Below are 144179 nucleotides of genomic sequence, written 5' to 3' on the forward strand. Positions count from 1 at the left end.
CGTTAGGCCGTCTTCCGCTCACGCCCCAACATCGTGCAGCCCGCCTCCAGTGGTGTCGCGACAGGCGTGAATGGAGGGACGAATGGAGACGTGTCGTCTTCAGCGATGAGAGTCGCTTCTGCCTTGGTGCCAATGATTGTCGTATGCGTGTTTGGCGCCGTGCAGGTGAGCGCCACAATCAGGACTGCATACGACTGAGGCACACAGGGCCAACACCCGGCATCATGGTGTGGGGAGCGATCTCCTACACTGGCCGTACACCACTGGTGATCGTCGAGGGGACACTGAATAGTGCACGGTACATCCAAACCGTCATCGAACCCATCGTTCTACCATTCCTAGACCGGCAAGGGAACTTGCTGTTCCAACAGGACAATGCACGTCCGCATGTATCCCGTGCCACCCAACGTGCTCTAGAAGGTGTAAGTCAACTACCCTGGCCAGCAAGATCTCCGGATCTGTCCCCCATTGAGCATGTTTGGGACTGGATGAAGCGTCGTCTCACGCGGTCTGCACGTCCAGCACGAACGCTGGTCCAACTGAGGCGCCAGGTGGAAATGGCATGGCAAGCCGTTCCACAGGACTACATCCAGCATCTCTACGATCGTCTCCATGGGAGAATAGCAGCCTGCATTGCTGCGAAAGGTGGATATACACTGTACTAGTGCCGACATTGTGCATGCTCTGTTGCCTGTGTCTATGTGCCTGTGGTTCTGTCAGTGTGATCATGTGATGTATCTGACCCCAGGAATGTGTCAATAAAGTTTCCCCTTCCTGGGACGATGAATTCACGGTGTTCTTATTTCAATTTCCAGGATTGTATATTTACCTACCCAAATTACGTGACTGCACTTTTTAGATATATCCAGTCCTATTCGATTGAACTCACTAATGCGGTATTCATTATTGTAGTATCTTACTTCAAATTAGATTGGTTTTTCGTGATGATGCTCTTAAACTCCAGTCTAGTCTTCATAATTACTAAATTTTGATCTGAGTCTATATCTGCTCCTGTATACGCCTTACAATCCAACATCTGATTTCGGAATCTCTCTCTGATCCTAATGTAATCCAGCTTTAATCTCCCCGGATCTCCAAGCCCTTTCCAAGTACACTTCCTTTCCTTGCGATTTGCGAACTGTGAATTTGCTGTTACTAGCTGAAAATTATTGCAGAACTCAAACAGTCTTTCCGCTCTTTCATTCCTACTGCAAGTCCATATTCTCCCATAACTCTTTCTTCTATACCTTACAACCACGTTCCAATCTCCCATGATTATAAGGTTTTTACCTCCCTTAACATACTGAATTACACTTTCAATTTCCTCATATACACTCTAAGACAAAACAAGCGAAAAAAAAACACGCACCACAAAGGATGAAACCTGGTAGTCAAGGAAGGTAGGATTCGGTTACGATTGTGGACGGGGTCGTAATCGGTTACGATCGGATCCCTTTTGCAATTATACACATTTATTTTAAAACGGTAATTCAGGACTTAGCAATAAATAAAGATATCACACGTTATTACTGAAAGAATAAACAACTGTGTACTTAATAATGCTTTCAGTGTGTTACCAAATGAGCATAAAATACAGACACAGCAAACAATGTTTTAAAAACAAGTCACTGTGATCCCAGTTAGAATTTTAAGGTAAGTAACCACAGTCACGGCTGAAGGTCTTTAACGCCAAGAATGGCAATTATAAAAAAAAATTAACAAACACACTGTAAGACAGCAATGCAATAGCAAAGGTTAATTTAAAAAGACAGGCAACTGTTGACCAAACGAATGAGGCAAAATGATTGAAAACTTGGTAGCACAAACATTTAAACCTGCTGTAACGCCAAGAATGGCAATTATACAAAACTTTTAGAAACATACAGTAAAACAGCAAATACAATAATAAAACAAAAGGGCCAGTCACAGACGGTGCACCAGGAATCGACCTCTGAGTAGGTCCGTCAAAAACAGTTTCGCGAGCGATGAGATAGGCAGCCAAGAGTTGCATTCGCTTCACAAGATGGAAACTCAGGCTAGTGGCAGTCTAACGAATGATAATGATAATCTTGCTGAGGCTACCTGACGTCCAATAAACCAAATGAAAAGATGTAAAAATACGCCAAAGACGGAACTGGCGGTCTGGACTCCGCCTGCAGAATGCTGTGGCTAGAGCGCCCGGAACGAGAATGGAATCACTACCACCAAAGTAGAAGAATCGCCAACCAACCTACAATTAAGAAAGCTGCCAAAACCACACGTCTCACCGGATAGCAGCGGCAAGGCGAGGAAACGTACACTTCCGTTACATACATTGACCCCCAGGGCAGGTAACTGGGGCGTTAGCGGCCACGAGGTGGGAAACATTCTGCTGGTTGAACTTAACAAATAGTAACAAACTGAACGCAATAAATAGTAATTAGAAGTCCAGGGAAGCTAATCAGATCCACCTTCCCCAAGCACTCCACTCGCTGCTCTTCACCTTAGCAACACTACGAGTAGCAACACGAATCCAAGTCACTGGAGAATCGCAAGTTCTCACCATGGTGGAGGTTTCTCTACTTGAATCCAAATGAACTCACCTTAAAGCTTGCAGGATCCAGTTTACGACGAGGTCGTGCACCCTCGTGACCACAGGCCTTCAATCCGGCAGCCCATGCGCGCTGCCAGCGGTCTCGACATGTTCTCGCACTGCATGGACCTGGCTGCTCGTGAGTCCCCAAGCGAAGTGCACACTGACACGACCCAGAAGAAGCACGACGTCTCCCCAAAGATAGGGCCACAGTTACTACATATCGATAATCGCTGCTGCAGCCACTAGTGGACAGGCAACTCTTGCGAAACCAAGTGGCGCCAGTCAACACGAGAAGAAGACAAACACCTGCAACCATGTCAACTAAATGATATGGTCTGGCTTCCAACAGACGACGGAAACCTACAAACAGCACCAATGCGAGCCACAGCATGGCTCAAAGGAATTACCCGAATAGGACGGAAATCGCTAGATTGGACGAACGTGTACAGACCAACAAATAATTACAGTTTCAGAAAAACTGGATGATTTATTCAAAGGAAAGAGCTTCACAGAGTGAGCGAGTCAATAATGTGTTGCTCCTCCTCTGGCCCTTACGCAATCAATTGATATCGATTGACAGAGTTGTAAGCTGTTCTCCTGAGCGATAGTCATGCCAAACTCTGTGCAACTGGAGCGTTAGATAGTCTAAATCTCGAGCTGGTTGGAGGGCGCTGCCCAAAAAACTCCAAACGTTCTCAATAGGGGAGAGATCGGACGATCTTGCTGGCCAAGGTAGGGTTTGACAAGCACGAACACGACCAGTGGAAACTGTCGCCGTATGCGGGCGGTCATTATCTTGCTGAAATATAAACCCAGGATACCTTTCCTTAAAGGGCAACAAAAAGGGGCGTAGCATATCGTCGATGTACTGCTGTGCTGTAAGGGTGCTGAGGATGACAACCAAAGGTGTCCTGGCACCCCAGACCATCACTCCTGGTTCTCAGGTCATTGGCGGGCGACAGTTATGGTGGTACTCCATCACTGTCCGGGGGTCTCCAGACACGCCTTCACCGGTCATCGGAGCCTGGAGTCTCAATAACTGCAGTAGCATTGTCTTCAGATGTGAGTCTCTCTACGAACTGTGCGAAGATGAGCAGCGAAGATGTGTCTGGAGACATCCCAGGCATCAGCAGGATATCGACGTGACTGTCGTTCGCCATACGGCCCGACAACCAGGAGTGGTGGTCTGGGGTGCAATTTCTGTTCATAACAGGACCGCTTTGGTTGTGTCACGCAAAGTGCCCTTACAGCACAGCAGTACATCGACGATATTCCGCGTCCTGTTTTGTTACCCTCCACGGCAAGCCATCCTGTGCTTACGTTTCAGCAAGATAACGCCCACTCGCACACTTCGGGAGTTTCTACTGCTTGTCTTCGTGCATGCCAAACCCTTCCTTGCCCAGCAAGGTCTCCAGGTCCCTCTCCTATTGAGAACGTCTGGAGTATTATGGGAAGGACCCAACTACCGTCTCGGGATTTGACGATCTAACGTGCCAATTGGACACAATTTGGCACTCTATCCCTCAGGTGGATATCGAACAACTCGATCAATCAACGCCAAACCAAATAACTGCACCTAGTGAGGTACCGCAGTTGTTAGTACACTGGACTCGCATTCGGGAGAACGACAGTTCAAACCCACGTCCCCCCGTTCTGATTTAGGTTTTACGTAATTTCCCTAAATCGCTACAGGCAAATCCTTCCCCAGTCCGATGGGACCGATTACCTTGCTATTCGGTCCCCTCCCTCAAACCAACCAACCAACCATGCATCCATAAGAGCCAGAGGTGGACCAACGCATTATTGATCTGTTCAGTTCGTGAAGCTCTTTCTCTTGGATAAAACATGCACTTTTTCTGAAGTTTTAATCATTTGTTTATCTATACGAGGACGTCATGTCTAGCGATTTCCGTCTCACTTGGGTAATTCCTTCGTGGTGCGTCTTTTTTTTCCTTATGACTGTACTTTCCCCCTCTCTTCGACTTCTGATTGACTGTTGTTGGCACTGGTTTACCGTCGGTTCCGGTGAGAATAATCGTATCACTGAACCGTTCACAGTAACTTATTCTCTGATCTACTTTACTGTTCTTGACGACTTCTACTCCCGTTGCACTGTTTTCTGCTGCTGTTGATATTACGCTATATTCGTCTGACCAAACATCTCTATCTTCTTTCCATTGTACTTCAATGACCCCCATTATACCTAGACTGAGCATTTGCATTTTCATTTTCAGATTGTGTGCCCTTCCTACTACATCCATATTTCTGACATTCTACGATCTGATCCGTATAATGTTACCCTTTCGTCGGCTATTCAGTACTTCTCTTATGGTCACCGCCCTGCCAACAGTCCCCAACCGGAAATCCGAAGGAGGGACTCATCCGGAATCTTTTTGCCAGTGAAAAGATGAGTTACAATTTTTCGATGACGAGTTATGTAATGTATCCCTTCTTTGTAACACAGTTCGTTTGTTACCACGGACCCAATACCAAAGTTTCGCATTTTCAACCATCCTTAAAGTCGCTGACAGTCTAATAATGTATCTTAAATGTCCTTCCACTCACAAACTCAGACTTGAGTCTGAACTGTCAAATACAGGTGTCAGAAGCTTAATTTCGATTCTGTATTTATCCACGTAAAGGGCTGGATAGTAATTTTGAAACAATTAGATCCCTCTACGCTAGTTTGAACACTTAGATTGTAGTTACTCAGAAAAGATTATGATTGCATTTGTTATGTTCCCACTCACTTTTGCAACAAGCACAATATATGTAAAATTAATGACCTTAAATATTGTCTCGCGAGAGAAAATGCTACTAAAATATCTATCAATGTATGGCACCAATTCTGCTAAGTCCCATAAAACGCACAAGGAATCTCTGAGAGGAAAGTTTTCTCTGAGCATCATTCCACATCATAATGTAAAAAACCATACCGGAGAGACCGACGTTTCGGCCACGGTTGTAGTGGTCGTCTTCTGGGTCTATTGATCAGTAGACCCAGTGGAAGGCCACTATAACTGTGGCCCAAACGTTGGTCTCTCCGGTATGGTATTTTTTACATTGTGACGCGGGACGATACTCAGGAAACCTATCTCTGAACTGATGCTGGCAGCAGATGGCTACGCAATTATAAATGTCAGGACTGTTTCCAAATTATTATTCTTTGTGCAGTATGCAACAAATGTTTAGCCAATCTCAAAAATTTGACATTAAAGTTATCGTATCTTCCAATAATTCTGAACGTATGCTACAAAACCCATTGGGCTGGTAGGTAGTAACATTGAAATACAGATATGACCACAGACTACTTAATAAGATAAGCACAATTCTCGTTTTTCTATTCGTGTTTGTTTCAAATATTATGATTACTTATCAATGTCGTTCGTTATTGGTAAAAATCTATGTAACAAATTTTCGCTAATGTGCAAAACTAACAATTATATCTGAAGAATATCTGCGCGTGAGTTTATTTCAGTCGAATTCCCAGAAAACGGCTATTCAACGTTCAGCCTTTCTGGAAAACGCTATTGCTCAAAGAAAGCCTTTTATGTCAGTAACACTCCTTCCCCTTAGCTGTGGTCCCTTTTCCACTAATTGCCTTTTTTGTACGCCACAGAAATCCCTCTGGCTTTTAGGCTACCCCAGACACACTTTTATTTGTATGCTGACAACGCTTGTAACTTCTCCCAAAGCCAAGTGTTCAGGGAAAGCCATCGTTTGCTAATGGCTGACGGACAAACATCATTTCTGTGGTTCATGCAGATGGAAACCCATAAAAACCCATCATTGTCGCCGTGGTTTTGTAGATCCTGTGACAGTCTCACACGCCACAAGCTCTGTACGTGAAATTAGTTTTGTAAAAATAGCCCGTAATGAGTAAACAATTAGCAATTAGTATCTCTTCAGTTCTAATAGGGCGCTGGTAATATTTATAGTGTATCAGACCTTTAAATTAAAATATAGTGGACAAGCTTATTTTAACGTTATTTATTTACTGTTCTGTAAAATACTGCGCCAAGCACATTGCAGCCCGTGGGTATGCTGAGGTCTCATGCACCGGATAAATTATTTGCTCTTTGAAAGCAGGACGAGTTATTTGCTCTTTGAAAGCAGCTGCAAATCGTCTGCCAAGCGATCTGAAGCTGCTGCGAACTGGTGTATTGGGAGGACAACCGAGAGCCATGTATCAAGGATAGCAAGGAAATCGCAAGTACTATTCTCTCCTGTGAATAGTGTCTCTTCTGCAGGAAGTAAAGAGACTTATCAGTATTCGTCCGCTTACCTGGGAGCGTTATGTCAGTGGTAGGCCTAGGCGTCCTATACAAAGAAGAAAGGGAGCAGGAAGAACTTATTATGTTACACCCATCCCCCTAACCAACGAGTTCGAGGTGGTGTGTTCCACTGAAACCCAAACTGAGCATGTGAGAGTCACTTCGCCTATTGGAAAATACAGCTGTAGATTGGGGTGACGACAATGACAATTTGAGCCCAACCGGGACTCGAACCTGGATTTACCGCTTCTACCGAGCGGTATCCTTATCATTTGGCTGGCCGTGAACGATCCACGGCCAGATCCAAACTTCCATTCCAGTAAAGGTGAGACATTTTACGAGTACTTGAAAGTAGTTTGCTCGGTGGCGGCGGATAAATACGATATTGCAGTGCCTGTGTTATCCCGAATTACGATGCTAAGTTCCTTTGGACAGACATACGTATTAGACTGTGGTGATACAACAGAACTGCGATTTGTAGATATTTACTTGTCAGCGATAATAATAATGAAAAAAGTGAAGTCTGCATCACGTTACTTGTCCCCTTTAATGCTTAATGGCGTTCTGTACTTGCAAATGCGATACATGGTAAAAAATAGTCAAGATTCGCAATTTATTACGGGGGAATTAAACTCAGAGATTGGCAAGATGATGTAGAGGTAGAGTACATTGTATTATTTTATTGATCCCCTGCATCATTTGTGTATATAGAAACAGATTAATTTGGGATAACTATTAAAGGCATTTCCCATTTACAGTCGCCCCCATCAGCCACAGCGCCGAGTGTCAACTTTGCGCGAGTAATATGCTTGAATTATTTTACTGGCATATAACCAACTTACGAAATCTGCTGAGAAGAATGATTCCTCGCAGAAGTGTGTTTCAACTCATTTTGAAAGAATCCATTCACTTACCGCAACTGAGGTTCAAATAATGGCTAAGAAACCTAAAGAGACTTCGCGGATCGTAAGATTATATAAGAAAAAATGTACATAGACAAAATATATACAGTACTTAGCCAGTGTGATATTGGACTTCAGGCACAATTTTTCTATTATAGTGTCGCTATGTCAAGCCCTCACTTCACTCAACGGAGACAACTATCGCCAGTCTTACAACAATGTGAGTGGATGTACCTTCAGTTTCACCATGTGCTTTACAGCAGACAGGGGTACTGACTATTTGAGAATTTAGTGTCAAGTGCTTTCACACGCCGTAGAAAGGAGTTCAGTTATTGTTACTTGGATGTAATTGTTACGTGATGTGATTGTAAGTTGGTTCGTTCGGTTTGTCGTATAACTTCTGTTATTTTTATAATCTGTGTGTCTATCTGGTTTGCAAGTAAGAAATAGCACTACGTTCCACTCATCTTTACTAATGAGCCACGAGACAAGGTTCCTGTCGGCTGCTATTGTAGTGTATCGAGCATCTCTTTAAAGTCAACTTCCGTATTATTTAATAAGCGAACAAGGTATCAACCGTGTAGACGGGAGTACTATTACTGATATATACATTGACCAATATGTATATAGGGGCGCTACAAGTCTGTGTGTGCCCATTAATTGGTTTAAATGCAGCATATAAAGTACCAGGCTTGGTTCAGCTTATCGTTCCGACTAATTTGACTTTGGTTTCCCCAATTTACGGAAATCAGTTAAGGTGAATGAAGGGATCATGCCATTGATAAGGCCAAATACATTTGTTTTCCGTCATTACCCAACTAAACTAGCTTTTGTAGAAGCATATATATTTTTCCTCTCTTCTGTCAATAGCATCTTGAAAATAGGAGCAAATCTTTTCCTCCAAGCAGTAACTGTTAAAATGAGTAAAAATGTGAACGTCTCATAATGGCGCCGATGCTGCAGTCCCTCTGCTTACCTTATCACTTCGTGCAAAAATTGTATTAGGTGTCTCTATTCAAACACTGACCTTCACGCGAGAGTTATTATGTATGTGAAATACCTTCTTCCAGACGTATCTCTTGCAGTAATTTCAATTAATCTCTTTACTGCACGTCCGTTGTTTCCCTTTCTCCTTAGTCTTAGCAACAAACGATGGAGACATATTTTTGGTTCATCCAAATTCGAGCACAGCAATGGAAAATTTTAGTTGCTATGAATCCTCGCCCTGCTTTGTTTACAGTTGATAATGGTGTACACCGGACTTTCAAGTTGGCGCCTATTGCTTGCAGACGATGTCGCGCGGCCTCTTCCAAAGAACTTGGCGTCTTGCGAGACCTATTAGATGTTGCAATCTATTTTCACCGAGGTTTCGGTGAAGATCTGCCTCCACAAGGAAAATGGCTGGCAGAGTACTAAGGCACTTGGTAAGGTCGTGAAGTTTTATGAACTACATTGTTTTTCAACGTTATTGCAATTTGTTTCGTTCATTCTATAGCATAAGAATTCGAGTTTACTTGTAAAATTCAGTTTTGGTACATATCTTGTGGCGAGTTAATTCACATCCTTAATAGGTATAGGGATTTGTGTTGGTAAAACGAGTTATCTTCATTATGACGTATGAAAACGCAGATACACTGTAGTTAGCAAGTACCGGCGAATCGGTGTCAATGTGCAAGTACTATGTAGCAATTTGATTTTCAGGTTAACGGAGTGGTGGCGGCTCCGTTGCGACGATACAGTAGCTCAGGGCCGAAAAAAGTGACCCTCATTCCTGGTGACGGTATTGGACCAGAAATTTCAGCGTCGGTACAAAAGATATTTGCTGCTGCTCAAGTAAGTTCAAGTACAGGAAAAAATTTCGCATAGTATGTGTAACGGCTCGACGAAAACTTAATCACTCTCTCCAAGTGGCCTTATGGTATAGTTTCGTTTTAATTAATTTACTAGCCGCTGGAAGCTAGGAGTTCTTTTTTTCCGGGAAGTACGTGAGAGTAAAGTTGTCGGACATATCATTTTTCTCCCACCCATAGTAGGTAGTGAGATAGCACAGTCACAATGTCAATTTAAAAAATACTGAATGGATATAGATTATGTGTATATAACAACCATAATAGAATTTTTCACAAGTGACTGCTTTGTACAATTTACCACACATGATTGCTGTAATGTGTTTGGTAATTTTACTTTATAAGATTCCATGTTAATTGGTAAATAATTCATTTACAGAGTAGAAACTTTGGCCAGTGAGAAATGACTTAAGCTGTTTTTTGAGCTAGCTTTCTTCCTTTAATAATTCGATGTTACAGATGTGATTGTGTAACTGTGTACGTTATGAACACTTTTCTGGTAGGTTGAGGTTCTCACATAGGAGACATGGATGTTATTGCCATTTCTTGTTCTGTGCTGTGCACCGAGATGTTTTTATGGTATACACAGGAGGTTCCTAAATATTCTCTTGTAAAGACTATTGTTTCAAATATTTACAGGCATGGAAGGTCGTTATCTTTAGTGTCAGGAAAAGGAGGGCAGCACAAATCTTGTTTGCTTATGTTGCTTACAATTCTGATAGCTTGTTGAATGCAAATTGACTAAAAGGTGCTTTCCCCCAGAATATTATTCAGTATCTGATTGCGGTCTGGAAATGTGCATGCTATTCCTGTATTATAGTTTCTCTGTTACAGCTTGTGTTTAACTTGTGGTATTGCATTCATTTGAGTTTTGGTTGTCATTGTGCTGAGGTGGTTTTAAGTTTAGGTAGTTGGTGCAGATGTGGGTTGTTTGTGTTTTCAGTGAGTTATTAAGGTTCTTTTTTGTTTGTATCTTTGGTATTTTTGCTAGGTCTGATAAGGCTGTCCTGTGGAAATAAGTCAATTTTTTTATTGCTATTTCATTAGCTGTGGATTTGACAGTGAAGTTCACAAGTGTATCATTACGTTCTGAGATGGGTGATGATTACAGTTTCTGCAGATGTTCGGTCTTATTGCTGAATATGTTAGGTGTCACATTTGTGGCGTGGCATTGTTGGTGCACGTGTGTGTGTGTGTGTGTGTGTGTGTGTGTGTGTGTGTGTGTGTGTTGGTTTTATTGTATAATTATTGTGATGTTTTGTGTTGTATATTTGTGGTAGGTTGGTTGTGTTTTAATTGATGTAGTGAATATGAGGTATTTGGGTTTTTGAGTTGGGATAGGAGGGGGGGGGGGGAGGAGATTGGTTCCACTTTACGGAGTTGTAGGTGGTGTTTTTTTGGTATCAGTAGCTGTGGTTGAGCTCTGTAGGTCAAGGGAAATGTCCAGTTCTTGTGGTTTTGTTGGTGTAGCAGAATACTGTAATTTAATTTTTTTAACTGTTTGTTTTGGGTTGGTTTTTTTATTGTTGTAAATCTAGCTTGTCCCCCATCTTAAACCTCCAGTTTTCTGCAATTATCCCGTTAGTTTCATTTTGTTTTTGAAGTGAGACTTGTCATTTTTAATGTGATGCACGTTAGGAGTCTGAAAGTTGCTTTGGATAAGATCATTTGCTATTCTGTTAAGAATACTTAATTGTGTTAGTTACTGAGATTATATAAGATACGTCTCCATTTTCCAGGTTTAGGCTTATGCTTTTTGCCACTGGCTTGGTGCATGTTTCAGATCTGGTGTTACCTGTGCATCTTTTACTAATTTTGTGGTAGATTCTGCTGAAGGGCCTACTCCTTAAAATGTTGGATTTCTAATCACACGCTATTCTGTCTGTATTCTGGGCTCACTGGCCACTTTCTTCGCACAAATCGTCGCCCAGATGAGCTGAATTTATTTTATTCCCCCCCCCCCCCCCCCCCCCCCCCCCCCCCCCCCGCCAGATCAGATTTCTTTTAATTGAATCTGCTATGTACTAAATTTTGGTTAATTTAATGCCATTTGATTTACAGTGCAGGATTCTAAAAATGAGGTTTTTTGGAACAGTGTGAATTTTTCTTGCTTGAACTCTTGGAGCAAGAACTGTTCGTCATTTTAACAACCCAACCTTATTGGTGCTTAATGTGTTAATTTGAATTCATACTATTTCATTACATTCGTTTAAGAAAAACTATCATGCACATGAAAGCCCAAGCAAAACCAGTTTTTCATTGTATGTTGATATAGTTAAATGGTGGGTTTGAGTAGACATTTCTGTGCTTTAAAAATACGTATGTGTATGTTGTCTGTGGATTACCCATGTAGTAGTAATGTTGATCTTACCAGCAGACCTTCCATTATGTTATTTAAATACCTTGGTCCTGAACTTTGTTTTAGGGGATCAGCAGTTTGGTAGTTATGAACAGTTGAAGTATAGACTCGGTATTCTTTCTCATCAAAATCACTACTAGTAATAATAGTTGAGAAGGTGTGTCATTACCTTTATTGGTCGCAAATGTCATGGTAATAATCGTGAAGGATACATGCTAACACAAAAGAAATTAGCAAAGCTGGACTATGTATTCATTTAGGCATGGTTATAAAATGTAGTGGAAAAACAGGAAGGTTTAAATCATGGTAGGGAGAATAGAACATTAGGTCAGTGTATACATAAGATATCTATAGCCCCTACTTTGCAAACAATTGTGAGGTGCATGTTTATAGTCCAGGATATTGCATAAACATCTCCATAATTCCTACGCGGGCCATACATAGGTGGTGTAGCTTATTCCTTGTTTACCACTGGTTCTTGAAACATAGTAAGTAGGCTTTCATGGGATGGTTTGCGTATGTATATCTTAGCGTCTGTCAGTTCTCTGTAACACACACACACACACACACACACACACACACACACACAGTATGACACTATTCACTTTCGGATGTGCTTATCAGTGAAACACTATACCATATGCAACGTGATCAGTTATTGTTCACAATTTATTATTGTATGGTGTTAATATGCTAGAATTTGTCATGCAAATGTTGGAAAGATATATGAACTTGGGCAGAGTTTGTTCTGAACTTTGCATTACCTACAGTTCATAGACTTGGGGAACCTGTTGCCAAGCCACCTGTATCACTTTTAAAGAATATTGTTTTAACAAGAGAAAGTTCTCAACAGTTTGTATGGCTTAAGGTTCTCTGTCTATAGTAACTTAAATTAATATATGTGAAATTGGTGACACCATGAAAGTCCTGTTTGCATCAACAGTTGCTTAGTTGTCTACCTAATATTCACAAAAATATTCATTGGAGATTGTGTGTATTGTATAATGCAGGTTTCTTGAATTTACCTTGTGACTTGTTTTTATTGAAAACTCATATAAAGATTGAACATAGACCTTGGGCTATGCTCATATTAGTCTGTTACTACAACATTTATTTTGTACTCACATTCATTGGCTTCATGAACTTATAACCGAATTGTCACTTTGAACCTGTCCTAAACTTCAGGTCATGCTAGAAATAAGTCTGGCCCCACAATCAGTATCTTGCTCGGTAACACTATCTCGCTCTAACCCTATGTTCGCAGTTTCATACTCGTGTACTGAAAGTGCTTTAAAAACCTGACACATTTTCAGTCACCAAGACGGAAGCACATGTAATGCATGACACACAAATATCATGAAGAAAAATAAGCAGGTAGTGATGACTATTAACTTCATATAAAAATGATTCTGGATAAGATAATTATCTGTACTTGATAGGTATTGAGTATTTTCATGTTCTGAAAAGTGTACACTAGTATTAAAGTTGGATTTGTGTACACATACTTGAACCAGAAATATGTATGGCGAACTCTGCAGTTGCAATGCCATGTACATATCAGTTGGGGCCACTTACAAACTTTTGTCTGATAGTTATCCTGTATGTGCTCACAGGAACACGCACAGTGCTCAGTTTCACTGAGACTGCATGATGGTATTATTGACGTAAGTATATAATTAACAATATACCATGGAAGCTTACACAATAGAATTAATATCTGTCTTTTACTAATTTGAATAAGCTGTCAGTGCCCAAACTGTAGTTTTGAAACTTCACCGCAGTGCTTAACATCTGAAGCGTATTTGCTTTACCTCAAGTGTTGGTGCACAAGATATTTGCGAAAATTAAAATCTAGGAACTAAGAAGAAAATTGAATGTAGGTATACAAGAGTGATTATGCCGATAATAAATTGAGTAAATAAGTTTTCTCCTTATCCATCCGTAAAACTTTTAATGTTTTTTGACAAAAGTTGCAGTTGGGGCACAATTTTTTTTTGGAAATATTTAGTGCTAGATGGTTTGTTGATTTTGTATTTGAGTACCTTAATGGCAATGCTGTGTTCTGGCCATGGTAACACTGGCCTTCATAAACCAGTCTGAGAATGCAAAATTAATTCTTCATGTGGAATACTTGCTTGGAAAGGCTCTGTGAGAAGCACCTATGTTAGATGGTTAATAGGTTTCTTTACTTCATTTTATACAGAGTCGATTAGTGCATGGGAAGAGGGACAAGCCATACTGGGACTGAAGCAATTTTCTCAGTTCGTGGTTTGTATTGGAACAGATGGAGCTATGTTTGTGGTGACAAAACAGTTATTTTTTGAGGAACACACAGAAGACAAATATGGAGAAGTTGACTCATTGGGAAAAATTTTATGTGGTTCACTATTGATTAAAACCTCATGTGCTGCACATTCTCAAGCTATTCAGGCATTTGAGTGACTGGGCTACATACCAGTGACTATTCCGTCAAGTAAAATGAATATAGTGTAAAGAGTTATCTTTGACAGAGATGTTTAACTCCAGACAGAAAAGACGATATGAGCTGATCTTGAATGACAAGGCTTATGCAAGAAGGCCCCAACAATAACTGAACAGGCACTTTAATCTTTTCCATTGAAGGACATTTTCTCCCAGAAAAAGTTGGAGTTATGGCATAGAAGTGTGATACGAAATGTGATCTCTGATGTGTACACTTTGGTCATGTCTCCAATGTGTAAATTGTGGTAATGTCACCCCACTGCACAGCAGAATCTGTGGACGATAGACTCCATGAAGGTCATCCTTATGGACAACCACCTTTTGTGTATCAGTTGTACTGAACAGCATTCACCACTTTCTCTGGTTTGCACAGTATTTGAAGAAGAAAAAAAAAAAGAAGAAGAAGAAGAAGAAGAAGAAGAAGAAGAAGAAATACAAGAATATAAATCATTTGACTGCCTTCTATATCTGCCATGTACTGAGGCAACAAAAAATATAAACACCTCCATCATGTTGGTGTGAGTTACCCAAGTCATTGCTGTCACACCCATCCCTCATATTTCAGTTTTTTCCAAACCATATCTACCACTGCTCTCCACACTCGTGGTTCCTGTAACTACATTTTTGGGAAACACTTCGCCCACCCAACTGGAGAAGCGGCTTCCTCTTCCAGCACCAATTGATATCAGGGCTCCCTTCTGGGACCCATCTTCCTGGAAACCCACATATCAAAGGCCTGACACCAGCCATGGCTGAAGGAGCTGTGGCCTGTGGGTCCCAGCACTACCCACCCTTCAGCCATCTGCTGGCCTACAGCAGATAAGTAGATATGAGAAAAAGTAGTTTATTTCATGGTTAAAATTGGTGTTAGTTTTGGCCAAAGTCTGTGCATTTTTTTTTCCAATTTCAGTGTTACATTGCTAGTTTTGGTGTTATTTATTGCCAATTTTGGTACTATTTTTGCCAAATTCAGTTCTATTTTGTTGTCAAATTAGTTTGTTGTGAACTTCCCTGTTACTGTTTTTTGCCGATTTTGATGATGTTTGTTTCCTTTTACATGTTTTAATCAATATTAGTGTAATGATTTTTTGCGATTGTGGCGTCTTTTTCTGCCAAGCTTGCAACTGTTTTTTTAAAGATTTGGTGTTATCTTTTGTTCCATATGTGGTGCAATTTTTGCAACATTTGGTGTTTTTTGCCACTTTTGCTGGTAGTTTTTTTTTTTTTTTGCTTATATCAGTATGTCTATTGCCAAATTTGCTATTATTTTGCAATTTTAGTGATTCATGGTTTTTGGTAATATTTTGGATGGCACCTACCACTGCTCTCCTCATTCATGGTTCCTCCAACACCGTCTTTGGGAAGCAGTTCCCCCACTCAGCTGGAGAAGCAGCTTCCTCTTCCAGCATCAGCTGGTGGTAGGGAACCTTTTCAGGACAAGTCTTCCTAGAAACTCACAGAAGGAAACAAACTTTCATTTTAAGATTATACACGAACCTCAGCCTTGTGGAAAAAGAAGGCAAAACGCAACTTCAGTTCCGAATATTTACAAAATTTGTCCTCAGATTTATAACATTTTCAATACAAAAAGATGATAAATTTTCATTGTATTTTGTGAAATTCGTAAAGTTCATGTTATTTTGTTAAAATCTACCAATTTTTCATTATTCATGTTGTTGCTTTTACAAAATTTACCTGTCCCTATAGATATGCCCTTCCAAGAATCTTGGGCACTAAAAGATGTGAAAGAGGGGAATACTACTCTGGTGACCCTGGAAGCACTCGATACCCCCCACGCCGTCGGATTCCAAGCCATTGTTAATTGATGTTATCCCACCCGCAGCCATGCCAGTGGTACTGGGACATGACTGGACCTCAGAATAGCTTGTGACTCACTTTGCAACAGCAATGGTGTCCGCATCTTACCTGGCTACCATTCTAATGCGAAAAGAAGAAGTTGAAGGCATGCGTCTATGTTGCACCCCCACTCCTCCTGCAAAGGATGATAGAATGAACCTTTCACTTACAGGGAACTGCTTTAGCATCTTGCCTTGTTATAAGGTACGGCCCCAATCCATAGTCAGATAATGCAATATCAAAGTGTTATTCAGAAGTCTACATCTGCTCAGAATATTCAACTGTATTTGCCTCGAAGGTGTTTTCCCTTTGTAATGGTGAGATAGTGTCATTGACACAATCCTTAAGCCAGTCAAAATATCGTCTTTTGACATGTGCTGACTGATGAACCTCACCAACATGCTTTGCAACTGAATATGTTGTGACCCACTCCGCAACAGCGATTGTATCCTCATCTTACCTGCTTACTTTTCTGATGCAGAATCGAGGATGGTTGCTGGCAAATTATACTGGATTCTCGAATCTTGCGGCCTTTTGTCTCTCTATTAATGTGATTTCCAAGGAATAATACAAACTGACCATCTGATTAAGTTCGAAGTGGCAATCCAGTAGGCATTTTTCTAAATGTCAGCGCCTCATTTCTGCCTTTTTTTTACCTACATAAGGCATAAAACTTCACTTGGTCTCGTCACATTTTATGTACCCTCCATGGCTGGTGTCTTCCGCATCTGCATCTATGTTCTGCAAACCATTGTGAGGTGCATAGCATAGGATACATCCCATTGTACCAGTTATTAGAGTTTCTTCCCATTCCGTTCACATATGGAGCTTGGGAAGAGTGATTTTTGTGTGTGTGTGTGTGTGGGGGGGGGGGGGGGGGGTAGTAATCATTCTAATCTTATCCTCGTGATCCATATGTGAGTGAGTGATATGTAGAAGGTTGTATTATATTCCTAGAGTCGTCATTTAAAACCAATCCTTGAACCTTTAACAGACTTCACATGATCGTTTAAGTTTGTCTTAAAGAGGTTACCAGTTCAGTTCCTTCAGTGTCTTTGTGACACTTTCTCATGGATCAAACGAACCTGTGACCAATTGTGCTGCCTTTCTCTGTATATATTCAGTATCCCTGTTAGTCCTGTTTGGTACGTGTCGCACACATTTGAGTTATCTTCTAGAAACATTCGCACGAGTGATTTGCAAGCAATCTCCTTTGTAGACTGATTACACTTCTCCAGTATTCTACCAGTAAACCGAAGTTTACCATGTGCTTTGCCCACAACTGAGCCTAAGTGATCATTTCATATCCCTACAAAGTGTTACACCTAGATATTTGTATGAGTTTGCTGAGTCAGATAGTGACTCATTGATATTGTAGTAATAGGATACAACAGTTTTCGTTTTCTGAGGTTTACTGTTTTACATTTCTGAACAGCTAAAGCAGGTTGCGAATCTTTGCAACAGCTATCAAGTCACACTAGTCAGGAACAACATTTGCTGCCAGGAACATGTAGCTAATGGCCATTAACATAGCTGTACATTTTATTAGAGCTTCCCTTGACTGCGTTTTAATTTTCAGTGAGTCAAAGAGCAGTCTCCCAGCCCTCTGATCGCTGTTACTCTTCGCGTCCTGTGATATATGCTATTCGTGACAGCTTGCACAGTTTCCTCTAGGTCCCAGGGCTTGTGGGTATCCCAGGAAATGAACTGGCCAACCGTTTGGCTAGAGGAGCAATTACTTATCCCATATTCGCTTTGACAATCCCAGGGTGTGGATTTGCTGGTGCAAATAATGCCTCTCCTCACTTTCAGATGGAACAACGTATGGTAAGCTCCTGCCCCTCTAAGAAAATCTGAACTATGGAGGAGATTACTGCTGCATGGCACTCCTCCTCCTCCTCCCGTTTAACCCAGAAGCAATCACCTGTCCATGTCATCTCTGTATCAGTGGTACCAGACTTACCCTAGTTTAATTCATTTTGTATACTGAGTCTCTTCCACATTGCGGTTACGGAGCCTTACAGACAGAAGCTCAGATCCTGGTGGTACGTCCCCTCTTCCGGTCCTCCATGTTAAGCATTTTCTTCCAAATCATTGCCTCTGGTGTTGATTGATGATTCATGAACAGTTGACGTGGTTCTTCACTTTCTCCGTGAAATTGGTTTTTATTCTCGGTTACAAGGCTTTTAAAGTACATTCATGGTGGGGTGATTGGGTTTGGGACATCTACTTCATGCTGGGTTTGGGGATCCCCAGCCCTATATGCTTTTCCAGTTGCCTCTTTCCTACCAGTTTTGTATCTCTTTTACTCTGTTTTAAATTTTAATAGCTTTTAGAAGCATTTGCCTCTTTTTCTGCCACACCATATTTTCCATGGTAGGGATTGCTTAGTGGGTGCTCTTTAATGCCTTGACTATAATGGGTCAGGCGGAGCCCCAAGATCACCCACCTGCTGCCTCACCTATTTCTCTCATCTTGTTTTTATTGCTGACGGTCCAACTGATGGCCATTATGTTTTTAGACTTTTAACTTTGATTGTTCTGAATCTCCCAACTAGAAGGCTTATTTTGCTCTGAAATTGTCTTTGCACACAAGGCATTGTTGAGAGTCTGATGTCAGTCAGGTTTTTCTCACCATGAATGAGCCATGGGAAACCCCTCATCTGCTCTGACCTACCTATTTGGCTTGATCCAGTTACTTCTGCGTAAATTGTTTCTCAGCTCCGACATCTGTATTGCCTTAAATGCCTCGATTTTACTGCTGCTATGTACTTTCATCATCAGAACACGTTCCTGGTGACATTGTAAACTCCGGATAAGCTATCCCTGGACTGAGAGACTAATGATCTTCCTGTTAAGTCCCTTAACCACAAGCAACCAACCATCTTCAGATACTCAGTTTCAAGTAATTGTGACTGTGGTGTCACCGCCAGACATCACACTTGCTAGGTGGTAGCTTTAAATCGGCCGCGGTCCATTAGTACATGTCGGACCCGCGTGTCGCCACTGTCAGGGATCGCAGACCGAGCGCCACCACAAGGCAGGTCTCGAGATACGGACTAGCACTCGCCCCAGTTGTACGGACGACGTAGCTAGCGATGCACACTGACGAAGCCTCGCTCATTTGCAGAGCAGATAGTTAGAATAGCCTTCAGCTAAGTCAATGGCTACAACCTAGCAAGGCGCCATTAGTAACATTGCATGTATCTAAAGAGTCTCACTTGTATCGCCACAATCTCCAGATGTACCAAAAGGATGGATTAAAGTTAAGTATTCCAGAAACTACGTACTTTTCTTTATAGCATTCATTACGTATCCTGTTTCAGACATCATGCCCATCTACGTGAGCGTAGCGCGTGCCTTTCGGCTTCCTCTCATTGTGTCTAGGCTGTCTTGTCTAGACACAACAGTGACCATTGAGGTTAAAGATTTGAAATGTCAAACACAATGAATTATTCAAAAGCTGTTCATAAATTTTTATCATTAGAGATGAAGATTCCCTTTTTCGAAGGGATATTATTGTTGACCAATAGGTTTATGTGACTTACCTTTGCGATGTACAACATATGTTGAAACTGCCATTTACAGATCCGAATTTTTATGTGGGACATCTGTGCAGGCAAGATATTAGCGAGATATTCTTTTAGTTCTTCATTTACGTAATGAGTATTACAAACAGCTTCAAAATATACTTTTTCAGCTGTATCATTGGTGTGGCACTGAGCGAGGTGGTGCAGTGGTTAGCACACTGGACTCGCATTCGGAAGCACGGCGGTTCAAACCCGCATCTGGCCATCCTGATTTAAGTTATCTTAATTTCCCTAAATCACACAAGGCGAGTGCTGGGATGGTCCCTTTGAAAGGGGTCCGGCTGACTTCCTTCCCTAATCTGATGGGGCAGATGACCTCACCATTTGGTCCCCTCTAATGAATCAACCAAGTGGTGTGGCACCATTGTTGCCAGCACATTTTTATCACTATTGGTTGGTTTTATGTCCATGAGAAACAGATTGAAGAAGTCGAGGTATACTTGACACGGTGACCCTCTCTATAGCTTCTGGTATAGACCAGATGGAAGTGTAAGCAACTTACAGTGCTGTTGTGTGTCGACAAAGTTTCTGTGTATGGGTGACAATTTCCAAGTAAAGAATGCAAAGGGCTGCCACTGACAAATTGCACATTGCTGGGAAGCCGTTCCAGTCAAAGTAAATAGATCATTTGCCATAAGCTCTGTAGGTGTCAGCAGTGTGGAGTGAGATAAGTGTCATTTCCATAACAGGCCCTTTTCATTAAGGCAATATCTTTCTGTGATCCACTTTAATGTCCTCCTTAGTGGGTACGTGCACACACACACACACACACACACACACACACACACACACACACACACTTGTACTAAAAGAGCATGATTTAATGAATGTGTGATCAAAATTTCTAAGCCTAAATATTACCACAGTTTGTATGCTGGGATTTCAGTAGTGCAAAGGTCACTTCTGTGTTGTCTTATTGTGATAAATTTAACATATATGCGTAAATGCACATCTGTTGCTCCAAAGATTTAGTTGCAGGGATTGATCACCGATCCATGTTCTCGTAATTGTGTAAATATACTTCACAGGTGGTTAGAGTGCTTTGCTTCAATGCACTACATGCTGAAGTCATCAATACATGTTACAAATCAATAGGTTTGACTAACCCATAGTGTTGAAATTCTGTATTACATTGTGTAGGCTAAGTGGCAAGGGACTGAATTCAGAAAGGTCAAATGGGCCTCCTATGAATGGTTATTGACAAGTTCTCAATGTGTAGGACAGGTAATCATCAAACTCGATTTGGATGTTGGTTGTTTGGTAATAAACACAGGGCTGCTAATGTATCATTTACAATTTTATAAGTGCTTTTGTGCAAGGAATGGCAGATTCCTTTGGCAGATATAAGGAACCTTCTTGCTCTGCAAAACTTTTCTGATCCAATTGACAGGATCTTACCTATTGCTTATATGTGTTTTGGGTCTGTATGAAGAACTGTAGATTTTTGTACTGATGCTGAAGTCTGAGGGGCAGTTGAGCTCCAGTAATGGTCAAAGCTGGTAAGCAGAACAAAATCAACACACAATTCTCTGGATGTTTGTCATCAGTAGTGTGTGTCAAAGACTCATCATCTGGGTCTTCTAATTCATAAGATGTATTTGGCGGAGGCCTGCAAAAGGCTATTTGACAAAGCCCGATCTGATGACTGGATGAACAACTGGGTCAAGACTATCTGTGCATGCCAAGAATCTTCCATGTGTCAACTGGTTTGCTTGACAGACCTAAGTTTTCCAGTATGTCATCAGTTACTGCAGCATTTGCAAGAGCATTAGGGCATTGTAGCAGTAAAACATTGTCAAACTCTTCCTTATGCATTATTTCTCAGTTATTTCATTCAGACTGTGACACTGCACAGCTATTTGTGATAAAATTCTATCAATTATTTATTGTCTTGTGTTAATTTTGTGTGTGGCTTGCTGTGAGATAATATAATTATCGCATAGGTGATCAGCAGTATTGTCAATTAATTTTACTGATAACGCAACTCGTACATACCAACAGAAATTACATGTCAGTTTTGGATTCTTTGTTGCAAAATAACATCATTGTAAAATTGTTGAAAAAGAAAATTTTATGACAATGGAATGCAGGTCAACAGCTTTATTTGATTTTATGTCAACCTATATTCTTCTCAATTGGTACAATGTCCATGGTTTTCAGTGAAACTGGAACTGTTAGTAGAGAGATACTTGAAGGTGAGTTGTTTCTCAGACAAAACTGATGTTAAATAAATGTCCAATTTCTTTTGGACAGACACATTTCAGCTTGAATCTAAGTTAACAGATTTTCAATTTCTTTACCTGTTTAAATGCACAGAATTTCCTACAAATAGTGGAAAATTAGAATTATTTGCCATTTGAACCTCTTTGCTCTATACATTTATTGAATGAACTGCAACATTTGCCTAAATAGTTCCAATCTGTTGATGCCGTTGTCAGTTTTTACACTATTGAGCAGCTACAGTTGTGCAGCAAAAAATTGTATATTGATGCAAATACAGCAAGCACTTCCATCCTCTTGTGTTTTCTGTGCTTTCAATAGATTGGGAAAATAAAATACAGGAAATATTGTTGAAAAAAACAAAACAGTTTTAAAGCATTGAACAAAGTTTTCCAAGGCTTGTTCCGTGTTTTAAAGCATGTTCTTTATTTACTATTGGTTTTCTTGGCCTATCATAGCTAGATTTAGCAGAATTTTCCCTCTGGACTTTTAGTCCACAGGGGGTATTTTATTTCACTCCTACCCTTAAACAGCCAGGAGCTGCTGGCGAGCATTTGCAAGTCCGGCACCTGGGGATGCACTCTATAGGGGTAAGGCTCTTCTGAGTAGGAATATTTTGAAAGAGTTATTAAAACTATGTTGGAGATAAGAAAGAGGATAATGAGAAGCCAGGGAATGTAGAGGATGTCGCATGAACGTAACCTGGACAGTAGAGGAAGGGATAAAGACCATGAAATTGGGAAAAGCCGCTCACATTGCTAGAATGCAGTGGCTCTATCAAGTCATGTGAATAGTATGGAAAGGAATGACACCTGAAGACTGGAAAAAGGGCATCATAGTACCAATTTTCAAGCAAGGTTGCAGGAAACTGTCATAATTATAAAGGAGTTACTTTGATGTGTCATGCTGCCAAGGTATTTGAGAAGATTGTGGAAAATAGCACAGAAGATAGTTGGAGGGGGACAAAGATGGGAGCAATATGAGTTTACACCAGAAAGGTAAACCATGGATCTAATTCTCTGTGTAAGATACGTCCAAGAGACGTACTACATATATGGTAAAGATTTCGTAATGGTGTACCTGGACATTGAAAATGTATATAGTAGTGAGAAAAAAAGCAAGATGTAGTAACCCTGCAGAAAAGGGGGATTGGAAGGTTGATTATTAGAAGAGTAAAGAAAATGTATCAAGGAAGTATGAGTTGTGTAAAAGTTGGAGGAGAAAACTGATTGAAGCAAGGGACTACATTATTTCCTCTACCTTTCATTGCCTTTAAGGATGAGATAATGACAGGCTGGCAGTGCAGATTAGGAGGTTAAAATATGAAAGCAATGGTGTTTGCAATGATTCAGTGGTGTGGAGAAAAGGAGGAGGAGGAGAGGGACAAGAAAGTCTAAATGTATGGGAGGAAATGATGGAACAGTATGGATAGAAAAAAGGTTAAAGTGATGGTTACAACAAGGAATAAGATAAAAGTTTAGAGGCAAAGTGCTAAAGAAAGTGAAAAGTTTCAAATGCCTGGGAAGCATAATGGAATACAAAGAGAGGAACAATGTGCAGATTAATGAAAGGGGAAAGCAAGCATATGGTTTCCTGCAGAGTGTAAGCAGCTGGGTGTGGAGCAAAGGTGTGCCACCAAAATGAAAGTAGTTTTATTCTGAGCATATTATGCTCCAGTGCTTGCTCCATGTTTCAAGGCATCTTTTTTTTTTTTTATCTAGTAATGGCTTTCTCACAGATAATGAAGAAAAGGCAGGTGAACAGGATACAGACTGGTGAGATGAAAGTTCAAAAAAGCAGAATAGGACTTCCTGCCGTGATAGAGCAGGGAATGAGACAGTGTAAGATGTAGTGAGAGAAGCTGATACTAGAGGCCATAGGAAAGGGGCAAGATTAAAATGGTATTAGCATTTCAAAGAAATGAGGGTTGGTAGGATACTGAGTCTGGGAGATGGGCTGACAATAGGAGTCAAGTGACCTAGAGGAAGATTGAGATAGTTGGATCATTGGAGTGAAAGAATGTGTGGTGAAAGAAGACTAGGATAGAATGATGGGAGGATAGGAAAACATGGAGAAGCCAGGGGCTGGATGTAGACGACAAAGATGATGAACTTGTTAACTTTACATACAGATGGTACGACTACTGAAATAAAATAAATTTAGGGCATTCATTTTACAGTGGAGAAAGTAACAGTTTCCATTAATTTCAGATAAAATATCTTTTATATGATACTGTAAAACATTGCTGTAGAACACTTTGGTGGAGACTTTAAAGGCCAGTAAATCTGCTGTTCCAGCATGGAAGTGTGCAGTTGTGACAGTAGGATTTGAAAAGGTCTCTCCCATTGTTTCCCTCCCCCCCCCCCCAAATTGTCTTCATTGTTCTGCTTATGTTGTCCATTTATCTCTCAAGGTAAGAAAACAGTGGTTTCAAAGCTTAAGTACGCTATTTTTGATTGCTGCCACAAACAGTTGGAACTTTTGATGTGGGCAATAACACACAAAAGACTACTATCTTCAGTAGAACAATTCCTGATTCCAAACATTTATCCATGTAGGAGCTTGGCAGTATCACCCCTGTATCTGATATAGTTAATGGAAGAGTCTGTTATTGGTGAATAGTAAAATGGTTGTTTATATTTTTATGGCTTTTAGCTATATGTGCAAAATGTTTTATAGATCTGATTTTTTTTCTTATTTATTGGGGGGGTGTTGGTCTGGGACACCAGTTTGTAACCTAATTGGCCCTGATTGATACTGAGCTTCAAATATTCATCACCAAAATGTACTCCAGTTGACTATGATTGTTCTTCATGCTGTGTTTCTAGCATCAAGTTTAGTAAATTGAGTCACTCTCATGAATGATATTCTTGGGGCACTGGAACTAGATGGATACTTTAATGATAGCCTCCAGGTCTGTTTTTACTAAGTTTCGAATTCTGTCAGTCAGCTTATAGCCCAAAGATAAGTATTTCCAGAGTGTTTTAGATGGCCTACAATAGTAATGTTTACGTTGATAGACACATGTCCTGATGGTTGTTCAGTATCATGTCAGTACCCAGGATGAAACGAATTTCAAGAAAAAATAATTGAAAAGCAGTCACTCCAGTGTAGTGTTAACTTTTTGACAAACATACGCTGTGGTGTGCTGTAGCTGTGAGGTTACGATGGACATGTGCTGTGTCATGCCTTATTTTCATATTGACAATGAACAGATTTGAATGTGTTCAATTGGAAACATTATAAAACATATTATTTTAGGTAACTGATATGGTTGCCAAAATTATCACTTCGAACTGTAGTGGATCAATCTGCTATGCTGATTTAACAATAATAATTTTGTTTAACTGTTTATTCTTATAAGGACAAAAGTAACATGTAATGTGCAGATGTTTTACCACATTTTGTTATTGCTCTTAGAAATTTATCTAACAGCAGAGCTATATGCTGTGTGCTTTATATACGGATGGCATGGAAGGAAAGGAGTATGACAGGAATGCTGACATGAATCAAAAACTTCATGTGGACATATGCCCTATTCCGAATGATTTCAGAGATGGAATACATTTAATGTACATTCTCTTCCATTAATACTAATTACTGATGAAGCCATGTTTATACAGAATGTAAAGAGCAACAAGTGTAACAAAGGTAACATGTTGATAGATCCGGTCATTTTAGAAGAGTAGTGATAGGACAGAATTACTTATATTTTTTGCAAAATTCAGTTGTTGGGCACCTTGAGAATGTTCATTTGAACATGGAGTGCAGTGTACTTGTAGCATGCAGGAGCTGCTCCACATTTAGCCAGACATGTGAGGGAACATCTCTGCTGCCCTTATTTGTTGGATTGGTCCTGATAATACAATTAACTGACCATTAAGATTGGCAGACCTTACACCATCCGAATTCTGTTGGTGGGGTTGGATGATGTCTGAAGGGTACAAATGAAAAGTGAACAGATAGATGAATTGCTTTGGCCACATCGTGGACACTGCTGCACTCATTAGGAGAATGTTCAGAGGCAGACAAGCAATGAAACAGGTTGTCCTAAGAGTGCACAAATGCATTGAAGTTGATGATGGGATGTTCGAACATTTACTGTGAACTATATAACATCCGTAATGTGACATGTATGACAATGACAATGCTTAGAGGTGAATGTGTTAAAAATATTTTTCAATTAATGCTTTGTAAAACACATATTGTAATAGTTACCAACTGTTGTACTTGTGTAAACCTGACAATGCGTATAATATAGAAAATAAATAACAATGTTCTATGTGGGACCTATAACTTGGCACATGGGCTCCCAGTTCCTGATTAGTGGTTCTAAGCAGCAGTTGGAAGATTTCATTCTGTAGCGATTTGCAGATGTATGTTGCCAACTGTGCAGCTTACTATTAGTTGGTGTTGACTCCATTGTTTTCTACCTTGTCACTTAGCAGAGCTGTTGCAGTCTGTGTTTTTTGTGTTGTTTTCATAGTGAATTTTTCAAAACTTATTGTAGATGGCCCATGCGGGAGTTACATTCTACTCCAGTTCGGAAAAGTCAGTTATCAGGAGTGAGTGGAATAAAGTGATCTTGAATGTGATGAAGTGCTGCAATGCGGACAAAACTAAAAAGAACTGTTGCATCCGAGTATGCAGTTTCCCCTCAGGATTGTGACATACACTGGAAAGAGATGGCATAGCATTGCTAGAATTAGTGTTTGCCAGGAATTACCCAGACGTCCCTCCAGGAATTTCTGGCAAGGGTTAAGCTTCAGGTCTAATTCTATTAGAGAGTAATTCAGAATACCTCTGCATTTGGCCCTATTTACTTTAAATTGTATGCTCTATTACTGGCGGAGCACTTCGTTTCTGCACATGTGTCATCAGGAACACAATAGTACAAAGTGAAAAGGTAGTGCCTGGTGTGTGACAACTTTTGCCAGTTCTTGAACAGGAGATTGGCTAGACACGGAGAAGTATCTTCCTGAGAAAAGTGTTGAAGTCCATTGGTTTGTGTGCAGAAAGTTTGGAAATGAGAAGGTATGTGGCAGGATTGTGGATTGGTACTGGTTTCTTACCGAGATGAAAAATATTGGGTAGGCTGTCACAGAAATATTTTATTTCGACAAATCTTGAAGGAACAGTAATTTAACATGCAGCAAATGCTGTAAGAAAAAGATGTGGGTGTTACTGTGTGTAAAAGTATCTTGAGAATACTAATGGTTGGAAGTTTGGATTCCAAAAATGGATTTGTTAGGCAAGAACTGAAGTTCTGGGCCATATCAACCCAGGAAGCCTATCATTGGCAGATGAATTTCACTAATTTGAAAAATGGTTGAAAGTACTCCCAGATCGTCCTCTTCACTCTGTAATAATCATGGACAATGCACCTTATCACAACAGGCAAGCCAAGAAACTGCCCCCGAAATGTGATAGGAAAGTATCTATGACTCACTGACTTGGGAGAACACATCTGCGAAGTCATTTGTAGTTGACAGATTGGTGACAAGCAAGGGCCACAGAGTAATTTGTTTGCCGCTACAAAAGTGTAATTAAAATAGACAAAAATAAAGACTTATTGGGGGATCACAACATTGCGGGTGATGTATCATCTGAAAATTTGTTGAATCTTGCAAGCACTTGTTTCTAGGCTGTTACTGAGGAAGACTGGAAAAGCTGTTGCAGAAAGGGGCTACTGCTTGAGCAGAAGTACTGGAGGCATGACAGTGTCATGGAAATAGCCATCGAAAATCTCACTGTCGACATCAGCATTTCAGATACCAGTGACAATTCTGAAAACACTTTGGTGCAATAGTGAAACTGCTAGTGCAGCAGTAGCTTCAGAAAACTGGACTGTTTCATTCTTTTTTTATTTCTTCATCCATATTTAATATTATTGTATTTTTGTTAAATTGTGGGGCATCCAGTAAATTAGAAAAGCAGTAAGTAGTCTTTCATTGCTTGTGTCATAAGCTGTACTTTCTTCTACTTCTAATTTTGTATTTTGTAACTGATATGTAATTTTCAGAAGTTAATGCCTTTATTTAACTTGTCAGTACAGTGATCTCAATTTCTATACTGCAAAGTACGTAACTTATTAGTTCCATCGTACATACAGCTGCTTTTGTGCAAGCTCAAAACACAGGTTTGTGTTGCCTGCACTGTTTGTTGACAGTGTAGGGTTGCAGAGCCCATTCCTCTTCATACCCTGCTTCTCCCCTCAGCTAACCGCCCCCCCCTTCCCCCTTCTGTATCCCCTCTCGAGATACCAAGTTATGGTTTGCAAGTAATACTTTAAATTTTTTTATCTTGAAAACCATTTGGATTAGGGCACATGTCCATATGAAGGGTGTTCGATCATCCCACCCAGGTCCCCATGTGTAGTGTAATAAGTAGGAAATAAGATTATGGTAATACAGTTTCTTACCTAATTTATATTGTTTTTGTGCAGGTTCCTATTGAATGGGAGTCAGTTGATGTGACACCTGTTAGAGGTCCTGATGGGAAATTTGGCATTCCACAAGCAGCTATTGATTCCGTCAATAGAAACAAAGTGGGCCTCAAAGGCCCACTCATGACACCTGTTGGCAAGGGCCATAGGTCTCTCAATCTAGCTCTTAGGAAGTAAGTATTAGTTTACTAATCTAATTGGTGATTTAAATTGAGACAGTGGGTGTATGATGATTAGTTGGAGTTGCAACTGTGTGTACTCGTGTGTTCGTGTGATGTGTGGGGGTGATAAGGTAATTCCTCCCTTATTTTCCTGCTCTGGCCCATTTGACTGTGACATAATCTGGCAAGCTGAGATGGCAGTGTTTTATCAGAGCAAGACTCAACCAGATTGTCTGATAAACCAGTAATGATTGTTCTTTAGTGTCACTCCAAATACTCATTCCATTTGACCCCAGAGCAGCAATGCAGAACTGTCTAATGGTAATCAGCACTGTTGTTTGCTGTCCTAGTGCTATTATTCCTGGAGTCAGACCTTGTAGGCACAGACTTTTTCATGACTACATGGCTTGAGGCTTTGGAAGTGCCTCAGAGCTATGTAAACTGAATTGAAATGTACAGCAACCATCCACTGCAGTGTTAACCTATATTGTGTCAACAAATGAATGTATCTAGGCCCAAAAGAAATTGGAACCAATAAAGACAAGCAAAATAGCATTCAGCAATTCAACTCTGTTCACCACTTCTGTATTTGTCTGTTAACCATATACATTCATCCTGTTACAGGATAGTGTGTGGTAGATATGTTTACGGCTTGGTATTTTTAAAGAAGAAAACTTGAAGATTGTGTGTCAGTTTCTGCCCACGGGCAATTTTCTTAATGCGGCTCTGTAGGCAGTCTGAGTTATCATCAACAGTGAAAACAGAATGTAGTTACATTTTACTGTCTAGCCTTTTGAAATGAATCCACATTATGATCATGCTGAAACAAGAAAAAATTGCTCATCTGTTGAAATGACGATAGCACGTAATTGCTATAACAAACAATGTAGTGAGTGCCTGTTTGAAATACTATTCTATTGGTGTAGATGTGCCATTTCTCACAAATTTGGTTCAACCCTTCTTCACTGGTTATGATCTCCCTTTCTAATTTTCAATATTTTTCTGTAATGCCATTTTTCTAAAACTTTATCTGGTCTGTACAGTTTGTCCATGTGAGATGCTACAGTGATGTTCTCTCACTCACCCACTCATTTTAAAGCTTCTAAGTTTTGGAATTACAGCAGTTAATTAAGATAAACAGTTTAGAAATGTAAGCTGTTTGGGTACAGGTTTTTATTTAAGAGAGAGTTGTGCAAACTGCATTGTGATCTGAACTTGGGATCACAAGATTTTGAATTTTGATTGCGTCTTATAATCGGAATGGATAGTAGTGGGCAGTGCCCCCATGCAGTCATTGCCACATTGTGGGATGACAGAGTGTGTGAAAATAGTGTGTGAATATGGTGGTGTTGGAACATGATGTTGGAAGACTGACGTAAGAATACAAAAGAAACAAGAACTAAAATTTGGACACAGTTTGCAGGGGCAGACACCTCTCCACAATGAACAGGTGGACCCCTCCCAGGCTGTGCAGGTCAGGAAAGGAAAAAATAGTCCTCAGAAAATTAGTAATATAAATGGTAACTTGGATGAAATATTATTCCAAATATTATTGTCTCCACTGGAGGAACCAATACAGGGTTCTATATTCACCAAAAGGGAAAATATCTGTAATCAGGGTGTATACGACCCAGGAGATCCGGGAAAAACCCGGGAATTTTTTCATCCGGGAGAAAACCGGGAAAAACACGGGATATTTTTAGAATTCGGGAAATTTTTCATTGTTTTAGTTTTCAGTTAAATTTTTGTAATTTTGACTGGTAAGAAACGATATGCTAACAAAGGATATTACTGTATCCCGCTACTGCAGAGTAATACTTCAACTATAAAACATAAATGAGAGAAAAAACGAAAATAACTTAATGTGCAAAGGAAATACGCCATATACGACGACGACACACAGTGCTCATGCAAGCGTCTGCCAATTGAAAATGTGTCAAAGGCTTTAGGAAGACTGTGCAGTGCTTCATAACGACAAATTGCCTCCAATGAGCATGAAGTCGCAACTATTCACATTAGATTTGTTTTAGCAGTTATGCGCGGGCTCATGTACATGCGCAGTTGAGTCACGTTTGAGGAGTAGATTCTCCCGCGTCTGGCTACAGGAATGTGGCTGTTGGCTGTGCAAGCAGTGGCAGCAAGCAGCTAGATGCTACCGACAAAAGGGGAGGGGGGGGGGGGGGGCCTAATTCATATTCTTGAAAAAAAATAACTTGTTTCGCAAAGCGCCTAGCATCCAGCGCACTTTTGTCTATCGATTATTCACATGATTTTTAAACACTTCCCTGTTGGTTTTTGAACACATTTTAAGTTGATTTCTGAATGAATCATAAGTAACTTTCCGCAGACAAAAGGGGACGGGGCTATACGAGCTGAGGGAGTAAAGCCACACAGAGGAACGCCAACCGCTGTCTATGTGATTGATCGGGTTTACGAATGATCAGCATTGTTATAATTACTTGCGAAATCCATAGATTCAGACTACCAGAATTGGAAATAGACGACGACAGGAATAACAGGTGAGAAAGATTACGTATTATCTTCTCGGCGGGGGTTCGAGTCCTCCCTCGGGCATGGGTGTGTGTTTTTGTCCTTAGGATAATTTAGGTTAAAGTAGTGTGTAAGCTTAGGGACTGATGGCCTTAGCAGTTAAGTCTCATAAGATTTCACACACATATCTTCTCAGTGTATACAAGAAAATGAGATTTTGACAGAAAATTTTTGGCCAGATTGTTACACTAGTAAGGACCAGGCAGTACAGTCCCCGGCTAGCAGCCGCAGAGTTTCTATTCTGGAAGTAACGCGGAAAACGTGTTGTTCAAACACATAATAACGCCTAACCGGAAAATAATTGCAGGATAACTAAACCTGTGAGTCTGGCAGGGTTAGTGAAGTTAATCAGCGAACAAATTTTGACAATGGCAGCAATAGCTACAGAATTGGTGATGGCAAGATTGTTTGTTAGAACGAGGAAGGAGAAGAAACGGGGACATCGCACAAATTATGGAAGAATAAGACAATTCCAAATTTATATAAAAATTTCGTAACACTACTTTTGGATCTCATGCTTGAGAAGCTGGTGTGTATGAATGAAATGTGAAACTATTTCCTAACATAATGCTTTTTGCTTGTAGTAGGCCTAATTGGCATTTGATACTGGTACTTCATGGATAATATTCTGTCGTGTTATAAAATGGCCATTTGTGCCAAAACAGTCTCGTTTATTTGGTGTGTAACAAAATTGCTGCCATATTAGAAAGGCCTATTTTGTTTTATCTAGCAGACAATGACAAAATAGACGTAATCAGATCGAGAAACCACACCAGTATTGGGTATTTATTTGTATTAACAGCTTTTTCAGTATTAGATAACGTCATTTAGATTTTTCATGTAGCAAAACGTTTGACGAACTTTGATGAGGTAATAGATTCTTTTGCAGAAAGGAAAGCACGCCATAAAGCTGTAGCAAGATTAGAGAGGAGAAATGCTAGGAGCTAATGTTTGAAGAAATGGTTAATTTCTTGCTTATCTCTTGTCAGTATTGGTTTTATATATCCTATATTTAATTTTATGTCACCCTAAACAGCAAGTTATTAACTAATAGGCAATAAAGAGCTCAGATTTTCTGAAGAGTTCGTGTTCTCTCAATTACAAATAATCCCATCCGCTATTAATTGTAAGATTCTTTTAGAGAGAGAGAGAGAGAGAGAGAGAGAGAGAGAGAGAGAGAGAGAGAGAGAGAGAGAGAGAGAGAGAGGGGGGGGGGGGCAGGCAGGCTGTCAAACTGGCCAATTGGGAGCAGGAGAGGCTCTACAGGACATTTCAATTTCCACTCTCCTGAATATAGTTTGGACATGCGGTAGAAAAATGCTTTGTGAAGAGGCGTGGCACTGCACTTTGGCATACTTAAGACCAAATAATATGTCTTAAATTTCCTCGAATACATATGTTTTATGTTTCACACTTTTCAGAAAGATGTGCCCTACAAGATGAACATATTTTGAAAATTTGATTTTTTTAGTATTGACCCGGTTCGCAAATGTCATAGATCCAGGGCTGATGTGCAGAGCAGTTTGAGTTATAGAGGGTAGTCTCCACGTGACCCGTGTTTACATTTAGTGATTTTGCTGTTTCCCCTTCATTTACTCTCACATGAAATAAAATCAAAATGGATATCTGTGGTCGGGAGCTGTCAAGTGAATTAAAACACATTCACATAATTACGGAAGGCTAAAATATGTCATTAGTTTCAGATTTTATTTTATTTCCATGTTTCAAATTTGACTTCTGTTAACCTTTTCCGCAGAGGCATTCAATGTATTTGAAACGAAATGTTTAATTCCACAGTACTGGCTAGTTTCAAGTGTTCGCTGCATTTCAAGTGCACGTTTTCATTTTCTAGCACGTATGGCATTATGTCATGATAAAGAAACGAACATGATATAATACAGTACTGGTACTCCAAGAAAATTTACATCCCGAAACCCACACTGAAAAGCTTAATATCAGGTCAAGGTCTACTTCATTGGGAATCTGGACATCCGAGTGTGCACATTTTAATATGGTTCACGAAATTCCAATGCTCTTGCAGTATCCTCTGATGTCTTGTTTCTTTTATGACATAATGTATGATCTTTCAATGTTTTACACGTACGTACATACGGGCTTCCTACGTCATGATAGCTACCCGAGCCTGGTGTCACCTGTTATCTGCGCTCGCTGGAAACTGCTGAAACGAACCTATTTCTAACAGGTCGCGGAAAAATATTGCGAATAGTAGTTTGAAAAGCATTACTTTCAAAGTAAATATCCTTTTACTTAAGTTGAACTATGTGCAAGAATGTACCATGAATTTATTAAATCACAGAGTGTTAGACTCTCATTTAAAAATCACCTCTTTGATGAAGACCCATTTAGAATTTCGAACCCTGAAGATCAGACATTTATGTCATAATTAAAAATTTTACTTGCACATTTGTGAGATATATCTTAAAGTGTAACACGCGCAAAAAAGATCAACAGTATATGTGAAAGCTTATCTTCTCTTGCAGCTTGAGACCAATATTATATGTGAAAGCTTTGGTTTTCTTGTAGCAACACTATGAATATTAATTTAAACTATTAACTTCCCTGTTTGTGTGTTCGTGCAACTTAACAGTGATGTTGCTGTTGGCTGACTACATCACGTGTCCTATGCTATGAATATCCGCTGTCATCGGCTGGCGAGATCACGTGATATGAGCTACGAACGGGTTACAAAAGCGCATTGAAATCTCGATTTCAATGACTCGGAAATTAACATGCGGTGTTTGGTGGAATTCCAATGTATACTTTCGTAATATGAAAATACGCAGTGTACATGTTGCTGCACATCAAAGATATTTCCAATCCGTATCTTTTTCCCTGATTTTCGTTTTCTAAAGTGCCGGGAAATTGTACGCCTGTGGATTGAATACTGTCACCCGGGAGAAAGTGTATTTTTAACAGGGAAATCTGGGAAAACTCCGGGAATTTTTTTCCCTTGTCCATGTATACACCCTGGTAATGCATGTTGGCTGACATCTGGCAGTTCCACCTCACTTGTGTAACAAGCATTTTCTTTGCTCATTATAAATTGTCTGATAAAATGTATATAAGTAAGAAGTGCTTTTAATTGTTGTTGATGAAATTGTTTTGATAGTGAGAATATTTGGCAGACTTGAACAAAGATAGTGTGGTATACAAAGCTCATGTTGCATAATATGCCATTGCTCAGGCTACTGTCAGTAAGTTGCGCGAAGTTGTTTATTTAGTTCTATACTATCTAAGTGTTGTCAGTAATGTCACTGATGGCTTTCTGGTAGCGAATGTGGATTCAGATTATTTTGGTCGGAGAACGTGACTTATTGTGAGCAGATCCAAAACTATCCTGATGTCTCATTTCTAAGTCCAGTGTGCCACAGAGTAGAGCTTGTGAGGCAGGTAGCAGAAACTGTACGGCACACACTTGTGCAGCCATATTTTCTATGTGTTTAACTACTACGTTGGAAGTGGAAGGGCTGACGGAATTGGGAGTAGTTCCTGGGTGCATAATCTTCAGAAATTCTGATTAATGCAGTGTTAACTTCCCGTAATGGCTTTAACCCATGTACACTAGTCAAATTGGAGGACACTAGGGCTCAACAAGATATCACTATTTTACCAGATTAGTTAGTCCCATATTTGATGGTGTACTGTCCTCTCCTGGATTGTTGTTGTGTTAAAGTGGAATCAGATCTCACATATGGGAGCACAGTGCATGAACATCTGCATAACAGGTAACTACAGGTGAAGCTAACAGGCTGTGAATGTGCGATTGGACTTGAAGTACACAGCACCAGAACATACGTTTGTTTTGTAGCTGTATGATGCACCTCCTTTAATCCTATGATTACTGTGTCTGTTAGTTTGTATTATATTACGTTGCAGGTTAGGGATTCAGCTTTTATTTTCCATTGATGTAAACTGATGTATAAATAAGGTAGTTTTCATTATGATTGGCATAAAATATCATTGGAGGGAATTTAAAAATGTTCCATGGGTTTGGTTTCTATATAATGCAACATTTCAAATACTTTGAGAAAAGCTCCATGTTTATTGCATCTACAATTTATTTTCTCTGGATTTTGGCCACCTCCAGTTATTTTGCTGCCCAAAGCACAGGACTCACCTAGTTTTAGTGTGCCATTTTGTAATCTGCTGCCCCCACCACCTCATTTACTTAACTGCATTTCATTATCATTGTTTAACTTTTATGTTCATCTTACTACCTGTTATCAACACCTTAGTGTAGAAGTTATAGGTAACTTTCACTCAGTTGTTTTGTACTTGATAACTTCAGAATGTTTCTCAGCATTATCAAAAGTTTTAATTTTATAAATTATATAAATAGCATGTTGCCGTGTGGGATACTGTTTCGTTGTATTTCACACAGTCCCACAGATGCCAACAGTGTTATTGCATTAAATATGTGGAATTAGTTCAATCTGTGCAAATGTAAGAGTGTAAGTGTACTAATTCATTGAAATGAAAGATATAGACATTCTAACCAATGTAATGTATTGTATTTTTTGTGATTTTTAAGTATAAATGTAAACCACTAAACTGTTAATTTTTACATTACACAGTTTTTAATCTGTCATCATAAAGGTGAAAAACTATTATCACACATTTTTCTGAAAATTGTGTTACATTCCTTACATGGAAGCATTCCTGTTTAAATCATTACATAATCTGTAACAAAAATATCACATTTAGTAAGCTGTATAATTAGCAGTCAGTGCATATTTGCTGCACATGTTGTAGACAGAGAAATTTCTTACAGTTGCAGAATGTTGACTTAATGTATTGGTTTTTTGAAGCACCACCATTTCTCTTTGACCACGGTGCTCCTATCTGGAATGCACTTGCGTCATCATTTGGAAGAAGGCTGTATACCTTGTGTGAGATTTCTTGTCAATGATGAACACTGGGAACATTGATGCAAATAATCGTCTGTTAGATTACTTGCTAGGAGTTTCAGAAATTCGCTACACTTGTTGTTAGCATCAGTATTATGTGCATGATATATTATTCGTGCATTTATTGCTGCAGTGTTTATCATGCTATAAAAATCGCTGTAGGCCATCTGTAGGTCTTTCTGGATACATTATACATAGTGCACAGCTGATAGACAGAATCTGCTCCTAATTTGGTTGCATTATAAACGATTGTAATTTTTGTTTTCTTCTTACCACCAGACATAGCATCATTTGCATTATCATGATGCGTTATGGAGGCTATAAAAACTGCCTTGGTTCTCTTAGTGACATTGGTATTAGAGTTGTTTTTCTGAAATCCACATGGTGTTGATGCCAAGTTCCTGAGGAAGTGAGGTATTTTACAGCATTTGTTGGTTTGTTGATAATGACAAATGACCCTGCAGGCTATTTACCAGCATATACACTCCTGGAAATTGAAATAAGAACACCGTGAATTCATTGTCCCAGGAAGGGGAAACTTTATTGACACATTCCTGGGGTCAGATACATCACATGATCACACTGACAGAACCACAGGCACATAGACACAGGCAACAGAGCATGCACAATGTCGGCACTAGTACAGTGTATATCCACCTTTCGCAGCAATGCAGGCTGCTATTCTCCCATGGAGACGATCGTAGAGATGCTGGATGTAGTCCTGTGGAACGGCTTGCCATGCCATTTCCACCTGGCGCCTCAGTTGGACCAGCGTTTGTGCTGGACGTGCAGACCGCGTGAGACGACGCTTCATCCAGTCCCAAACATGCTCAATGGAGGACAGATCCGGAGATCTTGCTGCCCAGGGTAGTTGACGTACACCTTCTAGAGCACGTTGGGTGGCACGGGATACATGCGGACGTGCATTGTCCTGTTGGAAAAGCAAGTTCCCTTGCCGGTCTAGGAATGGTAGAACGATGGGTTCGATGACGGTTTGGATGTACCGTGCACTATTCAGTGTCCCCTCGACGATCACCAGTGGTGTACGGCCAGTGTAGGAGATCGCTCCCCACACCATGATGCCGGGTGTTGGCCCTGTGTGCCTCGGTCGTATGCGGTCCTGATTGTGGCGCTCACCTGCACGGCGCCAAACACGCATACGACCATCATTGGCACCAAGGCAGAAGCGACTCTCATCGCTGAAGACGACACGTCTCCATTCGTCCCTCCATTCACGCCTGTCGCGACACCACTGGAGGCGGGCTGCACGATGTGGGGGCGTGAGCGGAAGACGGCCTAACGGTGTGCGGGACCGTAGCCCAGCTTCATGGAGACGGTTGCGAATGGTCCTCGCCGATACCCCAGGAGCAACAGTGTCCCTAATTTGCTGGGAAGTGGCGGTGCGGTCCCCTACGGCACTGCGTAGGCTCCTACGGTCTTGGCGTGCATCCGTGCGTCGCTGCGGTCCGGTCCCAGGTCGACGGGCACGTGCACCTTCCGCCGACCACTGGCGACAACATCGATGTACTGTGGAGACCTCACGCCCCACGTGTTGAGCAATTCGGCGGTACGTCCACCCGGCCTCCCGCATGCCCACTATACGCCCTCGCTCAAAGTCCGTCAACTGCACATACGGTTCACGTCCACGCTGTCGCGGCATGCTACCAGTGTTAAAGACTGCGATGGAGCTCCGTATGCCACGGCAAACTGGCTGACACTGACGGCGGCGGTGCACAAATGCTGCGCAGCTAGCGCCATTCGACGGCCAACACCGCGGTTCCTGGTGTGTCCGCTGTGCCGTGCGTGTGATCATTGCTTGTACAGCCCTCTCGCAGTGTCTGGAGCAAGTATGGTGGGTCTGACACACCGGTGTCAATGTGTTCTTTTTTCCATTTCCAGGAGTGTATTTCCAGGTTGGCAATGAATATATCCTACCATCCACCAAAGCAAATATTTTTAGCCCATATTTATTTGGTTTGTTAGGGACGTACTGCCTGAAGAAAGACTTGCCTCTGAAAGCTCCTAGCTTTTCATCAATAGTGCAGTACTGAATAAGCATTTTTACCATTTTCCACAAAGTAAACAAACAGTTCATGCATAGGTGCTAAATTATCAACCTTCTTTCCTTCCTTTTGCGTATCCCTTTTGTTGAACCTCAATCAGAATGAGAGGCACCTAAATTGTCTTTGAGTCTTTTATCAGATGGTGTAACCCAGTTCGCATTTTATTGGTGACCCATATATCATGGGTGTGTGTACGGTTGTCTTTTATTGTCGCACACAAATACGGTATTTCTAATAAAGCCTTTATTTGAGTTACATCTGTCAGATGAGCATTCCTTTCTCTCAAATAATGACCCTGTACGCCAGATCTCTCATTATTTGTGTACTCAACAATGCTAGGAAGCAGCTAATTGTCGAAAAAGTGTTCCCAACATTCCATTGTTGTTCTGCAATTCTTCGTGGCAAGTTTCACTCCCAGTAAATGATAACGTTTTTTTGTTAAGTTTGAACATCTTTTGGTGGACACGTTTTGACCATATCGTATCAGTTTTCACCTGTAGCAAACATTCACCAACATAATTATCACTATCACTGGAGTACCCTTCTTGCTCAGTATCAGTATTTTCTTCTCTTGTTTACATGCTGCCTGTTTCCATATCACTATAAATACAAAAGTCATTACCCGATTCGTCGTCATTGCCCTGCAGCCAGAGTACAGTTTGCTGTAAAGTGCATTTACTAGATTGCAGAACCCTTGTGAGGTCAAATAGGATTTGTCTTTTAGCAACACTGTTACTAGCAGATATTTAAAACTGCTAGAGTAAATAAAAATAAAATATTTATCTTCAGTAATGGCAAAGGCTGTGCGGTGTCTGGTAGAATCCTGTGATGCAGTGTTGGAAACTACCTCTTCCCTCCAACACTGTATTTAAACCAATGTGATGTCAATGAATAAGGTGTGTTTGCATCTAGTTAACTGGAAGGTACATACAGCGCAAGTCCACTGGTGTATCTGTCGAACAGTAGTTAGGAAATAGTGTGCCTGGCATCTGTGAGTGGTTTTGCAACCACTCCACGGAAAATTTCTCTGGAATCCAAGTCCTCATACAAGCTGGTTTCAACATGTTGCTCCATTCACCCATAGATAATTTGCCTTAGTGTGTTACAACCATTTCAGTTCTGTGTTTGCCAGTAACTATGAATAGTGTTTCATGAAAGAAAAATGATTGATAATAACCCATCCATTTTGAAAACTGGAGGTGGGGTGAATTAGTGGACTTTGTAGTTATTCTGAAAAGTGTCAATTTTTCACTGTGGAGTTGAATATGGGATACTGATTTCCTTAATGAAACAGTTCACCTGTCTGTATCTTGCTGCTCAACTTGGTACAGTAATTTCGATTGGAACAGTTTTCTTTTTTTGTGATCTGAGACTTTCTCAGCATGTACGCTGCTTCCACAGTACTCGAGTGTATTGCCAAATCGAGTTGTTAAAAGTTCACTTTCGGATATTTTGGTGATTGGATCTTGGCAGTACTCCCAAGAACCATGGAAGCGGTTTTCTTTTTCTGCATCGCATCAGATTTCTTTTTAATGTGCAGTACTTGCAGTAAACTTCGTATTTATTTCATTGAGCAATATTATTATACCTATTTAATACAGTGGTGATTTGTAACAATGTAGCACATTAATTAAAGGTGTTTTTATTTTTTATGCATTTCATTTTATACTGTATTACTTTAAAAGTGTTACAATATTTTATTAATTAAATTTTGATTACTTGCACATTCTTATTTCCAGAGAATTTAACTTGTATGCAAATGTGCGGCCTTGTAGGTCGCTGGAAGGCTATCGGACACTTTATGATGATGTTAATGTTATTACCATTCGTGAAAATACAGAGGGTGAATACTCTGGTATTGAACATGAAATTGTGGATGGGGTTGTACAAAGTATAAAGCTTATTACAGAGGAAGCATCTCGACGAGTAGCGGAATTTGCCTTCCACTACGCAAAAGAGAATGGCCGCAAGAAGGTTACTGCAGTACATAAAGCTAACATCATGTATGTACTTTAATGGTGTAATCATTTATTTGTCTCTCTTTACAATGTTGAGTTTGATTATGTCTAAGAGTCATTGCAGGTGAAATCAGCAATATAGAAAATAAATGAGCCTTGATGATTTACAATTTTGTAATTTCTTGTCATTTTATTCTAACTATCAAATTAAGATAAAATCCAAAAGTAAAGGTTCTTTGGTCATTTAATTTTTGAGTTACTGGTTTTTAAACATTCTGAAATAGTATGATTTTCACCAAGTTACGAAACCTTGATATGGCCATATCTCTAAAATATTTGATGTTCAGACTTGAAATTTATAGCATTTTATTCAATTTATTGTAGGATTTGAAAGTATGTACTGCTTGACTGAATTTTTTAAAATGTAAAAATTTTCCCAAACCAAAAGTTTTTTTAAATTTTGAAAATTTCAGTATCTGATCTTTTTAGAAAAAAGGTATGTTAGTCATGCATTGTTTATTAATGTGTGTGTCAAATTCCATGACGGTATTCCAAAGGGTACAATAAATGTTGACTGCTATTCTTCTTGCCAACTGTATCTCAGCTGCATTTGGTTTGGAAGCTGGTTCATAAAACTATTGCTATAACAATAACGAAAACAATCAATTTTGACAAAATAATTTAATTGATAGATAAAAAATCTACTCACCATGTGACAGCAGGACACACACACCTGCGACCCTACCTAAAACCTCTTTCCTCATTACCTTAGCCAGCTTCATCCTGACCCACAACTTCACTTTCGAAGGCCAGACATACCAACAATTAAAGGGAACAGCCATGGGTACCAGGATGGCCCCCTCGTACGCCGACCTATTCATGGGTCCCTTAGAGGAAGCCTTCTTGGTTACCCAGGCCTGCCAACCCAAAGTTTGGTACAGATTTATTGATGACATCTTCATGATCTGGACTCACAGTGAAGAAGAACTCCAGAATTTCCTCTCCAACCTCAACTCCTTTGGTTCCGTCAGATTCACCTGGTCGTACTCCAAATCCCATGCCACTTCCCTTGACGTTGACCTCCACCTGTCGAGTGGCCAGATTCACACGTCCATCCACATCAAACCCACCAACAAGCAACAGTACCTCCATTATGACAGCTGCCACCCATTCCACATCAAACGGTCCCTTCCCTACAGCCTAGATCTTCGTGGCAAACAAATCTGCTCCAGTCCGGAATCCCTGAACCATTACACCAACAACCTGAAAACAGCTTTTGCATCCCGCAACTACCCTCCGGACCTGGTACAGAAGCAAATAACCAGAGCCACTTCCTCATCCCCTCAAACCCAGAACCTCCCACAGAACAACCCCAAAAGTGCCCCACTTGTGACAGGATACTTTCCGGGACTGGATCAGACTCTGAATGTGGCTCTCCAGCAGGGATACGACTTCCTCAAATCCTGCCCTGAAATGAGATCCATCCTTCATGAAATCCTCCCCACTCCACCAAGAGTGTCTTTCCGCCGTCCACCTAACCTTCATAACCTCTTAGTTCATCCCTATGAAATCAGCTAACCACATTCCCTACCCTCTGGCTCCTACCCTTGTAACCGCCCCCGGTGTAAAACCTGTCCCATGCACCCTCCAACCACCACCACCACCACCACCACCACCTACTCCAGTCCTGTAACCCGGAAGGTGTACACGATCAAAGGCAGAGCCACGTGTGAAAGCACCCACGTGATTTACCAACTGACCTGCCTACACTGTGAAGCTTTCTATGTGGGAATGACCAGCAACAAACTGTCCATTCACTTGAATGGACACAGGCAGACAGTGTTTGTTGGTAATGAGGATCACTCTGTGGCTAAACATGCCTTGGTACAGGGCCAGCACATCTTGGCACAGTGTTACACCGTCCGGGTTATCTGGATAGTTCCCACTAACACCAACCTGTCAGAACTCCGGAGATGGGAACTTGCCCTTCAGTATATCCTCTCTTCTTGTTATCCGCCAGGCCTCAATCTCCGCTAATTTCAATTTGCCGCCGCTCATACCTCACCTGTCATTCAACATCTTTTCCTCTGTACTTCTGCCTCGACTGACGTCTCTGCCCAAACTCTTTGCCTTTACAAATGTCTGCTTGTGTCTGTGTATGTGCAAATGGATATGTGTGCGAGTGCGAGTGTATACCTGTCCTTTTTTCCCCCTAAGGTAAGTCTTTCCGCTCCCGGGATTGGAATGACTTCTTACGTTCTCCCTTAAAACCCACATCCTTTCATCTTTCCCTCTCCTTCCCTCTTTCTTGATGAAGCAACCGTTTCAAACGAAAGCTTGAATTTTGTGTGTATGTTTGTGATTGTTTGTGTGTCTATCGACCTGCCAGTGGGAAACATTCCACGTGGGAAAAATGTATCTAAAAACAAAGATGATGTGACTTACCAAACGAAAGCACTGGCAGGTTGATTGTGACACAAACATACACACAAAATTCAAGCTTTTGCAACCAATGGTTGCTTCATCAGGAAAGAGGGAAGGAGAGGGCAATACGAAAGGATGTGGGTTTTAAGGGAGAGGGTAAGGAGTCATTCCAATCCCGGGAGCGGAAAGACTTACATTAGGGGGAAAAAAGGACAGGTATACACTCGCGCGCGCGCGCACACACACCCATCCGCACATAAGCAGACACAAGCAGACATTTGTAAAGGCAAAGAGTTTGGGCAGAGATGTCAGTCGAGGCAGAAGTACAGAGGCAAAGATATTGTGGAAAGACAGGTGAAGTAGGAGCGACGGCAACTTGAAATTAGCGGAGGTTGAGGCCAGGCAGATAACAAGAAGAGAGGATATACTGAAGGGCAAGTTCCCATCTCCGGAGTTCTGACAGGTTGGTGTTAGTGGGAAGTATCCAGATGACCCGGACGGTGTAACACTGTGCCAAGATGTGTTGGCCGTGCACCAAGGCATGTTTAGCCACAGGGTGATCCTCATTACCAACAAACACTGTCTGCCTGTGTCCATTCATGCGAATGGACAGTTTGTTGCTGGTCATTCCCACATAGAACGCTTCACAGTGTAGGCAGGTCAGTTGGTAAATCACGTGGGTGCTTTCACACGTGGCTCTGCCTTTGATCGTGTACACCTTCCGGGGTACAGGATTGGAGTAGGTGGTAGTGGGAGGGTGCATGGGACAGGTTTTACACCGGGGGCGGTTACAAGGGTAGGAGCCAGAGGGTAGGGAATGTGGTTAGCTGATTTCATAGGGATGAACTAAGAGGTTACGAAGGTTAGGTGGACGGCGGAAAGACACTCTTGGTGGAGTGGGGAGGATTTCATGAAGGATGGATCTCATTTCAGGGCAGGATTTGAGGAAGTTGTATCCCTGCTGGAGAGCCACATTCAGTCTGATCCAGTCCCGGAAAGTATCCTGTCACAAGCTGGGCACTTTTGTGGTTCTTCTGTGGGAGGTTCTGGGTTTGAGGGGATGAGGAAGTGGCTCTGGTAATTTGCTTCTGTACCAGGTCCGGAGGGTAGTTGCGGGATGCAAAAGCTGTTCTCAGGTTGTTGGTGTAATGGTTCAGGGGTTCCGGACTGGAGCAGATTTGTTTGCCACGAAGACCTAGGCTGTAGGGACCGTTTGATGTGGAATGGGTGGCAGCTGTCATAATGGAGGTACTGTTGCTTGTTGGTGGGTTTGATGTGGACAGACGTGTGAAGCTGGCTATTGGACAGATGGAGGTCAACGTCAAGGAAAGTGGCATGGGATTTGGAGTAGGACCAGGTGAATCTGACGGAACCAAAGGAGTGGAGGTTGGAGAGGAAATTCTGGAGTTGTTCTTCACTGTGAGTCCAGATCATGAAGATGTCATCAATAAATCTGTACCAAACTTTGGGTTGGCAGGCCTGGGTAACCAAGAAGGCTTCCTCTAAAGGACCCATGAATAGGTTGGCGTACGAGGGGTCCATCCTGGAACCCATATATACACTCCTGGAAATTGAAATAAGAGCACCGTGAATTCATTGTCCCAGGAAGGGGAAACTTTATTGACACATTCCTGGGGTCAGATTCATCACATGATCACACTGACAGAACCACAGGCACATAGACACAGGCAACAGAGCATGCACAATGTCGGCACTAGTACAGTGTATATCCACCTTTCGCAGCAATGCAGGCTGCTATTCTCCCATGGAGACGATCGTAGAGATGCTGGATGTAGTCCTGTGGAACGGCTTGCCATGCCATTTCCACCTGGCGCCTCAGTTGGACCAGCGTTTGTGCTGGACGTGCAGACCGTGTGAGACGACGCTTCATCCAGTCCCAAACATGCTCAATGGGGGACAGATCCGGAGATCTTGCTGGCCAGGGTAGTTGACTTACACCTTCTAGAGCACGTTGGGTGGCACGGGATACATGCGGACGTGCATTGTCCTGTTGGAAAAGCAAGTTCCCTTGCCGGTCTAGGAATGGTAGAACGATGGGTTCGATGACGGTTTGGATGTACCGTGCACTATTCAGTGTCCCCTCGACGATCACCAGTGGTGTATGGCCAGTGTAGGAGATCGCTCCTTACACCATGATGCCGGGTGTTGGCCCTGTGTGCCTCGGTCGTATGCAGTCCTGATTGTGGCGCCCACCTGCACGGCGCCAAACACGCATACGACCATCATTGGCACCAAGGCAGAAGCGACTCTCATCGCTGAAGACGACACGTCTCCATTCGTCCCTCCATTCACGCCTGTCGCGACACCACTGGAGGCGGGCTGCACGATGTTGGGGCGTGAGCGGAAGACGGCCTAACGGTGTGCGGGACCGTAGCCCAGCTTCATGGAGACGGTTGCGAATGGTCCTCGCCGATACCCCAGGAGCAACAGTGTCCCTGGGAAGTGGCGGTGCGGTCCCCTACGGCACTGCGTAGGATCCTACGGTCTTGGCGTGCATCCGTGCGTCGCTGCGGTCCAGTCCCAGGTCGACGGGCACGTGGACCTTCCGCCGACCACTGGCGACAACATCGATGTACTGTGGAGACCTCACGCCCCACGTGTTGAGCAATTCGGCGGTACGTACACCCGGCCTCCCGCATGCCCACTATACGCCCTCGCTCAAAGTCCGTCAACTGCACATACGGTTCACGTCCACGCTGTCGCGGCATGCTACCAGTGTTAAAGACTGTGATGGAGCTCCGTATGCCACGGCAAACTGGCTGACACTGACGGCGGCGGTGCACAAATGCTGCGCAGCTAGCGCCATTCGACGGCCAACACCGCGGTTCCTGGTGTGTCAGCTGTGCTGTGCGTGTGATCATTGCTTGTACAGCCCTCTCGCAGTGTCTGGAGCAAGTATGGTGGGTCTGACACACCGGTGCCAATGTGTTCTTTTTTCCATTTCCAGGAGTGTATATCTAAAAACAAAGATGATGTGACTTACCAAAAGAAAGTGCTGGCAGTGCGGGTTGATAGACACACAAACAAACACAAACATACACACAAAATTCAAGCTTTCGCAACCAATGGTTGCTTCATCGGGAAAGACGGAAGGAGAGGGAAAGACAAAAGGATGTGGGTTTTAGGGAGAGGGTAAGGAGTCATTCCAATCCCGGGAGCGGAAAGACTTACCTTAGGGGGGGAAAAAAGGACAGGTATGCGCGCGCGCACACATCCATGCGCACATACACAGACACAAGCAGACGTTTGTAAAGAATTTATGTGTGTGTGTGTGTGTGTGTGTGTGTGTGTGTGTGTGTGTGTGTGTGTGTGTGTGTGTGCACGAGTGTATACCCGTCCTTTTTTTCCCTCTTGTGTGTGTGTGCGTGTGTGCGTGCGTGCGTGCGTGCGTGCGCGTGTGTGTGTGTGTGTGTGTGTGTGTGTGTGTGTGCGCGCGCGCGAGTGTATACCCGTCCTTTTTTTTTCCCTCTTGTGTGTGTGTGTGTGTGTGTGTGTGTGTGTGTGTGTGTGTGTGTGTGTGTGCACGAGTGTATACCCGTCCTTTTTTTCCCTCTTGTGTGTGTGTGTGTGTGTGCGTGCGTGTGCGTGCGCGCGCGAGTGTATACCCGTCCTTTTTTTTCCCTCTTGTGTGTGTGTGTGTGTGTGTGTGTGTGTGCGTGTGCGCGAGTGTATACCCGTCCTTTTTTTCCCTCTTGTGTGTGTGCGTGCGTGCGTGCCTGTGTGTGTGTGTGTGTGTGTGTGTGTGTGTGTGTGTGTGTGTGCGCGCGCGCCCGAGTGTATACCCGTCCTTTTTTCCCCTCTAAGGTAAGTCTTTCCGCTCCCGGGATTGGAATGACTCCTTACCCTCTCCCTTAAAACCCACTTCCTTTCGTCTTTCTCTCTCCTTCCCTCTTTCCTGATGAGGCAACAGTTTGTTGCGAAAGCTTAAATTTTGTGTGTATGTATGTGTCTGTCTGTGTTTCTATCGGCCTGCCAGCGCTTTCGTATGGTAAGTCACATCATCTTTGTTTTTAAATATATTTTTCCCGCGTGGAATGTTTCCGTCTATTTTATATATATTATATATATATTTTATATATATTGTATATAAAATAGAGGGAAACATTCCACGTGGGAAAAATATATCTAAAAACAAAGATGATGTGACTTACCAAACGAAAGCGCTGGCAGGTTGATAGACACACAAACAAACAAACACAAACATACACACAAAATTCAAGCTTTCGCAACCAACCGTTGCTGAGATATATATAATTTTTTTTTATTTTATTTATTTATTTTTTTTTTCACGTTAAAAGGGAAACTCCCCATCACACCTCCCTCATATTTACTCGTAAGATATCCCAGTGGACAGTCCATCAAAAACTGAATACAGATTAAGCATGAGAACGGGAAGAAGGTGTACTGAACTACAAAGAAAGAAGCAAAATAGAAACAGTGAATGGTCCAAGCTGATGATGTGCAACATAGAGTGAATTCGAGTCATCACTGTATCATGGTTGTGTGGTCATGGTGTTGAACTGTGAAGGGGGAGATCCGTGCTCAGATTTCATTTGTGCCCCCCCCCCTTTTTTTTCCCACAAAATTATGAACTGTCTATCCAGTCATTGGCATGTCTGTTCATTGTATTTAAATTTGTGCCTGTGTTGGGGTGTACAATATGTTTGCAACAGCAAGGTGTAAAGAAGGAGCCTCCAGTTGTGTGTTCCCCTACTTGTTCTACGTAAGTACTACATGTTAAGACCCTTGCATTCAGTTTTGGAAGTTTTGACTCTTGAATTCCTCCATTGTAACAATGTACTTCACACCAGTTTGTTGTTTTCATTTCTGTAAGAGGTCTTTGCAGCCTCTCGCCTATTCTCACAATTCATCACATTTACTTGCAACGATAATATATTCGTACCAACACAACTCACATTCTGCAGCCAATGTGTAGTATGGCTATTGACAAGACTACAGGAGGAGAACTGACATGTCAATGACCAGATGAAAAGATCATAATTTTGTGGGGAGGGGGGGAGGGGGTCACGAGGGAGATGAACACGGGATCTTCCACTCTGTATTCCAACACTGTTACGGGATCTTCCACTCTGTATTCCAACACTGTTACCACATAATCACAAGGCCGTGGCTCATGCAGTTCGCGCTGTGTTGCACATCTTGAGCTTGGACTGTTAACTGTTTTTATTTGGCTTCCTTTTTCACAGTTCAGTACAACTTCTTCCTGTTTCCGTGCTTGATCTGTGCTCAGTTTTTGACAGGCTATCACTAGGCCATTTTACCACTAAATCTGAGGAATTGCGATGGGGAGTTTCCCTTGTTAGTAACAAGTTCAGAGCCATAAAAACTAGGCACAGGTACTGTGCTTACGAATAAAATAAAATTTAATAGATTCCCACTTCAAAACAATGATGAAATTTGCTGCACCCATTAACAAATAATGTGTATTGCATACACACAATGTCTTTTCTTTTTTAAACAAAAATCAGATTTTGAAATATTCAAAATAAAAAAATTATTTAAATTTGGCATTTCTGTGAATATCAAAGGGACACTTTTTTCAAAGCTTAGGAGGAACTGAATGAAATGGTACAAATTTTAGGTTTGTAAGTCAAATAGCCAACTAGCTCTGCAGATGACGAAGAAATTGAAGAAATGTATGATGAAATAAAAGACATTATTCAGATAGTGAAGGGAGACGAAAATTTAAGTCATGGGTGACTGGAATTCGAGTGTAGGAAAAGGGAGAGAAGGAAACTTAGTAGGTGAATATGGATTGGGGCTAAGAAATGAAAGAGGAAGCCGCCTGGTAGAATTTTGCACAGAGCACAACTTAATCATAGCTAACACTTGGTTTAAGAATTATGATAGAAGATTGTATACATGGAAGAAGCCTGGAGATACTAAAAGGTATCAGACAGATTATATAATGGTCAGACAGAGATTTAGGAACCAGGTCTTAAATTGTAAGACATTTCCAGGGGCAGATGTGGACTCTGACCACAATCTATTGGTTATGACCTGTAGATTAAAACTGAAGAAACTGCAAAAAGGTGGAAATTTAAGGAGGTGGGACCTGGATAAACTGACTAAACCAGAGGTTGTACAGAGTTTCACGGAGAGCGTAAGGGAACAATTGACAGGAATGGAGGAAAGAAATACAGTAGAAGAAGAATGGGTAGCTTTGAGGAATGAAATAGTGAAGGCACCAGAGGATCAAGTAGGTAAAAAGGCGAGGGCTAGTAGAAATCCTTGGGTAACAGAAGAAATATTGAATTTAATTGATGAAAGGAGAAAATATAAAAATGCAGTAAATGAAGCAGGCAAAAAGGAATACAAACGTCTCAAAAACGAGATCGACAGGAAGTGCAAAATGGCTAAGCAGGGATGGCTAGAGAACAAATGTAAGGATGTAGAGGCTTATCTCACTAGGGGTAAGATAGATACTGCCTTCAGGAAAATTAAAGAGACCTTTGGAGATAAGAGAACCACGTGTATGAACGTCAAGAGCTCAGATGAAAACCCAGTTCTAAGCAAAGAAGGGAAAGCAGAAAGGTGGAAGGAGTATATAGAGTGTCTATACAAGGGCGATGTACTTGAGGACAATATTATGGAAATGAAAGAGGATGTAGATGAAGATGAAATGGGAGATAAGATACTGCGTGAAGAGTTTGACAGAGCACTGAAAGACCTGAGTCGAAACAAGGTCCCGGGAGTAGACAACATTCCATTAGAACTACTGACAACCTTGGGAGAGCCAGTCCTGACAAAACTCTACCATCTGGTGAGCAAGATGTATGAAACAGGCGAAATACCCTCAGACTTCAAGAAGAATATAATAATTCCAATCCCAAAGAAAGCATGTGTTGACAGGTATGAAAATTACCAAACTATCAGTTTAATAAGTCACGGATACAAAATACTAACACGAATTCTTTACAGACGAATGGAAAAACTAGTAGAAGCTGACCTCGGGGAAGATCAGTTTGGATTCTGTAGAAATACTGGAACACGTGAGGCAATACTGACCTTACGACTTATCTTAGAAGAAAGATTAAGGAAAGGCAAACCTACATTTCTAGCATTTGTAGACTTAGAGAAAGCTTTTGACAAAGTTGATTGGAATACTCTCTTTCAAATTCTAAAGGTGGCAGGGATAAAATACAGGGAGCGAAAGGCTATTTACAATTTGTACAGAAACCAGATGGCAGTTATAAGAGTCGAGGGACATGAAAGGGAAGCAGTGGTTGGGAAGGGAGTAAGACAGGGTTGTAGCCTCTCCCCGGTGTTATTCAATCTGTATATTGAGCATGCAGTAAAGGAAACAAAAGAAAAATTCGTAGTAGGTATTAAAATCCATGGAGAAGAAATAAAAACTTTGAGGTTCGCCGATGACATTGTAATTCTGTCAGACACAGCAAAGGACTTGGAAGAGCAGTTGAACGGAATGGACAGTGTCTTGAAGGGAGGATATAAGATGAACATCAACAAAAGAAAAACGAGGATAATGGAATGTAGTCAAATTAAGTCGGGTGATGTTGAGGGTATTAGATTAGGAAATGAGACACTTAAAATAGTAAAGGAGTTTTGCTATTTGGGGAGTAAAATACCTGATGATGGTCGAAGTAGAGAGGATATAAAATGTAGACTGGCAATGGGAAGGAAAGTGTTTCTGAAGAAGAGAAATTTGTTAACATCCAGTATTGATTTAAGTGTCAGGAAGTCATTTCTGAAAGTATTCGTATGGAGTGTAGCCATGTATGGAAGTGAAACATGGACGGTAAATAGTTTGGACAAGAAGAGAATAGAAGCTTTCGAAATGTGGTGCTACAGAAGAATGCTGAAGATTAGATGGGTAGATCACATAACTAATGAGGAAGTATTGAATAGGATTGGGGAGAAGAGGAGTTTGTGGCACAACTTGACCAGTAGAAGGGATCAGTTGGTAGGACATGTTCTGAGGCATCAAGGGATCACCAATTTAGTATTGGAGGGCGGTGTGGAGGGTAAAAATCGTAGGGGGAGACCAAGAGATGAATACACTAAGCAGATTCAGAAGGATGTACGTTGCAGTAGGTACTGGGAGATGAAGAAGTTTGCACAGGATAGAATAGCATGGAGAGCTGCATCAAACCAGTCTCAGGACTGAAGACCACAACAACAACAACAACAACAACAACAACAACAAGTCAAATAGTTTCTAAGATGAGGGGGCTTTAGGGTTTAAGAACCTAAAAAATCACAGTTTTGGAGATCTTAAAAATAATTTTAAAATGAGAGGTCCAAAAAATTTAATTTGGAATTTTTCATGTAAACTGCTGCTGCTACTATTGCTACAAATGTGCAAAAAATTATCAAAAGTCTTTGGTGTCAAGAATCATACCATTGGTTGATGTCACATGGACCGACCCCTAAATATTCTGTGGTTTTAGTATTTGTATGTATTCCGTTATCAGATATCATAGCACAGTGTATATGCATGTGAATAAAAATTTGAAGCACATGTAGTTTGACCATGTATAAATTAGCTCCTTGGTGTATGAAATCTTATTGGCTGTATAACAAGGCATACAGAAAATGAAGAACGAATACCTTCCGTACATACCGTTACAAATTAATTTAATAGGCTGATGCTAACAAGCTGAGTCACAAAAATTGCCGACTTGGTGTATGTAACATATTATCAAGTATCAGAAAGTAAAGGCAATTTATTTTGTGTAGAAGGTGCAGAACCTGCTAATTATTACAGCTCCTCTATTTTGCACAACACACAAAGTTTTCAGGCCAACAAAATGTGATGTTCAAATAGCTTCCTAAAACACCATTCCATTTCATTTGTAAGTCTCAAATGACCTTCATATTTCTGTTGTATGGTTAGCCGGCAGTGTCAAAACTCCAGCTCCTCCTCCCTCCCATCCTGCCCCCCCCCCCCCCCCTCTCTCTCTCTCTCTCTCTCTCTCTCTCTCTCTCTCTCTCTCTCTCTCTCTCTCTCTCTCTCTCTCTCTCTCTCCCCCCCCCCCCCCTCTCCCTCTTGTGTGTGTGTGTGTGTGTGTGTGTGTGTGTGTGTGTGTGTGTGTGTGTGTGTGTGTGTCAGAAAATGCTTACTTTTCAAATGAGTAGTCCACCATTTACTTGCAAATATAAAATTTTATAATTCCTTAATGAAAAAATTCTTACTTTATAAATTCCCTTTGAATGCACCATAATCAGTCAAAACAAATTGCCGTTCAAGTGCTATGTCAAGAGTAGATTTTAGATTGTAATGTATTTAGTAATTACTGTTCTTGCTAGCTGTTATACATTTTTATCTTGTAAGGTTTCTAATTAAAGTATTAAAGCTCAGCTGTCAGTATTGTGTTGCAGGCGAATGTCAGATGGTCTTTTCCTGCGTTGTTGCCGTGAAGCAGCTGAAAATCACCCTGACGTAAAATTTGAAGAGAAATATTTGGACACGGTATGCCTGACAATGGTTCAGGATCCCAATAAATATGATGTTCTGGTGATGCCCAATCTGTATGGTGATATCTTGTCAGATATGTGTGCAGGTTTGGTCGGTGGACTTGGCCTTACACCAAGTGGAAATATTGGCCTGAATGGTGCTCTTTTTGAATCGGTGAGTTTATATATCTGTCATATTCCTAATTCGACATAAAATGATTTGTCACCAGTTCAGATTGAACAAGTATTGTTTGCAGGAAAATTAAATATGTAAAAATTCACATCATCATCTTCATCTTATATTCTGCAAGGCAGCTGATGGTGTGTGGTGGAGGGTATTTCTGGTACCACTTTTTGATCCCTCCTTCCCTGTTCTGTTCACTAATGGCATGTGAGAAGAATGATTATTGGTAAACCTATGTATCTAATTCCTCGTATTTTCTCGTGGTCATTTCCTGAGACATATATGGGAGAAATTAAGTTTTCTGAGTCCTCCCGAAATGTACTACCTCAAAATGTCAACAGTAAACCACTCCATGATGCACAACGTCTCTTTTGTTGCATCTACCACTGGAGCTCGTTGAGTATTTCTGTAATGCTCTCATGACGACTATAGCACTTTTAAAATTAGTTTGGTACAGAGTGAAGGAAAGCCTTGTTGTCAGCATGTGCTGAGCACACTATCAGATGATGATAACACCATGCCTACTTGGTGTAGAACCTGTTGGGCTAGGTTGACTGCATGAAAAGCAAGTCACACAAGCCAGCCGATGTGCAGATTTTGGCTTGAACACCACAGTGTTTTGTGAGGCATGCCCCAGTTGGAAGTTGCATGTTGTTGCCTTCATCTTGTCTTTGAACAGACTTAATCCAGTCTGTTGTGGGGACCTACACTGTGAAATCGACTCTGAACCATGATTCTGCATTTCTAACATTAACAAATATTGCCAGAGTTGAAAGAATTGACAGATAAGCCTTCTAGGACTGTGGGGATTAAACCTGATACTACTCGATTAAAATCAATATCGTAAAAAAGAATTATTCTTTTGTATCCCATATTTCAAGACACAATGACTGTATCCTCCATATAATTTTGTGAAGCTCTCATCTGAGATTTACTGTAAAATATGTTCCTCACATTTAAAATTTTAGTAACAAAATACGACAGTGCTGTGAAGAAAAAAAAAAGAATAGGGACAGGCCAGGATAGTGTGTAGTTTGCTTGGGTGGTGCAATACCACAATGTGAGGAGTGAAGAGAGTGGTGGGAGAATATTACTCGCTGCAGGGCACAACAAGAAGTAATAGAAACCCTGGCAGAGAATGTGATTGTCAGACATGAGGGGATGCTACTTTCTGGCTGGAGTGGTTTAGTGAGTGAGTGTAGGTGACTAGAAATCCGTTTCTGGACAATGTGGGGGAAGTAATTATGTAAAGTCCTCACTGACACTCTTTGGCATATTTGGAGGATGACTACTCGTCACTACAGATGGGACCACAATATATTGCTATGCTGTATGGAAGATACTTTGTGGTGTGGAATGAATGGCAGTAGGTTGATTGAAGGTATTGTTGTTGGTTAGTATGTTTGATATGAATGGAGGTACTGATACAGCCATCTTTGAGATGGAGCTTGAGATCAAGGAAGGGGGCTTGTTGGGCTGAGGAGGGCCAGGTGAAGTGAGTAGGAAGCATGACACCATCCTGTGCCAATCTGTTCATGGGCTGTCAAAAGAAATCCATACTTAACCACCCAGAATTTCAAACCCCACACCTGGTTAAAACTTGTTGATGAAATCTTCATGATCTGGACTGAGTATGAGGATAGCTTATCCACAAACCTCCAGACCTTGAACAGTATATCCACCATTCATTTCATTTTGTCTTCATCATCCCAACAAGCCACCTTCTTTGATGTCAACCTCCTCTTCAAGAATGTCTGTATCAGTACTTTTGTCCACATCAAACTTACCACCAATAAAATCTCCACTTCGATAGCTGCTACACAATCTGCACCGTAGATTTCTTTCTGTACAGCCTAACCACTCATGGTTGTCACATTTATAGTGATGAGATGTCCTCCGAATATGGCTAAGAGGCTCGGTGGCCTTCACACCCAAGATTATGCTCTATACTTAGTCCAGAAACAGATATCTCACACCTGTCCTTCCCGGTCACCTACCAGCCCCCATATATCCACTGTCCAGCCAGAAAAGAATGCCCTTTGTGACTCAGTGCCATCCAGAACTATAGCAGCAACATATTCTCTGCCAGGGTGTAGACTCTCTCATTATGCCCTGGAATGAGAAATATCCCCACCACCACCACCACCACCACCACCACATCCTTTTCACCTCTACCCTCATGCTTTCGATTGCCTTTCCAAATTGTGTATCTAAGAGTGAAACCAAACAAGGATAATGCATTAAGTTTTATCTATGACTGACGCGCTTGTGACCAACAGTGTTATCTCTGACATATGCATGTTTACTCAACAGTGTAAAGTACTTTTAAAATCTTGCAAGTGATTTGCCTTGAGAATGGCTGAAAAGTTGTCAGCTGAAATATCAGTATAAGAATTAATAATATAATGTTCACACTGCTGAAAAATGATAGAATATGGATTATCCTTGTCTGCCCCTACTCCATGCCTGCTCCTTGCCCATTGTCCCAACAGTAGACGTAGGTGCAAATTTGTCCCTTATATCCTCCCAACACCACCTACTACAGTCTCGCCATAATCATCAAAAGGCCTGTGAAAGCAGCCAGCCATGTGACCTACCAGCTATGCTGCAACCACTGAGCCACGTTCTTTATGGGCATGACAACTGTCAAGCTATCTGTACAGAAGAATGACCACTGCCGAATAGTGACAGAGACAGCTGGATCACCCAGCTGCTGACTGTGCTGCCCATGTGCCCTCCATGGAGCTCACATCTCTTTTGTGAGTACATGCTTGGCCACTGTGGGACCCCAGCCCTTTCTCTGCTGCAAATCTATCTTTCTCCTATTTTTTCCCCTCTCTGCCTTTTCTTTGGATGGTCTTCTTGATGCCGATTATGCTTGTATCTGGTTTGTGTTTTGGACACTTGTTTTTTGACCGTCTGGCATTCTACAGCTTTTGTTGGGTTTGACTTGCTACTTTTCTAAATTTTACAGAAGTGTAGATCATGCAGGGAAAGTCACTCAGCATGGTGTACATTCCACATTTTGTGTGTTTCTTTCTTTGCACCCTTCTTCCTTGCAACGGTGCTATACCCAAAACTTAGCACAGTAGCCATTCTGTCATTGTGGGTGGGGTGGGGTGGGGAAGTAAGTCCGGTTGTTGAGTACTGTGATTGCACTGTTCGTGCCTCAGGTGGAAACTCACCAGGCAAGCCAAGGAGCATGTACCCACATGGCTGGGGTGTGGGCCAGGTAACCATTGTTGTCACTGGGTGGCACCTATGGAGGGAGCCCCTGTTCAGAGTGGGTGATACCATGTGGAAGACTTGCAGTGAAGCAAAATTAAATTTTCTTCTGCTGGTGGCCGCATAGCCCCAGTCTCTTCTAAAGCTGATGTATTATGATGAGGAGATTACAATGTGGTGAGATACTACCCCAAAAGTCCCCTTCCCTGGCTAAGTAATGAGAGAAACATAAGACTCTCAGGCAAGGCAAAAAAATACTGCTCACAGTACTTGGTTTGTTGTAGGACAGATGGAGATTGTTTTTGCTACAAAACCATCATTCTTCGATGAATACCTCAAGGACAGGTTTGGAGAAGTGGCAGTGATTTAGAAAATGAAAAGTATCTCTGTTCTGCTTATAATGGCCTCACCTGTTCAGTCATGGGGGCTGCTCACCTCTGACAAACTGGGTGACGTTTGTCAATATAAACCCTCCGGAAGTCATGAATATGGTACAGGATATCATTTGCCACAGAGACCTCCTTTTACAGACTGAGGACAAGTTGCATGCTAACGTGGAGCTATGAGATAACCATTTTGTCTGTCATGTCTAGATAGGTAACAGAATGGATACTGGAGGTTTCATCTTTGTCTTGGAGATGTCCTGTGCCCGAAGAGGCCAAGGTGATGGTACGTCACTGTGATGTCAAGCCGTATATTCCTCGTCCCATGCTTTGCCACAAACACATGTGATTTAGACACCTCTTCGTGTTGCAATGCCAACTCCATCTGTAGGGATTGTGGCAGTTGGTTGCACACCAACATTCCTTGTGCCCTCCCCCATCTATGTCAGCTGCAGGGAGCACCATTGCCCCTGTTCACCAGACTGCACCATTTTCAGATGAGAAAAAAAAATCCAGGAATACAAGACCCTTCAACACCTCATATATCAAGAGGCCAAGAAGGAATACAACCGCCTGCATCATACAGTTGTGATGATTACATATGCTACTGCTATGACGACGTCATCATCTTTAATTATTGTGCCATCGCCCACTGTCTCTTCTGTGTTGGGCCGTCAGGGCTGCTCTGTTCGAGCAGATCCCTTGGTGGTATGTGTCCTCCTCCTACTGTTTCCCCCACTCCTCTTTTTGGAAATGTTGATTCCCTATCCACTGGGGATGTCAGTCCCAAACACTCAGCCAGAGAAGCAGCTCCATCCTCCAGCACACCTTACCAGATCACTCTGTTGCCAGGACTCTGCTGGCATGCAATAGGATGCCAGCCAATGGCTGAAGGTGCAGCAGTTTGCAGGTCATAGGAATTAGTGTTCCACCTCTGTCCCAGAATCTCAGGCAGATAAGCCCTCACAGAAGTCTAAATTGTATGAAAACAAATAGTTGTACTCCAAAAAGAGGTAGATTCTGGTAGTCTCCATGCTGTCAGATGTCTGCTGTATCCAAGGCAGTGTTCCTGGCGGCCCCTATTGTCCTTGACCTCCCAATGCACGTTGATTTGGTGAAAAAGTTTGTTGATGGGTGTATCTTCAAAATTATTGACAGCAGGTGGCCCTGAGGCATGGCCTGCCTTCTTGGTCCCTTCACACCCCAGGAGGATACTAATAGCTTAATCCTCCAGAGGAGCTGTAGTGGTTTTTTTTCCACTTGACTGAGCTGTGGCATCTTTTATGCATTTCCCTTGTTTCTTGCATTGCCCTCCGGGAAACTTATTTCCCAGCAGTGCAGACTCCTGTCCTCTGCAGCTGTCTGGGCTATTTTAAAAATTGCACTGACTATGAAAGAGCACTGGGCGGTGTTTGCACATATGTTCTGGACTCTACAGCAAACACATGCCACTGAATTGTTATTTGGAGGCTGTTCTTGTCAAAACATCTCTGAAGTGTCCCAGAATGCATTGTCTGCACTATTTTCTCAACTGCCCCCATCTTTCTAAGTGCAGGGTGACTTGAGTGCCCACAACCCTTAGTGGGGCCCCCTCAGGGGGCTCACCATTCTTTGGTGAGTTGGGGTTTGGCTACCATGGAGCTCCAGCCTTGCAGCACCTTTTCCTTTTCCATGCTGCAAATCTATCCTCTTCCTCCTCTTCTCTCTTTCACCTAACCTTCCTCCACTTCAGCATTTGAGGTTCCTCTTTCCCTTCTTCCTCCCAGTGCACTCCCGATGACCAGCCCACACCCCTGACATTGCAGTCTGCATTATCCTTCTTCATTTCACCTTTTCTCTTTGCAACACTTACCTCCCTTTGTCATTCAGTGTCACCAGAGCAGACTTTCCTCCATCTTATTGGGCAACTCCCTCACCCCCGCCCCCCTCTTTTTCTGGTTGCATGGTGACTTTAATGCACACCATCCCCTTTGGGCTTTTCTAGAACCTGTCCAATAGGTATCATCTTGGCCGACCTCAGTCAGCTCAACCTCATCTGCCTTAACACTGGAGCACCATGTTCCTTTTAGACTCAGGATACACCTATTCCCATTTTGATCTCTTGTTCTGCACTGCCCAGCTTGCCCATCACTTACCGTATTTACTCGAATCTAAGCCGCACTTTTTTCCGGTTTTTGTAATCCAAAAAACCACCTGCGGCTTAGAATCGAGTGCAAAGCCAGCGGAAATTCTGAAAAAAGTTGGTGGGTGCCGCCACAACTTACTTCTGCCGTCGAATATATGTAGCGCTACACAGGCATGCTTTGTAGAAACAAAGATAAATACTGGCGCCAAAACCTCTGCGTCAGTAAAAAAAAAAAAAAAAAAAAAAAGGTGGAAGACGAGCTATTTCCAATGTACTACGAAAATCCGACTGGCAAGACTGTTTGGGATGTTTGTCAATATGGCCAGCTCTACGTTCTGAATTTTTTCCTATTTGTGAGAAGAGATGGTAGTTATAATAGGAACTTTTATAAATTGTGAATCACATGCAGTATTCTCGTCACCATAAGAATAATACGCATATAAACATTTTGCCATGTATTGTTTCATGTTTGCTGCTATCTCATTTAAATCCGGTATGCCTAATAAACTACGAAACTAGAGTGAGACAACAGCAAACACGGAAGAATATACATATCATGTCATGTTTATATTCAATATAATAGAAGGAAACATTCCATGTGGGAAAAATTATATATAAAAAAAAAAAACAAAGATGAGGTGACTTACCGAACGAAAGCGCTGGCAGGTCGATAGACACACAAACAAACACAAACATACACACAAAATTCAAGCTTTCGCAACAAACTGTTGCCTCATCGGGAAAGAGGGAAGGAGGGGGGAAGACGAAAGGAAGTGGGTTTTAAGGGAGAGGGTAAGGAGTCATTCCAATCCCGGGAGCGGAAAGACTTACCTTAGGCGGAAAAAAAGGACAGGTATACACTCGCACACACGCACATATCCATCCACACATACAGACACACCCCCCTGCGGGTCCGGGGTAAGAATAGGCCCGAGGTATTCCTGCCTGTCGTAAGAGGCGACTAAAAGGAGTTTCAACCGTTTCGGCCTTCTATGTGATGGTCCCCCTTGGGGTTTGACCTCCATTTTTCAAAATTCTACAGAAGTACGAGCCTTTTGGGGAAGGACACCTTACATGGTGTACCACTGGTCCTAAGTGCACTACGACCTTGGCACTCAGCATTGCACCGGCGTTGTCACCATACCCATTATTCCTCAAATTGGGCCTAAACGCCTGATGGGTTGTCCAAGTTACGCCCATAGTGAATCTCCATCTGCACCAGCGATCATGATGGACTTTCCATGGCACCAGAAATCCAGCACGGTAGCCAGCCCGTTGTGGTGGGGTCGTCATGTACCCTCTAGGTTGTAGCCCCCTGACAACACAGGGATCGTACTGCCGATACCTGAGCTGCACCCTCCCCACGTTGGCCAAGGAGTAGATGCCCGTCTCCTTGGGGCATCAGGACTCCCGGCAATGGTCATCCTGCCAGGTGGCCCTTGCTGCGGCTGGGTGGCGCCCGTGGGGAGAGCCCCTGGTCGGAGTGGGTGGTATCGGGGCGGAAGTTTCGCACATGAAACGTCAACACATATCAGGTCGCTCTGCGGCCGAGTCTTCCAAAAGAAAAGGTACCGTTTCTAGTTCTGGTTCTCCTGCCCTTTCCCCCTTGGCCACTCCATGGGAGGAGGGACAGGCCCGCCGGCTTGGGGCGAAGTACTTCCCCCGCTATTTGGTCTGTTCTCGAACAGATGGGGGGACGTTCGCCACCTCCAAGCCCATGTTCTTTGTTCAACACATTGAGGACGTCTTCGGGGAAATCGAGGCTCTCAGCAAGATGCGATCTGGGTCCGTTCTTATCAAGACCACCTCTGCCACACAATCGGCGGCACTCCAGGCGTGCGACCGCCTAGGGGACATCCCAGTCTCCATTGTCCCACATCTGGCACTAAATAGGACGCAGGGGGTCATTTTTCATCGTGACCTCCTGCTACAATCTGATGAGGAGCTCAGGGCCAACCTGGAGCGCCGCGGCGTGCATTTCGTCCGGCGAGTCCAGCGCGGCCCCAAAGACCGTCGCATCGACACCGGGGCCTTTATCCTCGCCTTCGAGGGGGATGTTCTCCCGGAGAAGGTAAAGGTGATGTGCTACCGGTGCGACGTGCGACCTTACGTCCCGCCTCCTATGCGCTGTTTTAGGTGTTTGCGTTTTGGGCACATGTCGTCCCGGTGTGAGGCTGAGCCCCTTTGTGGCGACTGTGGACGTCCTCTTCGTGAGGAACATACTTGCACCCCACCACCTCGGTGCCCTAATTGTCCTGGCGTCCACTCGCCTAGGTCCCCAGACTGCCCCGCCTATCAGAAGGAGAAAAAGTTACAAGAAATCAAAACTTTGGATCGGCTCTCTTATTCTGAGGCCAGGAAGAAGTATGACCGCATTCATCCCGTGTCACTGGCCACTTCGTTTGCCTCAGTTGTGTCCACTCCTTCCGCTGTATCCTCACCTTTATCCTGTCCCCCCTCCGCCTCCTCTGCCCGTCAGGGGGCTCTGCCTCCGCCTCCCAAATCCCTCCCTTCCAACTCCTCCTCCCCCGTGGCCCCCACCCCCCCTGCCCCAGGGGCCACCCTTCCTCCTCCTCCTCCTCCCCCCACGCCACCTGAGAAGCGATCCTCTTCTCAGGCGTCCATCGGGGAAACGTTCCGGACCCCAGCTTCCGAGGTCCGGCGTTCCAAAACGGACCCCGCGCGTGAGGACCTTCTTCGGGTCCAGCCCACCATCCCTGTGCCTCCTCGGCCTTCCAAGAAGGCCTCCAAGAAGAAATCTCTATCCCCCTCTCCACCCCGGCGCGTTTCATCTGACGCTTCATCCGTGAGTCGCTGCTCCCGGCCGTCCTCAGTTTCGCCAGGACGCTCTGCTGCCAGGCGTTCCGCCGGCCTTTTGTCGGCAAATGATGCGGCCCCTCCTACACAATCAGGGACAGCGGCCGCAGCTGGCGACGAGTCGATGGAACCGGATCCGCCTGCCGTCAGTTGTAGCGTAGTTGCCTCGCAACCTGGCCCTCCGCGGCCATCGAGGTGACCAGCTCTTCCCCGTCTCGTTCCCCCAACTTTTTGACTAGCGATGGCGTTGTTTCATTGGAACATAAGAGGTATTCGATCTAATCGGGAGGAATTACAACTGCTCCTCCGCCTGCACTGTCCGCTCGTCCTTGGTCTCCAGGAAACCAAGTTGCGCCCGACTGACCGTATTGCCTTTTCCCACTATACCTCGGAGCGGTATGACCTCGCCCCTGTGGACGGTATCCCAGCTCATGGTGGGGTCATGTTGCTCGTTCGGGACGATGTCTATTACCATCCCATCCCATTGACCACCCCACTCCAAGCAATAGCTATCCGCATTACTCTTTCTGCTTTTACTTTTTCAGTTTGTACCGTCTACACTCCACCGTCATCTGCTGTTAGTCGGGCAGACATGATGCACCTGATCGATCAGCTTCCCCCGCCGTTCTTATTGTTTGGCGACTTCAATGCCCATCATCCCCTTTGGGGCTCTCCTGCATCCTGTCAAAGAGGCTCACTCTTGGCGGATGTCTTCAACCATCTCAGCCTCAATACCGGCGCCCCGACTTTCCTCTCGGACTCTACTCATACCTACTCCCACTTGGACCTCTCGATCTGTTCTACCACTCTTGCCCGTCGGTTCGAGTGGTATGTCCTTTCTGACACCTATTCGAGCGACCACTTCCCCTGTGTCGTTCGTCTCCTGCACCACACCCCATCCCCACGTCCTTCGCGCTGGAACATACTGAAAGCTGACTGGGGACTTTACTCCTCCCTGGCGACCTTTCCGGACCGCGATTTTTCCAGTTGTGACAGTCAGGTCGAATACCTCACGGCTGTTATTATCAATGCTGCCGAACGTTCCATACCTCGTACTACTTCTTCTTCACGTCGCGTTTCCGTCCCCTGGTGGAACGAGGCTTGTAGGGACGCTATCCGTGCTCGACGACGTGCTTTACGCACCTTTCGCCGCCATCCTACGTTGGCGAATTGTATTGAATACAAACGACTCCGAGCGCAATGCCGTAGAGTCATCAAAGACAGCAAAAAAGCTTGCTGGGCCTCTTTCACGAGCTCCTTTACCAGTTTTACTCCCTCTTCCGTTGTTTGGGGTAGCCTGCGCCGGCTGTCGGGCATTAAGGCCCACTCCTCAGTACCTGGCCTGACCTCAGGTAATGAGGTCCTTGTTGATCCTGTGGCTGTCTCCAACGCCTTTGGCCGCTTTTTCGCGGAGGTTTCAAGCTCCGCCCATTACCATCCTGCCTTCCTTCCCAGGAAAGAGGCAGACGAGGCTCGGCGACCTTCCTTCCACTCGCTGAATCTGGAGACTTACAATGCCCCCTTTACTATGCGGGAACTCGAACGTGCGCTTGCACTGTCCCGGTCCTCTGCTCCGGGGCCAGATGCCATTCACGTTCAGATGCTGGCACACCTTTCTCCGGCGGGCAAAAGCTTCCTTCTTCGTACCTACAATCGCGTCTGGACCGAAGGTCAGGTCCCCATGCGTTGGCGTGACGCCGTTGTTGTTCCTATACCCAAACCCGGGAAGGATAGACACCTTCCTTCTAGTTACCGCCCCATTTCTCTTACAAGCTGTGTCTGTAAGGTGATGGAGCGCATGGTTAATGCTCGGTTAGTTTGGATTCTTGAATCTCGACGACTACTTACTAATGTCCAATGCGGCTTTCGTCGCCGCCGCTCCGCTGTTGACCACCTTGTGACCTTGTCGACATTCATCATGAACAACTTTTTGCGAAGGCGCCAAACGGTAGCCGTGTTCTTCGACTTGGAGAAGGCGTATGATACCTGTTGGAGAGGAGGTATCCTCCGCACTATGCACAAGTGGGGCCTACGTGGTCGTCTGCCCCTTTTTATTGATTCCTTTTTAACGGATCGAAAGTTTAGGGTACGTGTGGGTTCAGTATTGTCCGACGTCTTCCTCCAGGAGAACGGAGTGCCTCAGGGCTCCGTCTTGAGCGTAGCCCTTTTTGCCATCGCGATCAATCCAATTATGGATTGCATTCCACCTAATGTCTCAGGCTCTCTCTTTGTCGATGACTTCGCGATCTACTGCAGTGCCCAGAGAACATGCCTCCTGGAGCGCTGCCTCCAGCGTTGTCTAGACAGCCTCTACTCATGGAGCGTGGCAAATGGCTTCCGGTTCTCTGAAGAGAAGACGGTTTGTATCAACTTTTGGCGATATAAAGCGTTCCTTCCGCCATCCTTACATCTCGGTCCCGTTGTTCTCCCATTCGTGGACACAACTAAGTTTCTAGGGCTCACGTTGGACCGGAAACTGTGTTGGTCTCCACATGTCTCTTATTTGGCGGCCCGTTGTACACGTTCCCTTAATGTCCTCAGAGTTCTTAGCGGTTCATCTTGGGGAGCGGATCGCACTGTCCTGCTTCGCTTGTATCGGTCCATAGTCCGATCGAAGCTGGATTATGGGAGCTTCGTCTACTCGTCCGCTCGGCCATCCCTCTTACGCCGGCTCAACTCCATCCACCATCGGGGGATACGTCTTGCGACCGGAGCCTTCTACACTAGTCCTGTCGAGAGTCTTTACGCTGAAGCTGCCGAGTTACCGTTGACCTACCGGCGCGACATACTGCTGTGTCGGTATGCCTGCCGGCTGTTGTCTATGCCCGACCACCCCTCTTACAAGTCCTTCTTCGCTGATTCTCTCGACCGTCAGTACGGGTTATATGTGTCTGCCCTACTGCCCCCCGGAGTCCGCTTCCGTCGCCTGCTTCGACAATTGGATTTTGCCCTCCCTACCACCTTCAGAGAGGGTGAGAGCCCGACACCACCTTGGCTCCAGGCTCCGGTTCGTATTTATCTCGACCTCAGCTCACTCCCGAAGGAGGGTACTCCGGCTGCAGTGTATTGCTCACGGTTTGTCGAACTTCGTGCTCGACTTGCTGGTCACACCTTTATTTACACCGATGGCTCCAAAACTGACGATGGTGTCGGCTGTGCCTTTGTCGTCGGGACCGCCACCTTTAAATACCGGCTCCTTGACCAATGTTCCAGCTTTACGGCCGAGCTTTTTGCTCTCCATCAGGCCATTCAGTATGCCCGCCGCCACCGCCATTCATCGTATGTCCTCTGCACTGACTCACTCAGTGCTCTTCAGAGCCTTGGGGCTCCCTATCCGGTCCATCCCTTGATTCAACGAATACAGCAGTCCCTCCATTGTTTCGCCGATAATGGCGGTTCTGTCAGCTTTCTGTGGGTCCCCGGACATGTAGGAGTGCCTGGGAATGAGGCTGCGGATGCTGCAGCCAAGGCTGCAGTCCTCCAGCCTCGGCCAGCCTCCCATTGTGTCCCGTCATCTGACGTTTGTGGGGATGTATGTAAGAGGCTTGTGTCCTTGTGGTGGGATGCTTGGTCATCCCTCCAAGGAAACAAGCTCCAGGCAGTAAAACCGCTCCCAACTGCTTGGACAACTTCCTCCCGACCATCTCGGCGCGAGGAGGTCCTTCTGACCAGGTTGCGGATTGGGCATTGCCGGTTTAGCCACCGCTACCTGCTCTCTGGTGACCCAGCCCCGCAGTGCCCTTGTGGTCAGGCATTAACGGTGCGCCATGTTTTATTGTCGTGTCCCCGTTTTAGTCAATTTCGTGTTGTCCTGTCCCTGCCATCTACCTTACCGGATGTTTTAGCTGATGACGCTCGAGCAGCTGCTCGTCTTCTGCGTTTTATAACTTTAACTGGCTTGACCAAAGACATTTAACCTTTTTACTTATTTCATCTGCATCTTTGTCAGGTCCTTTTGATGTCCCCCCATCCCCTTGAGTTTTAGCAGGTTCCTTGTGCTCTAACACCAGTGACTGGGCGCTAATGACCTCAGCAGTTGAGCGCCCTTAAACCCTACCAAAAAAAAAAAAGACCAACTTTAAATATGTCTGCTTGTGTCTGTATGTGTGGATGGATATGTGTGTGTGTGTGTGTGCGCGAGTGTATACCTGTCCTTTTTCCCCCCTAAGGTAAGTCTTTCCACTCCCGGGATTGGAATGACTCCTTACCCTCTCCCTTAAAACCCACTTCCTTTCGTCTTCCCCTCTCCTTCCCTCTTTCCCGATGAGGCAACAGTTTGTTGCGAAAGCTTGAATTTTGTGTGTATGTTTGTGTTTGTTTGTGTGTCTATCGACCTGCCAGCGCTTTCGTTCGGTAAGTCGCCTCATCTTTGTTTTTATACATGTTTATATTCATATTATTATTATCATCCTTAATAGTGATACAGTCAGAAACGAAGCACGGCAATTGACTAGATTTTTAAATCTAAGATCACTCTAATTTCTGTGTAGAATGTAATGTACTAAAGAGGCGCCTGCAAAGATTTTCAAACGGAGAAAATTTTTCGCTAAACTCTCGTTCAGAACATCTTCTATCATACGCAGTCTATTATTTGGTTCTTGTTGATCATTATCAAAGAAAGCAGCAGTGTAAGTAACAACAAATAGCAGTTTCTTCCCATTGTTTCGCTAATGAGACGATTTTTTTTTTAAAAAGGGGCGGCAGTAGCGCGCACAAAAGCAAGCCATGCCGCGAGCGGCGACAGGCCGTAAACACGCACTATCAGAAAGCGACAAACAATGCATGACACAGTACAGTAACGCATTTGCAGCTTAGTGACGTAAACACCTTTAACAAAGAAAACTGCGCGTATCAGATCAAAGAAAAATAGGCTATCAATTCAAACCAGACGAAGCACGTGGAAAAGGAAGGGTACCCGTATAAATACTGACGCAAAGCAATGGCTACCTGGTAAAGCTTAACTGCTAACTTATGACTCGAACCAAACTACTGTAGCTGTATCGTCATTTATTCGACCTAAATTGTGTCTCATATTACAATGGACCAACTTTGTTTTGATTTGGAGATGCGGCCTATAATTTTTCTCTCCCCTTGAATTTTGAGTCTCAAATTTCAGGTGCGGCTTAGATTCGGGAAAATATTTTTTCCTTGATTTTGAGTCTCATTTTTCAGGTGCGGCTTAGATTCGAGTAAATACGGTAGAATGTTCTGTCCTCTGTGGCACGTACTCAAGGGACCCTTTCCCATGTGCTGTCAGATTGCTGACTCCTACCCCATCTACACGTAAACCCAACTGGCAGTTTTTTCAGGCCAACTGGAGGCTTTACTCTTCCCTTGCAACCTTCGATGAACATTTCCCCAGTTGTGATGACCAGGTAGAACGCCTTGCAAACATAATCATTACCACCGCAGTATGTTCCATACCTCGCACTTCATTTTAGTGCATCTTGTCCCAGTCCCTTGGTGGACTGAAGCATGCCAGCCACTACGCAGTTCGTGTGTGGAGAACTGCTCTCCGCAGGTTTAACCGTCGTCCTACAGTGACGAACTGGATTTGGTATAAACAATTGTGCACACAGTGCTTTTGCATTCTTTAGGATAGCAAGGAAGCTAGCTGGATTTCATTTATTAGTTCTTTTGACAGTTCCACTCCTTCTGTTGTGTGGACCAACGTTCCATGGCTCTCTGGGACCGAGGTCCATTCTCCAGTTTCCAGCCTTGACCATAGCAGATGATGTTATTGTGGACTCCATTTCTATCTCCAACAACTTAGGCCCCTATTTTGTGGAGATTTCGAGCTCCACCCGCTATCACCCTACCTTCCTCCATAGGAAATGACTGGAGGCAGCTTGGGTAATACCCTTCTCCTTTCGGAATATTGAATGTTACAATGCTGCCTTTACTATGAGGGAGCTAGATCATGTGCTCACTTCATCCCTATCTTCCACCTCATTCAGATGTTGCAACATCTTTGTCTTGCAGGCAAGCACTTTCTCCAGAATGTATCTACATCTACATTTATACTCCACAAGCCACCCAACGGTGTGTGGTGGAGGGCACTTTACGTGCCACTGTCAGTACCTCCCTTTTCTGTTCCAGTCGCGTATGGTTCGCGGGAAGAACGACTGTCGGAAAGCCTCCGTGCGCGCTCGAATCTCTAATTTTACATTCGTGATCTCCTCGGGAGGTATAAGTAGGGGGAAGCAATATATTCAATACCTCATCCAGAAACGCACCCTCTCGAGACCTGGACAGCAAGCTACACCGCGATGCAGAGTGCCTCTCTTGCAGAGTCTGCCACTTGACTTTGCTAAACATCTCCGTGACGCTATCACGCTTACCAAATAACCCTGTGAGGAAACGTGTCGCTCTCCTTTAGATCTTCTCCATATGCTCCGTCAACCCGATCTGGTACGGATCCCACACTGATGAGCAATACTCAAGTATAGGTCAAACGAGTGTTTTGTAAGCCACCTCCTTTGTTGATGGACTAAATTTCCTAAGGACTCTCCCAATGAATCTCAACCTGGCACCCGCTTTACCAACAATTAATTTTGATCATTCCACTTCAAATCGTTCCCCCCCCAGGGGGTCCACAACTCGTTCGTGGATACGTGCGTGGCGAGCACGGGGCCCCGAGCCATTGCAGCCTTCTTTCTCTCCCGGGCTGCATTTCCTTTCCCTTCCCCTCCTTTCCCCTCCATACCCCTTTCCCCTCGCCCTCTCCTCTCCCTCTATTGGTGTCCTTGCTTATGTTGGCCCCCGCTATCCTCCTGGTTCTGTTGGTTTTACACTCTGGCTTTGTTGCGTAATCATCTCCTCCTTTTGGCATTCCTTGGTCCCCCTCTGGGGTTTGACCTCCATTCCAAAATTTCTCTTCCGTAGTGTGAGCCATTTGGGGAAGAGCACCTTACCTAGTGTCTCCGACGTGTGCCCTCCTAGTATATTCCACCTTTTCTTCTACGTCGTTGTCTGATGCTAGGGTGCATAGCCAGCACGGTAGCCAGCCCGTGTGGTGGGGTCGCTATGTACCCTTTTGGTTGAGCCCCCTGAACACACAGGGATCACACTTCTGATACCTGAGCTGTGACCTCCTCATGCATGCCTTGGAGTGGTTGCTCGTCCTCCTGGAGCATCGGAACTCCCGGCAATGGCCGCCGTGCCAGACGGCCCTTGCTGTGGCTGGGTGGCGCCCGTGAGGAGAGCCCCTGATCGGAGTGGGTGGTCTCAGGGCGGACGCTATGCAGATGAAACGCATAAGGGTCCAAACCTCTGGCCGCTCTTCTGCGGCCGTCTCTCTGCGTGGTACTGATTCCTCAAGTGCTGCTTCTCTTGCCCCTTCGGCCTTCCCTTCCGTGGCTACCCCCTGGGAGGAGGGTCAGGCCCGTCGTCTAGGGGCAAAACCTTTCCCCCGTTATCTAGTTTGCACCAGGACTGATGGAGATACTTTCACCAGTGTCAAACCTTTATTCTTTGTGGAACACATTGAAGACAAGTTCGGCGAAGTGGACTCCCTGAGCAAGATGCGGTCGGGTTCATTACTGATAAAAACTGCTTCGGCTGCCCAATCTGCGGCCCTTCGTGCCTGTACCCATCTGGGCACAATTCCCGTGTCCATTACCCCTCACCAGTCTCTAAATATGGTACAAGGTGTGATTTTTCACAGAGACCTCATCCTTCAAACTGATGAGGAACTTCGGGACAATCTCGGACGGCGGGGTGTTCACTTCGTTCGGCGTGTTCAGAAGGGTCCTAAAGATAATCGTATTGATACTGGTGCCTTTATCCTGGCCTTTGAAGGGGATACCCTTCCGGAGAAAGTTAAGATTATGGTCTATCGCTGTGATGTGAAGCCGTACATCCCACCTCCTATGCGGTGTTTTAAGTGCTTGCGTTTTGGCCACATGTCTTCTCGCTGTACCCAGGACCCTCTCTGTGGTGACTGTGGACGTCCACTCCATGAGGGGAGTCCCTGTGTTCCCCCTCCTGTATGTGTAAATTGTCATGGTAGTCATTCTCCACGTTCAGCAGATTGCCCAGTCTATAAGAAAGAAAAAAAGATACAGGAGTATAAGTCTCTTGATCGTTTAAGCTACACAGAGGCCCGTAAGAAATATGCACGATTGCACCCTGTGTCCATGACATCTAGTTACGCTTTGGTTACATCTTCATCCCCTCCTCCCCCTTCCTTACCCCCGTCCCGGACCCCTCTCCTTCCCCCCTCCCCTGCGGCTCCCACACCTTATCCTCTGGGCGCCGCTCCCCCTCCCCAGCCGGAGAAGTGTCCCACTCCTTCGGCGTCTGCCGGTCAAGGGCGCCTCTCCGGGGATGCCCCTTCCCGGCACCTTCCAGGTCAAAGGTCTGCTGCAGCGCGGCGACCGCGAGAGCCGCGGTCTATCGGCCCCCAGGTCGCCCGGTCTCTTTCTGTTCCTGATCTTGCTGCAGCTGGCTCCATTATGCCACACAGCCCTCCTCGATCTCAGCCTGAAAAGAAGAAGAAACATAAGTCCCGGGACAAAGAGCCTCTGGTGTCACCGGAGGTCCCTTCCCCGGCTTCACAACCGGATTCTGACCTGTCGTTTATGGATGTCGCCCCCTCCTTGTCGGTGACGGGTGGGGACCCGGCGGTATGACTGGATTTAGCGTGTTCAGCCTTCATTTAAACCATCGTTCTGTGGTTCTCCAATGGAATTGTAATGGCTACTATCGTCACCTTCCGGAATTGAAATCCCTTCTTTCGTCCTACTCAGCAGCTTGTGTGGTTCTCCAGGAATCTCATTTTACTGATGCTCACTCACCGACCCTCCGTGGGTTCCGTGTTTTCTGTCGAAATCGGGTCGGACCCTTGCGGGCTTCTGGCGGCGTTTGTACGTTGGTCCGTACAGACATTGCTAGCACGTGGATTCCTCTCCAAACTACATTGGAAGCAGTTGCTGTTAGGGTCCACTTAGACTCTGCAGTCACAGTATGCAATCTTTATCTCCCTCCTGACAGGACTCTTACACCTGCTGCCTTAACCACCCTTCTTCAGCAACTTCCTCCTCCCTTCCTCCTCCTTGGGGATTTTAATGCTCATCATCCTTTGTGGGGCAGTGCCTTTCCATCTAGACGAGGTCTTCTTATCGACCAATTTATTGCAGACCACGACCTGTGCCTTCTTAATGATGGCTCCCCTACTCATTTCAGTGCTGGTCATGGTACCTTTTCTGCCATTGATCTTTCTCTTTCTTCTCCCTCTCTCCTCCCTTCATTACACTGGTCGCCACACGACGACCTTTGTGATAGTGACCATTTCCCGTTGATTATCACGCTCCCTTCCCGCTCCCCGATGGAGAGGTTACCTCGTTGGTCTTTCCACCGCGCCGATTGGCCTCTATATACTGCACAGGTCGAGTTTTCTCCCTCTTTGTCGGGTTGTATTGATGACGTCCTACGTGACATGTCTGACGCGATTGTTCGCGCTGCTAACCTTGCTGTCCCGCGCTCATCTGGACAATTTCGTCGTCGGCAAGTCCCGTGGTGGAGTACGGCCATTGCCACTGCCATCCGTGATCGCCGTCGAGCTTTGCAACAGTTTAAGAGGCACCCATCTGTAGCCAGCCTTTCTACCTTTAAGCGCCTTCGCGCTAAAGCCCGTTATTTAATCAAACAGACCAAGCGGATATGTTGGGAACGATTCGTTTCTTCCCTTGGTTCCACTGTCCCTCTGTCACGGGTATGGGCTACACTTCGCTCTCTCCAAGGTTGCCATCGGCAGTCCACCCTCCCAGGCCTTCACCTCCCAGATGGCATTTGTACGGACCCATTAGTTCTCGCAGAACATCTTGCGACCCATTTTGCAGTGGCATCAGCGTCGGCCTCCTATCCAGCTGCTTTCCTTCATCAAAAACAGCAGGCTGAAGCTGTCACCTTATGTTTCACCACTTGTGAGTCAGAATCTTACAACGAACCTTTCACTGAATGGGAATTTCTTTCTGCTCTATCTGCTTCTCATGATACGGCTCCTGGCCCAGATTCCATTCATAACCAGCTGCTTCAACATCTCAGTGCTCCACAACGGCACCATCTTCTTCGGGTGTTTAACCGTATCTGGCTCCAGGGTGACTTCCCTTCTCAGTGGAGGGATAGCATTGTGGTTCCTGTCCTTAAGCCTGGTCAGAACCCCCTATCTGTTGACAGCTATCGGCCAATTAGTTTGACCAATGTTGGTTGTAAGTTACTTGAACGGCTGGTAGCCCGTCGGCTCACTTGGGTCCTCGAATCTCGGGATCTATTGTCCCCTTACCAGTGTGGCTTTCGAGAGGGACGATCTCCAATCGATCATTTGCTTCGCTTGGAATCCGCAGTTCGGCAGGCTTTTTCCCAGCGCCGCCATTTGGTTGCAGTGTTTTTTGACCTTCGCAAGGCCTATGACACGGCCTGGCGCCATCACATCTTACTAACCCTTCATCAGTGGGGTCTTCGGGGCCCATTCCCGATTTTTATCCGCCAGTTCCTGATCCATCGGTCATTCAGAGTTCGAGTTGGTACTGCTTTTAGTTCTCCACGGACCCAGGAGACGGGCATCCCACAGGGTTCTGTCTTGAGTGTCCTTCTTTTCCTCATTGCTATCGATGGACTTGTGGCCTCTGTCGGTCCCTTGGTCGCCCCTGCCCTGTATGTGGATGATTTCTGCATTTGGGTTAGTTCCTCCTCGATGCCATCTGCAGAACGGCAGCTCCAGGTGGCTATACGGCGTGCCTCTGCATGGACCCTCTCCCACGGGTTTCAATTCTCTCCTTTAAAATCGCGGGTGGTCCACTTCTGTCGCCGTACTACGGTCCACCCTGATCCAGAGCTCTATCTCGCTGCACAAAGATTGCCTGTGGTTCCACAGTTTCGTTTCCTAGGTCTTCTTTTCGACAACAAGCTCACTTGGCTGCCCCATATCAGACTCCTGAAGGTAGGATGTTTCCGTAAACTCAATGTCCTTCGCTTCCTTGCCCACTCCTCCTGGGGTGCGGACCGTTCCCTCCTCCTCCGTCTTTATCGTGCTCTAGTTCTGTCACGTTTGGACTATGGTTGTCAAGTTTATGGTTCAGCTGCTCCTTCCACGCTGCACGTGCTGGATCCAGTCCACCATCGTGGTATCCGTTTGGCCACCGGTGCCTTCCCTACTAGCCCTGTTGATAGTCTCCTGGTTGAAGCTGGGATCCCCCCCCCCCTTTCTGTTCGGCGGTCCCAGCTTCTGGTGTCTTATGCCCTTACTATCCGTTCTTCTCCCGCTCATCCTTCCTATTCTATCCTATTCCCAGACCATGGACGTCGCCCGCCTGACTCCCGCCCTCGGGCGGGTTTACCGGTTGGGCTGCGCCTTGCGTCTCTTACCCGTGATTTTCGGCTTCCTTCTTTGTCCTGTCTTCCTCGCTCCCTCCCCTCCACCCCTCCTTGGTTAGTTCCTCGGCCTCGAATTCGGATGGATCTCCGCCGCGGTCCGAAAGATTCCATCCCCCCGGTGGTGTTCCGTTCCTTTTTCCACCAAATTTTATGGTAGTTTCGGGATGCTGTTGTTTTTTACACTGATGGCTCCAAATCTGCTGATCATGTTGGGTATGCCTTCACGTCCTTTGTTGGAACGGAAAATCATCTACTGCCACCCTCATGTGGGGTGTTTACTGCGGAATTGATGGCAATTTCCCGGGCCCTTACCTTTATTAAACAATCCCAACACAACCGCGTTTTGTTATGTACGGACTCGATGAGTGGCCTTCTTGCTATTGACCGGTGTTTTTCGCGCCATCCCTTGGTCTCTGCCATCCATGACCATCTCGCTGATCTTCACCGTGCTGCTTGTTCCATTGACTTCCTATGGGTCCCGGGCCATGTGGGTATCCCGGGTAATGAGCTCGCTGATCGTTTGGCTGGGGGAGCAGTTACTTACCCCCCGTTTTCCGTAACCCCTCCTGCAGCGGATTTACGGCTTCACATCAAATCCCACTTTGCACAGTCATGGGCCAATTCTTGGGAGGCTACTCCACTGTCTAATAAACTTCGTGCCATTAAGGTGAATCCAGGCCCATGGCGTTCTTCCTTTAGCCTCTCCCGCAAGGACTCGACCACACTGTGTCGTCTCCGCATTGGCCATACCAGGCTGACCCATGGTTTCCTTTTGCGTGATGAGCCACCCCCGCTATGTGGTTGTGGAGCCTTCCAGTCAGTGGCCCACATTTTGGTTGAATGCCCCCTTCTTTTGGCTCTGCGTGCTAAGTACAGACTCCCCCACACTTTACCTTTGATGTTGGCTGACGATTCCCGGATGGTCTCTCTGGTTCTAGGTTTCCTCCGGGAGAGTGGTTTTTATTCTCAGTTTTAAAGTTTTTAATCTCCCTCTGGTGTTGGGGCAGGGCGGTGAGTGTTTGGGTGTCTCCCACTGTAGGCAGTGTTCAGAGATTCCCGATTCACCTCCCTGACCGGAATCCTCTTTTCTTTCCCTTTTACTCTGTTTTTACCCCTTCTTTTTAAGGCTTGGTTAGTTTTTCTATTCCCATACGTACTTTCTGCATTATAGCAGTTGTACCTTTTAAGTCACAGGTGGTCTTGCCTATGCTGTTTCAGCATAGTGTTAGGTTCGTTCTCTTGCCAACTTCCCTCATTTGTTTTTACTAATGACAACGTGACTGCCCTTTTACGTTTCCCCTTTATCCGTTTTATTTTTTCTGACTATACTGAGATGTCCCATTAGCAGAATGGAGTCTATTTGAAACAAGGGACTGATGACCTTGCTGTTTGGTCCCTTTAACCTCAAACAACCAACCAATCAAATCGTTCCGTACGCATACTCCCAGATATTTTACAGAAGTAACTGCTACTAGTGTTTGTTCCGCTATCATATAATCATACAATAAAGGATCCTTCTTTCTATGTATTCACAATACATCACATTTGTCTATGTTAAGGGTCAGTTGCCACTCCCTGCGCCTAGTGCCTATCTGTTGCAGATCTTTCTGCATTTCGCTACAATTTTCTAATGCTGCAACTTCTCTGTATACTACAGCATCATCTGCGAAAAGCCGCATGGAACTTCAGACACTATCTACTAGGTCATATATATATATATATATATATACTTCCGGAAGGTGTTCAATACAGTTCCGCACTGTCGCCTGATAAAGTAAGAGCCTACGAAATATCAGACCAGCTGTGTGGCTGGATTGAAGAGTTTTTAGCAAACAGAACACAGCGTGTTGTTATCAATGGAGAGACGTCTACAGGCGTTAAAGTAACCTCTGGCGTGCCACAGGGGAGTGTTATGGGACCATTGCTTTTCACAACAACAACAAAAAAAAAAAAAAAAAAAAATATGGTCTTTAAATATGTCTGCTTGTGTTTGTATATGTGTGTGTGTGTGTGTGTGTGTGTGTGTGTGTGTGTGTGTGTGTGTACCCGTCCTTTTTTCCCCCTAAGGTAAGTCTTTCTGCTCCCGGGATTGGAATGACTCCTTACCCTCTCCCTTAAAACCCACATCCTTTCGTCTTTCCCTCTCCTTCCCTCTTTCCTGATGAGGCAACAGTTCGTTGCGAAAGCTTGAATTTTGTGTGTATGTTTGTGTTTGTTTGTGTGTCTGTCGACCGGCCAGCACTTTCATTTGGTAAGTCACATCATCTTTGTGTGTGTGTGTGTGTGTGTGTGTGTGTGTGTGTGTGTGTGTGTGTGTCTATATATATATAATTTTTTTTTTTTTTTTTTTTTTTTTTTTTTTTTTTTTTTTTTTTTTTTTTTTTTTTTTTTTGTGAAAAGCAATGGTCCCATAACACTCCCCTGTGGCACACCGGAGGTTACTTTAACGTCTGTAGACGTCTCTCCGTTGATAACAACATGCTGTGTTCTGTTTGCTAAAATCTCTTGAATCCAGCCACACAGCTGGTCTGATATTCCATAGGCTCTTACTTTATCAGGCAACAGTGCGGAACTGTATCGAACGCCTTCCGGAAGTCAAGGAAAATAGCATCTACCTGGGAGCCTGTATCTAATATTTTCTGGGTCTCATGAACAAATAAAGCGAGTTGGGTCTCACACGATCGCTGTTTCCGGAATCCATGTTGACTCCTACAGAGTAGATTCTGGGTTTCCAAAAACGACATGACGTGCGAGCAAAAAACATGTTCTAAAATTCTACAACAGATCGACATCAGAGATTTAGGTCTACAGTTTTGCACATCTGCTCGATCACCCTTCTTGAAGACTGGGACTACCTGTGCTCTTTTCCAATCATTTGGAACCTTCCGTTCCTCTAGAGACTTGCGGTATGCGGCTGTTAGAAGGGGGGCAAGTTCTTTCGCGTACTCGTGTAGAATCGAATTGGTATCCCGTCAGGTCCAGTGGACTTTCCTCTGTTGAGTGATTCCAGTTGCTTTTCTATTCCTTGGACACTTATTTCGATGTCAGCCATTTTTTCGTTTGTGTGAGGATTTAGAGGATTGATGTATGATACGTGCCCGGCTGGTATGCTGGCTCCAGTCTCGCAATTTACCAACCACTGCACAATGTGGTTGACCGTCTCGTCAACCCATGTCATGAACTTTTTTCTTAATACTGGACTGTGGACGTGTTTCTTGATTTGGGAAAAGTCTGCAATACATGCTGGAGGACTTGTATTCTCCATACCTTCTACATGTCTGATGTCACCTGCCCTGCTTCCTTCAGGAATTTTTAAGACAGGGTTTTTAAGGTAAGGTGGGTTCTTCCGTGTCGGACACCTTTATCCAGGAAAACGGGGTACCTCGGGGCTCCATCCTGAGTGTCGTCCTCTTTGCTATAGCCATGAACCCCATTATGGTCTGTCTCCTGCCGGGTATCTCCCACTCCCTTTTCATTGACAATTTTGCTGTCTATTGCAGTTCCCCACAAACTTGTCTCCTAGAGCAGTGTCTCCAGCGACTTTTCGATTGTCTTCACTTGTGGATCATCGACAGTGGCTTAATTTTCCACTGACAAAACCCCTTGTATGAATTTCTGGCAGCGCATTTGGTTTCTTCCTCCATCTTTACATCTTGGGCTTGTTGCTCTTCTGTTCGCTGAAACTACAAAATTCCTGGGGCTCATGCTTGATTGAGCACTTTCTTGATTCTCCCACGTGTCTTACCTGGCTTCCCGGTGCACCCAGTCCCTAAATCTCCTGCGTATCCTCAATGGTACCTCCTGGGTAGCATATCGGACCACTCTCCTTCGTTTGTACCAACCTCTTGTCTGTTCGAAACTAGTTGAGGGGGGGGGGGGGTGTTTCATTTACGCATCAGCACGTCCGTCCATTTTATGCCGTCTAAATACAATCCACCATCGTAGAATCTGTTTGGTCACTGGCGCCTTTACGCTAGCCTGGTTGTGAGTCTGTATGCAGAAGCTGATGAATTACTGCTGTCATATTGGCTTGATGCTCTTCTCAGCAGATACACGTGCCTTGCCACCCATTCTGTGCCTCCTTTTCCGATGACTCCTTTGACTGCCAGTATTGGGCATGTCTCTCTTTTCTGCTGCCACCTGGAGTTAGCTTTCGACTATTGCCTTTAAAAAGCTCCATGCCTGGTCCCACAAAACAACAGAAACAAGAATGCTGGGAGTGATATGTTGCTGCTATTGGACCACATACCATTCCATTGCAGGTTTCGAGGCAGACTCAAAGCCTCTACAGACACCAGTACCCTGGACTTGCACCGGGTATCTCTGTAAATGGTTATGTTTACATTGATCTGGAAACGGTTGCCGAACATTTAGCTTTTCACTATGCTCCAACTTCTGCATCAGAGGATTATCAGCATGCATTTTGTGTTATCAAACAGTGGGTAGAGGGACATCATTTACTGTTTACTATGTGTCACCTGCTACCTTATAATGCTCCATTCAGTGAGTGGGAATTCCTCAGAGCCCCAGCCCTTTGCAGTGGCACAGCTCCAGGGCCAGACTGCATCCAGAGCCAAATATTCAAAACCCTTATCAGTGGATTACCAACATCATATGGTTGCCAATAATTTTCCACCATATCAGGAGAGGGGGCGAGTTTCCATCTCAGTGGTGAGAAGGCTTGGTCATCCCAGTACTGAAACCAGATAAACACCCCCTGGAAATGACCGCTATCACCCTATTGGCCTCACTAATGTTCTCTGCAAATTGCTCGAATGCATGGGTGAGCTCATGGCTGTTTTAGTACATGTCCCAGGGTGGTTTACACTAAGGCCATTCCGCTGCAGGTAATCTGATCTGCCTGGAGTCTCTATTCAGTCAGATTTTGCTCGATGTCAACATCTGATCACTATCTTCTTCAGTTGCATATGGCTTATGACAGCACATGGTGTCTGATCCTCGTTACCTTCTGTGAGTGGGGTCTCTGGGGACAATTCTTGATTTTTGTCTGCAACTTCTTGTCCTGCTGTACTTTCTGGGTTTGAGTTGGTGCTTCCCACAGTAATGCCCATAATATACAGCAGAATGGGTACCCACAGGGCTTTGTATTCAATGAATGTGCCTCTTGTTAAAGTGACTATCAATGATCTAGCTGCAGCTGTACAGTCTCCCTGAATGCTGACTAGTTTTGCTTTTACTAGTGCTCTTCTAGTGTGTGTGTGTGTGTGTGTGTGTGTGTGTGTGTGTGTGTGTGTTGCTGAACACTGACTGCAGGATGCCATATAAAAGGGGCAGTCCCAGGCTCTCACTCATTGCTTCTGGTTTTCTGCCGCCTAGACATGTCATGCACCTCTGTCACTGTTGTACTGCCCATCCCTAACCAGAACTCTACCTAGACGACATATGCTCATTCTAGTGGGGCCTTATCGTTTCCTGGGGTTGGTGTTTGACACCCACATGACATGGTGTCCCTATCTTCTCCAACTTAAACAAAAATGCTGGTCATTCTCTTTGCTGTCACAATAACACCAGCTGGGGTACAGTCCCCTCTACACTTGCGGAGGCTGGTGTCCCTCCCCTACAGATCAGGTGATAACTATTTTTCATCTGTGCATACACATTCACTGGTCTCCTGAGCATCCAAACTACCACATCCTTTTTTACTTGTAGGGAGATCTGCCTCCAACAACAGTGGACATGATCTGAAGGTATGATCGCAGTCTGCAGACAGATGACCCCTACGATGTTTACCCCACCCCCAGATTGGCCTCGACCTCACCTGTAGACTGAAAGACTAGTAAACCTTACGGATTTTTGTGCAGCCTGTGCCTGAACGTCCATGATGCATTCCTGGGCTCAGAAGTGGTATGCACTGAAGGCTCTGTTGATGGACGAGCTGGTTTTCTCTACACACATGCAAGATGCGGTGAACTACACTCCCTGCCAGACAGATGCAGTATATTCACTGCAGAATTGGCTGGTGTTGCTCAATCCCTCAGCCACCTTCATTTTTGTACTGGTGAGTCATTCTTAATTGGCATTGACTCCTTAAGTACTCTTCTGACTGTCAACCAGTGCTATCCAAGACCCCCTAGACACCCATTGGTTTTAATGACCCACTATCTCTTGGATGACCTTCACCATTCCGGATGCTTGGTTGGTTGTCTCTGTATGGACTCCTTATCACATTGGGATCTTGGGGAAAAATACGCTGACCAGTTGGCAAAGTTCGCTACCAGGATGCCGACTTTGGAATTAGGGTACTGGAATTGGACCATTGGTTGACTCTACACAGACAATTGTTGGAGGCCTGAAACATGGATTGTTGTGCCCTGGTTGCTCGAAGTAAACTGCAAACCGTAAAGGAGACTCTTGACTGTGTGGCATCTTGCAGTGAATCAGCTGTCCTCTGTTGGCTTCTCATAGGCCACTCTTGGCTGACCCAAAGCCACATCCTCCAATGCGAGGATCCAACCCACTGTCAGTGTGGTGCCCATCTCTCCATGGGCCATTTCCTACTGGACTTCCCGATTTGGCCGCCTACAGTGAAATCTTAAACTTGCAGACATGCTAACTCTGGTGCTAGTGGATGACACCAAAGCGGATGCTTTGCTTTCCCATTTTCATCCGTGAGAGTCTCTGTAGTTGTCTTCTTATAAAATGGGATGTGAGAAAAAACACACACATTTTCTGAATGACACAGACAGAAAACTCGTAAAGGCTTCTTTTAGCGCGTAGCATTTGAATTGAATTCTTCCTTTGAATCCTACTGTGCTCTCGTCCAGAGCCACATTTCATTTTGGTACATAAAGTTCTTTGCATTCACTGTAAATATATTAACCAATGTCCTTCACCTCGCTCTCTCTCGTACATTGACATCCCTGAGCTGTGACAAGTGGAACTGAATGCAGTATCCAGAATATTTCAGAAAATAATAGAGATGAGAAAAACATGCTTGAAAAATGGAGTTTGTTCGTGCCAGTCTTCTGTAAAATTAACTAATTCTACCTTCAAATTCAAGGCCATGTTCCATTTTACACACAAAAAAGCCTTCAGGACTTCTAATTAAACATCTCTCCACAAGTGCCGCATTAAGTGTTTTGAAAGTGGAGTAACTATCTGTATCTGTTCCTTAGAATATTCATAGCATTCACAGTTTCACTAATAAAACAGTCAGTGAAGAGGAATTGTAAATATTCAAGTTTAGATTTTGGTCAGATACTATGAGAAATGGTGAAACCCTATTGTGTGACAGAACAAGAAAACCTAATGAGATCACCATCATTATTGCAATAAACTTTCCATGTATTTGCTACAGGTTCTCAGTTCATCACTGTCCACTCCATCAGTAGATTTTGATTCACTGCACACAGTGGAAGTATCTTCTAGGTCACTTTCATCAACAAATTCCCCTATGTCTTTGGTGTCTTCAAGAAGCCACATGGCAGTATCATGACAACGTAACACGTTTTTGTACCAGCCATTATCCTACTAGAAACATGTGAATGCAACATGCTTTGAGTTGTCAGGTCTACGTGCTAAGTGCTGCCCTGCACCTAGTGAACTGCAACAATGATGTGAACGGAAAGCACAGTAATGGAAATGTCATAGCAGAAGCGGGTAATATTGGACATAGTCCAAAAATGAATCGGAAAGATTAAAGGACCAAAGACCTCGTAATTTGGTTCCTTTAACTCCGTTAATCCATCCATCTATCCATCAAACATCATTGCTTGATGTAGACTGCTTCACAACCTGGATTCTCCCACCCCCACCCCCCCCTACCCTGAGCCTCATCCTTTGCTAGTCCCTTTAGTCCACCTATCCTGCTCCACTCTGTATCCTTTCCGTGTTACAATCCGACTCCACCCTTACACAAGCTGTTCGTCCCACCAGCAAATGTGCGTAGTCCTTTCCCCTTCTCTGTAGTCTCCTCTCGCCTTTGCTGCTCCTCGCCTCCCCCAGCACAGCCTATTGATGCTGCATGAAGCCCAAAGCCCGTTCCCACCACACCCCTGCACGTTACCACAGGCATCACTAAAATCTTCCCCATTTCCAGCCCCACCCTTACCCCACTCTCTCTCTCTCTCTCTCTCTCTCTCTCTCTCTCTCTCTCTCTCTCTCTCTCTCTCTCCCCCCTCTCTCCCCCCCCCCCCCCACCCCCCCCTCCCAATTTCTTGCCCCCACACCTCTTCTTTTCACTGTGCCCATCAGTCACTCAGTGCCTCCTCTCTGTGACGAGTGGCAGTCTATACTTTTCAGATTTTCCATAAGTGTAATTATCAAATAGGGTCATCTGCCTGTGGTGATATGACCTTGGCAGTGAACAGTGAGAGTTTGGCTCTCTGTCATGTTCATATGTACTGCTAGAAGTACTGGGTACAAATTAACCCGTTAAGAAGCCTGAGGGAAATATCTTTCTTAAAAGAATAGACTTTATTAGGAAAAGAGGGAGTATATGACAGGATCTTGGTAGTAATTTTCCTTAGAATCGAATATTTGCTTTTAGGTAACATGGCATTTCTGCAGTAGATAACCATGTTGAATTGAGGTCAGCCATACATCATTATGTGGTCATTATCCATTTAAGTGGGTCTACAATCTTCATGGAGTTGTCTCTGTGGGGAAGAATATCTTAATGTATTTGGTACTAGAAGTCAAATCCAACGCTTACTGATTAATCTATGTTGTTGTTGTTGTGGTCTTCAGTCCTGATACTGGTTTGATGCAGCTCTCCATGCTACTCTATCCTGTGCAAGCTTTTTCATCTCCCCGTACCTACTGCAACCTACATCCTTCTGAATCTGCTTAGTGTATTCATCTCTTGGTCTCCCTCTACGATTTTTACCCTCCACGCTTCCCTCCAATACTAAATTGGTGATCCCTTGATGCCTCAGAACATGTCCTACCAACCGATCCCTTCTTCTAGTCAAGTTGTGCCACAAACTTCTCTTCTCCCCAATCCTATTCAATACTTCCTCATTAGTTATGTGATCTACCCATGTAATCTTCAGCATTCTTCTGTAGCACCGCATTTCGAAAGCTTCTATTCTCTTCTTGTCCAAACTATTTATCGTCCATGTTTCACTTCCATACATGACTACACTCCATACGAATACTTTCAGAAATGACTTCCTGACACTTAAATCAATACTGGATGTTAACAAATTTCTCTTCTTCAGAAACGCTTTCCTTGCCATTGCCAGCCTACGTTTTATATCCTCTCTACTTCGACCATCATCAGTTATTTTGCTCCCCAAATAGCAAAACTCCTTTACTACTTTAAGTGCCTCATTTCCTAACCTAATTCCCTCAGCATCACCCGACTTAATTAGACTACATTCCATTATCCTTGTTTTGCTTTTGTTGATGTTCATCTTATATCCTCCTTTCAAGACACTGTCCATTCCATTCAACTGCTCTTCCAAGTCCTTTGCTGTCTCTGACAGAATTACAATGCCATCGGCGAACCTCAAAGTTTTTATTTCTTCTCTGTGAATTTTAATACCTACTCCGAATTTTTCTTTTGTTTCCTTTACTGCTTGCTCAATATACAGATTGAACAACATCGGGGAGAGGCTACAACCCTGTCTTACTCCCTTCCCAACCACTGCTTCCCTTTCATGTCCCTCGACTCTTACAACTGCCATACAAATTGTAAATAGCCTTTCGCTCCCTGTATTTTACCCCTGCCACCTTTAGAATTTGAAAGAGAGTATTCCAGTCAACATTGTCAAAAGCTTTCTCTAAGTCTACAAATGCTAGAAACGTAGCTTTGCCTTTCCTTAATCTTTCTTCTAAGATAAGTCGTAAGGTCAGTATTGCCTCACGTGTTCCAGTATTTCTACAGAATCCAAACTGATCTTCCCCGAGGTCAGCTTCTACTAGTTTTTCCATTCGTCTGTAAAGAATTCGTGTTAGTATTTTGCAGCTGTGACTTATTAAGCTGATAGTTCGGTAATTTTCACATCTGTCAACACCTGCCTTCTTTGGGATTGGAATCATTATATTCTTCTTGAAGTCTGAGGGTATTTCGCCTCTTTCATACATCTTGCTCACCAGATGGTAGAGTTTTGTCAGGACTGGCTTTCCCACGGCTGTCAGTAGTTCCAATGGAATATTGTCTACTCCGGGGGCCTTGTTTCGACTCAGGTCTTTCAGTGCTCTGTCAAACTCTTCACGCAGTATCGTATCTCCCATTTCATCTTCATCTACATCCTCTTCCATTTCCATAATATTGTCCTCAAGTACATCGCCCTTGTATAGACCCTCTATATACTCCTTCCACCTTTCTGCTTTCCCTTCTTTGCTTAGAACTGGGTTTCCATCTGAGCTCTTGATATTCATACAAGGCGTTCTCTTATCTCCAAATCTCTCTTTAATTTTCCTGTAGGCGGTATCTATCTTACCCCTAGTGAGATAGGCCTCTACATCCTTACATTTGTCCTCTAGCCATCCCTGCTTAGCCATTTTGCACTTCCTGTCGATCTCATTTTTGAGACGTTTGAATTCCTTTTTGCCTGTTTCACTTACTGCATTTTTATATTTTCTCCTTTCATCAATTAAATTTAACATTTCTTCTGTTACCCAAGGATTTCTACTAGCCCTCGTCTTTTTACCTACTTGATCCTCTGCTGCCTTCACTACTTCATCCCTCAAAGCTACCCATTCTTCTTCTACTGTATTTATTTCCCCCATTCCTGTCAATTGCTCCCTTATGGTCTCCCTGAATCTCTGTACAACCTCTGGTTCTTTTAGTTTATCCAGGTCCCATCTCCTTAAATTCCGACCTTTTTGCAGTTTCTTCAGTTTTAATCTACAGGTCATAACCAATAGATTGTGGTCAGAGCCCACATCTGCCCCTGGAAATGTCTTACAATTTAAAACCTGGTTCCTAAATCTCTGTCTTACCATTATATAATCTATCTGATACCTTTTAGTATCTCCAGGGTTCTTCCATGTATACAACCTTCTTTCATGATTCTTAAACCAAGTGTTTGTTATGATTGTTGTGCTCTGTGCAAAATTCTACCAGACGGCTTCGTCTTTCATTTCTGTCCCACAATCCATATTCACCTACTATGTTTCCTTCTCTCCCTTTTCCTACACTCGAATTCCAGTCACTCATGACTATTAAATTTTCGTCTCCCTTCACAATCTGAATAATTTCTTTTATTTCATCATACATTTCTTCAATTTCTTCGTCATCTGCAGAGCTAGTTGGCATATAAACTTGTACTACTGTAGTAGGTGTGGGCTTCGCGTCTATCTTGGCCACAATAATGCGTTCACTATGCTGTTTGTAGTAGCTTACCCGCATTCCTATTTTCCTATTCATTATTAAACCTACTCCTGCATTACCCCTATTTGATTTTGTGTTTATAACCCTGTAGTCACCTGACCAGAAGTCTTGTTCCTCCTGCCACCGAACTTCACTAGTTCCCACTATATCTAACTTCAACCTATCCATTTCCCTTTTTAAATTTTCTCACCTACCTGCCCGATTAAGGGATCTGACATTCCACGCTCCGATCCGTAGAACGCCAGTTTTCTTTCTCCTGATAACGACATCCTCTTGAGTAGTCCCCGCCCGGAGATCCGAATGGGGGACTATTTTACCTCCGGAATATTTTACCCAAGAGGACGCCATCATCATGTAATCATACAGTAAAGCTGCATGCCCTCGGGAAAAATTACGGCTGTAGTTTCCCCTTGCTTTCAGCCGTTCGCAGTACCAGCACAGCAAGGCCGTTTTGGTTATTGTTACAAGGCCAGATCAGTCAATCATCCAGACTGTTGCCCTTGCAACTACTGAAAAGGCTGCTGCCCCTCTTCAGGAACCACATGTCTGTCTGGCCTCTCAACAGATACCCCTCCGTTGTGGTTGCACCTACGGTACGGCTATCTGTATCGCTGAGGCACGCAAGCCTCCCCACCAACGGCAAGGTCCATGGTTCATGTTATTGAATTTTAAGTAGTAATTTATCTCCTTCTTATGATATGAAAATTACTGACCATAACCACTTCTTCTTCTGCTTCTGCTGCTGCTGATGATGATGATATTCATAGGTGTGATTAAATTACATTGGTTTAACCTTTCCCTTCATACTAATCTCAGTGCTCGTGCTGCATGCCATTTTCTTCCAGTCACCTGTTCCATCTGTGAGCATTTACTGACAATTTCTGATCACCAAATTCGTATTTTTCTTAAATTTCACAAGGCTTTGTGACCATGTCTTTCGAAAAGTGATATCAACTTTTTCCTGTATTTTTAATTGAATGGAGAGTGTTTGAAAGAGAACTTCACTCATAAATTTATTTGAAAATTATGTGCATTGTTTTCACAAGTTGTTTGTAAAATTCAGATATTTATGAAAATGTTTGTCTTGTAGGTGCACGGTACTGCTCCAGACATAGCAGGACAAGACAAAGCCAATCCTACTGCACTCCTGCTTTCTGCTGTTATGATGTTACGCTACATGGAACTCAATGACTATGCAGCACGAATAGAGCAAGCTTGCTTTGATACTATCAAAGAAGAAAAGTACCGCACAGGGGATTTGGGCGGTCCAGCAAAGTGCTCGGAATTTACTAATGAAATCTGTCGCAAAATTGAAGCTTCACACTAGAAAATGTTAACCAAGACAATAAAACCCACTTGTTAATCAACTATATTGTTGATAGTTTGTAAAGAGTTTGAATTGTAAATGAACAGTTTAGTAATATTTATTTATTGTTGTAGGAAACTGCGAATTCTCAAGTGTTATTTATTTAATTACTAGTCTGTCTTTTATAATTGTAAGACATTAATGCCAAAAACTGTTAGTCATGTCCTGTGCCACAGTGATGGCATTGAAGACAAACTATGTTGAATAAAGCCCAGAGTTGTGTGAATAAATATTATTATTTTTTAAATAGTTACCTTTTTACTTTTCTGGTAGTAAACTCTGTACTAAAAATGAAGAGTTACTAATTGTCAGATGTGATGCTAAATGTGTCTGTCTAATCATTCTTTTGACGGTGTCTGTTTTTAGCATGCGCTAATCTTCAACGAGAAGGAGCAGCATAATTTTCAGATACCATTGTGTACTTTTAATGTACACATAGGACAGTGTCTTTTGTTCCAGCAGCATTTATGGTGGTGTGGTTTTTAGAGGTTATTTCACAGCTTTGAGAGTTAGGCATTGTTTGTGCCATTCGGACTTTTCTGTCTTTCTCTGTTAAAAGTACTAAGCTTCATGGTGGTGCCAGTAGGTCTTCTTCTTCTTCTGTATTTCAAGGGAGTGTGTGTAGCCCACTTCTGAAACCAAAGGCATTTAACAGGACTGTTTCCTCCATCTCTTAATTGGTTATCCCATGTACTGCCATCCAGTTTGGTTAAAACGTAACATGCCTGCCATGGCAGGTGCTGTTTTCAAGTCTACTTGCTGTCTTGTCTTCACTTTGCAATCTGTCTCTTAATGTTAATCCAAAAAGGAACCTCCACTGCTGTACATGAGAGCAGGCCTAGCCATTATAATAGCCAATCTGTGTTCTTTCCTTGTAGTTCTACCAAGGTATCTCCTTATACAATTATTTGTAATGTATGATTATTTTTTGATCACATTGAATTAGTTTTGTGTATTGCCAACTGTCCTGATTAAACAATGGAAAATCCAGGATGGAATTTAACAATATAATGAAAAGGATAGTTGCTACTCACCATATAGTGGAGTAGCTGAGTCACAGAAAGGCACAACAAAAAGACTGTCGGAAAGTTAGCTTGCAGCCAACAAGGCTTTTGCAAAACATAGGACACACACACACACACACACACACACACACACACACACCAGCACGCACATGTAAATGCAACTCTCACAAATACATGATTTCAGTCTGGCAGCTGGCTCCAGTCTGCTATATGGTGAGTGACATCTGTTCTGAGCTGTTTTAACGAATTGACTTACCTATTATCTTATTGTTTAGCACTGTTGTTGCTCATGTTAATATACTTCCATTACTTTCGTTTTACTTACGGATATAGCCAATCTAAAAGAGAATTTTATCAATATATATCACTGTGAAGCTGGCAATGAAAGAACAGTTGTGTTGCAATTATGAACATCTAAGAAAATTGTACTGTGGTACTGAATGCAACTGCAAGAAAGGGACTACAGTAAACATTTCAGGGGGAGACTTTTCAATAAATACATGATTTTGTGAGCATAATCTGTGACTTCTATTTTTCATAGCCACAGTCCTAACAGAACTGGGACACACTGTATAATGCAACTAAATGAGACACGCTCTTTTGAGCAATTGTCACATTACCAGCAGAAAAATGCTCCTATCAGAGTACAAAGAATGTATGTTCCTGTTTACATAAGACTCTGACTGAAATGTTTGGTACCAGCTGCCTCATTCTGCTTCCAGCACCTTTGAAAAAATTCCCAAAAATTTTGGCATTCACAAACATTTGTGCTCCTTTTAATGTGCAACCTACCTTACACTCCCATTACTGTAAACTGCTCACACCCACTAGTGTGTCAATGGAAGTTGCTCATATGCATCCACTCCCACTTGTCAATTCTCATTCAGCCCAGTTCAAGGTCATTATCTCTTTGTCTGTCACTGTCTCCTCTCTCACAGCCACAGGCTCCTTTATTCTGTCCTACTACTATTACTACTGTCTTGTCTCACTGTCACTGTCTCCCTTTTTACTCTCTCTTACTGCAACTGTCAAATTTATTCCTTCCCACAGCTGCTGCTGCTGCTCTCTCTCTCTCTCTCTCTCTCTCTCTCTCTCTCTCTCTCTCTCTCTCTCTCTCTCTCTCCCCCCCCCCCCCCTGTCATTGTCATAGACTCTCATTATCACTGGCCCTCACTCACTTCCACTTTCTCCTTTTTATTCCTCTCCACACTCCACTTTCCTGTCACTGTCGGCTGTGTTCCACTGCCACTGTGTCCTCATTTTCTCACACTGTCATTGTTCTTCATTCTTTTTGTACCATAACCACTGTCTACTATCTTCCAGTATTTATTACTTTCGTGTCTCCTCTCCTCTCATAAAAAAGTCAAAGTATATTTACATGCCAAAATTTTTGGGAAAGTTTTTAAAGGAGCCAAGGACATTAGAATGAGGCAGCTGGTATCCCAATTTTCAGTCAGTCTTTTAAACTGGAGCATATTTGTCTTTTTTGTGCTCAGATAGCATTTTTCCGCTAGTTCCCTTATTTTCCCTGCTGCAGCAAGGCAAGTCACTTACATGAAAAGAACTTTATGGGTAAGTAAAGTTTTGATAGTTTACTTACGTGAAATTGAAAAAACACAGAACTAACTTACACCTGAAGCCAGTTCTTAGGTGCACTAACATTTTTTATGACCTTCAGTATTACATCAGGTTCCCAGAACCCATCTGATGATAATGCAGGCAGTGTACAAGTAGTGTAACTTTAACATATATATCTTGGAAATAGATAAAGAAATTAGTAAAATTTTCAAGGTCGTTAGAGATCGGGATCTTCGGACTATATCGCGGAAACTAGGCTGCTCACCTGTCTTGGAATTGGCAGCTTGTAGGTTTTCTAAGGAAAGCCTCATAAACCAATGATGCCTCCACATCAGATGCAAAACGAATCAAATTGCCTAAGCAGGAGGATGTGTGTATTATCCATACTTTGACTCTGTACTATAGGATAGTGACAATGGGACAGTCCCTCTGTCAGCTATACAAATGGGTTGTAGCCTAAGTGCTACCCAAAACACTTGACCCCACCTTACCGTCTTCAATAGAACCCAAGGTATGTGCCTTGAAAGAATTCCATTTTTATGCGCAGCATTTTGGAATATGTTAAGCAGTATGTGCTGCCGCATGTCTACTGATACATTATAAGTTGCATATCAAATTGCAGACCATTGTGAATCTGGTATGGTATAATGCACCAAACTGCTATAAACAGAATGATCCTCTGTAATAACTTCCACTATCAGTGGTGAAATCAAACAATGGAAATCCCATGATGCAATAACAACATTATGAAAAAGATAGAGTACTACTAACTATGTAGGGGTGGTGTTGAACCATGCAAACACAACAAAAAGACTGCAAAACGCTTAAGCTTTTGGGCAAATTCCTTCTTCAGAGATAGGAAACCTCACAAACACAACTTGCACGCATGTGGTCACTGCCTCTGGCTGTTGTGGCCATGTAGACATAGTTTTCGCACAATGACCTGATATATATTAGGTGTGCTTTGCAACCTAGCAGGCAACTAGCAAACGGGAACCAAAGATGCAAGGGTGGGATGGCTGCTGTTTTGGATGGGAAAAGAGTTGTAAAGATTGGTGAACCATGTTGAAAAACCTACTTCAGCAAAAAATTTGTGCTGTGGAGGCTAAGAGGTGGTGACTGGTTGCAGCAGAAAAGAAACTTGATCTGCTCAGCTGGATGTTTATTTCAAAACCGTTTTTTTGTATGGGTCAGCTGTCATACCAGAATTTCTGGCCCAAGAAAACAAGCTCCCAGCCAATTAATTGATGGTACCTAGTGTATCGTTCACATAAGCTTTGGCTGAGAGAGACTGCTGAACCTTTTTGAGAATTAAAAAATCAACTAGGGTGCTCAGTAATACATCAAATTGGACCAGTTTCTGACATGGGTGGAGGAGATGCCCAGTTCCACATCAAATGCATGAAGGTCCCACATGACGGTCCAAAGCAGGTAGAAAAAAGAAACTAGGTCCTTCTGCCACTGAAACGGGTACCATGCAGCAAATTTTCAACTACCTCAAGGAAAATGTCAACTTTCACTTCAGTAGTTAATAGACCAGACAGTGAAAACCATCCTGATATCATGACTGCAGATTCTAAATTGTTGAAGAAACGTGGAAGATACAGTGATTGCCTACCTGTGAAGAAATCCACTGTTATTTACTTCAAAAACATTGCAAAAGATGCTTACAGATGGTTATTGTCAGTCAAAAAGGCCATCTCCAGAAGTGTGCCGACGTGTAGTTGAAACAGCTGCAGACATACTTCCTGAAGATCAACTGCAGGTTTACAGTGCAACATAGTAGTCCCCGTCAAAGCAATTTCTTACAGTGAATGAGGGCCTCATTGTAGTAAAAGATTTATGAACTGATAAAATGTTGGTCCTGAGTGAGAGAAGTGACTACACCCTTTAATTAAATGTAGTTTTAAACACGCTACTGTGTGGACATAAGACTGTATGAGGTGCTACCCAAAACATCAGAGATTTTCATTGTAAAAATCAGAAAATTATACTTACATCCTAAAGTCCTCCGTCACCTTCAAAGTGTCACCTCAGGCATGAATGTAATGATCCCAGCATGGCTTCCATTTTTGGAAGCACTGCTGAAAGTCCATAGGGTGATGAGTGTTCAAGAACTGTTGCAATTCCATGTGAATGTCTTTAATAGAGTCAAAACATCAATTTTCATCTTTGGGAACAGGTAGTAGTCTCATGAGCTAGGCCTGGTGAGTAGTTAGGATGGAGGACTGTTGCCATGTTGTTTTTGGCCAGGAACTCCTTTACAACGAGTGAGGCGTGTGCGGTTGCATTGTCGTGGTGCACCAACCAATCTTTCATTTTCCACAACTCTGGGAATTTGTGCCAACCATTTTCCCTCAGTCACTTCAAAACCTCGCAGCAAAACTGCCCATTGACAGTCTGACCAGGTGCGAACTATTTCTTGGATGTTGCGAAAAATGAAATTGACTTCATGCTGCTGCAAACTTGTCAATATTTTATGGGCCTTGGAGAAGATGTTTTCCATTGTGATGATTGCTGCTTTGTTTCAAGGTCATATCTGTAGAGCCAAGATTCATCACCTATTATTACTCTGGTTAAGGATTTTGGACACTTTTGAACTCTTTGTTGCAGCTCAGTGCACACCTGAATCCTGAGGTTTCATTGGTCGATGTTGAGAAGGTGAGGAAAAAACTTCACTGCAGTTTGTTTCATGTTCAGTACATCAACTACAATTTGTTGACATGTACTATATGAAAGCCCAAGTCTCTTACAAACATCATGATTTGTCTGCCTTCAGTCTGTGTGAATAACGTCACACACTTAAGTGATAATTTCCAGTGTTGTGTATGTTGATGGTCAACCAGAATGTTTGTCATCTTCCACACGTTCTTGACCTTCCTTGAAATACTTGTCACTCAAATTTTCTTGCTTGACTCAGTGCACTCTCATCAAATGCCTGTGTCAGAATGTGGTGGGTTTTGACTGCAGTTTTCTTCATCTTTAAACAGAATTTGATGCAAATCTGTTGCTCCTTCATGTTATACATTTCACAGTTCCCAGCAGCACTGACAAGGGGAAGGCCTCAGACACGGGAAACCGATTTGGCTCAAATTGGGCAGGTCGCTTGTGTACAACCTAAGATATTTTGGGTCAACACCCTCGCGACTTTGAGAAAATCACCCCTAAAGGTTACGACGAGCAATCGACTCAAAACTGCCGGGATTGATAGATAATTGTAAATAGAACATTTTTCATCATCAGGTATGGGGTCCAGAAATTCATACTTTTCCAGAAATCGAGGAAAGATACTTTTAGAAGTGCCACTTCTGTACCCACATGGTAAATGCATATCGCCGATAGCACCGACAGCGCAACGGCCAAGGTAACTGGCTGGGAATTGTAGAACCCGGGTTCGAATCTCGAAGAAACCTAGCGGATGTTCTTCTTTTCCTTTGTATTTTTCGATATCTCAATTGAAAGGGATAGGAAAGTTAATAACGTAAGTAAATCAATAAGGAATGTTAATAATAAGACAGGCAAATAATTTCTCAAACCTCTTGGTATAGTAAACAACTAAAATGTTTCTCTAGCTCACTTTACAATGGCTCTTCCAGTCACTGTTACGTGTCCTCATTTTTCTTCGAACAACTAGATGGATGGCACTTTTCATATAACCATTCGAAACAAATATACTCACGGCACCAAGAACATCTAATGAATGCAATCTTTCGACAGCTACACTGTTCCTTCCGAAGAGTCGGCGGAAAACAAACTTGGTTTACATTTAAAAATACGTCTTTTTCGGGAATTAATTTTGATGTGTACAACGCATATGGTATCATTGCCTGAAAAATCGGTGCTGAAAGTTGGTTATGAATTATGCTGTGAATAGTTATTGCATCTGTGCGGTTGTGCAATTCCCGCTGGGTTTCCAGAAGCACACTGCAATTCTGAAGCCTGGAAATAGTTTTTAACCTGGCGATAGAAATAAACATTACACGGCTGGCACACAGGTGTGCAGTTTGCCGGTATTACTTTTACTGTGCACGTCGGCTGACCCTCGCCTTCTATGAACAGTGTGTCATACATTGTAGTATTAATTTGTCCACTCCAGGAATCCAGCCAGCCAGAGTGACCGAGCGGTTCTAGGCACTACAGTCTGTAACCGCGCGACCGCTATGGTCGCAGGTTCAAATCCTGGCTTGGGCATGGATGTGTGTGATGTCCTTAGGTTAGTTAGGTTTAAGTAGTTCTAAATTCTAGGGGACTGATGACCTCAGTAGTTAAGTCTCATAGTGCTCAGAGCCATTTTGAACCAGGAATCCAATATTAGACAAAACTTGTTATCAGAAACGTATGGTTTTAAAACATTCTCAAGAAATGTTCTGTAAATCGCATTCGTCAGTGTCCCGAATTTGGAGCAGGTAACGTAAACATTTTTCAACGAGTCGGTTAAATGATTGACCTCTTCTATAACCCGATGATCAAATGTAACATTTGTTTCTTGTAAACAGGAAAACCTTAGGCAACACTTTTCCAGAGACCGTGATGGCAATATTGCGCCGTGTAAGAATGTGTTACTTTGTTTTTACTACCAACTGGGGCAAGAGTTCGTTTTTCTCCCTTATGCAATAAAGTGCGTCGAATGTTCACCCGATACTCGCATCCTGTTTGATCGGTGTCGATCACGTAATCACGATTTAAACTGGTCATAAGTGACACCGTTTGCATGCTGAAAAGAGCTGCCACTTTCTGTATATCTTCTATATTTTATACCTCCTTATGAGAGACGTATTTAGTGACGTGCCGTTGATGAATTTTATACTCCGATTTAAAATTAATTTCCGAAGATAATGATGCAGCAAACGTAAAATCCTTGTTGGCCGTATATTGAAGCGCTGCACCTGCAGCCCATTCCTGAAGTATTCTTGATGTTACATTCTCGTTACGAGATTCGACAAATCGGTCATATGTCCACTTATTTATCACCTGGTATTTGCCGTAGCTTGTCCCTCCTTTGATATCACTTCCCCACAATTTAAAGTCCTCCTTCCTTTTCGAGGATGTTGTTGCTCCATTCTTTTGCAGTGTTTGTAAGTTCCAATTTAGATTATTCCTGGCTAGCACTACCGCCTTTACTTTTACTTCAAGGGGTACAGCGCCGTAGTTCAATCATTCAGTAACCAGTTCGTAATACTCATCAGGAACAGATGAAGCATATATTCCCAGTGACGTGGAGGTTTCCAAAGTGTTATGACCAGTCTGCGAGTCACTATTTGGGATATCTTCCACTGAATCACCTTCTGCTTCGTCTTCGTGGTATAGTACTTCAGTATCAACAAAAGTCAGCTCCAAAAATCGCTCGACGATAGCTGTTCCTATCAATCTGGAAGGCCGAGAAACAGAACTGCCTGCTTCCGGTAGTGTATTGATAATGCATCTGTCTTGCAACACTTTTACAAACCAAAACACAGCGTCGCTAACTTCCCGCTTGTCTGTGACAGGCTCCCAACTATACATTACAGTGCTAGTCGAAGGGTGTACATCCTCCATTATTCAGATTATGCACCTGAAAGATATGACACAACAAACAGTAACTAGTTAACACGGCATAAACAGATGAGCTAAGTACTACAAACTACATACAGTACTCGTCATATGTTACTTATGGAAGTACACTGTATTCATTCACAAAACATACTTAATTCGGCGCATTAATGATGCAAAAATCACTACATGTATCGGCGACGTTCACGGCAGCCTAATGACGGAAAACAATTTCCGATTGACTTCTGTAAGGCTCGTGGTGGACACCATTCTTCCAGGTTCCCAACTATGATATGACGAAGAGGCAACCGGGACAACATAACTTTCCCCGCGTGCATTCTGTCCCGTGCCTCGCTGTAAACAAGCGTTGCGTGGTTGGCTATCTGTGCTCCCTCGTGAGGAATTCGCAATACTCTTATTCGGAGTTGTTTTCATGTGACAAGGCTGAAAAGTTTAATACTTTACTAACTCACGGCGTTTGGGAAATAAGTTTGCCTACCTTATTATTATCATTCCTTATTGATTTACTTACCTTATTAACCCTCCTATCCTTGTCAATTGAGATATGGAAAAATACAAACGAAAAGAATAACATCCGCTATGTTTCTTCCAGATTTGAACACGGGTTTTCTGAATCCCAACCAGTTACCGTGGCTGTTGCACTATCGGCGCTAAGCGTTTACCATGTGGGTGCAGGAGAGGCAGATATAAAAGTTTCTTCCCCCGATTTCTGGAAAAGTATGCATTTGCGGATCCCATACCTGATGATGAAAAATGCTCTATTTACAATTATCTATCGACCCCTCCAATTTTGAGTCGATTGCTCGTCGTAACCTTTAGGGATGATTTTCTCAAAAACGCGGGGGTGTTGACCCAAAATATCATAGTCCTTCGTTTTAGGTTGTACACAAGCGACCTGCCCAATTTGAGCCGAATCAGTTGGCTGTGTCTGAGGCCTTCCCCTTGTGAGACACATCCTGACATGCACCACTAAACCTAACAACTGCAGGCGCCAAGGACAGTGCACACTTTGCACTGCAGTAGCCAAGACATGAACCTTGAACTATCTATCAGCAGAATGTCGCACTGCTACTGGTTTGACCACTACTGTGAAATGCTCAAATATCTTGGGTAGTGCCTCGTATGTTACTACAAGTAGCTTTGATTTGCGCTATGCATTTACTCCTTGTCTATTGTGATTTATTAACTCTGTAGAGAAGTATCACTCTGAGTGTATTTTAGTAAAGTCATGATATAGTAGAGTATCCAGTACCAATAGATGATTAATAAGTTGTTAATTATTGAGAAAAATCATTATGTCTTTATTGTTTGCCGTGACAAGCAATACTTGGTGTACTGGGAAGTTTAGAATAAAAAGCCAGACCCACGAAACTCATGGTGAGGCAACATGAATTCTCTTGACTTTTTATTCCCTTAGTCATCTGTAATGGATTGCAGTACATAGGGACGGAGTGGTAAGGAGCTTGAACACCATGTTAGTCTTTTCTATGTAGTCTCTGCATGATTATAGCCTCTGCAACAAGTTATAGCTTTCACAACAAGGTAAGAGCTCAGATACCTGGTCCATATAGCACTACGCAGAGCCTGCTGACTGATTCACAATCTCTCTTTTTCAAGCAAATGTGAATATCTGCAATTAATTCTTTAATATATTGTCTTACCATACAATTACAGACTTTGCTTAAAATAATTGCAAGTACAGTTAGGAAGACAGTAAATCATCCCTGATACTTTCCCAAATTTAATTAATTGATTAATGATAAATACACGAGGAAATTTGAATAAATGGAAAACCAAAAGTATGGCTATAGCACACAGCTTGTTGGCAGCTGTCACACACACACACACACACACACACACACACACACACACACACACAAAATAAAAAAAAAATAAAGAAAAACAAAAAAACACAAAAAATAAAGTTGTTATATTAACTTAAGTATGTTGTTAAATTAACCTAATTATGTCATTTAGTAAAAATACTTTCAGCAGAGGTGACTGGCCGCTTCAGCTCCGTAAAATTGAAACATTTTGAGAAAAAATAATGCTACAGGTTTGGGAGCCATGAAAATTAACATTATTCAAGACTGCTTGCAGTCATCATCGATGTCAGTGGATATTGTTATTCCTTCCTTAGCAGACATGCTATGGTAGTATGCCACAGTCAGTCAGCTGCCAGGTACTCCTGGGTGGAATGGGTTCGTGGAGGAAGCAACTAAAGATATCCCTAAACAACAAACCCTAATTTCCTGCCAGCCCATCATCTCACCTCCGCCCAGCAATTGTGGCAGCAAAGACAACCTTGTTTTATGCTGTCGAGAAGTGTCAGGTTTTGAGAGTACGAACTTCTGTAGTAGCCTTCAACCACCACTCTACCTATATGCTCATGAAATTTTTGCCAGTTGTCACAGGTAATTATCGAATTTTGTCAGATCGGGCAGATTTTATTTGATCTCGCATGTTATTAGTAATTAGTAGTTACATTATTTATTAGCATTTAAAAATAAAAAGTTACTTAATTGAGACCTTTGGAGATAAGAGAACGACTTGTATGAATATCAAGAGCTCAGATGGAAACCCAGTTCTAGGCAAAGAAGGAAAAGCAGAATGGTGGAAGGAGTATATAGAGGGTCTATACAAGGGCGATGTACTTGAGGACAATATTATGGAAATGGAAGAGGATGTAGATGAAGATGAAATGGGAGATATGATACTGCGTGAAGAGTTTGACAGAGCACTGAAAGACCTGAGTCGAAACAAGGCCCCCGGAGTAGACAATATTCCACTGGAACTACTGACGGCCGTGGGAGAGCCAGCCCTGACAAAACTCTACCATCTGGTGAGCAAGATGTATGAAACGGCGAAATACCCTCAGACTTCAAGAAGAATATAATAATTCCAATCCCAAAGAAAGCAGGTGTTGACAGATGTGTAAATTACCGAACTATCAGTTTAATAAGTCACAGCTGCAAAATACTAACACGAATTCTTTACAGACGAATAGAAAAACTAGTAGAAGCCAACGTCGGGGAAGATCAGTTTGGATTCCGTAGAAACACTGGAACACGTGAGGCAATACTGACCTTACGACTTATCTTAGAAGAAAGATTAAGGAAAGGCAAAGCTACGTTTCTAGCATTTGTAGACTTAGAGAAAGCTTTTGACAATGTTGACTGGGATACTCTCTTTCAAATTCTAAAGGTGGCAGGGGTAAAATACAGGGAGCGAAAGGCTATTTACAATTTGTACAGAAACCAGATGGCAGTTATAAGAGTCGAGGGACATGAAAGGGAAGCAGTGGTTGGGAAGGGAGTAAGACAGGGTTGTAGCCTCTCCCCGATGTTGTTCAATCTGTATATTGAGCAAGCAGTAAAGGAAACAAAAGAAAAATTCGGAGTAGGTATTAAAATTCACAGAGAAGAAATAAAAACTTTGAGGTTCGCCGATGGCATTGTAATTCTGTCAGAGACAGCAAAGGACTTGGAAGAGCAGTTGAATGGAATGGACAGTGTCTTGAAAGGAGGATATAAGATGAACATCAACAAAAGCAAAACAAGGATAATGGAATGTAGTCTAATTAAGTCGGGTGATGCTGAGGGAATTAGGTTAGGAAATGAGGCACTTAAAGTAGTAAAGGAGTTTTGCTATTTGGGGAGCAAAATAACTGATGATGGTCAAAGTAGAGAGGATATAAAATGTAGGCTGGCAATGGCAAGGAAAGCGTTTCTGAAGAAGAGAAATTTGTTAACATCCAGTATTGATTTAAGTGTCAGGAAGTCATTTCTGAAAGTATTTGTATGGAGTGTAGCCATGTATGGAAGTGAAACATGGACGATAAATAGTTTGGACAAGAAGAGAATAGAAGCTTTCGAAATGTGGTGCTAGAGAAGAATGCTGAAGATTAGGTGGGTAGATTACATAACTAATGAGGAAGTATTGAATAGGATTGGGGAGAAGAGAAGTTTGTGGCACAACTTGACCAGAAGAAGGGATCGGTTGGTAGGACATGTTCTGAGGCATCAAGGGATCACCAATTTAGTAGTGGAGGGTAAAAATCGTAGAGGGAGACCAAGAGATGAATATACTAAGCAGATTCAGAAGGATGTAGGTTGCAGTAGGTACTGGGAGATGAAAAAGCTTGCACAGGTTAGAGTAGCATGGAGAGCTGCATCAAACCAGTCTCAGGACTGAAGACCACAACAACAACAACAATTGAGATTCTGTATTTGTTAATTAACAAATTTTGTTTTATATAATCGAAATTAAGGTAAAAAAAAGTACACCAGTAAGAGTCAAACGAGCAACTTTACAAGTATAAGAATTACGCACTGTAAGAATAGTGCACTACACACTTCACTACTTGTGGCTCTCACAAAATACTCAAAATATTTCTGCTCTGAAGCACTCAGAAATATTCAAAGGAAATTCGTTCAGTTTTTATGAGAAATGTATTGCCCTGCTATAGAAAACTGTTCTTCTGGCTCTGACCTTCTGATGCTGTAAATACGGAGACTATTGAAAAAGACCATTCTGTATGGTCCCTGTGGCTGTGAGAATTAAGGCCACTAGTCAGAACACAATATCTGATTCAGACATTTATCCCATTTAGCTGTTAGTCACCAGACAACACCATAATGTTTTAGTTACACTGAGTGGCTAAAAATTGTGGTGAGGAGGAATGTGATAACAAGTTGCTCCTTCTCAAGCCCTCAAAGTTCAAAGTTGCAGTAACACATTGAGACATCAACTCTATGATGTGTTGGAAATGTTATGGAGTGAGATTAGTCCACAAATCTTAGAATGTTGCCTACAGTTGTTTTTGTGAACTTTGTTCTGTGTTCATTGAGCGTATGCTGATATTGACAGATTTCCATAGATGTTTGGTCAAATTAAGATTTTTGGTGGGGAGGGGGGGGGGGGGGGGGGGGAGTGGTTCAAGCAATGCTCATGAATTTACTGGAAGGTTCGTCACCCTCATGTAACCATTGTGTGATGACATATTGCATTGTCCTGTTGAAAAACATGTTTATCAGGATACACTCTTCTGCTAGAAAGGGAAGCACATGATCAGCAAGAACGCCTCACATTATCTGCACCTTTATTTATTACACTACTGTAAATTTCTGGATGGAACAAAATGTAAAATAAAGAAAAGCCAACCATTCAACCTATGGCTGATCAAGATTGGAGGAGGTGCTGCAAGAAAGGCAGATCTGCCACTAAAGTGCCCAGTGGGTGGACAGCAAGACGAAAAGAGAGGAGGGAGTGCATGCATGCCCACATAGGGGGAAGAAGGCAGTATGTGATATGGATGGGGAAAGGTGGATTGTGACAGTGTATGATATTCTGGAGAGAGAATTCTCACCTGTGTAGTTCAGAGAAACTGGTGCTGGAAGGGAGTATCGAAATGGTCCATGTAGCGAAGCAGCTGGTGAAGTCATTTGTGGTGTGCAGAATATTCAGTAACTGGAGGGTCAAGTTTGCAGTTTGCCACAGTTTCGTGGTAGCCATTCATTTGAGAAGGTAGTTAATTATTTGTCATGCCACTGAGAAAGCTGTACAGTAATTGCAGCATAGCTGTTATCTAACATGTTTGCTTTCACACATGGACCCGTCTTTTATTGCATAGGAAACTTCTCTGATGGGACTGTGATGGGATGTGGTCGGTGAGTATATGGGTGAGGTCTTTCACCTGTTCGAATCACAAGGGAATGGCCCATGGTGTGCAGGATTGTTGGGTGAGCAGTGGAACGCTACATTGGGTAATAAGTGTAAGATTTTGGGAAGGATATCCCTCATTTTGGATAATGACAAGTGGGAGTTGAAGCCCTGGTGATAGATGTAGCTGAGCTTTTCTAGGTCAGGGTGATACTAGGTGATCAGAGGCGTGCTGGTCATTGGCTGGTTAACAGATTTACTGGTGCCAGAGGAGATTGCATGGTAGATCTGTTCATGGATGGATAAAGTCTCTGGTAAGGTTACCTGTATTATCGACAACTCCTGCTTTCCACTCAGATGCGGCATGAACAGGTGGTGAAGCTATAAGGAAGGGACTTTTTCACATGGCACAAGTGACAGCTATCAGTGTGGAGGTACTGTTGGCGGTTAGTGCACTTGATATGAACAGATGTATTTAGGGAGCCATCTGAGAGGTGGAGACTGCCATCTAGAATGGTGGCTTGCTGAGTTCAGAAGGGCCAGGTGAAACATATGTGGGTCAGTGAATCTGAAGTAGACAAGGGATTTAGGTCTTCCCTAGATGAGGAGGATTATTCCAGAAGGCCCATAAATAAGTTGGCATAGAACTGTGCCATGCGAGTACCCACAGCAGTACTATAGGTTTGGCCTTCAAAAGTGCAATAATTGTGGATTAGAATGTGATTGGCTTGGAGGACTAGGTAAGTGGTGGGAGGGGGGTGTGGTATCAGGAAGATGTTGGGAAAGGTAATGTTTCATGGTGCCAAGGTCTTGGGCATGAGGGATGTTGCAGTACGAGGCCTTCACATTCACATTGTTTTTTATGTATATGGACCGAAGTAGTGGGTGAAAATTTGTACCAAAGTCAAGAATCGAGTCTCCTGCTTACTAGGCAGGTATGTTAGCCACTTTGGCACAGCAGTTCACACAACTGCCAAGGTAGCTTAGTGGCTAACTCACCTGCCTAGTATACAGGAGACCCAAGTTTGATTCCCGGCTTTAGTACAAATTTTCACTCTCAATTTCAGTCGATATAAATAACAATTATACCTGTGTGAGACCAGTAAAGTCTCTAAAATTGAGTCGTTACATTCACATTCGTTAGTAAGCAATCTGGTGGTAATGCGACAGGAACTGTGGAGGGGCGGGGAAGAAAGTGAAAACTGTATTGAATGTAGGATGGTTTGGGCAATAATTAGAAGTTGTTGCTTAGCAGAGGCAGGTGTTTGCACTCTGGAAGCATCGTAGCTAATGACAAGGGAGACCTTCGGGTTTAGGGAGTAGGCTTGTTGCTACTGTGAGGAGCGAAATAGGATGGACCTAAGGCATTGTGGACCTGCTGGAGGGCATGTTTGGCTTCTGGGATAGTATCCTGGTCATAATGCTTGTATGCAGAGCTGTTGGAATGTTGGTGAAGTCAGTACTATAAATATGACTGCTTTTGCAAATGTCAAATACATAATAGGTCTGAATATTGCTGGTAGTAATTACAGCAATCAACAATGCTTACCAAAATACATTACAATCTGTATGGATATTAGCAGTATACATTAGTCACTGCTTCCAGGCAGTGGACCCTAATTACAACACTGTGAAGACAGCCCAGACCGTAACTGAGCGGCCACCTGCCTGGACAGAACCTCGTTAATAGGCGGGATCCGTAGCTTCATGGGGCATAGGCCTCTCACACACACCCATCAGCTCGATACAACTTAAACTGGGAGTCATCAGACTGCACTGCATTCTGTCACTGTTCCATGGTCCACTGTCAGTGTTTGCTGGTCTGTGTGCCATTGAGCTCTGTGTCTTGTCAACAGAGGGACTCAAGTTGGTTGCTGGAACCTACGCAGTGCATTTGTCTTCATGCAGTGGTTGAAATGGATTGAGTGCCCCATATCCAAATTGGTGGGTCTCTGAATCACAGATCGATGTTGACGCATATGGCTTTGTGGAGATATCATTCTGACCAGTCCTGTGCAGCAGTTTACACATGTGGAAAAGTCTCTGGGATATTGAAAATACATTGCAGGCACTTTTGACATCACAAACTCAAATTCTTATATAAATCTGATATGACCTGTGTGTCTTGTGTCAGTTATCATACCATGAACAAAGCCTGTTAATGGGTGACACGCTGCCATGTTCAACACACACCTGTCTCCAATACCAGTTAGATACAGTGTCTACCACCATATCCTGTTAGTCCAAAAAGTTTAGAGACTGGAATAACAGAGAAAAATTAACATGATGGTTTTAATGCTTTAGAAGTTCTACATAGTGTCCACTTGAGTGCAACATATAGAATGCTCATGCAACTGTGTGAAGCTGTAAGAAAAACCCTGCTTTGGTATGTTGTTACTTACACTTCACATTCGCGTCTTGGCAGACCATCATAGATCCATTCTGAACTTTGTTGATTTGCAGTAGATTTGTATAGATAACATATAGTCTTGTCACCCATGATGATTTTTTCCAGAAAAGAATTACCCCTTATTTATTTTTCTCTGGAGTCGTGACAACCACTCGCACATTGTCATTTTTGTTTGGGAGTAAATTTGTGTGGGACAGACTTTAAAGCACTTTTCTCTTCTTCAAAACTTCCTGGAGAATGTCTCAAACACTTGATTTAGAAAAGTTCAGTTTGTTGCTGGATTGTGTTTTGTGACTCGACGATGTCGATGCACTTCAGTCACACTTACACTACTGGATGCTGCCTACTCGTTAACTGACTGGTTGAATGCATATACTGTGTGTTGCTTACAGTTGTTAGTCCAAACTCCCACTGTAGTTGCAGCACTGATGCTACTTACACTCCAGGAATATAATGTCTCAGGACTTTTGGATGGACGAAGAATGCAGCATCTAGGAGTAACATTGAGTGTTTTGTGCAGCTCACCTTTGGACCAGACGGCCCCTGCTGTGACATTTATAAGTGAACATTGGTATATAAATGAGATAGCGTGGATACACTACTCCACAAGATCTATACTTTTACCTTAAGAAATAAAGAGAAAATAGTAGCGGGTAGAAATTTTTGTTTAAAGGGTAACAACTACATGATAGAAGAAGTAAGTAATTGTTGTATTTGAGGGTATTATAGAAATTATAGCAATAAACTAATCACAAGTAGAAAAAAGAGAATAAAATAATTATAGATTACCTTGCACAGGCCTAGACATTTCCTTCAAAAATTGTAATGATGTGTTTGTTGTAAATTGTAAAACAAAAATGGCTGTATAAACAGTATATCAATTAGACCCATCACGAATGATAAAAAAAAAAAAAAATTAAAAAAAGTGACACTAATAGTAAGTAAATGTACGTTTTGATTTATCAATAAGAGCCTACAAGAGAGACTAATATGAAAATCAGAACACTATGTTTCATTGAATTTTCATCTGAAGTTTACTGTTGCTTCAGTATCTTGCAACTTAAGAAAGCTGCTATCTCCTCAGTTCTGATATCTATAAAAAATCAATCTTCCTTGTTGTTGTTGTGGTCTTCAGTCCTGAGACTGGTTTGATGCAGCTCTCCATGCTACTCTATCCTGTGCAAGCTTCTTCATCTCCCAGTACCTACTGCAACCTACACCCTTCTGAATCTGTTTAGTGTATTCATCTCTTGGTCTCCCTCTACGATTTTTACCCTCCACACTGCCCTCCAACACTAAATTGGTGATCCCTTGATGCCTCAGAACATGTCCTACCAATTGATCCCTTCTTCTAGTCAAGTTGTGCCACAAACTTCTCTTCTCCCCAATCCTATTCAATACCTCCTCATTAGTTATATGATCTACCCATCTAATCTTCAGCATTCTTCTGTAGCACCACATTTCGAAAGCTTCTATTCTCTTCTTCTCCCAACTAGTTATCGTCCATGTTTCGCTTCCATACATGGCTACACTCCATACAAATACTTTCAGAGATGACTTCCTGACACTTAAATCTATACTCGATGTTATCAAATTTCTCTTCAGAAACGCTTTCCTTGCCATTGCCAGTCTACATTTTATATCGTCTCTACTTCGACCATCATCAGTTATTTTGCTCACCAAATAGCAAAACTCCTTTACTCATTTAAGTGTGTCATTCCCTAATCTAATTCCCTCAGCCTCACCTGACTTAATTCGACTACATTCCATTATCCTCATTTTGCCTTTGTTGATGTTCATCTTATATCCTCCTTTCAAGACACTATCCATTCCGTTCAACTGCTCTTCTAAGTCCTTTGCTGTCTCTGACAGAATTACAATGTCATCGGCGAACCTCAAAGTTTTAATTTCTTCTCCATGGATTTTAATACCTACTCCGAATTTTTCTTTTGTTTCCTTCACTGCTTGCTCAATATACAGATTGAATAACATCGGGGATAGGTTACAACCCTGTCTCACGCCCTTCCCAACTGCTGCTTCCCTATCATGCCCCTCGACTCTTATAACTGCCATCTGGTTTCTGTACAAATTGTAAATAGCCTTTCGCTCCCTGTATTTTACCCCTGCCACCTTCAGAATTTGGAAGAGAGTATTCCAGTCAACATTATAAAAAGCCTTCTCCAAGTCCACAAATGCTAGAAACATAGGTCTGCCTTTCCTTAATCTAGCTTCTAAAATAAGTCGTAGAGTCAGTATTGCCTCACGTGTTCCAATATTTCTACGGAATCCAAACTTACCTTCCCCGAGGACAGCTTCTACCAGGTTTCCCATTTGTCTGTAAAGAATTCGTGTTAATGTTTTGTATCCGTGACTTATTAAACTGATAGTTTGGTAATTTTCATACCTGTCAACACCTGCTTTCTTTGGGATTGGAATTATTATATTCTTCTTGAAGTCTGAGGGTATTTCACCTGTCTCATGCATCTTGCTCACCAGATGGTAGAGTTTTGTCAGGACTGGCTCTCCCAAGGCCGTCAGTAATTCTAATGGAGTGTTGTCTAGTCTCGGGGCCTTGTTTCGACTCAGGTCTTTCAGTGCTCTATGAAACTCTTCACGCAGTATCGTATCTCCCATTTCATCTTCATCTACATCCTCTTCCACTTCCATAATATTGTCCTCAAGTACATCGCCCTTGTATAGACCCTCTATATACTCCTTCCACCTTTCTGCTTTTCCTTCTTTGCTTAGAACTGGGTTTCCTTCAAAGCTCTTGATATTCATGCAAGTGGTTCTCCTTTCTCCAAAGGTCTCTTTAATTTTCCTGTAGGCAGTGTCTATCTTACCCCTAGTGAGATAAGCCTCTATATCGTTACATTCATCCTCTAGCGATCCCTGCTTAGCTATTTTGCACTTCCTGTCGATCTCATTTTTGAGACGTTTCTATTCCTTTTTGTCTGCTTCATTTACTGCATTTTTATATTTTCTCCTTTCATCAATTAAATTCAACATTTCTTCTGTTACCCAATGATTTCTACTAGCCCTCGTCTTTTTACCTACTAGATCCTCTGCTGCCTTCACTACTTCATCTCTCAAAGCTATCCATTCTTCTTCTACTGTATTTCTTTCCCCCATTCCTGGCAATTGTTCCCTTATGCTCTCCCTGAAACTCTGTACAACCTCTGGTTTAGTCAGTTTATCCAGGTCCCAGCTCCTTAAATTCCCACCTTTTTGCAGTTTCTTCAGTTTTAATCTACAGTTCATAACCAATAGATTGTGGTCAGTGTCCACATCTGCCCCTGGAAATGTCTTACAATTTAAAACCTGGTTCCTAAATCTCTGTCTTACCATTATATAATCTATCTGAAACCTGTCAGTATCTTCCTTATAATATGTTATTACTTGCCATACAGCTTTATAACAAACATTTAGTGGCAGCTCATGCTGTTTTCAATGGTTCAGTGAAGACCTGGCAAAAATGTGACTGGGCAAATTATAAATGTATACATTTAACCAGTTACTCTTTGTTTCTTTCTCGCACTAGATTATTTTCTCTTCATTTACAAAATACTTTTATGATACGAAGAACTTTCAAGTTGTTCAGATAGCACACACATGTGCTGAAGTGTTGCCTAGGCATTGCCATGGTTCAATCTCTCTTCATAATCTCCATGAGCAAGATTATGGGTGTTCCTTCAGCAGGGAGGGGGAAGAGGAAGCATTGCTAGTAATATGTGCATTTCCACTAGTGGAAGAACCAGCTTGAATGAAAGTCAAAGTCTGATGGAACTGCACAAGTTGACCCAAACAGAAAGGCTGCAGCACACAACCGAAGCAGTTAGCAAGCGTGTCTTCATTTTAATGGAATGATTTTCTTACAATTGTTTTAATGGTGTAGTCGGTTATTTATTGTGCTTAATGTTCATATGCATATTCATCTGTCATTGGAGTTGCTTTTGAAGAATAAAAAACAGTATTCAATGTCTTTCAGAATTGCTCAGCTTCAAAATTGGACAAGTAGTGCAAAATAAAGCAGTTTGGAAAGTCAATGCATCAACTCAAAGTAAAATAAGGGCAAAAAAGCTGAGTTAAGACATTTTGCAGGGCTTTCAATGCAAATATATATAAAAGAAATTGCTGGCTTCTGCACCTGCATTTCTACTAATGCACTGCATCATTTTCCATGCTTGCTGCTTGCTCAGAAAGATATGAGCTAAACATGCACTGGTGTGTCAGATCTACGTCATCTAACACAGACCTTTAAGAAGCATGAAGAATCTATTGCATGTAAGAAAGCTTATTTAGATTTATCAGTCCTTGGTAAAAAAGAAATTAGGCATCAGCTTAGCTCAGCCTTCAGACAGAATATAGAGACAATGACAATGTAAGGAAAAATCACAATGTTTGCTCCAGAATAGTTGACTGTAATAAGCTCTGTTGTGAGTTTGAACTTGACTCACATGTATGAGGAAAAACAGCAGTATCTAACAAGGCTGGAATATTCACATTGATAATAAATTTCTCTTAAGCTTTAGATGCAGTTGTAAAAGAGCAGAGGAACAGTGCTAGAGTCTTTAAGGGTACATTCAAGGATATACAGAATGATTTACTAGAGCGTCTGTTACATGTGTGTTGCGGAAAATTAATGTAGAAATAGCTAAGGCATATTTTGCATGTGTTAGCTGATAAAACTTCTGAGTATCTTGTAAATTTCAGTTGTCTGTTATCTACTAGAGAACTCATTGAAAGATTTTGGACATTTTTAAATCCCTCTGGTAATGAGGCCTCCTCCTTAACAGCTTTCATTAAAAAGTCCTCATGAATGTTGTCCAACAACAGAAAGAAAATGTAACATTTCAAAGTTATTATGGTGGTTGCATCATGTGCAGGCAATATGCAGGGGTCCAAACAATTGTAAGAGAATGTGTATTATTATGCATGCCAACTGAACTTAATTCCTGCCCAAGCTATAAGTCAAAATAAACAAGCAATACTGTTTTTTCAGTACTATTGCAGAGGTTCCAATATTCTTCTCTCATTCAGCTCAAAGAGAGGCTGTTATAGGTGCATTTGTGAAATGAAAAGTCCCTCATGCATCATCCACAACTTAAAAATAAGAACAGCCCTTACAGTTGATGAGAATAGAGATCATTCTAGAATGTTATCAACACACTGAAGATACCATCAACCAGACAGCAACTACAAATCAAGCATATGGTGTGAGGTTGAAACTGCAAAATTTTCGTTTTAGTTAGAGGTATTTTATAAAATAATTCCCCATGTGGATATCTTGTACAGCCAATTACAAAATGGCACCACTGTCCCCATCCCGAACCGGGTAATAGCATCATTCGAAATGAAATTTTGTAAATGAGAGACAAAGTAATTCATTTCATAATTGAGGAAGAATAAAACATAGCAATGAGATGATGTGAGAGCATATATACAACAAGGAATGTAGCAGCAAAGAAAGTATGCAACATAAAAATTCAGCAGAGTAAACAGAAGTTTGAATTCTTCAGCCACTTATTAGCCTCTTATTTAGTTGACTAGCACAACTTCCTATCACAGAAAAATAAATTCCTGAAAATTTTTTGTACAGTCATGCTCATTTTTAAATAAAGCTAAGCTAAAAACAGAACAACAGATCATTTATTCTCATTATGATTTTTGAGAAATGTAATGTGGAATAGCTCTTCTGAAGTTTTTACTTGAAAATATCCTGCAAGAACCTTTTGGTGACATGAAATTGTTGACATTAGAAGCTACTATCTCAATGACAACATGTGAAGAACAAGATGTTTCTCCACTGTGTCATGGATCAAAACATTTCCTAGAAACACTATGGATGAAGACAGCATGGGAAGGCCACTGATCCACAGGTTTCCAGATTTCAACAAGAGTGTCACAGACAGATCTGTCATGAAAAAGGAAAGGAGGATGGACTTCCTCCATAAATATGCCTCTACAAGAGATTAAACCCCATAATTGTCATCAGGCTTTATTTTAAGGTAATTTTGGAGCTACAGAAATATTTTAAGCAATTTAAAAAATTAAATTTATATGGAAAGGTAAATTGCACAATGCAGTAAAAGTAGTGAACCCCTTGTCATTTTAGGCACCAGCTACCACTGCAAACACTGCTACTTGCAATGCAGTTAAAAAATTTCAGTCCCTGAATCTAGATATTCATTTTATTTGTAGAAAGTCGTGAATGAGTACGGTTTTAATTTTCTTTTTAATTGGTAGGAATGTCAATTTCTTGCTTTTTTAGATGATAGCTTATTGAATATCTTCCCACCAAAGTACATGACTCCACTCTGAACCCTGAACAAGGAAGCGAAGGCCACATGAAAATGGTTTTTGTGTTGTGTATTGTGACTGTGCCTACCACAGTTCAATTGAAACTGATTCATATCATCAGCACCAAAAGCCATTAAGTAGTAAATGTATTGGAAAGTGAGTGTAAGAATTCAAAGTGTCATAAAAACGCTTCTGCAAGATATATGATTATCTATTTTAAACAATTGTCTTATTGCTCACTTCTGCTGAAGAAACACTTCATTTACTTCACATGTACTGACCCATAAGGCAACAGAGAGTGAAAATATGCAACACACTTGTCTTTGTGTCAGCAGAATGGGAAATGCTTCTCAAGCTGAACTGACTTCTTGGTTAGTTTATCCATGTGTTAAGTCCATTGTAACTTGCAATTCAGCTGGATCCCAAGGAGTTTTACACACTATGCTTAATTCAGTATATTATGGTTAATGTCTGCCTCTGGTGCTAAAAGGTCATTCATTACTGATTGTTTGAAATTCCTTATTATGAGTGACTGTGAGATTAAAATTTAAATTGTTAGCTTGAAACCACTTGTACGCCTGTTCCACAATCCTCTTATGTGTATCTCTTGTTGTTGAGTCTGGACTCTCGATTAGTATGCATGTATCATCAGCAAACATAGTTTTTGGTCTGCCCTTTAAAATCACTGAAGGTTCATTCATGTGGGTGAGAAATAGGAGTGCATCCAGTACTAATCCATGTAGTGCTCTATATATTTTGTTCCCCCATTCTTGGGTTGTTTTCATGCCTGAGGAACAGTTTGTTAATTTGACCATCTGCTTTCTGTTAAGTAGGTAACTTTCCAGCAGTGCCATTAATGCCATAATATTTCAGCTGCTAAGTAGAACTTTGTGACCAACACAATCAATGGCTTTGGCAAAGTCACAGAATACACCAAGAGGTTAATTTTTCTTATTTAGACCTGCTAGTATTTCATTTGTAAGGTCTTGTAGTGCTTTCTGTGGGGAGAATCCTATATGAAAGCCAAACTGAGTGTTGATTATCAGGTTCTGCTCAGTTAAATGCTATCATAGGCCACTTCCTTGAATACTTTTGGAAAGAGTTGAAGTGATATAGGTCTATAATTACACTTCATTAGCTTATCTCCAGTTTTGTAAATGGGTACTACTACAGAATATTTAAGCTTGTTAGGAAATGTTCCTCAAGTCATTGATTCATTATGAAGATCACTTAATGGTAATCCTTCAGGTTAGTTCAGTATTTTAATATTTTACTAGAAACACCACCATAACCAGCAAAAAACTATTATTTGGTGACCGTACAAATTCTTTAATCTCATTAGGGGTTGTGTTTTTCAAACTAATGTCTTTTGGTGGTACATGGAGTGAATATACAAGTAAATATGACATACCTGTACTTTGTTGTTTATTACTGCTTGCAGTGTTTCTGTAAAATTGTCATTATTTCTGCTATAATTGTTTTCTGGAGGCCCAGTTTAGTGTGGAATACTAGTTTTATTATTTTATTCTTGTTTAATAATTTTCCGAATAGTTTCTTTCTTATTCTTCGAGTATTGTTTTTTTTTTTTTTTTTTGAGTACAGTGCATAGTGCATTATTTCAGTTTTTTTAATAACAGAATGAAGGACTCAACTATACTTGTGATTATGGAATTCAAAACTTAACTACTGCTTGGTTGCTTTTCTGAAGTACTTGTAGCTCTCTCAACCTAGCACAAGTTCCTTTAATCCCAGGCCTACCCACATCTTATCCTTGCTTCTGTTCAACTCTGTCCATCTTCAAAGTGGTGTATGAATATGATTAAGAAGAGCTAAATTTTCCACCAACAGTGTCTCCTTTCTAAATTGCTCCTCAGTGCTCTCGTAATATCTCTCTATACACAGTGACTGAGTCATTGTTTATGATTTATTGATACTATACTAATTGGGCAGTAAATTTTATTCTTAACATTTATATGTCATGATCAGATAAATCAATGACTGTTGACTTTACAGCTAAATCACTGCATGTTGTTGGATCAAAAAACAAGCTGTCAACATGCTTTTGCAGTATGTGCTTAAATCCTCATAGGGAATTTTACTATAGAAAATAATCCAGAGCTGCATATTAACAACTCTTGGTTCTGTTGGTCAGTACTAACTGACAGAAATTCAACATTAAAATCTCCACAAACAATGATTTCCTTTCCCTTTAAGCCTACCAAACCTTATTAAAGCTGTTTCTTGTGGAAGAATGGCAATAGCCACAGACTAAAGGTAGAACTTAAGACTCAAAATTAATATTACAAAGACTTATTATTAAAAACTAGGTGTACATATGTAGATACAGTGTCAAGGGATCCAGTTAACACTGGTATTCATGAACAGAAAGTAACAAATAGCTTAAAAGATGATAAGCATAAATCATCTAGTAACCATACCATCAATCACAACAGTTATATGATTAAGTTTTTCTGTTGAAAAGTCTATCAGTGACCAAATTAGCTATCTCCTATGAATAAGGGCATTAGAATTAAATGCAGAGTATGAGTAGCATCAAATTAGCTATATCCAATGAATAAGGGTATTAGAATTAAATGCTGAGTATGATTAGCACTAAGTAACATCAAGAAGATAAAACACACAGAATATACGTCTAATGCCGTAGTTACAGCAGTAGTTCCAGCAACCCAAATTTAAAAGCAAGGTGAAAAACATAGACTTTAAAACTATTTGCCAATTTCATTTTACCTTTGTTTTCTAAGATGGATGAGAAAGTTAATGGCATTTGTAAGTAAACACAGTTAGATATTTCAGACTCAGAATGGCACAGCAGTAAACATAATCATATTGCTTCATAATCTATGGATCTGGAGATTGTAGGAACTGGTTACATGTTTATAAAATCTTATATGAACAAAACGAAACAATTTTTGTTGCTCAAAACTGACAGTAACTATTTCAAATATAAAATTATTGATATCATTTATTTTTCATTGATTCATTCAGTTACACAGTGTTCCATAAAGCCCATCATTAAATGGATATCTCAGGGAAGTGCAAGGCACCAAGTCATACATTAATGGGTAGAAACAGCTACTGCAGGCTATGTCTGGCAAGTTAAGTCAAGCATTGCTAGTGCTTTTTTACTCACATTGATAATTATGGTACTTCTTGTTTACTGTATAAAGGATGTTTCTCCTAGGAGTTGTCCAACACAGTGGGTATTTGCACTCTCGTAATGGCAATGTTTGGTTGTAAGGAGCCTGTAGATCCACAGGGTCTAGGAGACGATTACAATGAATAATCACTCAATCCGTGTATGCTTTTATAGATGATACAAGCATACACTGTACAAGCAACCAAATGCGACAAAGCCATCAGACCAACTGCCAGTCAAAGAGTTTCCTGTGCGGGGCCCCCGTTGACCACCAGTGATATTACTTTGTGGGGCATCCCCTCACTATACCCCCCTCGTTCGCCACCCATCACCCCATGCAGAGCACAGTGAGGGATGCTCCACAAAGTCTAAATGCAGAGAGATTGCATGGGGCTGGGTAGGCCTTGATGCATTTTCATCTGCTTGATGAGGATGTCAGACGGTGAAGTACACTTGATGACGCACAGGTAATAATTGTGGAGGCAAGCCAGTAGGGAGTGGGACCAGTTATAACATGAGTTTATTGTGATATCAGGAGGTAGATAGAGCAGAGTGTGTGTTGCCAGTGTTGGGTGGTGCCGGTGATGGTACAGGGCTCATCAGAAGTAAGTATGGCACTGTGATTGTGATGATAGCGTCACTGGAAATGTGGGATGTGAAGGAAGTGGTGTCAATGTTGTTTGATGGTCTTTCGGAAATGCACTGTGATGGATCCATCTGCAGTCTGGTGGTTGGCATCCAGACCTCTAATAAGGAGGTTGACGTGGAAGTCCTTGGGAAGGAAGTCACAGATGTCCAGTCATAATATGAATGTTGATGGTACATTGTCAACAGGGGGAGAGTCAGCTAGTGACTGAGAGGTGAGTGCTTGGTACGGGTTGTGGTCTGGTGAGGCGTCTTGAAGTGTCCTTGTGGGTTGGAGTTAGTTGACATAGACTGGCGTAGGTTTTTAGGTAATATGATGTCACAGTCTGTGAGTGCTTTGTGAACAATGACAGTAGGCACTGAGTGTGGGAGCGATAGTGATATCTGGAGGTGTTCTGTGTGACTCTTAAAATACATAACTAAATCTGGTAGGTCTGGAAGTGTAGGTGACAATTCTTTGAGCATGAAGTCTGGTGGAAGACACAGCGTCTCACTGTGTTATGCAAACTCCCAGCAGAACCTAAGGTAGCACCTCATTGCATGTTCCTCTGTGAAACAAGGGCACTTTTAATGTGCAGTGCCACCACTTGAACAAACCACTGCTTTGAAAATGATATGTTGTAGTTCTGAAGTGCTGAGTGCCTGCCATATTGAACAGTTTGAGGAAGACAGCAGATCTGAACTGCTTGGCCAGGCCTATTGTGATGGACATGGGACATCTGAAGCATGAGTAAATGCTTTGGCCGTAGATTTGGCCATTATCTCTTTCAGTGGTGTTGCTTCAACCCATCTTGTGATGCAGTCGATCAGTGAGAGAATGTAGCAGTAGCTGTCGGAGGGAGGTAGTGGGCTGACAAGATTAGTATGTACATGTTGAAAGTGCCCGTTCAGGACAGCTGAAGCATGAGTAAATGCTTTGGCAGTAGATTTGGCCATTATCTCTTTTAGTGGTGTTGCTTCAACCCATCATGTGATGCAGTCAATCAGTGAGAGAATGTAGCAGTAGCTGTCGGAGGGAGGTAGTGGGCTGACAAGATTAGTATGTACATGTTGAAAGTGCCCGTTCAGGATTTGGAAACGGGCAATGGGAGGTTGCACGTGATGTGATTTTGTTCCTTTGACACATGATGCAGGCATGAGCCCAAAGTGTACAGCCCTTCTTTACATTAGGTCACAAGAACCTGCCCATCCACAGTCAAGTGGTCGGTGAAATGCACATGTGTACCAAATTGTGGGGCTGGTTGAATATGATGTGGCAGAATTGTTGAAGTACGATGGGGCATGTCCAGTTTTGTGAGACATCATAGAGCCATAGAGTGCACTACCACAGGATAGGATGGGATTCAGTCTGCAGGTTCATGGGTGGTTCATGAATGACGGCTTGTAACTGTTCATCATGTTATTGTGCCTCAGCGAACTGATCGTAGTTGAGGATAGATCACAATGCGCTGGTGCATGAAAAATAATCTGCCACAATGTTCTCCATGCCTTTGAGGTGGCCTGCAGTAAACTGAGCAACATAATCTAATTATCAAAACCATCAGAACAGGTGTCCTTGGTTAGATTTTGAATAGAGTCAGCAAGTGAGTGATGATCATGTAGATAATGAACACTAAATTCTGTCTGAAATAGTGTACTGATTCATAGAGCGCCATAACTCCCTGTCATATGCAGACCATGCGTTGACATGAGCTTGCATGAAAAGAAATGGAACAGCTGCTGCCCATCCCCCACCTTTTGGTGCAGCACAGCTCCATTAATGGTTACTCTCACATCTACTGTTATGTTGAGCTGTGCACGAGAGAGTGAATTTGCCAAGATGATGGCCTCGGTAAGGCAGTCCTTAATGCTTTCAAAAGCAGACTTCATCTTGTTTGTCCATGTGAGTTTGTGTTGCTGGCGGTATTATTGCTGGTGAGGGTTTGCATTAGGGGTGTTTGCAGGGAGGCTGCCCATACAAGGTGTCCTATGTAGAAGTTTATCATGCCTAAGAACCAATGTAGTTCTTGATAGTATTGAGGTTGAGGCAGTTGTTGGATAGTTTCAATACCCCGAGGTGTAGGACAGATATCCAATGCATTGACACTGTTTCTGAGAATGACAACTACTTTGAGTTGAAGTGGACATTTGGCTTCATTGATTACAATGCCAGCATGAGAGAGGGCAACAAAAACTTGTCTGAAGTGGCCACTGTGAGATTTCTCATCTGAGAATAAAATTAAAATGTCATGGAGATATGTGTAACAGTAGAGAAAACCATCAATAAGGCATTGCTATGTTTGTGCCATGCTCTTAAGTCTGTACAGCATGAACATAAATTCAAACAGACCAAAAGGCATCATAACAGCCATTTTTTTAGTGTCACCTGGACACGAGGTTATTTATATGTACACGATATTACAGGCAGTGACACTAAAAACAGTGGTGTTTGCTAAATAATTTGTGAAGTCCTGTATGTTTGATTCAAGGTGGCTGTTGATAATGGTATGCATGTTGTGGATTCTTTAATAACTGCACAACCTGACAGACCAGTTTTATGGGGGAAGCCCAGGAACTGTCAGAGGAGCAAACCAGCCATGCTTGTGACAGCTCCATAGTATATAAGAATCCAAACTAGTACTCATTCAGCAGTTAGCAATACACCCTGAGGAAGGCACCTTGCAATAGTCACCAAAATGTCAGAACACAGATGACAATGTGGCCTCAAACCCAGAAGAATTTTATTGATTGTGACAATGGCCACAGAAGCCAACATTCACATTTAATGAACCTGCATGGGCAGGAGATCTACACAAACATCAGGCAGCTCGAATCACTGAGACTGAAAAGAGGTACACTGCTGAATGATCTTGCATTCCTGAAGAGATGTAGGGATGCCAATGTAGTACCAACATTTTTGCGGCTAACGTCCCACATAAAATTGTACAAGGCCAGGAATATCTGTGCACAGGCTAGCAAAGCTTTGTTGCGGGACAGGGATCTGCCACATTCTTGGTAGTCTCGATGCAAACAACATAAAACTGTGTGAACTGCACCTCTTTCTGAATGGGAAACTGGATAAGGATGACTGGCAGAAGGTCAACAGGTTAACCTTCCAAAAAGCCACAAGGTCAAGTGAAAGTACCACTAGTCACCAGGTGATGAAGTTCAACAAATTGAAATGGGAAACAACAGATGAAGGACCAATTCTGGACATGCGACGAACAGTAGTGAACCTCTATAGCCACACCTTGAGTGATGCAGCCACAAAAATTTTGGCCAAAGGGATGAACTACGCAATCGCACCAAAACTAGTACCGAAAGAAGACATTATCGAATCAGTGGAGGCATCGGTTTGCCATCTACCACAACCAGAAGCAGAGAAGATCTGACAAGAAACAGTATGAGTCTTGGCTCATGCAAAGCCTCCGAAGCAAAACATCAGTAAGGAGGAACGTCATGCCATCAAGGAGCTGAAGAACAACTCTCAGATAGTGGTAATACAGGCGGACAAGGGAAATGAAACCATAGTGCTGGACACAGTAGATTATGACAAGCGGATGGAGGATCTTTTGAATGAACCCATTTACCATAAACTTAAGGGAGATCCGACAGCCAAGATAATGAAATCGACGCAAGCACTGCTGAAGCAAACCAGGGTGAATTTTGACACAGCCTGAAGACTCATTCCACAAGTGCCACAGGCACCAAGAATATATGGTGTATCAAAGATCCACAAAGAAGCCTTTTCTTTATGGCTGACAGTGAGTAGTATTAAGTCACCAACCTACAAATTAGTGAAAGAATTGGCTCCAAAGCTTAGATGTTTAGTGAGCCATACAGATTCATATGTCAAGGACTCCACCCATTTTATAGCACTTTTGAAAGAAAAGCGTGTATCAGAGATGGATCTGATGGTCAGTTTTGACATGAAGTCTTTGTTCATGAATGTACCCGTGACGGTCACCTTGAACATCTTAGAGGAACACATGGCACCAGATATCTGTGATCTAGTGCACCACTGTTTGACGAGCACCTATATCAGGTGGAAAGGGGATTTTTATGAACAGACAGATGGTGTAGCTACGGGTTCCCCTCTTTTGCCGGCCACAGCAGACATTTTTAAGCAAGCATTCGAGGAAACAGCACTCCAGTTCCCACCATTATGCCCAGAATGCTGGCTACGATATGTTGATGGCACCTTTGTTACCTGGCCACACGGAGAAGAAGAGCTTCAGAACTTTCACGAACATCTCAACCAGCAGCACAGCAAAATTCACTTTACCATGGAGATAGAAAAGAATGGGGTATTGCCTTTTCTCGACGTGGAAGTTTACCGTAAGCCAAAGAGGAAGCTCGGATACAGAGTTTATAGGAAGCCCACCAACACAGACAGGAACCTGCATGCATACTCCCACCACTATCCTACGCAAAAGAATTTGTCCCTGCAAACTTTAACTAAGAGAGCCTACAGGATCAGTGATGAACACAACCTGCAAGCTGAACTAGAGAACCTCAGGTCCATTTTTGGAGCTAATGGCTGTGACATGAGGATGATACACAAAACCATGGCACCGGAGGAGGGCAACAGGGAAATGCAGAACAAAGCACAAAACACCATCATGCTACCATATGTACAAGGGGTTACTGAAGGTCTGGGCAAAATTCTCTGTCAGGCAGGCATTAAGCCAATTTTTTGTAGCAACAACAAAATAAATGACATTCTGGGCTCGACGAAAGATGCAATTGACAAGTTTCGTGCCGCCGGAATTTATGAAATCGGTTGCGAATGTGGACTGCTGCATGTAGGTGAGACTGGGCATCCAATAAGCACAAGATTAACTTAACATGAAAGATATATCTGCCTCAAACAATACAACAAATCAGCGGTGGTAGAACATCAGGAACAGTGCAGGATGACCATCGTATTTTGAGAGGCCCATGTACTGGAAAAACAGCTGTTTAGTTTGAGGAGAAATAGCCATAGAAATAGCTATAGCAATAGCCAAGTGACCCGACAATATGAATAGAGAAGACAGGTACCGACTTCCAGTGTCTTGACTGTCAACTGTGACAGCTTTGCGGAAGGACAGCTCTCGCAGAGCAACAGGCACGCGGTGGGCCACAGCGCACAGCGGCGTAGGGTACACAGAGCGCCGGTGCAGCCTAGTCGGTACTAGGCAGTTAGTAAACAACGCTACGCTGTAGTCGCTGCTCAGTCTTCTGTTCACCGATTTCCACCAATGGCAAGCAGTAAAGGAAACTCCAATGGAAAATGCCCATTTCTGCCAATTACAATACGCAATGCGAAGAAAAATAAAATGAACTCTTAATACCCTTCCTCCTTACCCTCACATCCAATGACATCCTCCATAGTACATCTACATCTACATCTACATACATACTCCACAATCCACCATACGGTGCGTGGCGGAGGGTACCTCATACCGCAACTAGCATCTTCTCTCCCTCTTCCACTCCCAAACAGAACGAGGGAAAAATGACTGCCTATATGCCTCTGTATGAGCCCTAATCTCTCTTATCTTATCTTTGTGGTCTTTCCACAAAATATAAGTTGGCGGCAGTAAAATTATACTGCAGTCAGCCTCAAATGCTGGTTCTCTAAATTGCCTCAGTAGTGATTCATGAAAATAATGCCTCCTTTCCTCCAGAGACTCCCACCCGAGTTCCTGAAGCATTTCCGTAACACTCACATAATGATCAAACCTACCAGTAACAAATATAGCAGCCTGCTTCTGAATTGCTTCTATGTCCTCCCTCAGTCTGACCTGATAGGGATCCCAAACGCTCAAGCAGTACTCAAGAATAGGTTGTATTAGTGTTTTATAAGCAGTCTCCCTTACAGATGAACCACACCTTCCCAAAATTCTACCAATGAACCAAAGACGACTGTCTGTCTTCCCCACAACTGCCATTACATGCTTGTCCCACTTCATATCACTCTGCAATGTTACGCCCAAATATTTAATCGACGTGACTGTGTCAAGCGCTACACTACTAATGGAGTATTCAAACATTATGGGATTCTTTTTCCGATTCATCTGCATTAATTTACATTTATCTATATTTAGAGTTCACTGCCATTATTTACACCAATCACAAATCCTGTCCAAGCCATCTTGTATCCTCCTACAGTCACTCAACGATGACACCTTCCCGTGCACCACAGCATCATCAGCAAACAGCCACACTTTGCTATCCACCCTATCCAAAAGATCATTTATGTAGATAGAAAACAACAGTGGACCTACCACACTTCTCTGGGGCACTCCAGATTATACTCTCACCTCCGATGAACACTCACCCACCGAGGACAACGTACTGGGTTCTATTACTTAAGAAGTCTTCGAGCCACTCACATGTTTGGGAACCAATCCCATATGCTCATACCTTAGTTAGGAGTCTGCAGTGGGGCACCGAGTCAAACACTTTCCGGAAGTCAAGGAATATGGGATCCGTCTGATACCCTTCATCTATGGTTCGCAAGGTATCATGTGAAAAAAGGGCGAGTTGCATTTCGCAGGAGCAATGCTTTCTAATGCCGTGCTGATGCATGGACAGCAACTTCTCTGTCTCAAGGAAATTCATTATATTCGAACTGAGAATATGTTCAAGAATCCTGCAACAAACCAATGTTAAGGCTATTGGTCTGTAAATTTGAGGATCCTTCCTTCTACCCTTCTTATATAGAGGCGTCACCTGCGTTTTTTTCCAGTCACTCGGGACGTTACGTTGGGCAAGAGATTCACGATAAATGCAAGCTAAGTAAGGAGCCAATGCAGTAGAGTACTCTCTGTAAAACTGAATTGGAATCCCATCGGGACCTGGTGATTTCAACCCATTCAGCTGCTTCACAAACCCAGGGATGTCTATCACTATGTCCTCCATACAGGAATCTGTACAAGACTCAAACGGCGGTATGTTTGTATGATCCTCCTGTGTGAAAGATTTATCAAATGCTAAATGTAAAATTTCAGCTTTCGTTTTGCTGTCTTCCGTTGCCAGGCCAGACTGATCAGTGAGTGACTGGATGGAAGCCTTCGACCAGCTTACCGATTTATGTAAGACCAGAATTTCCTTGGGTTTTCAGCAAGATCTTTTGCTAAGGTATGACGGTGGTAGTGGTTGAATGCTTCGTGCATCGCTCTTTTTACAGCAGCACGAATCTCTACTAACTTTTTCCTGTCTCATTGTCCCGATTTTTCTTGTATCACGAGTACAACTTTCTTTGCTTCCTGAGCATTTTCCAAATTGCGCTGTTAAACCACAGTGGGTCTTTTCCATCCGTAACCCACTTTTTCAGCACATACTTCTCCAGTGGGTGATTTACAATGCGTTTAAAATTTGCCCGTAATTCTTCCACGTCCATCGTACCGGAAGTAAATGAGGTCAATTCATTTACTAAGTAGGATGCTAACAACTGCTTATCTGCTCTTTTAGTAAGAATACTCTCCTAGCCTTCTTGACCAACATTTTAACTTTCGTAACCATAGTCGTAATGACAACATCATGATCACTAATCCCTGTCTCAACACTGACACCATCGATGAGGTCTGATCTGTTCGTGGCTACCAGATCCAAAATATTTCCATTATGCATTGGCTGTTGATTTAGCTGCTCAAGACAGTTTTCAGATAATGTGTTCAAAAGTGAAAGTTTGTTTAATGCTTGTTAGGGTAGAGTTGTTGAATGTGTTGAATATAGTGGATGATGTTGAACTGTTTCTTAAGGAACCATTGTCCATAAGATGTGTCAACAAGGAGCAGGTGTTGGCACAAGGAGTAGGCCATGCTGTTATGTTAGGCCACTGAAGGGGTGTGGCTGACAGATTCTGCAGTAATGCAGGTGCTGGCAGTATGAGTTAACCATTTTTCACGTCTGGAACCAAGTGGAAGTGCTCACACTGATAACAGGTTCTGCTGCAGCCTCGATGATCAATGGCTGAGAGGATTCTGCATTGAGGCCGAGGTCTAGTGTGCAGACTTGTGAGCCATAGACTTGGATTGTAGCATTATTGGCTGCACAGAGTTGAACTAATGCATGGGATGGTGCTTGATCTGTTGAGGTGGGAGGCAAGGTCCTGACCTCTGAACCTGTGTCAGCAAGGTATAATCCACTACTGAAGTGGTCAAGTACAAAAAGTCTTACATGAATGTGTCATATCCGTTCTTTTGAATGTTACTGAAAGAAGACACCGTGTGAAATCCACATCTGGTGGTATATTATATGTAAATTGAAGGTGGAAGGGAGGAGAAAGTAAAGGGAAGGGATTACTGGCATCAGCTGCATCAGCACATTACACAGAATCAACAGCAACAACTGAAAATATGTACTGGACTTGGATTTGAACCCAGGATCTCCTGCTTACTAGGCAAGAGCATTAACCATTGTGCCATCTGGGACACATTGTTATCGCAATTGCACAGCCTATCTCAGAATGCCTCCAGCCAACCCACAGTCCCATGGTTAGTGCATCTACCTAATAAGCAGGAGATCCCAGTTTTGAATCCTGGTATGGTACACATTTTCACTCGTTGTCACTGATTCTGCATAATGTCCCAATGCAGCTGACATCAGTAATCCCTTCCCTTTCATTGAGCAAGGTGTGCAGTGGTTAGCACACTGGACTCACACTCAGGAAGATGATGATTCAAACCCATGTCTGGCCATCCTGATTTAGGTTATCCATGATTTCCCTAAATCACTTCAGGCAAATGCCAAGATAGTTCCTCTGAAAGGGCATGGCTGACTTCCTTCCCTAACCTGAAGACTTCCCTAACCTGAAGGGACCAATGGCCTTGCTGTTTGGTCCCTTCCCCCAAATCAATCATTCATCAACCAATCAACCTTTCCTTTCCTTTCCTTTCTCCCCTCCTCCAGCTTCAATTTACATATAACAAAAAGTCTTATGGAGGAGGTGGTGGGGCAGATGTTATCCATCTTTGTTATCATGAGGATCAAGGTGACTTAAAAATCCTACATGGTCCAATGCCCCTCTGGTGAACAGTGCACATAGTTTGGGAAATTGCATAGAGGATGGCAGCTGTGGAGAAAAAAGTCAATCATACACAGGTGCAGCATGATCAGCAGTATGTTGTGGAGTCATGGACTGAACACAGTTGACTGTGTTATCATTGCTCTAACAGGGCCAGTGATGTCAGCATTGACAGAAGTCAGACAGGGTCTTCTCAGCATATAGCTGGTTGCCCGTTGCTTGTACTGTTGTTGCTGTTACAACTGAGGTACTGTCTGTGTTGTATGATTGAATATATACAATCAGCGAGCTTAAGGGATGTTTCCTGTTCACAGGCAACTATTGCCAGTTGAACATGCATGGAGAATTTCGCAAATTACAGAGTGTGTAACATATGTTTGGGCATAAGATGGTTGTCATTCTGTGGGTGGTATAGTTATGATGGGGTCTTGTCACTTAAAACTTCACAGTAAATGAAGTGATGTATTTATTCATCCAGTCAGTTACATGATTATTTCACTAAAGTAAAGTTGTGTTGTTAGTGTATTCTTATACACTATCCATTTGTTTCTCTAGTAGGTAGTAGAAGTGAAAAATACCAAAATAAGTGGAAACTTTATACAGTGTAGGCTTAGTTCTTGGTTTACTTTTCGTTTTGTCATGTAAACAATACAGGTTATATCGTTTTTGTTTCTCCAGAAGTTTTGAATTAGTTTCCAATCTTTAGACCTAAACTTTCTAAGACATTTAATATATTAATTGAGTAGTCTATGAAATTATTCTTGTTTTAACTCAGACTAAAGCTAATATTTGTTTGCCATGAGTGAGAAGTGTATGACTTGCTGTAGGATTGTTAGTTCTGGGGTGTGGTGTGAGGGTTGTTGTAGTTTCTTTCATATGGGTGACTGTAGCGGCATGGGAATTGGGGAAATAAACAAGGCTCATTGGTTGTGCGGGATTTGCTGTAGAGATAGGAAGATAGTGGAACAGGAGGAGAAGATTGCTCCCTTCAGGCAGAACTAGATAAAGCAAAACTAGATCTGGAAAGGTTAAGAGGGTAGAAGGGAAAAGAGAGGTGGGAAGTGACAACAGGTTATAGAATAAATAGGAATAGGATGTTTTCAGACAGTGTGGTTGTGAATGTGGAAAACAGGTTTGATCTGTTCTCACAGTTGGAAACTGATGAGCCACAAATAGATGTAAGAGTAGACAGGACACAACAAAAGTGTTTGAAAAGTAAGAAGTCAGAAAAAGCTGCAAAGAAGAAGAAAGTTTTGTTGTTAGGTAGTTCACCTGGTAGAGGTGTTGGCCAACTGTTGCAGGATGAACTAGGGCCAGATTACCAGGTCACAAGCTTTTTTAAACCCAATGCAAGTCTAGGTCAGGTGATAGAAGATGTAGGTTCACTTTGTAAACACTTCACAGAGGAAGACACTGTGGTAATAGTGGGTGGGGCAGGCAACAGCATAGATAGGAACCGAAATTATTCAATTGAGAGTGACCTGGTAAAGATAGGTTCAGCAACGAGACACACTGGTGTTGGGCTTGTGTCTGTTCTAAGTCACCATGACCGGCCTCATTTAAACTCTTCTGTTAGGAGAGTTAATTTAGAGGTGGAACGGCTGCTTGGATTGGGCATGGGGTCTCATATCGTTGTGGTTCCTGTTGACTCTATCTAGGCATGGCCTTCACCTCAACAGGAAAGGGAAGGGAAAACTGTTTGGGCTAATAGCAAATAAGGGGGAGGGGGGGGGGGGGGGTAGCACTGTCACAAGTGGTAAAGTACCAGTGGTTACAAGTGACAGATCAGCAGTTTTTTTAGGGTAGGAAGGGCAGAAACAAATGTTGTTCAGAGACAGGCTGAAAATGACATTCACATTTATAAAACAGGCAGCCAGAAAGCAAATGTTAATGTACACAATTCACGCAGACAGCCTCCGATTGAAACTAAAGATACTCAAAAATTGGCAGGAAAATTAGGTTCATCCAGTTGTAATGCAGCCAGTGCACAAAATCAGCTATTAATATTGCATCAGAATATCCGAGGGCTAAGGGGTAAGCTTTATGAGTTGCTTATTTGTGTTGAAGAATTAGAGTTGAGCAAACCAGTTGATATAATCTGCCTCTCTGAACATCATGTGACCACTGGTATAGATATGTTAAATATTATAGGATTCAAGTTAGCTTCTTATTTCTGTAGAGGAAATATGGAAAAAGGAGGAGTTGCCATATTTGTCAGAAACTATTTTGATTTCAAGAATATTGATATTAATAAATTTTGCTCAGAACAGCACCTAGAAGCTTGTGCAACAGAAGTAGTATTTCATAATAAGTTCTTTATAATAGTAGATATATACAGATCTCCTTCAGGAAATTTTAACCTCTTCAAAAAAAAATCTGGAAGCTCTGCTGTCCCACCTCATAGCAAAAAACAAGGAAATAGTGTTTGCTGGAGATTTTAATGTGGATTTATTGAAAAGCTCTGTCAGTGAACAATTATTTCACTCAGTAACACTGTCATTCAGTTTAGTTCCTACTGTGAACTTTGATACTGGGATATGTAAATGCTCTGAGACTGCTGTAGATAATATCTTTGCAGACAAATCTAGGGAAAAAAGTCATATCACAAAATAAATAGTAAATGGACTATCTGATCATGACATGCAGCATCTCATGTTAAACGTTTAAACTTGTCAGGATAAAAAAAATCTATTAAATCTGAGTACAGGAGGGTAATAAATAAGTCAAAATTGAGAAATTCAGGAAATTGCTCAAAGACATGGACTGAATATTTGTTTACAATACATCTGACTCAAATGTAAAATACAAAGCATTCATTAATAAAGTTGCCTCCACTTTTGAGAATTGTTTTCTCCTAAAGGTTACTCAAATCACATACAAATCAAAAAATAAACTGTGGATTACACAAGGAATAAAGATATCATGTGGACAAAAAGGAGATTCTATCTACTATCTAGGAACAGCTCTGAGATTAGAATTGTAATCTTTCTATATTAAGTTATTTGTGTAATCAATATCTTATCAGGAGAACATTTCCAGAATGGCTAAAATATGCTGAAGTTAAGCCTCTTTACAAGAAGGGGGATAAAGTGATACCATAAAACTATCGACCAATTTCACTTTTGCTGGCTTTCTCAAAAATATTTGAAAAGGATGTGTTCAAGGCGTCTACTTAAGCATCTGACTGTAAATGATATATTGTCCAAGTCACAGTTTATATTTCTGAAGGGTCCTGCTATAGAGAAAGCTATTTACACTTACAGTGAGAATCTACTTAATTTATTAGATAATAAATTACAGGCTGCTGGCATTTTCTGTGACCTGTCAAAAGACTTTGACTGTGTGAACCACAGCATTCTCCTAAGTAAATTAGAGTATTATGGTGTCACCAGCAGTTGCTAACAGGAAACAAAGGGTGTCATTGCGAAATACCTCTGCAGTAAGCAGTCAGTCTTCATCTGACTAGGAATTAATTACATGTGGTGTTCCTCAAGGTTCCATTTTGGGTCCATTGCTTTTTCTTGTATATATTAATGACCTCTCATCAGTTCCATTTCCAGATGCTAAGTTTGTTTTGTTTGCAGATGATACAAACATTGCAATAAGTAGCAAGTCAAGTACAGATTTAGAAATAGCTGCTAATCAAATTTTCACTGACATTAATAAATGGTTTAAAGCTAATTCTTTGTCATTAAACTTTGAGAAGACCCACTATATGCAGTTCAGAACCTGTAAGAGATTTCCTTCCAGCATGAGTATAACGTATGAAGACATGCAGATCGAAGAGGTTGACAGTGTTTTTCTGGGATTACAACTCGATAATAAATTCAGTTGGAAAGTGCATACCACAGAATTGCTTAAGCGCCTAAACAAGTTTGTATTTGCTGTGAGAATGATGACAGATGTAGGAGATATAAATATAAATAAACTTGCATATTTTGCTTACTTTCGTCCTATTATGTCATATGGGATCATATTCTGGGGCAACTCACCAAACTGAGCAAAAGTTTTTAGGGGGCAAAACCATGTGATAAGAATCATTTGTGGTGTAAATTCAAGAACATCTTGTAGAAATCTGTTCAAGGACCTTTGGATTCTAACCACTATTTCTCAGTATATTTATTCCCTAATGAAATTTGTTGCAAGTAATACATCTCTACTTCCAACCAATAGCTCAGTACACAGTATCAATACTAGGAATAAGAAGAATCTACATAAAGGCCTAAAATCACTTACTGTGGTCCAAAGAGGGGTCAAATATTCAGGAACACACATTTTTAATAAATTGCCAGCAACCATTAAAAATTTGGTTTCAGATAAAGCATGGTTTAAACAGAGTTTGAAAGACTTTTTGATAGGCCACTCCTTCTACTCCATAGATGAATATCTTAACAGAGACTGTTAAATCAGCTTAAGTAAAAATGTCTGTTAGATTTCAGTTTTGACAGCACTTGGTCACAACAATCAAGATTAGGTATTTTGCACATGATAAATTTATTAATAGTGGATAACAGTGTTTCATTCTGACAGTTTGTTAATTCTGTAAATATTAGCTGTCCCAGTTTACTGCATTGTATTAACTTATTTTCGACTACCTCCTGACAAATGATCAGCATAGTAAGTATTAAATTCAAATGTTTTATGTTTTCATGTCATACTTTCACACATGTTCCACACCCACGAGAATCATCTCATTTTTTGGACCTATGGATGAAAACTGAATCTAATCTAATCTAAAGTCAGCTGGTGAGGCAGTGGAGTAAAGTAGCTTTCACCATATCAAATTTGTTGTGTGCTGGAGGTCGGAAGGGGGGGGGGGGAGGGGTTGAGGGGCATGAGGATGATAAAGTAGGTTGGTCTGCCCAGAAGGCAATAGTTTGAGGTATGTAATGTGGCTGGAAGATTGAAAGGGCAGTGTTTGCAGTGGAAGAACAGCTCAGCAAGTATTGTCCACAAACACCACGATGTGATGTGCAGGGACGATGCAGCCAGCTGCATGCATTCTGCAGTGATCCCATCCATGTGTTGCACAGTTGTTTCTTCAAAATTAATTAAGCATGAACCCAGCCACCTGGATTGTTGTGGCTCAAGAGTAGCCTCATTTGGTAAGAGAACGGGACCTTCATGAGACTGCAAAGTATGCTGCTTTTTGTTGTCCGTCATTGTTTGGCAGTGCTACATATTAACTTAGCACTGTCAAGGAGACTGTTACTGTCACTTCTCACCATATGACCTGCATGTGGAGTGTTACCTGTAAAGGCTGATGTTGTGGCTTGAGGAAAATTACACCACACAAAGTGGGCACACTGGCAGTATTGTTGTTGCACTGCTGTCCAGAATGTTGACTTTTTAAGCAACCATAACCATCAGGAGTTACCAATGTAAATCTACAGGGTACAGGACACAATTGCAATAGATAATCACTTGAACCATATACTCTGTATGACACTTTTACAGATTATATAAACATGCACTGTATGAAAATCTGAATGTGACAAATTCATCAGACTGACTACAGGTCATTGATTTTCATGCACAGGACTCAGGTCGACTGCCAGTGATGTTATTTTGCAGGGCACTATTCCCACAGGCACAGAGAAATACTGCTAATCACATGTTTCATATGATGCCCATGTTGGTGAAAAATCGCAGCTTGTGGGGAAGGCTAACCAAAGGCTGTGTTTTATTGGCAGGACACTTAGAAAATGTAACAGACCTACTAAGGAGACTGCCTACACTACACTTGTCCGTCCTCTTTTAGAACACTGCTACACGGTGTGGGATTCTTACCAGGTAGTACATTGAAAAAGTTCAAAGAAAGGCAGCGTGTTTTGTATTATCACGAAATTTGGGAGAGAGTGTCACAGAAATGATACAGGATTTGGGCTGGAAATCATTAAAAGAAAAGCATTTTTCATTGCAACGGAATCTTCTCACGAAATTCCAATCACCAGCTTTCTCTTCTGAATGCAAAAATATTTTGTTGACACCAACCTACATGGGGTGGAATGATCACCACGATAAAATAAGGGAAATCATAGTTCAAACGGAAAGATATAGGTGTTCATTCTTTCCGCGTGCTGTACGAGATTGGAATAATAGAGAATTGTGAAGGTGGTTCGATGAACCCTCTGCCAGGCACTTAAATGTGATTTGCAGAGTATCTATGTAGATGTAGATGTAGATTACAAAATGAATGCTTCTAAAAGGTGAATTTTATGTGAGCATTTGATGGAATGGTCCCAAATTAGTCTGGTAGATTATGTGGTGTAACATCAACAGGGACAAAAAAATAAAAAGAATATCCAGTACTTTAACAGCAATCTGCATGATGGTAGCAGGCAGACAGATATCATGTATGCCATAGCAAGTTGGAACCATCTTACTTCTTATTGTATCACTCCTAACAGTGATATAACGTTTTTCTTTATTTTATCTAGTTCTATGAATGGCCCAAATTAGCCACTTTCTTACTCAATCAGAAATTCATGAAGTTTTGTACTCACTGTGTGCTTTTCCAGTTACTAATGACAATAATACTTTATTTTTAGAAAGAAATGTTGGTAACTTAAGATTCATAAGGAATGCATGGAGTTGAAATTCTAGATGATCAAATACTTGTTTGGCGATATACTGCATCCAAAAATCCTCATTTTCCTCTTCTCCATAAACTTTTTTTTTTCCAAAAAATTTTCTGTTTCATAAATTATACATAATCAAAGTTATCATGTTCTACAACAGTCAACTTGCCAATTATTTGGTGCAGAAATTTCATTTTCTAGCCAATTTTTGGCAGTTCCCATGAATACCAAGAAAATCATCAGAAATTGTCATGCGTAATGTCATCAGAAATCGTCATGTGTAATGTCATGTGTCTATATTAAAGAACAGTCAGAGAATATCTTCCATTATGTGAACAGCATCATGTAGTCGGTTACAGCAAATCTCTTATTGATGTGGTTGAAATATTTACAGTCTTGACTGTTAAAAAGCTGGTCATTGTTGGAACAATACTGTGCTGCAACAAATATAAATAAAAAGAAAAGTGTCTACTATAGTATAGTGTATGTTGGTTAACAAATATCAGTCAAACCCAGCAGGTGAGTAATTCAAGACTACAGATTGAGACAACTGAAGATCAGTAAGCATATCAGGTACTGTAAGTTGCAAATTGGGCGACTTTGCTGAGCACAAGTTTCCCACCTGGCATTTTGAAAAGAACTCATGATCATAAAATTGGTTAAGTTTTCAAGTGACAGTCAAATATAGAGGGACAATGCCATTAGACTTTTATGTAGACCTAACTGCAGGTGTCAAAGTGAATAACTATTATTTAGAGACTCAGCATACTGACAGTGAAAACAACTTAAGACTATTTCAGTGTTTGATGACACGTAGTAACTTTACATAGTGATAAGATTGAACAGTGCACCAACAAATATAATAAAGGAAACAAAGGCCGGCCAGAGTGGCCGAGCAGTTCTGGGCGCTACAATCTGGAACCGCGCGACCGCTACGGTCGCAGGTTCGAATCCTGCCTCGGGCATGGATGTGTGTGATGTCCTTAGGTTGGTTAGGTATAATTAGTTCTAAGTTCTAGGGGACTGATGACATCAGAAGTTAAGTCCCATAGTGCTCAGAGCCATTTGAACCATTTGCAAGGAAACAAGGGTAAATTCAATGCATTGCAGATGACCTACACAAGTACAGTGTCATGTTGAAAACCAGCCAATGGAAAATGAGGAGATGGCTGCCATATTGGTAGCAATTAGCCTATGGAAAGTTGGGCATGTTGTCACCATATTGGAATGGCTATCAGACAATAAGTAGCCAGATTGAGATCAACAAATCAATTTTGTGATAGGAAATGAAATAATTTGTGGTAGCAAACCATACAGAAAATATGATATTGTGAAAGTGTTTGGTTTATTAATTGTTTAGTACATATTGCCAAATTGATTAACAAAGTTCAGAATCACATCGTGAGTAAAAAGGAATTTCACTCATGTTGGTGGGGTCTGTTTAACCAACAGTCGACCCGTGAGGATAAATCTGAAGTAATGAAAAAGTGTGTGAAGTAGATATTTAGTAACATCAGAAATGGTGTCAATAGTTTAAATTTAAAACTTGGATAACAATAGTTGTGGTCTTGAAAGTGACACTGACAGTTTTGGAGTGGAAATCGAAACCTTTTGTATTTGAAATGCAGAATTAGACCAAAATAGTAGTGATTGCAGAAGTTAATTTTGTAGTTTAAAGTCAGATTTGAGCAGTGATATTGCTCGACTTAAAACTGAATTGGTTTAGTAAATGGATTCATTAAATTTCAAAGTAAATAACAACTTAGATTCAGTGCAGTTTTGTTAGGAGGGGAAAACAGAAGATGTACAAGACAATTTTTTTGGTATGGATAGGTTATCTAGTAAAAATGAAATTGGGAACTGTTGCAATTAGCAAATGGAAGTTGCTATTAATTCTCATCAGTTTAATTCAGAAATAGTCATGTTCTGTAGTAACAATAATGAAATTATTTTCTAGACAGAGCCAATACATACTGTTGACGTAAAGAATGTGGAGGGAGCTGATGAAATAGTTAACAAAAAGATTAATACATTTGATAATCTTGTGACAGAATGCCAGGTTGAAGAGATGTATACAACACTTGAAATTTTCAGTAAGTTAAATAAGCTGCAAGTAACTGAAGATAATGTACGTAAAGTTCTAATGAAATGTATGTATATAGGAAATGAGAATGTTGATAAAGTCAATGAAAATGTCACAAAATTACCATCAGTAAATATTTTTGAAAGTAACAGCAAAGTAATCAGTGTGCATTATGTAGCTTTCACTGTGAGGACAGTGTTTTAAATGGAATTGTATTTGCAGAGTTTGAGACTGATTTTTTGCTGACACGACTGTACTTCACAGCGTGTGCTCACCTGGGGGGTTGATGGTGGGGGCTGTCTGGCCAAAAATGTATGGCATGCCAGGCACCTGTGGGTTATTGTCTTGGCAGCATTGTCTGGGCACATCACAAAGTCGTCGGTTGTGGCACAACATGCAATAAACGATAGAGCAACATTACGCAATCAAGTTTTGTGTGAAACTAGGAAAATCTGGTACGGATACATTAGATATGTGTCAGCAAGCCTACAGCAATGATTACCTGTCAAAAAACCAGGTTTTCAGGTAGGTGAAGAGCTTTAAAGAGGGCCAGGACAGCGCTGAGAACGAAGACCACTCTGGACGCCCGTCAACCGTCAAAACTAATGAAAACATCGACCGTGTCAGGATGATAGCAGATGACCTGGAACATGATAAAATGACAACAGAGGACAACATCATCACCAAGGAATTGTCAATGAGGAAGATCTGCACCAAGATGGTCCCGAAGATTTTGTCAGACATTCAAAAGCAAGCACGTGTGGGTGCCTGTCAAGACAATCTCCAGAGCCTTGAATTTGGTCTGGAATGTTTAGATAGCATTACTACCGGAGATAAAACCTGGGTGTGTCAGTATGACCCAGAGACAAAGTGCATGAGTGCTGAATGGCACACCACAGCGTCCTCACATCCCAAAAAGGCTCGCATGAGCAAATCAAAGGTGAAAGCCACACCAATTAAGCTTTTTGACATCAGGGGCACAGGGGCATGGTTCATCATGAGTTTGTGCCCCAAGGGCAAACTGTCAAGGGTGATTTTATTTCAAAGTGCTCAAAAGATTGAAAGCCAGGGTAAAGCCAGGGTCCATCACATGAGGCCAGCCATCACTGATGATTGGAAGCTGCATCATGACAATCCCTTTCTTGGTCAGGTAGCTGGCCAAGAAAGGGATTCCAATGATTCCCCAGCCCCCCTAGAATCCTGATGTAGCCCCAGCAGACATCTGTTTTGTTCCCCAAACTAAAAATTTCCATGACTCTCGTTGTTGTTGCTGTGGTCCTCAGTCCAGAGACTGGTTTGACGCAACTCTCCATGCTACTCTATCCTGTGCAAGCTTCTTCATCTCCTAGTACCTACTGCAGCCTACATCCTTCTGAATCTGCTTAGTGTATTCATCTCTTGGTCTCCCTCTACGATTTTTACCCTCTGTGCTGCCCTCCAATACTAAATTGGTGATCCCTTTATGCCTCAGAATATGTCCTACCAACCCATCCATTCTTGTAGTCAAGTTGTGCCACAAATTTCTCTTCTCCACAATTCTGTTCAATACCTCCTCATTAGTTATGTGATCTACTCATCTAATCTTCAGCATCCTTCTGTAGCACCACATTTTGAAAGCTTCTATTCTCTTTTTTTCTAAACTATTTATCATCTGTGTTTCACTTCCATACATGGCTACACTCCATACAAATACTTTCAATAAACGACTTCCCGACACTTAAATCTATACTCGATGTTAACAAATTTTTCTTCTTCAGAAACGCTTTCCGTGCCATTGCCAGTCTACAATTTATATCCTCTCTACTTCGACCATCATCAGTAATTTTGCTCCCCAAACATCAAAACTCGTTTACTACATTAAGCATTTCATTTCATAATAAAATTCCTGCAGCATCACCCAACTTATTTTGACTACATTCCATGATCCTCATTTTGATTTTGTTGTTGTTCATCTTATATCCTCCTTTCAAGACATTGTCCATTCCATTCAGCCGCTCTTCCAGGTCCTTTGCTGTCTCTGACAGAATTACAATGTCATCGGTGAACCTCAAAGTTTTAATTTCTTCTCCGTGGATTTTAATTCCTACTCCAAATTTTTCTTTTGTTTCCTTTACTGCTTGCATTGTTGTCATCAGAGTTTATGTGTTCTGTAGAAATGTAGAATGCAGAAACACAAGAGTATTTACACAGGTCAGAAAAAAATTGCTAGATTTCTTTTTGGTGCCAAACAAAGAAAGTTACTAAGTAACTTGTTTCATAAATTGGATGCTTATAAACATGTACATCAAAAATTAATATTGTTTGCTAAAGGAGTGAAACAAAATTCAAACTGTAACCTACACCAATCCAATACTTGCAAAAGATCAAAATACAACCTCAGCAGTAATAGAATGGCATTATATTGAAAATATTACACGTTGGCCTGAGGTCAGCCAATCAACTACCTATAACCATCATAATGCCTCTGTCTACCAAATTAAAATGCAACATTAAGCAAATTTTGACACAAAATCCATTATTGAAAGGTGAAACAGATATTTCTGCAGAACTTTTACACAAGTGTTGAGTCTGTAACTGCTCTCTTTTCTTGGTAATAATATCAATTCCATAAAGCTATAAACTTCACAAAAAATTTAAAATTATTAAAAACCATAGATTTTAGTGTGTCCTTACACCTAAATTTAGAGCTATGCTCTATAAGCTTCCTTTTGGTCTCTCCTTCGATAGCTATTGCCCAGCAATAATATCAGCTTGCGCACAAATAAGAGATCACTGAACATTGCCTAATCTTTCACACTCAGGATTATGTTCTTTATTATCACTGCAGATGGATTTAACACAGACTGTGTGCACTGTAAATTAGTGTACACACTGTTGTATGCATCATGCTAAGAGACCAAAACACTGCTGTGTTTGAGTATACTGTTTATTACAACAGGCCTATTTTGGCATGATTACCATCTTCAGGTTACATCAGGACCACCTGATATAACCTGAAGATGGCAGTAATGCTGAAACAGGCCACTTGCACTAAATAATACAATCAAACACAGCAGTGTCTTGGTCTCTTAGCATAATATATAATATTCTTAGATGACATGTACAACACTGTGGGCCCAGATGAGTGAAAATTGTTGACCAGTGTTGGCTATTGAAAATTTTACAGTTGTGTGTACCATCCAGTTCTACAATCGCTTGATGGGCTGTGTAACTACTTGTTGCTGATGCAGAGTTGGGAGGAATGAATAAAAGGAACAAAATACAGCAAAATTCTTCATTAATTAAGGGGTACTTACTTGGTCTCTTAGCCCTATGCTCTAATTTCTGTTGTAAAGGTGGTAACCTTTAGGAACTTCATTTATAAAAGCCTGCCAAAGAACTAGTCCAAGTCAATATAATAAATAGCCAAGCAAAAGGTGAATCACATCTAGTGGGAAAACTGCCCCGAAAGCTACATTGGTGGAGATATCTAATAATATTACACTCCTGGAAATGGAAAAAAGAACACATTGGCACCGGTGTGTCAGACCCACCATACTTGCTCCAGACACTGCGAGAGGGCTGTACAAGCAATGATCACACGCACAGCACAGCTGACACACCAGGAACCGCGGTGTTGGCCGTCGAATGGCGCTAGCTGCGCAGCATTTGTGCACCGCCGCCGTCAGTGTCAGCCAGTTTGCCGTGGCATACGGAGCTCCATCACAGTCTTTAACACTGGTAGCATGCCGCGACAGCGTGGGCGTGAACCGTATGTGCAGTTGACGGACTTTGAGCGAGGGCGTATAGTGGGCATGCGGGAGGCCGGGTGGACGTACCGCCGAATTGCTCAACACGTGGGGCGTGAGGTCTCCACAGTACATCGATGTTGTCGCCAGTGGTCGGCGGAAGGTGCACGTGCCCGTCGACCTGGGACTGGACCGCAGCGACGCACGGATGCACGCCAAGACCGTAGGATCCTACGCAGTGCCGTAGGGGACCGCACCGCCACTTCCCAGGGACACTGTTGCTCCTGGGGTATCGGCGAGGACCATTCGCAACCGTCTCCATGAAGCTGGGCTACGGTCCCGCACACCGTTAGGCTGTCTTCCGCTCACGCCCCAACATCGTGCAGCCCGCCTCCAGTGGTGTCGCGACAGGCGTGAATGGAGGGACGAATGGAGATGTGTCGTCTTCAGCGATGAGAGTCGCTTCTGCCTTGGTGCCAATGATGGTCGTATGCGTGTTTGGCGCCGTGCAGGTGGGCGCCACAATCAGGACTGCATACGACCGAGGCACACAGGGCCAACACCCGGCATCATGGTGTAAGGAGCGATCTCCTACACTGGCCATACACCACTGGTGATCGTCGAGGGGACACTGAATAGTGCACGGTACATCCAAACCGTCATCGAACCCATCGTTCTACCATTCCTAGACCGGCAAGGGAACTTGCTTTTCCAACAGGACAATGCACGTCCGCATGTATCCCGTGCCACCCAACGTGCTCTAGAAGGTGTAAGTCAACTACCCTGGCCAGCAAGATCTCCGGATCTGTCCCCCATTGAGCATGTTTGGGACTGGATGAAGCGTCGTCTCACGCGGTCTGCACGTCCAGCACAAACGCTGGTCCAACTGAGGCGCCAGGTGGAAATGGCATGGCAAGCCGTTCCACAGGACTACATCCAGCATCTCTACGATCGTCTCCATGGGAGAATAGCAGCCTGCATTGCTGCGAAAGGTGGATATACACTGTACTAGTGCCGACATTGTGCATGCTCTGTTGCCTGTGTCTATGTGCCTGTGGTTCTGTCAGTGTGATCATGTGATGAATCTGACCCCAGGAATGTGTCAATAAAGTTTCCCCTTCCTGGGACAATGAATTCACGGTGTTCTTATTTCAATTTCCAGGAGTGTATTTCTTTGCATGCCACCTGAGTGTTGGAAAGGTAACCTATGATGTACCAGTTGTATAACTGCTTCCAGCATGGTTGGATTATAATAGTAAATTCATGAATCCAGACAAAGCAGCAGTTACCCTTTTGCTTCTAGAATTTCCTAATCAGCCAGTGTTGGCAACTCTAGATGGGCATATAAAACCCTTCTAGGTTTCAAAAAAGGTATTAAGATTCATACCTAGTGTCATGGCTAGGGTTATGAGTGCTCTTGGCAACATTGGAATTCGTGTCTCCTAAGGCTTATTTTCTAGGAAAAGAAACAACCCACCTAATTTGAAAGTGTGCTCTTCTCAGGGTTGCATCCCTTGCAGCTGCCTGCTTAGTCAGCAACTAGCTACAACACTGTCTGTACCTTCTGTGGATCAGGAATGTTTCCAGTCTCCAAAGTTTGTTTGAATGGGATGAAGACAATTGTTGTAGCTTTCCCTGTGAGGTGCTTCATTATGATATAGCTGTTCTTTTTTTAGACCAGATAACAGTGACTGCCATTTGCCTCTTTTGGTGGCCTTTCCATGATGGTAAATAGCCAAATCAAAGAATTCACTCTACGATCTCTTTTTGCTTCCCTTAACAATTCATTGTCATTTTGCCACTATTAGACGAAAGGCTATGAAATTATCAACATTTGAACATTTTCAGAGTTACGTGCTTTTCTATGACAGCGGAGTCCTTGTTTATAAGTGAAGTGAGGGGTTCAAGTCTTTGTAGATACCACAAAATCTGTTGAGTGAAGGCACTAGCAGCATTGTGGATTACATTTGTCATCAACCCATACTGGATGCTATCACTATGTTAGAATTCAACCAGTTGGTTGTACAACATTTGCTTCTGTTTACTGAGCACTCATTTTGATAGCTTCCTTTCAAATACTGCTCACTTTCATAGGTGTATATAGATCAGGATGTGGTCTCTGCAAATTGGTAGCTTCTTGACTCTGAATAGTGTCACCAATGGAAGATGAGAATAACAAGAGACCAATGGGAGATGATGTATTAAGTATGTATTCCCAAAGAAAGCTTTTGTACCATCCCATGGAGTGCCATGAATATGTGTTGTTTAATCTTTACCATATGTAAACCATTCAAATTTTGGAAAAAAGAGTGCATTTCAGGTACTCTACCTCAGTAATCAAAACAAATTATATTTTTTGCCCTACCACGATCAGTTAGTTGTCTGTATGCCTTGTATACTATTTTAACTTTGTTCAAAATGTTCAAACGTGTGTGAAATCTTATGGGACTTAACTGCTAAGGTCATCAGTCCCTAAGCTTACACACTACTTAACCTAAATTGTCCTAAGGACAAACACACACACCCATGCCCGAGGGAGGACTCAAAACTCCGCCAGGACCAGCCTATTTTAACTTTATCAGATGTGCCACCTGTGTAATAAGAAACCAGCAAAACTTATGTGCATCAAATATGCTGCAGACTTCTGAATCAAATCATTCTGTGGTCCTGTTGTGACACGTGTTTGATTTTCGTTTGAATGTACCTTGTAGTTTTACCCATGGTATCAACATTCACAGCACAATATTGCGTCCCTAAACCAGTATCTATTAATTATACTTTTGCAAGTGAAGAGAGGTGTAGAAAAACCACGAAAAAAACTCATATCTATGAACCACATAAAGAGTGTGTTTTATATGAACAATTACAAAAATATTAGCTTAAAAAAGACAATAATGATGCATTTGAAAAATAAACAATATCATTGTACTGTTAAGGGTTCATCTGCAGCCTTCAACTGATTTATAAATGTAAAGGTATCCCAGTTTTCAGAATTATAGCATTGTCTGCAGCGGAGAGAAAAGAACATCACTGGAGCACTGCAGTCTGCCACCATTATGCGGTACATTTAAGATTTACATTATTGTTTTACAGCACAGATTATTTAATAATTTTTCTTTCAGCATAACTGGAGATCTTGACCAGGCAGTTTAATGATGAACTCGCCAGTCAGTTTAAAGTATTGTGTGGAATTATGACTCACATCTAAAGGATGATAACTTTTATTACAAAAAGTGACATTATATTTGACCTAGCAGGTTGAAAAGTAAAGTGACAGCTAAAAACAACTTTATTTTCATGAACAATTGTCATGGTATGTTTGGCTGTGTTTTAATATGTTCATATGATCATATGTGGCTTAGAATCTGTACAGCATTACTAAATTGTTTTTACTGTTTTATCAATTGTAACAATATTATGACACATACAGACAATTTCACTGAAATAATAACAACAATAGTTAATTGACATAATAATAACAAACTGAAATATTAACATATTTTCAAAGAAATATAAAACATAATTTAATCAGAGTCTGGGCATATTAAAATGACTGACAGAGTGGATACCTACAACATACACTTTATGAGAAATACTGTTATCATGTACATGTATTGACATGTGTAATTCATAGTTAAATATTTACTGTGTTTACAAGTACATCTGAAAATGGGACATGAAGTCTCAAAGTTGACTGTGGAATAAAAAAGTTATAAAACCATCCGTGCGTCCTGACACTATTTCATGGCTCATTATTACAATAAATGACTACATTCCTACAAATCAACTGTTATGGATAGTCAAGAAAGTATATAAGCATAGTCAAACAGTGATTCATTCTAACAATACTATGGGCTGCAAATGGGAAAATCCATTGACATAAGTGACTCTGACGAAGGGTTGGGTGTTATGGATCAGCACAGAGGAATAAGCAATCCAGAATGGGCAAAGATAGTGAATGCTTTGGTGCTACTGTCATGAAGGTAGTGGTTGAATGACAGTGAAACCACAAGCAGGCAACAAGGTGTCGAGTGTCAATGCCTCATCACAGATTGTGGAGATTGGAGGCGTAATAGGTAGCATTCTAGGGCATCTGATGACAGAGTGCACTGTTGTTGCAGGTAGAAGTGTTTTGGAGCACACTGTTCAGTACACAGTGCTGAACATGAGGCTCCATGGCAGATGACCCCTGCATTTTGCCACACTGACCACATGGCATTGTCAGCTATGGCTGCCATGGGCACAGGATCATTGTGATTGTATATGAGATAAAAAATATCTTGTCCGATCAGATGACTTGTGTTTTTGTTATGCCATGTTGATGACCATGTTTGGGTATGTTGTGGTCCAGGCAAATGGCTGCTCAGAACACCCACCATGTCATGGGCATGGGCCAATGGGAGCAATATTACACTATGGGGAACATTCACCTGGTCTTTCACAGGACCTGTGCTAGGTTACTGCAGACTTATTGCATACCTTCACACTTGATATCTTCCCCAACAGCATTGGCATATTTCAGCAGAACAGCTATCTTCGTCACACAACCAGAGCCTTGCTACAATGGCTTGAGGAGCTTGACAGTGAAATCATGTGATGCCTTGACCACCAGATTCACTTGACCTGTACCTGATAGAACACATTTGGGAAACTACTGCATGTCAGCTTCTTGCCCACAAACCAGTGGATCCTTAATTTATGGGAATTTCATGGTCTCTCCATAAACTTTTGGTGTCATGTACCCCCAGAAGCCTACCAAAGATGTGCAAATTCATGTCATGCAGAAACACTGATGTATTGCATTCCAAAGATGAACCAACATGATAATAAGGCAGTTGTCACAGGTTCTTCTGATATGTTTGTATTTATTGTGTAGAAAATTAAATACTCTACATACAGAGGCTCTCTGTTGGCCTTCTACAGGCAAACGTCCAGTTCTTCCAGTCAAGAAACATCTCAGGGATATTTAATTTATACTTCCTATTGAACAAGTGAATGCTGTCACAGGATGGTCTGTTATGATGTGCACAATGATTTTCACTTCAGCACTGCAGCTACAAGGACAACACCATAACCAAACCCATTGACACAGAGCAGAAGCAAATTTGAAACTGCAGCGTATCCTGTTATGATTGGTCCAGGTGGGGCAAAGAACATTTGAGGCCAGCCAGTTTTGCACAGCTATCACAGACGTTGATAAGACCATGAGAATGTGTCTGAGCTCATTCTTTTCTCCTCACTTCATCAAGAATAACAGTCATGTCATCTCATTCTCTGCACATCTTCCAGGCATTTTTATGAGGTTTCAGTATTGTTGTAGCTGTTTCTTTTGTTTCATAATAGATGATAAAAGGCCAGTTGTTCTATATCCTGGATCATAATCTGGAAAAAAACATTTTGAGGTCTGATGTGACTGCTGAAAGATACATAGAGTGTGTAGTCATTGGTCACAGTAGAGAACAACATACTCTAGAGCAGATCATCATCCAGTCAAATGTGGAAGCTAACCTGCCCTACAGAGACCAATACTCAGCAGGTGAATAATGCTAAAGCAGTAGTTTGAAGCATTAAAGCTTCTGATACCTGTGAAGTTCCAGCTTCCCAGTAAGTTGTTGCACTCTTTATGTTTAGGAGATAATTTCTGAAAATAGTGGCACTGAATGTGTAGTGGTGGGGTCAGGTGTAGCTAAATATGTAATTTAGAAACATGATTACTTCACCTTGGTCCTGTCTGCAGAAATGTTACTGAGAAGAATAGGAGCCTCCAGCTGCTTGAAATGTTTCTCCTACCATCAAAAGCACACACATACATACAATCTTGTTCTGTAAACTCCATAAATTAAAGAACAGAAGTGACCTTCCTTGTGCCAGGAATTTTACTTTCTCCGCATGAATCCTGAACCCATTAAGGCTCTGCTTGAGGTTCTCATTTGTCTTATCTCCTTTGCTTTCTGTGTTTTTGCTAGGAAGGAAGATTATGAGTCAACATTCTGTTGATGATAAAGCATTAGAAATTAAGATTAACCCCCTGTTGGGTAAGGATGGAGAAGGAAACTGACCATGTTCTTTCTGAAGAAACCATGCATGCTTAAGCAATTTAGGAAAACCACCAGAAAACTACATCTTAATGAGGATTTGAACTGCAATCCTCATGAATCATTCAACCACCACACTCAGTTGTGCTTGTAAGGGATGCGATGATGATACCTTTTGGTTCCCTCAGGGAGATTTCATGTTCCATAGGTTAAGTTGAAGGTAGTTAGTTCATCTCTTAAATAGGACCAGTGTGGTAAGGTCAGACTGTTTTGGCTTGTGGTATTGACATTGTCTATCTAGACTGTAAATGGTGTGTTGTGTGCTGTCTACATCTCCACAGAAGGCATAACATTTAAATAAATTTTGTAAATAAAAGTACTGATGTTGTACTCATTTACTAAACATTTGGAGTGTTCAATTTAGCCATGTCACCCCCTACCAATTATGAACACAACAGACATTTCTGACGTTGAGATTGGGATAGCTGAGATTGAACTGGATTCTTCTACAAACATCATCTGTTATCAAATTAATCAGAAGTATTTTATTTCATGCAGTGGTCAGCAAAGTAACTGAAATTTCTTTTTTTGCACTTATTTTGTATTGAAGTGTTCTTAATTTTTGACTCAAATGGTTTTATTCAGTTTCAGAGCCAACAAATTCAGGAATTACTGTTATGCGCTACCCAACTGACAGTAGCACAATAATACCAGTGGCCAGCTACAACTGAGTCACAGGATTCTAGCAACAGGTGCTGCCCCATCCCTTCCATTCTTTTGATGCAAAACAAGGAGATTGGACAGAGTTAAAACTTCAACTGGAGCAGCAAATCTCACTTGTCTCATGAAGTTCCCCCCCCCCCCCCCCCCCACCTTGGGCAGGTTTTTACTTTTTTGTATGTGGCACAAGTTATACCCCCCCCCCCCCCTGTTGGGCAGGTTTGGACTTTTTTGTATGTGGCACAAGTTATACCCCCCCCCCCCCCCCCAAGTAGAATCCCAAACACTTCATTAGAAGGAAGTCATTTTTTTTAAACACAGTTCCATGTAGCTGCTGCTCATTTCAAATTCTTTTGTGCATACCCTCACAGTACACAGTCTCACAAATGGATCGCTGAACTCAAGGGCATGACTAGGAACTCTGAGTTTAACTGCACTAATAGAGCTTCACTTCATGACAAAATGCTTCATGATGTGATTATTCAGAACTTTTCTGACAACAGAACAGGGTCTGAAATTTTTAAAAAAATTGCTGTCCTTGTCTCAGTGACGTGCTCAAAGTGACCAAAACTCAGAAACTAGACTTCCACATGCCCATTGTTGCAATGCTGATTGCAGGTAGTTCTAAGTTGTCTGAGCAGCACGTGGTACACTTTGACATTAGCTGCAAGCAGTGGCATAAGTGGTGCTCAAGGTGTCCAGCTAAGTTTTCCTGCTAGTTCACATACTCCAAAGTCTTGTTTTAAGTGCTATGTGACACATGATCACAAACACTGCTGTTTCCACCAAGCTGAATGCTGATATTGCAATAAGACAGGACATGCACAACAAGTGGGTCTGTGAAAGAATCATAAAGTAAATTGTGTTTCACATAAATGTAGATATGAGAAAAATGTAAATCAATATTATCTCTCATTTTGAATCCACATGCACTCTTCCAGGCAATATTCTTGGGAATTATAAACACAAGTGCAAGAATCACAAAGTTATATACACAACACAAAACTTTGCTCATTCAGGTCAGCTCTCCTCAAACAGACTCACAAATCAGACAAAGGCAGTCTTCTGAAAGTCAGAACTGATAATCACATTCAGAGAACTAACTGCAACTGTCGATGTCTTTACAGATTTGTAATCAAACTGTTGTACCATTTACAAACTGGTACTACAGTCATATTAATTAATCAAAATACATATAAGCAATTAGGTCTCCCCATGCTTCATGATGTAAAGTGCCCTCCGCCACACAGCGTTGGATGGCTTGTGGAGTATAAATGTAGATGTAGATGTAGATCACATCTGCACCTTAGGTCCTAAATTGACAAAAGTATTTCAATTTATGAGACTTGCACTTTCCAACAAAATTTTAAAAATTGACTTCATGATTGCCATTCACAGTAGCTTAGCCACGCTCTAGTCTCAATTTGGGACCTGTTTGATTTATTCTTTTTTTTTTTTTTTTAAGTCAATGTGCATGCTATTAGTACTCAAATATGGACATTATTTTGATGCCGTATTTGGACATGCAATGAATTTTCAAGTGCATGTTCTACTCAACAACAATGCTCAACTGAAGTTTTACCACACTCATCCAGATATCTCACACTATTCATGATGAAGTTGGTTCTGAACTTGACAAATTGGAACAAATCACTGCTTTAAAACATATTTCACCAATCCAGTGGACATTTCCTCTAACTATCACCCACAAGTCAAACAGAAAAAATCCAACTTTGTGGAGACTCTAAAACAAGAGTTAGCACTTGCACAGTTACTGATCCTTTCCCACTATCCTGTAAAGAGGAGCTTATCACTCACCTAGCATGAGGATGATTCTTTTCCTAAACTGATTTATCAATTGCTGAACTTCAAATTTCCCTGGATGAGGGTATGAAGAAATTGACAGTGATCAATACACAAGTCAGCTATTATCAATACCAGTGTCTTCCCTTTGGAAGAGCATCAGCTCCTGCATTGTTTCAATGCTTACTGAAACAAGTAACATTGAGAGTTCCATCCTGTTCAAATTATTTTGATGAAATCACTGTGTCTGGAAAAATACAGGAACAGTATCTCAATAAACTGAGATCTCTTTTTCAAGTTTTAATGCATGCAATCCACAGAAAAGTTTATTCTTCAATTCCAAAAACTAAATATTTGGTCCTCCCCATTGACACCTATAGTGCTCATTCCCCAACTAAACATTCAGAGGCCTAAAAAATGTATTGGAACTACAGGTAATTCTTTGTAGACATACCCATTACATTAACTTTATTTTTAACATAGTGCAAACAACTGCTCATTTGCATCACCCACAGTGTAAAAGTGTTCCTTTGCAAAAGACTGGAGAATGTGAATGGTCATTTCAAAGGTCAAAAAATGAATTGGGTAGTCACCCATATCTTACTGATTACAGTCTATGGAAACAAGTAGTGCTTGCAGTTGATGTGCCTTCATATGAAATAGGGGCAGTTCTTCACAGGCTGAGCAACACTGAAAACCCCCATAGAATTCACTTCTAAGGTGCTGAACAAGGCCCAAGACAAGTACAGCCAGCTGGAGGACCAGGAGAAGCAAATGGGGGAGAAGCTGTTGAAGTTCTGAAGGAATGTAGGTAGGCTATCCTCACTCTTGATCCAGATCACAAAGATGTCATCAATAATCTGAATCAGGGAATGGGTTTGGGATTCTGAATGATTAGGAAGGATTCTTATAAATGGCCCATCAATAGGTTGGCATATACTGATGCCACACATTTGCCCATCCCCACCCCATCCGTAGCTGTTGCATCTCTGGTGACAAGCAGTCCCTCTTGAAATATATCAAAAGTCTCACTGACAACTTCGCAGACCATAATTATCCTTCCAAATTTATACAGAAACAGTTCCCTGATATCATATCTCTCAAGTCTCCCACCACCTTCCAAAGTCCCACCGTCCGGCAAAATAGCAGCATTTCCCTCATGACTCAGTACCACCCAGGAATGGAACAACTGAATCACATCCTCCGCCAGGGTTTCAACAACCTCTCATTGTGTCCTGGAATGAGGAATGTCCTACGCACTACCATGTATTTCCCACAGTGGTATTCTGCCAATCACCAAACCTCCCCCCTCCCCCCCCCCTCCCCCTCCCAAGGGGCTTGCTGCCATTTAATGGGTTCATGCTTGGCTACCACGGGCCCCCATCCCAGCCTTTACAGCATCTTTTCCCTTCCATGCTGCATGTCTATCCTCTTGCCATTCTTTTTCCCCTCCCTTGGGGAACATGTCTGGGCTGTTTTTGGAAATGTATTCTGCATTTTTAGTAGTCAATATCAGAATAGTCTCCACTGCTTTTCATTCCTTTTCTCTTTCTTTGTTTACCTTCTTCTATCCTTCCTCCACTTTGGCATTTGAGGTTCCTCTTTTTCTTCTATCTCCCTGTGCATTCCTGAAGGTTGGCCCACATGTGTGACATCTAACAGGTGAGAGAGTAATGCGAAATTCCCTACGCCAGTTCAACAGGTAGTGTCCGCAAGTACCCCCCTGTAAGAACCATGCCCAGGGAGGGGTGACTGCCTGAGTTGCTACCTTCCCAGATTGCTGATTGGTTCCTTTGTCAGGTGTTCAGGAGGTGTGACCTGAGGTGTAGACAATCGCCTGAGGTGGGTGCAGCTCCTTCTCAAGGGGGCCTCCAGTTGGAAGGCGTACACCATTGGAGATGCTGGAAAACATAGGGGATTTGCTTACAATGAGCCAATCATTTTCACAGTCAGTGGCTATGAAATGTAAACAGAATGAGGCTAATGATTGAGAGATCCTCCCAGTTGTATCACAGTTCCTTGTGGTTTCATATACTGAAGACAATCAGTCTTTTTCTACAGTAAATCTGTTTATTATTCAGAAAGGTGTTGGTGCAATCATTGGCACTGTGAAATCCTACTCTCACTTATGCAATGGCACTTTGCTTTTGGAGACTACCTTATGATTCTCAAGCACAACAACTGCTTGCAGCTTTGCTCCTCCATGGCTATCCTGTTCATGTTGAGACCCATCGAACACTGAATTCTTTCCATGGTGTTATTTACACAAGGCTGCTCAATGGTCTGACCAAGGCAGAAATCCTAATGTATCTCTCTGATCAGGGTGTCATTGCAGTCCATCAGGTGATGAAAAAAAAGTAGGTGCCTCCTTAGTGCCCACATGCACTCTCTTTCTCATTTTTGATAGAGCAGTTCTTCCAACAAAGATCAAAGCAGGTTATGAAGTTATCACAGTCAGACCATATATACCGAACTTGACATGCTGCTACCACTGTCATCATTACAACCATACTTGAGAGTCATGTTGACACTCAGCCAAATGTGTAACCTGTAGTATGGATGCTCACACAGGCAATTGCCTGTCTCCTTCTCCCCACTCAATCAACTGCAATGGTGATCATGCCGCCTCCTCTCACAATTGTCCCATGTATCTTGATGAGCAGACTGTCCAGGAGATCTGGGTGAAGGAAAAAGTGCCTTACCTAGTCGCTAGCAAATTGTTGGCTAGTCGTAAACCCTGCATTCTACCATCTGGAACCTACTGTTCTGTTCTTGCTACATCTCGCTACATGAAAGGCATGACCACTCAGACATGTGACCTCAAATTTAGCACCATAGTTGAGAAATTGCCCAGCGTTATGGTAGCATACCCGTATTCTCCTCCAGCTGTGCAACATGCCCCAAACTTTCACCTCACAAGGCGAAGTCACCAGCTACACAACTGGCAGGCTGGAAAGGACAGAAGGAATACTCCCATGAAGACTTCCTCCATCCCTCCAGCCAAACAACATCTGAATCTTCCTCTGCCAACCAGAAAG

At 42.3% G+C, this 144179-nt stretch overlaps 1 protein-coding gene across 1 annotated transcript; it reads left to right on the forward strand.

The window, feature by feature from the left end:
- The first annotated feature begins 9024 nt into the window (after positions 1-9024).
- Positions 9025-85119, forward strand: LOC124622530 (probable isocitrate dehydrogenase [NAD] subunit alpha, mitochondrial). The gene is made up of 6 exons (XM_047148263.1): positions 9025-9175; positions 9453-9584; positions 28550-28722; positions 39991-40254; positions 52018-52267; positions 84595-85119. Exons 1-6 carry the CDS (start codon positions 9149-9151, stop codon positions 84829-84831), a joined length of 1083 nt encoding a protein of 360 aa, XP_047004219.1. The 5' UTR covers positions 9025-9148; the 3' UTR covers positions 84832-85119.
- The last annotated feature ends 59060 nt before the right edge of the window (positions 85120-144179 follow it).

Source organism: Schistocerca americana, chromosome 7, assembly GCF_021461395.2.
Source record: "Schistocerca americana isolate TAMUIC-IGC-003095 chromosome 7, iqSchAmer2.1, whole genome shotgun sequence".
NCBI classification, from domain to species: Eukaryota; Metazoa; Arthropoda; class Insecta; order Orthoptera; family Acrididae; genus Schistocerca; species Schistocerca americana.

Coding starts and splice junctions, on each gene's coding strand:
- LOC124622530 (XM_047148263.1), top strand. CDS start 9,149: ATGGCTGGCAGAGTACTAAGGCACTTG. Junction 9,176..9,452: donor GCAGAGTACTAAGGCACTTG/GTAAGGTCGTGA, acceptor TTTGATTTTCAG/GTTAACGGAGTGGTGGCGGC. Junction 40,255..52,017: donor GTACATAAAGCTAACATCAT/GTATGTACTTTA, acceptor ATTGTGTTGCAG/GCGAATGTCAGATGGTCTTT.